The sequence below is a fragment of the Onychomys torridus genome, chromosome 23 (genome assembly GCF_903995425.1).
Source record: "Onychomys torridus chromosome 23, mOncTor1.1, whole genome shotgun sequence".
NCBI classification, from domain to species: Eukaryota; Metazoa; Chordata; class Mammalia; order Rodentia; family Cricetidae; genus Onychomys; species Onychomys torridus.
In genome coordinates, this window is record NC_050465.1 from 9,240,252 (window position 1) to 9,374,781 (window position 134,530).

At 45.5% G+C, this 134,530-nt stretch overlaps 2 protein-coding genes across 2 annotated transcripts; one reads left to right on the forward strand and one right to left on the reverse strand.

Moving 5' to 3' along the window:
- The first annotated feature begins 911 nt into the window (after positions 1-911).
- On the forward strand, positions 912-97,709 carry Farp2 (FERM, ARH/RhoGEF and pleckstrin domain protein 2). Its single transcript, XM_036173618.1, is given in 28 exon segments — positions 912-992; positions 16,975-17,185; positions 39,395-39,499; positions 40,324-40,366; positions 42,603-42,681; positions 47,806-47,903; positions 49,454-49,568; positions 50,470-50,617; positions 53,031-53,126; positions 55,125-55,288; positions 55,607-55,675; positions 57,024-57,081; positions 59,351-59,609; positions 72,823-73,001; positions 78,956-79,045; positions 79,455-79,588; positions 80,219-80,300; positions 82,777-82,941; positions 82,943-83,015; positions 85,475-85,605; positions 87,483-87,551; positions 88,239-88,328; positions 93,346-93,428; positions 94,184-94,302; positions 94,578-94,735; positions 95,854-95,961; positions 96,198-96,349; positions 97,081-97,709. Coding segments are annotated over 27 exon segments (3,195 nt in total). The 5' UTR covers positions 912-992; positions 16,975-17,002; the 3' UTR covers positions 97,226-97,709.
- A 115-nt stretch (positions 97,710-97,824) lies between these two features.
- On the reverse strand, positions 97,825-111,746 carry Stk25 (serine/threonine kinase 25). The gene is made up of 12 exons (XM_036173619.1): positions 111,561-111,746; positions 111,321-111,406; positions 105,021-105,251; positions 103,629-103,685; positions 102,799-102,907; positions 101,818-101,975; positions 101,546-101,731; positions 101,237-101,382; positions 100,847-100,961; positions 100,353-100,424; positions 99,170-99,306; positions 97,825-98,466 (listed from the first exon to the last, which is right to left on the reverse strand). Exons 2-12 carry the CDS (start codon positions 111,348-111,350, stop codon positions 98,427-98,429), a joined length of 1,281 nt encoding a protein of 426 aa, XP_036029512.1. The 5' UTR covers positions 111,351-111,406; positions 111,561-111,746; the 3' UTR covers positions 97,825-98,426.
- Between the last annotated feature and the right edge of the window lie 22,784 nt (positions 111,747-134,530).

Genomic DNA, 134,530 nt, shown 5'->3' on the forward strand with positions numbered 1-134,530 from the left:
CCATCTTGTCTTACGGACTTCTCTCCAAAGGCCAGTGTTTTGTATGAATCGCTTAGGGCTGTGCGCCGAATCGTTCCTGGATTGAGTTGGCCTGGGCGAGGTTGAGAGGGCTGGCTGTGCAGGGCCCGTTAACCAATGGAAGAAGAAAATGAGGGTGTTGAAAGTCACAGGAGTGGAGGGCCCAGGATCAGGTCTCACCATTTTGATTCCCAGAAAGAGCCTCAACCAGAAGGGAACAAGGAAGGCTTCCAGGGGTCTTCCTTGACATAGCCCGCCTCTGGTACAGTACCTCAAAAGCGACCTTTTAGTAATATCTGGTGCCCACAGACCACAATTCCACTCTTCCCAGGTGGGCCACGATGGATGGGAGGCAAGGAGGAGGCTGGCAGTCGGGGGCATGACCAAGGCTTAAGAGTGCCAGGACAGTTCCACGAGCTGGGAGCAGGCTGCACTCAAAGCCAGGCTGTGGGCTGAGACCCGCCCATGTGCCAAAGTCCCGCCCAAGGCTTACGTAGAGCCCACCCGCGTTCCAGAGTCCAATCCAGGGCTGAGTCCTCAAGTTGTTCCGAAGTCGGGTCCAAGACCGAATCTTCCCGGCGTGCCAAAGCGAAGAGTAAGACTAAGAACTTCCGTAAGTCCCACCCAGCACAGAGTTCTCGGCTCCCCAAACCCCTCCCAGGACCGAAGACCCGCCCACTGCGCGGAAGCTTGGTCCCACCCGCGGAGGAGCTGCCCCGCTTTGCTTTTGACAGTATGGTTCTCTCTCGCCCCGCCCTCCCCCGTGTGATCACCAATCAGGACGAAGTGCTGCGCTCGCAGGCGCCGGTCGGGAGGACCCGCCCGCAGGCCAATCGGCGGTGCGTCCGCGGGGGGGCGGGGCTGCGGCGGACGCTCGGCGGGGGCGGGGAAGCAGCTAGCTGTCGGGATCGGGCGGCGCGGGCGCAGGACGTGGAGGAGGCCTGGCTGGCGGCGGCGCAGGCCGGTGTGGCACGGTGAGGACGCGGCGGCCGTGGGCGTGGGCAGGGGGACGAGTCGCGCAGGGGCGGTGGGGCGAGCTTGGGCTTACCTTCGTTGGCCGAACCTCAGTGGAACCTGAGCCGGCCCAGGCCTGAGGCTGGCGGTCCACCGGAGAAAGTCCACGCCCGGGCTCTGAGGCCTTCGCGAGGCGCGCCAGCTCCTCATCCAGTCCGCGTGTGACAACACACGTCTGTGAACGGCCTCTCCGTGGAGGGCGAAGGGAGGAGAGTCGGGTCGAGACTGGATGTCCGCTGAGGACGGGAGTGTTGCTGGTGTAGATGGGCAGTCCGGGGAGGGCTGATAGCTGCGGAGTTGGAGTTCCGAGTGGAGCCTGGCTGTCAGCAGAGGACCGAGGGCAGGAACCTCACACGTGGAGGCCAGCTGCCGGGAAAGGGGGATGATCGAGAGTTTGGGCGTCTCTCCTGGGCACTGGGTGTCTCCTGGAGAGCTAAGGGCCACTAGAGTGCCCTCCTGAAGATTACCCCCTCCCCCAGGCCAGTGAGCAACAAAGCAGGAGCCTTGGGAAGCAGCACCAAGAGCCACAAATGAAAGCCCAGAAGGGCATTGGCCACTCCCTGTTTTTTCTTCCCAGCCTTTCCTTCAAAACCGAGAATCAGGTGTCAGTGTTCTTACTCTACTAGGATCTAGAAATAGTTCTGGTCCATTGCATTTCACTCACTCTAGAGGATAAACACCTTTGCCATTTACATGCGGCAGTGATTTCTCAGAATCTTTCATGTCCCAGGAATGGTGGTGAAGAATCGAAACGAAAGCAAGGCATTCATGGAGGAAATAATGTCGATACATAGTACTAGTTCAGAAAGAATGGAAAGATTTAGAAGTCCGAGCAGAATCTTTCAAGGGTGACTTTTCTCTCTAGCTTTGTTTTGTTTCCATGAGGTGTTTTTGACTGGGCCACTGTGAAAATGTTTGGTAATTAGTGGGTAACACTGAATTTGAGGGGGGCTTGTGGTGGCAGTATTATAATCGGCACTACAGATTCTCTCTGTTAGATGAAAGAGGTCGTTTGAAATAGGGAGGTGTGAAGTAACCTTTACTTGTAGGCTAAATAAGTTTTTTTTTGTGAATTTCCGGACACAAAAAGTGGTCTGTGAAGCTCTTTTATGGCTGTTATTTTGTCAGTTCTAAAGTCTTCGAAGGAGACATGCCCAAGCTGCACAGCCTTCCCACATTCCCACCCACATCCCCCACAGATTTTACCGAGACAGTTTCCATAGCCCAGGCTGGTCTCCAGCTCACCACCCTCATAGCTCAGCCCTCTGAGTGCTGATGGGACAGGTGTGCATCATGAGTGCCTTTGCACAACTCCATTATAAAGGACAGGAAGAAGTTAACTGGTGGGTGTAGGATGACATTCTGGCTTGTGTGCAAAACTGGTCATCGCCCCTGCTTCTCTAATGACCCTGCTTTGCTACATTTTATGGGTGCTAATGGCGAATTAGGTTCCTTCCTACAAATTCCTTTACCGAAGAGGAAGTCACCGTGAGGCATATCCCTCATTTATCCCTGCCTTAGACTCCTTATCCGTGAAGTGGTTTAAAACGTACTTACCTCCTAGGGTTGTTGTGAAGACTAAGAATCAGCTTTTGACAGCTGTTAAGATGCCTTGAATTAAGTACTTTATGAACTTCGGTAATTGTTACTACCAAGTGAAAGAACAGCCTGAGTAAACAGTAGCACAGGCTAACCCTGGGCATTTGTCAGATGAGTTGGTAGAGCACTGGCGATGCCACAGTTACCTGCTTGGAGGGAAGGATCTGAACTGGATTGCCTAAGCAGAGATTAATCCATGGGTAATCCCCATGGGAAGTCATATCTGTCTGTTTGTCGCTTTTCTCCTTTCCAGACATTCCTGCTTCTGGTCACAGGAACACCTGTATTCAGATGTTAATGGCTTTCCCTAAATTCTGCCTACTGTTTCAGTTACAATTTTCCTTTCCCCCATTTTCCCTTCATGAGCTTTGTACACGCCATGCAGTGCTAGGTGTGTGACCAGAGCACATGGAAAAGTTGGAGAGTTCAGTCTGCTCTCTTAGGTCAGTATGTGTACAGTCAGTTGGCTCTAATGTATCTGTTGATGTGAGGGTTTGACTTTATCGAGGAAAGCTGGAAAGTTGAGGATCTCAAAGAACTTAGTATGATAAATTCCAGTGTTATAATTTTCTTGGGAGTGTTTATGTTGGAGAGGATTGTGGTCTACTATTTTTGGAAAGCAACTACTAGCCAGTGTGTGATATTTTGATTTTTGAAATCCCACTTTTAAAAAATAATCAGATCAGCAAACATTGTATCAGTCAGGTGGTTAAGTAAGTACTCTTGGCCAGTAAACATTCTTTGGCAAGCTCATTCCTGTCTCTCCTCAAAGCATAATTTGAACCATTTTGATTTTGAGAAAGATGCTTCAAATATGCCTTTGAGCTTAAAAATGAAATGGTGTGTACACAAAAATTCAAGTGTAAAAAAAAATGCTTGAGGACATGGACAGAATCAGGAGGACAGAATGCTTTGAGTGACTTTGTTTTAGTCTTATAAGATTATTTCCCACGAAGCCTAAATACTAAGGTATTTTAGTTTATTACTTCTTTAAAATAAAAAAAAAAAAAAACACCTGAGGATGGTTAGATGGCTGAATGGGAATAGGTGCTTGCTACCAAGCCTCATGACCTGCATTGGAACCAGAGACACACATGGTAGAAGGGGATAAATGATTCCCAAAAGCTGTGCTCTGACTTCTTTATGTGAGCAATGTCAAACATGTGCACACACATACACAAGTAAATGTAATTAAAAGACAAAGGTATTGTGACAACAGGTTCCCAGGAGGAAGCCTGCTTTGGCTCATCTCTCCTCCCCAGCCCATCCTGATCACATCCCAAAATAAATTTAGTAATATCCCACCCCAGCTTCAAAACCTGCTTCAGTATGGACTTCCATCTAGTTGACCTGCTGGAGCCCTAACAGCCCAGCCTCAGGCAGCCTCCTCTGCTCTCCTCTGGTGTCTTGAACTGGCTGTATTCTGCCTTTCCCCTAACCCTGTTCACACACAGGTAATGTGTCCACCCCACCGGAGTGAGACAGGGTCTGGCCATGTAACCCTGGCTGTCCTGGAACTCAATATGTAGATCAGGCTGGCCTTGAACTCATAGAAATCTGCCTGGCTCTTTCTTAGGCGTGCAAGTGCCACTATGCTCCACCTGATCTCTTGCCTCCTGTTGGCCCCACCCCCACCCCATTGAGCCTGGGCGGCCACTGCTCTAGTGATTTTCTTTTTCCTCGATGTGACTGCGGTGGGTGAGTGGTCTCCTGTGCTCACTTGGTTGGTTCCCTTTCTTGATTCAATTCCTTTGTGTGTACACTATAGAGTCAGGGTGGAGTTGAGGCCCTCTGCAGAGGTGAGGAACTGCCAAGTCATTCTCCTCCATGAGCTGGAGTTCCTTGAGCTGTACTGCCACTATTACAGGTGGTTGTGAGCAGTAAATGATACAGTGTAAAGCAAAGGGCTTGATCTGGGCCTCCTGGCAGTGGGGGTCATTTGGGACATAGTAGCTACTGTCATGTGAATGAGGATTGATAAGTCTTTTTGGTTAGACTTTCCCTCCATCCCAACTGCTCCTCCACCTGCCAAATTCCCCTCTGCCATCCTCACTTTATCTAGCATACTTAACTACCATCTAATCTAACAATCCCACTGCATTGTAGAGATTTTTCTCCCTTAGAAGTTCCTGTATCCTTAAACATTTAGAGTTTCTATATCATCAGAACAAATGATTAGTAAATGTTTGAAATACAAAATAATAACAAATCAGTAATACAATACAGTAATAAAGTTTTGCGTGGGGGCAACCTCTGATGCTAAGTTTTGTGGAGCCTGCAGCATATATAACTAGAAAAGGGTAGGTGGCTCACAATTGGCTATAATTCCATTACCAGAAGGATCAGACACTTTTGGTCTCTGTGGGTACCTGCACTCAAAATGTGTGTGTGTTCATGTGAGTGCACATACACACACACATGCACACGCATGCACGTGCATGCGCGTGCACACACACAATTTAAAATAATAAATATAAATCTCCTTTAAAGAAATAAGGTTACAGATAAAAGTTAATTCATTAAATAAACATTTGTTTCGTATGAGAAAAAGTAAGGAGCTAGGAATGTAGCTAATAACGAGTGATCGCTTTCCTAACATACACAAAGCCCCGGGTTTGATCTTCAGAGCCACATAAACCTGACCTAGTGATACATCCCTGTGATCTCAGCATAGGGTGGTAGAGACAGGAAAACTAGAAGTTCAGGGTCATCAAAGACAGCCTGGGCTACATGAGACCCTGTTTGGAAAGAAGGAAGGACACATTTATTACCTGACATATAATCCCTTTTTTCTTAGCTATGTATTTTTAATTTCCTTTTCCTGACAGAGAGAAAATAAAATTCATTCATCCCTCTAGAATAGCTGATACATTTTTTTTATTGGTAGGATACATAATTTATGATTTCACATATAGGCATATTTTATAATAATGCACAGTTTTGTGTTTCTGGGGCCGGGGAGTTGGGGTGAGGGGAGCAGAAAGATCTTCATTCTATTTTGCGCAAGTACATTTAATAAAGAAGAAAAATATTCATATATTTACAATTGTAGTTCTGTATTATTGACCTGTTTTTCTGATAGGTAAGGATTTGTACTTTGTCTTCTGAGAACTGAACTCTGCCTAGAGTTTAACAGATCTATTGAAAATGTCCTCATGAAGGAGCTTCCGGCTCCTTGTATTTCCGTCTTCTGGTTTCTTTTCCATTGTCCATGTCCCTTCCAGGCCAGACACTAGGGGACCCATTTGTGCTGACTGCCTAGGGCCACAGAGTGTGGGCAGCATTTTGGGCTCACTTCATTTGAATGTACGTCCACCTTAGTAGGTCCTTATCTGCTCCCAGAAGTGCCAGCTGCTCCTCCAAGCTACCTTCTCATGGGGAGACTGGCACAGGCAGTTACACCAGAAAGATCCAGCAACCTTAAGTGGTTACAATCAGAATAACTTTTTAGTAAATTTTACAGAAACATGACAATAGGAACACTTTGCTTGGGGCCGTACCAGTACCTTGGACCTGAGGCCCATGTGAGAGACCTAGAAACCTGAGCCAGACTAGTTTTTTTTAATCAAGTTAACTTTGACTGGGGGCAGTTTTATACCCATGCTTGATGCCAAATAAACCAGTAGTGTAGAGTGAAAGTCCTAAGTGCATTTTCCTTGGCTAGTGGGAATTTGTTTGGGAAGGAGGAAGTGATGTTGGAAATTAACTTACAAGGCTTTACTAAATATTTTGTCTATTTTATTAAAGTCACAGTTTCTTCAGTAGTAGTTAATATGGAGAGCAGACCATAATATCTAAATTAATTCCGGTGTTAAAAGTTTTGCTTGATTTGTTTATTTACTTTTGGCTTTTTGAGACAGGGTTTCTTTGTGTAGCCTTGGCTGTCCTGGAACATATTCTGTAGCCCAAGCTGGCCTCGAACTCAAGGATCCACCTGCCTCTGCTTCTCAAGTGCTGGGATTAAATACATGCATCACCACACTCAACTAAACATATTTATTAATTGAATTGTTTTAGAAAAACAAAACAAGAACAACTATAAACTCTTAGACAAGGGACAGTATTCTTGCCTTCTCTGGAAGGTCGGCAGCTATCAGTAAATCATGAAGCAGGCCTTTACAGGTGCTGTGTGATGTCAAAGGTTATGTATACATTCATTACTGTAAAAAGTTGGGAAATAATTTTACATTGGAAAGAAGAGTAAAAATCAGTCCTTTACTCTCTCCCGGTGAGAACCACCATAATCATATGTGGCTTGTTTTTTAGGGAGGATGGGTTTGTTTTGGCTCATGGTTTAAAAATGTGTGATACAGAATGAGGGAGGCTACATAGCAGGGGGGACCCTAGGATGACTGTGGCTTATAATAAGTTTTGGTTTTACTTAAACACTGGGTAAGCTTCAGTGAAACATTTCACTATTAGGATAAGAATTTGTACTGTATCAAGCTGATAATAGAAAAATAAAATAAAATAAAAAAATAAAATGTGGGATAGTGGAGCTTAGTTTCTGGGAATGCACACGCCATTCATCCTGGCCCTCCCACTCATTAGCTAGAACATCTGGATATGTGTGTGATGCAGCTGCGGAGGACTCTGGCAAGCAAAAGTTAATGGGCCGTGGAGATGAATGCCATCAACAGCCTCCTGTTCTCTCTCCCCTGCCCCACTGTTTTCCCAGTAGTGCTATCAGACTATTCAAAACCTGGAAGTAGGCTTCAGGTAGGGATAGGGAGAGCCACAGAGAAGCCTTCTAGTTTGAGCTCCAGTGGAGAGTGGGGCAAGTCCACCATTTTCCCTCCTTGCCTCTTCATCATCGCCTAGCAGTTGCCTCCCCCTCTACCCCCTTGGAGCTCCATCCCAGGCAAAGTACAATTTGTAGGCCAGCAGGGCTGCTAAAGCTCCGGAGTTCTGGCTAAAGGACTGAAAAGAGAGGCCACAGAGAGAAAGTTGCCCCTTAAAATTTTATGGACTTAGGGGCTCAACACTGATCATATGTGGGTCAGAAACTGAGAACCAGGGTCTGGAGAGATGATTCATTGGATTAGAGTACTGGCTGTTTTTCCAGAGGACCTGTGTTCAGTTCCCCAAACTCACATGTCAGTTCACAACCAGTTCCAAGGGATCCAATGCTTTCTTCGGGCCTCTGCAGCTAGCATCAGGGTAAGTGGAACACATGTAGGGTTTTACCAGGGAACATCAGTGCTCTGAAGTGGAGTTAGCACTGAGACAGTATTCCATAGAAGACTGGATGGGACTGCAGCCTAAATGTAGCCAGGCCAGTGTCTGCTCATCAGAAATACCAGTATGCTCCACAGGACTGAAATAAGGCCTATACTCCACAGCACAGTGTTTCAAAAGTATAGGATATAATCCAAAGATACTCAGACATGAAAATCCAGGGAAATGCTCACAAGCAAAAGACAGAAAGTGAAGTGATGTAAATATGGAACCGATCTGAGAACTTTGTGATTGTTAGTGTGCTGGCCAGTATGTCACCTTGTACAAAAGCACAGTTATCTGAAAGGAGGGAACCTCAACTGAGAAAATGCCCCAATAAGATCTGGCTATAAGGCACTTTTTAGTGATTGATGGGGGAGGGCCTAGCACATTGTGGGTGGTTCCATCCCTGGGCTGGTGGTCCTGGGTTCTATAAGAAGGCAGGCTGAGCAAGCCAGGGAAGACAGTAAGCAGCATTCCTTCAAGGCCTCTGCATCAGCTCCTGCCTCCAGATTCCTGCCGTTTGAGTTCCTGTCCTGACTTCCTTTGATGACGAGCAGTGCTGTGTAAGTGTAAGCCAAATAAACATCCCCAACTTGCTTTTCGGCCACAGTGTCTCATCACAGTAATGGAAACCCTAAGACAGGATTGTGACCTCCGTGGCCATTAATTCCTAGTGTTCATCCCAGAAATGTGTTGTTAGATAGCAAGACACTTTGCAGATATAATTAATGGTACTAATCAGCTAACATCGAAATAATGAGGCGAAATAATGAGGCTGGCCTGGATTCAGGTGGTCCACCCATGTGATTAGAGTTCTGTGGGGGTCTGTCTCCAGCTGACACCAGAAGAGAGAGGTGGAGAGTTAGAACTCATGTGTTCAATGTATTCTTCCTGCCTTAGAAGGGCCAGGAGCCAACAGTGCAGGTGGCTGCTTGTGCTGGGGGTTAAACCTGGACCTGCGGCACTTGCCTAGAGCTTATGAGGCCACCACAAAAAGATTTTTTTCAGTTACAGAATTTTGTTTTATGTAAAATTAGAGCATCTAGCAGTTGTCTGAAGCACCAAGTGATGGAAATTAGAAATCTGTTTAAAGTTCAGATAGATAAACGACTAGAGAGAGAAGGTAGAGCTGCAAGGTGGACGCGTCTTTGGACCCGTTGCCTTGTTTATTCTGTGGTGTTTGTGTGAAGGGTCTTTATTCTGTAGCTTTTGCTGGACTTGCCCAGGTTGGAAGACTGATCCCAGAGCCCCGTGAGGCTGGTTTTATTTGGGCTATAAGTACTACACACTAGTTGGCACATCAACTTTCAGTTGTTGTTGTTTTCCATTGAGATGCTTACGACAGTTGTGGGTCAGTGGCAGAGCTGGGACTGGATCCTGTGTGTGATGGTTCTAAAATTTTACACCAAGAATCTGCTGTCCTTGTTCTAGCAAATACATACCTCTCTCTGGGGTGTGTGTGTGTGTGTGTGTGTGTGTGTGTGTGTGTGTGTATACTGTGGGTGTGCATACACGTGTGTGGATATATGTTGACTTCAGGTGTCATCTTCAGTCACTTTCCACCTTACTTTTGGAAACAAGGCCTCTTACTAAACGTGGATCGAATGCATCTGATCGTATCTTTGAACACTTGGTCCCCAGTTGGCGGACTGTTTGGGAAGGATTGATTACGAGGTATGCATGGCCTTTTTGGAAGAGGTGTGTCACTTGGGGTGGGTTTGAGGTTTCAGCAGACTCTTGCCAGTCCCAGTGTGTCTTGCTCTTTCTGCTTCCAGCTGTTGGGTCAAGAGATAAGCTCTCTGCTGCTCCTGTCCCAATGCCTTTGTTTCGCCATCATGGACTCTAACCCTCTGAGACTGTAAGCCCCAAGTTCTTTGTGAGCTGCGTTGGACATGGTATTTTGTTACAGCAAGAGAAAAGTGGCTAAGACGCTGAACTTAGAGTTTACAAATTAAATGAGACTGGTGGGCCAGCAAACCCCAAGGGGCGGCCTGCCTGTCACAGCCTCCCCAGCACCAGGACTACAGGCATACCTGGTTTTTGTGGGTTCTGGTGTAGCAAGCTTTCTTGTTGGACTATCTTTAGACTGCCAACCTGGAAATAACAACCTGGAAACTTACTATTAATTATGAAAGCTTGGCTTAGCTTAGGCCTCTCTCAGCTAGCTCTTATAACTTAAATTAACCAATTTATGTTAATCTATGTTCTGCCACATGGTGTTACCTTTCTCCATCCTGCCCATTCTGCTTCCTCTGCATTTGGCTGGTGATTCAGCCTCTCTTCTTCTGTCCCCAGAAGTCCTGCCTAACCTCTTCCTGCCTAGCTATTGGCTATTCAGCACTTTATTTATCAACACCAACCACAGCAACACATCTTCACACAGTGTACAAATATCTCACAACATTCTGGGGATGCACACTCAGGTCCTCATGCTTGTACAGCAAGCACTTGACCAACTGAGCCATCTCCCCAGCTCTTCCCTGGCCTTCTTAAAGTCTTGATGGATCCGGGTGAGGAGCCGGTGTCAGCTGCTGGGCTCACTTGTCCACATTGGTGCAGGGGATGACTCCAGCTGTGGTTTCTGCGGTGCTAAGGCCACGTCAGCTTCCGCCTGGCAGTGCTGCAACTGTGTCTAGGGAGGTGCTGATTGTTTAGACAGTGAAACTCCTAGGAAGGGTGTGGATGCTCACACCTGCCCGTCTGCCTAGCTAGCTGTTTCTCATCAGTTCTTTGAACCTTGCCCTGTAATATAAACCCCGACATTGTTTTTCAGCTTCTGCATATTGATTAACTTGCTTACTTTTTTTTTTTTTTTAAATCAGTTGTGCTTAGAGAAGGAGGGGCCCATCCCTTGCTGTACTGCAGTAGTGTAGCCCAAGGTTGGAGGACTAGGTTGGAGTCCATGTATGGAAGATGACTCATGGGCCGGTGAGAAGGCTCAGCTGATAAAGGCACTTGCTGCCAAACCTAATGACTATAGTTCCATCCTTGAACCACATGGAAGACCGAGAGAACCAACTCCCACAAGATGTCCTATGACCTCCACATACATGCTGTGGAGCAGATATGCCCATACACATGCACACAAACGTTTTTAAAGTTCGTAACATTGAGTAGATTTTAGACCTGTTAGACAAATTTCATGAAAATGCTAAGTATCATACTCTGTCTCTTTGGCTAGTCAATAAAGAACCTTGCCTCTTAATTCTCCTATTAGGACCCAGGATTTCAAGGAAGGCAGATGTTCACTGCCCAACAGCATTCTAGCTAGCTCCCTTAACTGTGGACAGTGGATTGTGCCTTTGTTCAGGGAGAGCTAGAATCTTGGTAACCAGATCGAGGCTCAAAGCTGACTCTGTCTCTTCTGGGTTAAGTGTTCCTTTGCAGCCTCTATTCATTTATTTGCTTAAGCCGCTTTAGTGCAGGGCTTTCCCTTACACATTCCGTCCTATACATCCCTCCACTGTCAGCAGCCTTACCAGAGTAGACGTCTGTTACATCACCACCATCCCCAAAGCCTTTACCTACTTTTGGGCTGAATTTTCCAACTTTAGGAAATGACATATCACAGGGTTTTTAAAATTATTATTTTTAAATGGGAACATAACCAAAGCAGCCAAATTTGTAGTGAGTGGTACAAAATGATGGAAATTGTATCTAGCTACTAGAGATATTTTTAGGAATGCAAACTACAAAGCATTCCATTCACATGGAAAAAGAGATGAGAAAATTGCTTGAGTCCCTATATAGGTTGCTGGTTCTTTGCCCTGCCTTTCTGTGGACTTCGGGGGGGGTGGTGCTCCAGCAGATACCAGGACAGGGCAGAAGTGGACTGTAGGCTCCCAGGACTGTGTTTCTTCCGACCTAGTCTTCTTAGTATTTCTTTATAAACACACAAAACAAAACAAAGTTCATTCCTGTTAGGTCAGATCTTACATAAGGCAAATTCAGGGCATATTCTACCTCCCCCCCAATTATTCTCATGTCAGACTAAAGCAAAAGACACTGAGTGAAGGAAGCAGCCTGTGATTCTGCAGCAAGAGCCTGGCTGTTGGCTGCTTCTGAACCAGTTGAGAGACCAGAGATGAAGATTGACCAGCATTCCCTACACTGGGATTGTCTAACAGTTTTCTATCCAGTTATTTTCATCTCTCCTAAACTTAGTAATACGCTGAGCCGTCAAGTCTCACCTTAAGTCCCTGTCTCAGACTCCACCTTAAATCTGAGTACTTGTTAAGTGGATAGTTCACGCCACATCACTCACTGTTGCCAACAGCAAACAGATTTGTCTTTGAAATTGCAGCACAGTGCCTTCAGGGTCATTTCTTATCCAAACCAGTGTGAATAGACTCTGGGTCTCAGCTGCAGCTCTATGAATGACTCTCTTTGAACCAGATGAAAAGAAAGACAAAGGTCACTGCTCAGAAGGTGTGTAAGCTTGCAGTGGTTTCCCTGGTGAGACTCTTAGTTCACGAGAGCTTTGATATCCCTTGAACTCTTCTGTGTCTTGTGTTCTCATGGCCGATGAACTAATTTATATTAAATGAAAAGTTACAGCTAGGTTATAGTTAATCTGTTTTAAATATATTTTTACTAAATATACATATACAATATGAACTTATGGCTTAATTGTGTAAGATTTAAAAAAAAATATCTGTTTTATATGTGTGTGCACATGTTCATGCAGGTGCCTTCAGAGGCCAAAAGAGAGTGTCAGATTCCCTGGATCGGGAGCTACAGGTTGTAAGCTTACTGATGTGAGTGCTAGGAACTAAATTCAGCTTCTCTGCAAGAATAGCAAGTGCTCTTAACTGCTGTGTCATCTCTAGTTCCATTTGTTTTGTTTTTGAGAGAGAATGTTTAAGAGCATTTGTTCTTGCAGAGGACCTGGGTTTGATTGCCAGCACCCACATGACAGCTCACAACCTTCCATAACTCATTTCAGGGACCCAGTGCCCTCCTCTGCCCTCCTCAGGCTTCAGGCACGGACACACACGCAAGCAAAACACTCATATACAAAAGGAAAGAAGGGGAGGAGGAAGGCAGGAAGGCTTACTGCTCTTGCAAAAGGACCCAGGTTCGGTTCCCAGCACCCACATGATGGTTCACAACCATCTGTAACTTCAGTACCAGAGGATCCAGTGCTTTCTTTTGACCTCCACAGGCTCCTATTGGCATGTGGCACATACATACACACCCACACAAATGAATAAGTAAATAAATAAATAAATAAATATTTTTTGAAAAAGGATCCCGCTTCAGTTCCCAGCATCTATATGGTGACTCACAACTGTCCACAATTCAAGTTCCAGGAGATCTGATGCTCTTTTATGACCTCAGGCACTGTACTCATGAGGTGCTCAGAAATACATGTGGGCAAAACACCTATACACATAAAAAATAAAAATATGTAAGGACCTGGGCTAGAGAGATGGTCCAGTGGTTAAGAGCATTTGTTAAGAGACAAATTCTTACTATGTAGCCCAGGCTGGTCTTGAACTTGTGACCACCTGCCTTAGCCTCCTAGATGCATGTGTATGCCACCACACTGTGTGGTTTAATGCTTTATAAAGTGAACTCTGTCTGCCTTAGGAGTGCTTACCCTGTGCCCTGTTTAAGTAAGAGAGGGACTCTTACCCTGAGTAAACTAGCAATGACTTCCCTTGCATTTTTTTTTGGTATGTTTTTTTTTTCATCTTAGTGTGTATTTCTAGGTCCTGTGGTTATCCTTGTTCATTTTCTTAAAACTGCATGGTTAGATGCAACCATCTTATAACAAATACAAGCTGGGCGGTGGTGGCACATACCTTTAATCCCAGCACTCAGGAGGCAGAGGCAGAGGAGCTCTGTGAGTTCAGGGCCAGCCTGCTTTACAGAGTGGGTTCCAGGACAGCCGAGGCTAGACAGAGAAACCCTGTCTCAAAAAACAAAAACAAGTACAAAAGAAAACCTGAAGAATTTTTTCCTTTCAACATAGAAGCTGAGCCCCGTGTCATGTATCCATTGCCCAACCCGTGGGAAGCTAAGGCAAGAGGGTGGATTCAGTCAGGGAAGATAACAAAACCCTGTCTCTAAATTAATACATATAAAATACAAGTGAAAATTACATGGTAAGATAAATTATATAAATAGCCTCTGACAATAGAATCTTCAGAGTTGTAGCCCTGCTTAAGGGAAGATTGGCTTTAATGAGCACACTTTTTCAGAAGAACTAAAGTTAATCAATTTTCCCATCACTATAACAAAATACCCGAGAAAACAACTCCAGGGAAGAGGGGTTTATTCTGAATCAGTCTCAGGTTTTAGTCACAGTCACTCCCCATTGCTTCTGGGTCCGTTTGTAGTGAAAGAACATCATGGCAGAGAGCATGTGGTGGAGTAAAGTGGCTGACCCCGCTGGCCTACTTCCTCCAGGTAGGCCCTAAGGCAGTAATGCCATCCAATTATGAACCTGTCAGTGGGTTAATCCACCACAGGGTTAGAGCCCTCATAATTCAGTCATTTCTCAAAAGCCCATCAGATGGTAGCCAGGCCTTTAACACTGAGACCTTCTGGAACAGTTCACACTCAGACTTCAGCAAGAACACTTGACGATTCAGTATTTGAGAAACGTAAACTGAGGAAGAACATAGAGGCTGCAGTTTGTATTTTCATCTGCTTCCACTGTGGAGGGACCCTGAAGGCAGAAGTCTCCATTTACAGTCTCTTTTGTATTAAAATTTTGTGAAAGTGAAGTGAAAACGTTCATGATGGTAGTTTTCAAAGCTTCATAGACGTGTGCTAACATTGACGGTGTGGACACTCTTAAGTGCTGGTCTGCTGTGGTCAGTCTTCAGTCTTATGACTGTATGCAGTATACTGCTTGATGAGACAGTGCAGTTTCTTTAACGCCGCAGATATTAAGTAACTACTTAGCTACACAGTGCAATTTCTTTAATGCCACCGATACTAAGTAACTACTTAGCTGCCAGACACAGTGAGGATCTAGTCCTGCCCTCAGGGAGCATACAGACTGGAACGCTTCCAAAGCATGGCAGGTCACAGCTACCTGAGCCTCACATATAGGTAGCTGGCCTATTCATTGGTTTGAACTGGCTCTATACAGGAATTGAGATGGGAAATTAACTTGATGCGATAATGTATCACTTCATCACTTTTCTCACGTTATGCTTTTTAAAAAATATTTGTGTGCATATGTGTGGATGCACATATGTGGCACATTTGTGGAGGTCAGAGAACAGTTTTCTGGAGTCAGTTCTGTTCTTCCACTGTGTGAGTCCTGGTGGCCCAGGCCAGGTCATGGGCTTGGCAAAGTGCCTTTACTTGCTGAACCTTCTCGCTGGCCCGAATGTTGCACTTTGCCAAAAGATTTTAACCTCCTTTGATAAACTGGGTGCATGCAGCACTTGTCAGTTAAGATCCTTGTGGGATGTGGCTGTAAGAAGGAATTGGTCGGTAGTGAGTCATGAGGAAGCTTTTCAAATGTCATTCAAAGGCTACAAGATCCTTTTGTTGGTTGGTCTTGATAAGATATTCATGAAAACGGGGAAGGCCTGGCAGCTACGGTGGCTGTGATTGAGTTTGCTGCTTTTGTGTTCTTAGTGCTGAGGGTTTAACTCAGACCCTTGTGCCATGCTGGGCTAGCCTTCTGCCACTGAGCCACAGCTCCAGCCCAAGAGAAAGAAATTCTTTAAAAGGTTGCTACATTAGCAGAACACACTTACAACGTGATTCAAGAGAAATAAAGTAAGTTTTGCAGACTACCTTCTTCATTGTTAAACATCTGGTGTATGTGTCGCACTTCTACCATGTTGGCCTGTTTCTTTTGCTACCATGGTTTTACTGTTAAAACATTTTTCTTTTTTTCTTTGTTGTTTGTTTTGAAGGCAAGTTCTCACTCTGTAGACCAGGCTGGCTTCCGACTCAGAATGTCTCTTGCCTCTGCCTCCTGCATGCTGAAATTAAGGCATGTACCTCCACACTCAGCTTGTTTAGGTTTGTTTTTTGTTTTTTAAGAGAGGGTCCCATATAGACCAAGCTGGCCTAGAACTTGCTGCGTAGCCATGGATGATCTTGACCTCAGACCCATCCTTCTGCCCCTGCTCCTGTGTGCTGGAATTAGGTGTGTGCCACCACCACCTGCTTTATGTCATGCTGGAGATTGAACTCAGGACTTTGTTCATGCCAGGCAAGCGCGGTAATAACCAGGCCACATCCCTGCTCCTTTATTTTCATTAATTTGATTTTTAGACATAAATAATAGATTTAAGAAGAATAAGTACCTTAGTACAAGGGAAAACAATATTGAGATTCTAGCAGATATTTAGCTTGCTCTTTATTAAATTACCCTATTAGACCGAACAGCTTAAAAACAGGCTTTTCTTTCATGCAACACGAAGGGTTGAAAATGATCCTCCAGTGTCATCTTAAATGGTCCTGCATAGTGGTACCAGTGTTATGGTGGGTTTCAGGTGGGGCACAGCTTGAGAATAGACTGGGGCAGGTGTGTGGATTCACCAGGTCCTTGTCCAGGCTGTCATTTGGTGCCAGAGTATGAAGGTGGCAGAGACAAGTCTGGCTGTTTCCATGTCCTTTAGCTTCACCCCTGTGGCCTTCTTGGCTCACTGAGCCGATGCAGAAGACAGGTCTGTGGCTGCTTCATATCACTGTGACCATGCCAGACACATGTTGATGCTCTCCTGTTACTTTTACTAGAAAGGACATTGACCAGCATTTGAACCAAATTGTTAGCGCACGTGACTGGGCTGAAGGAGGAAGGCATGCTGGGTATTGAGCAGTTCTGGGAAGAGAAATAGTCATAGGTTTTCTCCCTGTCCCAGGTGAGTGAGTGGTAATGATGTCACTCATGAATGGCTTCTTGGATGTTCAGTGACTTAGTATATGCATCTGGCTCAGAGAACCTTGGAAATATTACTAGGGGTTTTATTCATTTTGTGCTACAACTCTGTGTATAGAAGAAGAACTTTATGTTCCTTATGTTAATGTAATTTAAAACTCACAGAAGTTAAATACACGATATTGCGGGTTCTTATGAGCTCAATTTTTTTTTTACATTGCTTTAATACCTAAATAATGTAGTTATTTAGTGTATTTTTGTTTTAGTGTTTCCTCCACTTTCAACTAATGAAGAATGGGAGAGATAGAAGGAACATACAGAGTTTTACCGACTTCAGGGACACGCTTGGGCGGCCAGACCTCTGTTGGAGTGAGTACCCTGGAACCGGAGCAGACTCTCTCACCCAGGATGCAGGAGAAGCACCTGCGCATCAGAGTGAAGCTGTTGGATAGTACTGTGGAAGTATTTGACATTGAGGTAAGAGGCATGATTTTTTAAGGCATATTTCCTTCTATGGTCTAAAGACAAGTAATCTGTACCAGATTCCATTTTGCTGGTAAGGGTTTGTGTTGTGTGTCTATTCAGGTAAAGAGATGCTTTGCTAACTGCCCAGCAGAGTCTTTAGAAATAGTAAATCTAAGTTAACTTTCAAATAAAATTCTGAAGGGTCCATTGTTTCCATTCTTTTGTTTTAAGAGGATGGCAGAAGAATTCAAACTGTGACCCAAATGGCTTTGACTCAGACCTTCTCCACTCTCCACCTAGGTGTCTGGGATCCTTGCACCTCCATAATCGGTGACATATGGCCTTAAGATGTGTCAGCATTTCTGTCTGAGCACCAAATCAGTCCTTCCTGCTCAGGGGGCTGGTACAAGGACTGGATAAGCACTAGGAAGCCAGCCTGTGGTCGAGGTTTACACAGTGAGAAGTGACATCAGTATGCACTGTACAGTGAGGCCTTACACTGACAGGCAGCATACAGTAAACCTTACATTGTGAATTAGTGTATAGTAAGAGGTAGTGTGGGCTTGACCTCCTGAGGCAGTGTACAGTGAACCTGGTGTCTGGCAGTGTGCAGCGAGGGAGGCCTGCTGTTGTGAGGAGGTGCACACCAATGCTAACGTTGGTGTGAGGAGGTGCACACCAATGCTAACATTGGGAGACAGTTCACATTATTAGTGCAGAACTTACTTGTTCAGGGTAACAGTTATACGGTTTTTTTTTTTTTTTTGGAACAGGTTCTAATGTAGCCAAAACTGAACTTGAACTCTGTATATAGCTAAGGATGATTTGTAGCTAAAAATACTTCATTTGTCAGTGTATACCATTTGGCTGTAAATAATGCTGTTTATGAGCATTTCTTGTAAAAGATTCTATGTGAACATATATTTTAATTTCTTTGGTATTGGACAAGGAAGTCAAATTGCAACATCACATGGTAACTCCAAGGTTTAGTCATTTGAGGATTCACCAATGTGTCTCCCAAAGTCATGGTACTACTTCTTTGTTCCCATCAGCAGTGTTAAAGGGTTCTGATTTCTCCACATTCTTTTTTGAACCTTTAAATTCCAGCCATGCTAGTGGGTATGCCATTTAGGAAACTGCTCCTGAGATAGATTGTAAGGACAAAGTGAGTGAGTCACAGTTAGCCCTGTCTGTCTGAGTCAGCACAAGCAGAGAAGCTTCTGCAGTGCAAGGGTGTGAGGGTAGTGGGGGAAGTGTGCTGCTTCTGCCTGTAAGACCCTGAAGAGACCACACTAGACAAGAACAAAAGCTTGTTTGTGTGACTTTTCGAAGCATTTTAGTTTCATCTCCAAGTGTTATGCCGGTTTATAGAAGTGAGAACTGTATTGATCCCTGTAATCCCGGTCTGTTTGTACACTGTCCATCTATCTGGTTTGGTTTTGGTTTGGTTTTGAGACACAGTTTAATTCTATAGCCCAGATTGGCATAGAATTCACTGTGTGTACAGTCCAGGCTGACCTCAAACTGAGCTATAAGGTTAAATATTGATTTAAATAAAGTAGCAGATATGGTTGTATGCCCCTGTAATCCCAGGACTCAGGAGGCTGAAGCAGGAGGGTTGCCACAAATTAGAGACCCGCCTGAGCTACAGAGCAAGACTCTTAAAAAAAAAGTTATTCTTCCATTGTAGCCACTCCCACTCTTGGGAGTTCTTTCCTTTTCTTAATTAATGGACACTGTGTGTTCTAACTTCTTGTCCAAATTTCCATGTGCTTCTTGGGCCTGAGGCAAGGAACTCAGAAGCCACTTGCTCCGGGAGACTTAGTTGGCTGTTGATCGTCTAGATCCCCAGAAGACTGAGTTCAGTTCACCAAGAACCATGAAAGCCTCTGTCATAGTCAAGGCACCCACATAATTTGAAAGTCCCCCCAAGATTAAATACAGCGAGCCAAGTTGTCCAGGGGACCTATGAATATCAAAATCACTGAAAAAAGATGTGACAGCAAAGTTTACAAAGTGCCTCCATCAGGCAAAGTCGTAGAAGACGCACAATGTGGTTTCTGCCCTTCAGATAAAGGATTGTGATGAATTCTATGAATCAACACAACTTATTGAAAACATTTTTTCTTATTCCAACTGGCTTTTTGCATTTCTTAATATATTAACAAACTTGATCAGATTGTCTGTGAAAAATGGTTTTTCTTCTTTTTAAAATCTCTGTGCCTTTTATCATATTATCACATTGGTTATAGCTTCCAATGCTATGTTAAATATACGTTAAGAGAAGATATTATTGTCTTGTTCATAATCTTAAGGCAAAACATTTATAATCTCATCCTTAAGTATACTGTTTGCTGTTGGTTTTTATAGATGCCTTTAACATGCTAAGTTGCCATCTGTTCCTAGTTAAGTGAGAGTTCTCCCATTCTCTTTAAAACCATATGTTAAAATTTGCCAAAATTTTGCATTAATTGAAATGATCATTTGTTTTTCTTTATTACTTTCCTTTTTGAGACAGGGTCTTGCTATATAACCCTGGCTGGCCTAGAAGTCACTATGTAGACCATGCTGCCCTGGAACTTACAGACCTGCCTGCCTTTGCCTCCTGAGTGCTGGCATTAAAGTCATGCTTCACCACGCCCTGCTCATTTGCTTTTCTGTTATTCTGTTGATATTATTAATTACATTAATTACATTGTCCTAACTCTCACTTATTACCTTCTGAACACAGCATGTCCTGGAATCCTCAGCCTCTCGTGCATCACTAACTGGCTCGTTTTTTTGTCTCCTTGACACAAGCTAGAGAAGAGGGGAGCTCAGCTGAGAGAATGCCACCAAAGTATTGGCCTGTGAGAAAGCCTGTGGTGCATTTTCTTGATGGATTGGTGGGGGTGGGCCTATGCCATTGTGGATAGTGCCACCCCCGAGCAGATGGATCTGAGTCGTTCATACAGGCCGAGTGAACCTTGAGAGGCCAGCCAGGAAGCAGTGCCATTTGTCTTGGTTAGTTGAATGAGTTACACGGTTGTAAACACTGAAGTCTAGCCTCTTGGTTTTGAGCCTTAAGTTTATTTTATTTATTTATTTATTTATTAAGACAGGGGTTCTCTGTGTTGCCCTGGCTGGAATTCATTCTGTGGACTAGGCTGGCCTCCAACTTAACAGAGATCTGCCTGCCTCTGCCTCTGAGTGTACCACCACACACAGTCTGAAGTTTATTTTAAAACCAGGACTTATGATACTCCTATCCATAGATGTCTTTTGTAGAAACAAACTTAGTTACCAGGATTTTATAAGAATGAAGTAAGATTCACATCATGGTTTTCATATTGACTGTGACTAGATTGAGATGCTTCTGTTTGTGTAGAAGGCACTTACTTGTAGTGATGCAGGAAAAAAAAGGAGGAAGTCACTGTGGTAGTTTCAAGGTGAGTGCTCTGTGTGGATGTAGGCTTCAGTTATTACTCTTATTTTAATGGACTTTTAGCATTTATAGATGGAATATTTGGTTATCCAAAGGTCAGTCAGTGACTGGCTTTCTGACCTTGGATAGTCTTGGTTTGTTCCGGTTCACTGAATGAGTTGTATGGTTGGTGATCAACACTGAAATCTAGCTTCATCTCTAGAGAATCTTCACTTGGAGCCATTACTTTATTTAAAAACCTTGTAGAAGAAAGTTTATGTATCAGCTTGCTTTATTCCACATGCTAAGCTGTGGAATAGAAATGTGTCCAACTCTGTCACTCATACAGTGAAGGGGTACCTGAGAGCTCACCTGGAGGGTCCTCTCCAGACTGCAGACGGCAGAATGTCTAGGGCAGGTGTACTTTCATTGGCTCATAATTTGCTATTTCAAAACTCAGAAGTTAACACGAGGGGTAACTTTTCTATTACCTGAAGTCAGTGTTACAGCACAAGTGGCTTTCATGATTGGAGGAATTGTTGGTGCTGAGGATGTGGTCCCCTGGTAGAGCATTGCCAGCATGCACAAAGCCCCACGTTTGACTCTCAGCACCCCGCTAGAAACCCCACAAACAAACAGACAAACAAATAAAAAAAATAGGTATAGTGATATACTCCTGTAATCTTAGTGCCTGGGGGGGTTCTGAGGCAGGGGAATTACCTACACTACATATTGAGTACCAGGTTGGCCAAGGCTACAGAGTGAGATTCTGTCTCAAAAAACAAAAACTAAACAAAAAGTGATCTTAAGCTGATCGTAGTGGTAAAAGCCTTTAATCCCAGCAATGAGAAGGCAGAAGCAGGCTAATCTGAGTTCCACATGAACCAGGGCTACATAAAAAGACCCCATCTCTGGAAAGATGGCTCAGGGGTAGAGAACATTCAATGGCTGCTCTTCAAAAAGATTGTAGTTTCATTCCCATCACCCACATGGTGGCTCACAACTGTCTATAACTTCAGTTCCAGAGAATACACATGTTCTTTGGGTCTCTGCAGGCATCTCAGACATGCATGTGGTACACAAACACTCATTTGCAGAAAATAAATAATAAATTAATAACTAAAAAAAGACCCTGTCTCAAAAAAAATAAGTAAATACAGGAAAAAGAGATCTGGGATGTAGATGTAGGATGTAGATGGGAAGAATGTCCTATACCTTCACTGAGAAATGGGAACTAAGTTCTAATGAGCATTGAGGTATTTTTTTGTTAGTACTACTCCATTTTCTCGTATTTCGATATCCTTTACTGTATGCAAAAAAATGATGGGCTTTCATTTTCTTCAAGAAATAAGTTGCCAGGTATGAATCCCAGCATTCAGGCAGAGGCAGGCTAGCTAAGGCCTGTCGTTAAAAAAGAAGAAAAAGCAATACAGAGGTGGGTTGGGAATGTAGCCGCGTTGGAAACATGCTTGTCTGTTATGCTCAGAGCCTAGGGTTTAGTTTCCAGCACTGCATAAATAGGGTGTGACAGTACACATGCAGTCACTGCCCATCATCCTGGCATTCCAGATGTAAATTCAAGGCCAGCATGTGCAAATGAGATGCCTGTCAAAACAAACAATGAATTGCATAAGCAATAGTTTAAGGATGTGACAAGGACAAATTCTCAGTAGTGAAGTCCCGTGCTAGAATACAAATTTTGTGTTCCAGTAAAAACTTAATGCTTTCCTTCTGACCAGGAAAAAATAGTCGGAATTCCAGAAAGTATTGTAGACAGATGTTTGCCATTTCTCCCACATGAGCATCCTAAATATGGCAAATAAACGGCCTTAGAATTCATTTTGGTCTGACCTCAGAAGAAACAGCTAGTAATTTAACATCTTAAGTTTGGGGATAATGTAGATGTTTTGCAAAAGCTCTTAGAAGATTTTAGGATACATTGCTGTTATATGACTCTGCCCTAGATTTTGAAACCTGTGATTTTGTCATGGAAAATTGATCCTTTTTTTTTTTTTAAATCCTAATGCTAGGAATGTGGTTGGGTGGTGCGTGGCAGAGACATTGACATTCTTATTCCTAGCTGTTCAGATTGTGGTATTGGAACTCTCTGTACCAGCTCCCCACCTAACAGCAGCAAACGCCCTCTGTGCTTGACTCGAAAGTAATGATGCCTGATGAAGAAGTTAGGTTATAAAATGGAGAATAGGAAATGTTACCTTGCTTATCCTGGTGTCCCTCAAAATCCTTTAACCACAGTTTTATAAGGAGAATGCTACAAGGATTCAGGATTTCAGCAGAGGGTATAGAAGTGAAATTTGTTGGTTATGTCCCAGCTTCTGTAACTGTGGGTCACAACCCCATATGGAGTCATGTAACTGAATGTGTGGATTGTGATAATTTGGCATCAGTAAGATTTCTTTTTTTTAATTTTTTTTTTCAAGACAAGGTTTCTCTGTGTATCTCTGGCTTTCCTAGAACTCACTCTGTAGACCGGACTGGCCTGGAACTCACAGAGATCCACCTGCTTCTGCCTCCCTGAGTGCTGGGATTAAAGGCATGCACCACCATGGATGGGCCAAAGAATTATTTTTAAGGAAATTTCTTTATGATTTCCTGGTAAATACCTATTTTTATATGTCTGTATAACTGGGATCATGAAAACTTGGGAAAAGGGAAGAGGTAGCTCTGAGATAGGTGATCTTGGCTTGTAGTAATGTTCCTTGAGCACTGGAAAATTCTCACCCTTGGTGTGATTTATTTCCTCATTACCAACCCCAACAGGGGACAGGAGTCCTCCCAGGCAGCACAGGGGCAGCTGATCCACGTGAGCTGTAAGGCCCAGTCAGAACCTCTGTGCCTTCTTTTTACTTTCATGATCAAGAAAGAAGTTAACTCATGAGAGGTTCTGCTTATTTTACCCACATTTTTGTCTTTGAATTCTTACTACCTTTCTGGGTGGATTTTTTTTTTTTCATCTTTTTGATATTCAAACACCTACATCCTTGGCCCAAGTCCTCACACACAGGTGTCCTGGCTAGTTTTGTGCCAACTTGACACAAGCCAAAGTCTTCTGAGACGAGGGAACCCCAATTGAGGAAAATGCCTCCATTCAACATGGGCTTAGTCAGGCAAGCCTGTTAGGCGTTTTCTTACTTAGAGATTAATGGGAATTGGGAGAGCTGGGGGCAGACTACTGTGGGCGTTGCCACTCATGGGCTGATGGTCCTTTCGATAAGAAAGCAGGCTGAGCAAGCTGTGAGGAGCAAGCCAGTGAGCAGCTCCCCTCTGTGGCTTCTGCATCAGCTCCTGCCTTCTGGTTCCTGCCTTGGCTTCCTTCAGTGGACTGTGATTCAGGATATGTGAACCAAATAGACCCTTTCTTCCCCAAGTTGCTTTTGGTCATGGTGTTTCATCACAGCAATAGTAACCCAAACTAGACAGAATTAGCACCAGAATGGAGTATTGTTGTAACAGAGCTGACCATGTTGTATGGGGGAGGGACTTTGGAGCTTTGGGCTAGAAAGCTATTGAGTATTGAGAGCTCAGTGGGCTGTTTTGGAACTTGGAAGGTAATACTGAGAACAGTGCAGATGATAGTGGCCTGGCTTATAAAGTTCAGAGGGAAGTTTAAAGACTATCAGGGTTATTTGATATTTTGAATTAATATTCTGTGGTTCTGGTCAGCTAGAATCAGCCATGATTAACAAGAGCTGAGCATCACTGAAGTGAAACCTTGCTTTACGGGGCAGTACTGAACTTCTGGCAGTACACCTGGTCACACTTCTTTTGGAAGGAGAAATGACTAGATATGTGATCGCCCACTCATTTGTGGATGGCTGGGTGGTCAGGGACTTGGAAGGACGTGATTGGAAAATTGGTGAGAAAGATATCTGGGGAAGAAGTATGTGGATAGAAGCCTCCAAAGGGGAAAGGGTGTAAAGATTCTCCTGTCCCATGTAAATGCTTATCAAACAGTGACTTCAACGGAGGAGTTAGTAACCTAGTAGATAGGATGCCCTAGTCTGGGGACAGTCAGCCTCTTTCCTCAGCCATTCCTGAGCAGAGTGGCCCTGTGGTCGAGATGGAGGTTATACATGGGCTCAATAACATGAACTTCCATTCACCAAGGCTGACCTGGCTACAGATGCTGCTAAGTGCCAGATCTGCCAACAATGAGACCAAAACTAAGCCCCAGTATGGCACCGTTCCCTGGGGTGAACAGCCTGCACCTTGGTGGCTGGTGAGTTACATTGAGATACTTCCTTCATAGAAAGGACAATGCTTAGTCCTTAGTGGAGTAGATATTAATTTCCTGCATGTAATGCTTCTGCCCAAAGCACTATCCATGGAATTAGAGAATGCCTTACCCACAGCCATGGTATTCCACACTGCATTTGGTATTCTAACCGAGGAACTTACGTCACAGCCAGAGAAGTATGGCAGTGGGCCCATGCTCATGGAACCCATTTATTTTACCATGTTCCCCGCCATCCTGAAGCAGCTGGACCGACAAAACAATGGAATGGCCTCTTGAAGACACAGAGCACCAATTAGGTGTCAGTATGGTACAGTTTCCCTATAGCTAAGATTCATAAATCCAGGAATCAAGGGGTGAGACAGGATGGTTCCACTCACTGTCACCCCTAGTGATGCTTCCTGTTCCCACCACCTTAACTTCTGCTCGTCTAGAAGTTCTGGTTCCAGAGGAGGGGAGCACTCCTGCCACGACATGGATCACTCACTGGAGCAGGAGGAGGGTAGGTTATGGCACCAGGCATGTGCGCTGTCATTTCAAGCCTGCAATGTCCATGTGCTCATTCCTCTTTGCACCAGTGACCTTTCATCTCTGGAACAGGTTAGGACCTGTTTATATGTCAGTCCTTAGCCACTTGATAGTGTGGGCATGCATCTTTGCCAGCTTGCATCTCTGGGGGAGAGATTTGGTAAGGCAGTTTGCTCAGACATCCTATCTGGGCACGCAGATACAAGGATGGAGAGTCACCAGCACTGGCTTCCTGAGGCCAGGTTGTTCCCAGAAGACCAGGGCTGACAGGTCGCAAGAGGCCTTCCCTCAGCTGCCAGCACACACAGCAGGGTCAGAGGACACTTTCAGAGTGGCTCACCCCCTAGCTGCTCTGGGCTCAGGAAGAGGCGGGCGGCTCCAGCCGCTTTGCTGCCTCCTAAGAGGTGTGAGCGGTGAGCTTGTTCCCCATGCTCAGCTGTGTCTAGCAGGCTTGCCACACACATTCTTTTGTGTCATCGTGTGTACATTTGTGCTTCTGAGTTGGGGGTTACCTATCTTGAATTGCTGGCAAGGTGTTGCTGGATTGCTCTGAAGAGTAAGCTGTTTTATAGTCTTGACCCCATAGGAGTCAACTTGTTCCCAACTTTGGTCCCTTTCCTCTCATATCCTGCTGTCGGCATCGTCTTCTCCTTCTCCTTCTCCTCCTCCTCCTCCTCCTCCTCCTCCTCCTCCTCCTCCTCCTGTTTGTTTGTTGTTTTGTTTTTCTTTCCCAGAGCCTTACTATGCTGATGGTTCCTACTATCTACCACCTGACCTACCCTGGGGCCTGCAACAAAGTTACTCCAGGCCTGCTCTGGTCACTGCCTCAGCCGTGTGGTCCTCAAGTGGTGCTTCCCCCAAGTACTCCACCTCAGTGGCCTTTAGAGCCCACTGGTAAATAGGTGGGTGCCATGTTGTTGAGAGCACCCTAAATACTGTAGACTAGACACTAGGCTATGGCTATGAGAAGAGTTAGTGAGCTTGGGAATGGGACCTTTCAATCACTTGTTAACATCACCCATCACCCAATCTGTCAGGGACCTCCTGCTGGATCCATTCTTTTATTTTTATTTTTATTTTTTTGGTTTTTCGAGACAGGGTTTCTCTGTGTAGCTTTGCGCCTTTCCTGGAACTCACTTGGTAGCCCAGGCTGGCCTCGAACTCACAGAGATCCACCTGCTTCTGCCTCCTGAGTGCTGGGATTAAAGGCGTGTGCCACCACCGCCCGTCGGATCCATTCTTTTCTAACTCGTCCCCCACTCACCTGTGGGCAGAAAGCCTCTCTCTTCTCCCTGCGTGCCTTCCCATCTCAGCTTCGCCCAGCTGTGGAGCCTTTCTAGGCCATGTCAGCCCCGCATACATTTACTTCCTCTTTAACATTTAGAGAGAAAATTCTAAGTGATGCATGATGGTGTATACCTGCAAACCCAGCAATTGGGATACTAGGGAAAGAGGATGGAGAGTTTGAGAATAGCCTGAGGCACATAGTGAGATTCTTGTCTTTAACAAAATTGCTTTATTCTGTTATCTGTCACTTTAAGAAAGTAACCAAGATCTTCCTAGAAAGTTGAGGGGACAAATTCAATCATCTGTGTCTTTTCAGAGACAGCACTGTACTTTTCTACCTTGCAGAATATCATATACTTTTAAATGTTATGTTATCTTACAAGCAGTGTGTCCTCATTTGGGTTATGCTTATACTGCCAATTCCTTGGCTTTCTGGGATGTGTGTCTTTGGAAAGCCTAAGACAGTAGCTGTATACAGCCATCACATCCATATGCTGCACACTGCTACCATGGGGGTCTCAAGCTATTCTACCTTACGATTTTACATAGGGTTCATCTAAAAAAATAATTATTTCAGCTGGGCATAGCACACATACTTAATTCCAGCACTTGGGAAGCAGAGGCAAGCATATCTCTCTGAGTTTGAGGCCAGCCTGGTCTAATAGCAAGCCCCAGGACAGCTGGGATGACTTAGAGACCCTGTCTCAAAAACAAAACAAAACAAAACAAACAAAAAAAACAAACAACAAAAACCAAAGAATTGTTTCTATTTGAAAGTAATGTATATTCACTATAGAAACCTAGAAACTCTCATGGCCATACCCACAGGTGGCTGTTAAAGTGGACAGCCATCCACACTTCTGAGGAGCCTTGTAAAGCCCCAAAGTGAGCCTACATTAATGGACTCCATACCTGTGTAAGAGGGAACATGAAAGAGCTTGCTTCCTCTTTCCTCACGTGGGCTAGAAGACTTCAGTCTTTGATCCAGGAAGGAGTTTTCATTATTCAGTATGTCTGCTGCAACCTTGGCTTCAGACTTTCAGCCTCCAGAACCAAGAGGCACATATTAGATAAGTTATACCGTCTGTGACATATTCGTTGTAACAACCTGAGCTATACCATCTTTCAACTCGGTTTTTAAAAGATAATGAACCTAGCTTCCACTCTAACCCAGGCTGCACAGCTAATGTGCTGAAATACAAGAATTCTCATCCAAATAACTTTCTCTTGTGACCCTTCCCTTCCTAGATCTCTCTGTCACACCCTGTGTTCTGATCTTACAGTGGCAATTGCTTCAGTTATTTTTGTGTGGCTATCTGAGTATCGTGTTTGTGTGTGAGTATCTGAATACTTGCCGTGTATACTTCAAAGCAAAGGGCTTGTTCAATGGTTGGCTGTTTCAAGGAGGTTCCTACCTTGGAGTAAACTGATTATATATACCTGGTTGAAATTTGGAACATGCTCTATGTCTGGTGTGTGGGTATGCATGGCTTATATATGTATGCTGTTTCCTGCCCTGTTCCCTCAGCATCATGGAGCTGTCCTTGGCCATGTTTAGACTTTGCTTCCAAGGTCTCCTAGCCTTATCCTGCAAGCAAGGCTCAGGTTTCAAGCCCTGGGTTTTGCACTTTGCCATCAGTACATGTTACTCAAGGATTCTCTTGGAATTGCACTGGCTTCTGGCCTCCTGTGCTGCAGGTGTCTTTACCCCTTGGCCTTGACTGACTGCAGGCCAGTCCTTGGGTTTGGATTTAGTTTTCTTACTTTTACTGAAAAGAAGCCCCCACCCCTTTTAACATTTACTAAAATACTGACTTTATTTCACACGTGTATTTTTGTCTCCCCACCACTTAGATGTCTCACCACCACTATGACTACATCCTTTCATAATATTCCATACATACTTAAAACCAACTGTGGAAATTTGAATGAAAATGGCCCCCATAGGCTCACATGTTTGAATGCTTGGTCCCCAGTTGGTGGAATTGTTTGGGGAGGATTAGGAGGTGTGGCCTTGCTGGAGAGTGCGTCACTGAGGGCAGGTTTTGAGGATTCAAGAGACTCTTGTATTCCAAGTCTCCCTCTCTCTGCCTCATTGTGTGTGTGTGTGTGTGTGTGTGTGTGTGTGTGTGTGTGTGTGTGTGTATAGGCAAAATACTCATATAAAAAATAAATAAGTCTTAGAATAAATTTTAAAAATTGTATTTTCCTCTTTGTTGTGCCACATACACTCTTTTCATTGGAGCTGATCTTTTGCTTTTTAGGAAAGTACTGATAGTTTAGGAATTTGATAGGAATATTTGGTCACTCTTACTTTGTCTGTGTGGTTTGAAGTAGGTTTCCATGCTGCAGCAAGTGGTGGACATGAGCAGGGTCCCAGCACAGTGAAGTCACAGGGTACACTGTTGGGCAGGTTCTGTTTGCATGTACCAGTGTCACATGGACTTACAAGTCAGGACCCACTTCTGCTAATAAAGAAGAAATACGGGAATTACCTAATGTCAACTTCCTTTAGAGAGTTTTCTTTAAGCCAAACTGCCTTTGTTTTTTTGCTTTTTCTCTGAGTAGAAAGATAAGAAGTCCTGTGTTAATTGTCCAGATCCTAAACATCAATTAACAGGTTGCTCCTCTGGTTTCCTGTGTATGACATGGTGCATGCAAATCTGTTGAGAAAACAAGGTTGTAGTAAAACTGATGGGCACAATCCTTTTGATATGCCTTTGTTCTTGCTCAGTGGGGAGACTTAAGCAACTTCTTTCTTAATGGGATAGGAGTTCACTACTATCTGCACTTCTGTTCATGCCTCAGGCTCTACAAGTCCAGTGGATTGTCTACTAGGAAGTTTATCTCAGGGTCTGTGTCTCAGGCACATCTCTTCACTCCTAAGAGCCACTGACAGGCAAGTTTTCTTTGTACTGATAAGCCTGGGAGTGCAGGTCAGTACCCCGGTGGACCAGATACCCGATGACCCTCTGCTAAGCTGCAGTCCCCTCCTGGTTTGCAGAGCCTCTGCTCCTGTTACAGTGCTCTAGTTGTGCAAGCAGTCTGCCTTGGAGCTTGCAAGAGTGCCACAGGGCCTTGCTTTTTCTGCCTCACACGTAGGGCCCTCTTTTCCGGCTAAAAATGTTAAGGATGCCCAGTGCAAGGCATTCTCTAGAGTCAGGAGACAGACACTCCACCACACTAGGACCTTAAACTGGGTTATTTAACAGAAAGAGTCATTAACTAGCTATAGTAGCATAACTGAAAGGCTGGGGTGGCAGTGCCAAAGACTGTAGGAAGAGGAGCTGTGCAGAGCACAGGGAAGGAGCTCAGTGGGAAGGCAAACTTGCAAAGACCTCCTTCCCCAAAGCTGAGGCTCAGACCACTGGATGATGGTGAAGTTCAGTGATGTCAGTGGAACAGGTTGGCTGGTGTGAGCTGGAGTGCCAGTGAAATTCCTGGGGTAGTGGAGTCACTGGCCATCCTGCACATGGCTGGCAAGAACTCCTGAAGACTGAAAGAGGAGAGAAATTCTCCCTCATATTCTCCTTAGTGCCCTGCTCCAACACCACAAAGTGTGGCTGGGGAAACAGGGATTTGGGGTTGAGAGACAATAAAATAATTGTCTCACTGATATTAACAGGTTTCCATTGGAATCTTAGGCTACACTGTTTCCTTGAGTAGTTTATGATAACTTTTGTCTAACATCAGGAATATTGGTGGGTCGCCTACAGGTGAACTTACATTTCCTCATGTGCCCTGATGGAGAGTGATTTGTGTCTCTGGATCCCCTTCCACTTTGTTGGTTTGCTTGGTTGGTTTTGTCACACTGAGTCTCCCTATTTAACCCAGGCTGGCCTGGAACTTCAGAGTCCTCTTGTCCTAGTGTGCTGAGGGCTGAGATTACAAGTGCGCACCACCACCCTGTCTTCAGTCTTAAGAATGTAGAGTGCATGGGGCAACATCTGACTGTTACACAGTCGGAAGCACCCATTGACACCATTCAGGGATATATGAGGACCTCAGACTTGCAATTGCAAGGTATACTGAAAATGGCTGTCCATAGTGTTGACAGCCTTTCAGGGAATCTAGAATGAATAAAGCTACAGTTGCCTGTAAGCTCTCGAGATTATTTTAATTGTGCCATGTAACATATTATAAAAGGCAATTTGATGCCTGGTGGTGGCACACGCCTTTAATCCCAGTTCTTAGGAGGCAGAGCCAGGCGGATCTCTGTGAGTTTGAGACCAGCCTGGTCTATAGAGCAAGATCCAGGACAGGCACCAAAACTACACAGAGAAATCCTGTCTCCAAAAACCAAAAAAAGAAAGAAAAAAGGGAAAAAAGGGGGGGGGGACAATTTGAGGATGACCAAATATGAGACAAGAAAGCAATATTAAGTAATGAAGCTAGTAGTATAGATAGAGATTTTGTCACAGGGCAGCTTGGCTTGAACTGTAAATGGGTGCATGAGGCAAACAGACTAGAGGACAAAATCAAGCTGTTTGCAGAAGAATTTTCCCACAGATCTGAGACAAAGGATAAAGAAGTACTTTGTTAGCTGAGCTTTTGTGCCCATTTCTATCTAGACAGAATCTTTAATGGCACTTTTGTAGATGTAGATTCTGAACAATATACTTTATGTCTAAGCTTGGAGAAGGGACTTACTTGAATGCCATGACCAACTAAAATGATGAAACACTGAACAAAATGTTTTTCTTTTTACCCTGTAGTTCTCATGTTGTGTTCTGATCTGGATGGCTGTATTGTCAAGTGGCATGCCAGTATGACCACAGGTTTCTCTTCAATCAGTGTTTCTGTCAGTAGATGAACAGCCTGTTCACTTCATGTCTTGAAGCGTCTTGTTTCACCTCGTTACTGCTTTGGGGGTAGGCTATTACTGTCTAGCTGAAAGTAAATGTCTTCATTTTTAGGTACAGAAAGTAAACTTTTAATAGAGAATATTTGAGATGGTAAAAACATGGTGGCTGGAGAAATGGCTCTGTAGATGTAAAAGCACTTGCTGTGCAAGCCAAACAATCCAGGTTCAGGTCTCCAGAGCCCGTGTCAAAGCCCTCACAGTGGTTCTAGCACTGTGTAATCCTATGTGTAATCCTGGCTCTCCTACATCGAGCTGTTAGACAGGAAAATCCCCTGGAAGCTCCTGAACAACTAGCCAGACTGTAAATCACGGCAGCAGATAGCAGGAGAGGCCTGCCTCAGGCAAGGTACGAGGCAAGGGCTGACTCCTATAAAGTTTCTCTCTCACTTCTGCAGGTGCGCCATGGCACATGTGAGCCATGGCATGCATGCACCTGCAGTCAGACATGTCGTACACACACAGAATGGACATGTGACAGATGTGTATAACACTAGGAACAGAACTTATTCTGACATTTAATAAACTATTGGTCAGGCCATGAGGAACCTGTAAAAGTTAAGGGGTATGAGCCTATAAAACTTATTCGGAAAGTAATGTTGAAAAATTTTGTATCCTTAAAATATGTCATGGCAGGCTAGAGAGATGGTTTGGTGGTTAAGAACACTTGGCTGCTCTTGCTGGGCACCTGAGTTTGGATCCCAGCACCCATGTAGTGGATAGCAGTTATGCTATGGTGGTTTGAAAGAAAATGGCCCCAAAGGGAGTGGCACTGTTAGGAGGTGTGGCCCTGTTGGAGGAAGTGTGTCACTGTGGGGGCGGGCTTTGAGGTCTTTGCTCAAGCTTCCCTCAGTGTGACAGTCAGTCAACTTCCTCTTGCCTGCAAGATGTAGGACTCTCAGCTCTAGCACCATGTCTGCCTGCATGCCACCGTGCTCCTCATCATGATGATAATGGACTGAACCTCTGAAGCTGTAAGCCTCCACCTCAATTAAGAGTTGCCATGGTCATGGTGTCTCTTCATAGCAATAGAAACCCTAAGACACACTCCAGTTCAGGGGATCAAAGACACTCTTCTGATTTCCATGGGTACCAGGCACACATATGTTGCATATACATGCAAAAAATAAAACACCTAAGAAACAAACACATAAAATAAAAAAATTAGCATAAAGTACATTATGATAAAGATACAAATTCTTCATGTTTTAAAATTTTTTCCCCTAATGCTGCAGATCTAATCCAGGGCCTTACACATAGTAGGCACACATTCTACCACATCTCCAGCACCTATTCTGCCTACATATAGGCAGGAGGAAGAAATTATTAGATGCCATTTTGAGTAAGTTCATCCATCACATAATCAAGGGATCATCTCAATCCCATCTGTTGTCCTCTCAGCAGACTCACACTGAAAAGATAGTTACAAACTTGAGGACCTTTCCTATGTGAACATCCCAGGAAGGCTATACATCCTTGGTGTGTGTGCTGGTGGATGCTTTCTGGTGGTGCCCCATGCTGTTTTCTGTGTTAAGTCGGTATATATTGGTTTTTGGCTTGAAGACCTGTCCCTAGCATGGTGCAGAGCCTGTTTCCTGTTATTTCATTAAATGTCCATAAAACCCTTTCAGGCTATCTTAGTTGGGCTTCTGTCCTGGAGATATACTGCCATGACTGAAACTAACGGAGAAGGAAGGGTTTATTTCTCTTATATGCCCATATCACAGTTCGTTATCGAAGGAAGTCGGGGTGGACCTCAAGTAGGAACCTGGTGGCAGAAACTAAAGCAAGACCATGGAGGGACACTACTTACTGGCTTGCTCCCCATGGCTTGCTCAGCCTGCTTTCATATATAACTCAGGATCACCTATCCATGGTTGGCACTGCCCATACTAGGATGAGCCCACCCACATCAATCATTAATGATTAATCAAGAAAATGCCTGAAGGCTTGCCCACAGACCTTCCCAAATGGCTCTAGCTTGTCACGTTGACAAAAAAAAAAAAAACTAACGGACACCAGGATAAGAATAGCATTTCATCTTCAAATGATGAAAACCAAAGCTTAAAATAACCACTCAGTAGAAACCAGGAATCTAGCCTCAAAGCCTGTCTCATGAGTAGCAGTGAAACTTGCCCTTGCTTTTAACCACAGGGGCCAGACAGTGTCTGGGGAACACCCTGTGATCAGAGGCTCTCAGGAAGGACAGTTGCTGGTACAGTTTGGAGATGCCTGGCAGCACACCCATGAATCAAGGGACTAGAGAGAGGTTCTACCTGATTGTGTTTCTCATCGTCCTTACCATCTGTTTCTGTTCAGATACAGAGTCTCTCCCAAAAAAGGCTCACTTGTTGAAGGCTTGGTCCCCAGCTCATGGTAATACAGAAAGATGATTTGATTATGAGAGTGCCTTCTTTCTCAATGTACTAATCCATTGATTAGTTCATAACTGTTTGGTTTTTTGTTTTGTTTTGTTTTGGGTTTTTTTGGTTTTTTGAGACAGGGTTTCTCTGTGTAGCTTTGCGCCTTTCCTGGGACTCACTCTGTAGCCCAGCCTGGCCTCGAACTCACAGAGATCCACCTGCCTCTGCTTCCTGAGTGCTGGGACTAAAGGCGTGCACCACCACCACACCTTTAGTTTGGAAAGAACCTAGATGTAGGAATTTGGGCGACCAGAGGCATGTCTTTGAAGGGTATGTCTTGTTCCTTTGCCTTCCTTTCTCATTTTCTCTGCCTCCTGTGAGCCATGTTGGTCCACCACATGCTCTCTGTCAGTTGTCCTGCCTCAGGCCCAGAAACAAGGGTGCCAACTAACCATCTTGGAAACCTTTGAACGTCTGAGTGCATAGTAAATCACATTACCTTTCCTCTAACATTGTATTCTGAAGAGACTTTCATTTCAGTATGCAGATGGCAACCTTACTCTTTTTTTTTTTTTTTTTTAAACTGTGCTCAGCATTTCCTGGTCTGAATGTTCAAATGTTGTCAAGCAGTCCTCTACTGTAGTTGGACTTTCCTTTGGGCAGCCAGCTCACAAATAAAGACATGGAGACTGCTATTAATCGTGAAAGCTTGGCCTTTGCTTAGGCTTTTTCCCAACTAGCTCTATAACTTGAATTAGCCTGTTGTTTTGTTCTTATTAACCTGTTTTTATTAATCTACACTCTGCCACATGGCTCGGTTACCTCTCCTCTACTGTATGTCTGACTTCTTCAGTGTCTCGCTGGCGTCCCTCGTGTGCCTAGATTTATCCCAAATTCTCTCTCTGCCTGGAAGTCCTGCCTATTTTCTCCTGCCTAACTATTGGTCATTCAGCCCTTTATTAAACCAATCACAACAACACATCTTCACACAGTGTAAACAAATATTCTGCAACACTTTACTGACCGATTGATGTTTAAAGTCAGTATTAGCAGTATTATTATAACAAGTACTGTTTTCATGCATGGCTTTGTACTTGTAAAGTACTTCTAAGAAGTGGGAATTTTAAGATGCTTGCATTTGTTGGGTAGTACCACCCAGGGCCCCACTAGAGGTTGATATTTGCTCCCAGCAGCATCCCGTGGGCATGCCTGTTCTCCACATTCTCCGACACGGTGTACTTTGAGACTCCACGTTTTGCAGGGAGAGATGATAACTGTAATTTCCATTTCTCTGATTCTGAGCTCATTAAGCCCTCTGCCACTTTCTTCTGCCTTCTTCCTCTCCTCCTTCATCTCCTTCCTCCTCCTCATCTTCTTTTCCCCTTCTTTTCATGGCACAAAGGATCAAACCCAGGGACTTGTACCTGCTAGAAAGTACCATCCCCTGAGTTATCCTCCAGCTGTGGTGATCATCTTGTCTTTGCCCCTCATGTGCCAGTTTTAAAAGTATATACTGGGCTTTGGATATACTATACTCGGCCTTGTTTCTAGAAGTTTTATGGTTTTAAGTCAGATATGTTAAAGTCTTTATTTTGAATTGACTTCTATATATGGTATTAGGTAAGGGTCCAGTTTCTTTCTTTAGCATGTGGTCACTCAGTTTCCCCAGTCCCATTTATTAAAGAGTTTATTGTTTTCCATTCTGTCTCCTTGAAAAAAAAAACAAACTAGTTGACTTAATTGCTTCTGTTTATTCTGAGCTCGCTATACTTCATTGGTTTTGTGTATAGCTGATTCTGGTACCATATTGTTTTGACAGATATGGCCTTATAGTGTCATTTGAAATCAGGAAGTATGATGTGCCCAACTTTGTTTTTATTTTCAAGATTATTTTGGGTAATATGAGACCTTTTGTGGTTAGAAACAAATTTTAGACATTTTTTCTATTTATATGAAAAATGCCGTTAGAATCTTTATAGGAATTGAGTTCAGTCTGTAAGTCCCACTTATATGCTGTCTATAAGCAACATGGCGTTTAGATTCAGAGATGTTTATAGGCTGAAATGGTATGCCATGAAAATGTTAACTGGAAGAAAGGAGGCTGTACTTAACCAGACAAAGTAAACTGTGCAAACAAGAAAGTCACTATATAATGATGGAAAGGTCAATTCAGCCTGAAAGTGCAACTAAATATACATGTACCCAACATCAGAGCTCCTACCCCTAAAACAAAACAAAATGAAGGGAGGAAGCTGAGAACAGGACAATTGTCGGAGACTTCGGTACCTTACTGAGATAATAGAAAATCAATCAAGAAGCCGCAGACATGAACAGTATAGAGACTCATTGAGCCTGTTCCAAGATAGCTCACTTTTTTTTTCTTTTGTTGAAAATGTAATTGTTCCTTCTAATCTGTCCTCAAATTATAGTCAATTGTATAAGTAAGGCTATTGACCTTTGTGTAATAGTTTTCCCCTGGTCACATAACTGGATTTGACTTCTTTTGTAATAGTTTCTAGTTGATATCCTTGAATTTTTAAAATAATATCTTTTTGCAATTTGTGATAGTTTGCTTTTTTCCTTCTAGGTTTTTACCTTCACGTGCCCCCTCCCCCCATCTCTAGTTTGGTTTAGTTTGATTTGGTTTTTTCAAGACAGGGTTTCTCTGTGTAACAGCCCTGGCTGTCCTGGAACTCACCTTGTAGACCAAGCTGGCGTCAAACTCAGAGATCTACTTACCTCTGCCTCCTGAGTGCTGGGACTAAAGGCGTGCACCACCACCACCACCACCACCCAGCTTCTTTTTTCTCTTTTAATATAAGTGTTAAAACAACAGCATGGAATTTTGGAAATCAATTTTAAGATGATAAAGAATAACTTCTGGAGCTGGGTGGTGGTGGTGCACTTGAGAGGCTGAGGCAGGCGGATCTCTGAATTCAATGCTAGCCTGGTCTACAGAGTGAGTTCCAGGACAGCCAGGGCTATATAGAGAAACTCTGTCTCCTGAAACAAACAAATAAACAAAAAGAATAACTTCTGATGCTGAGCATGATGGCTTATGCCCTTAATTCTAGCACTATAGATGTAGAAACAGGAGGATCAGGATTTCAAGGCCAGCCTTGTCTACATAATCAGCGCAAGGCTAGCCTGTGCTACATGTGATCTTGTCTAAAAAAGAATTGGGGCCTAGACAGATGGCTCAGCAGTTAAGAACTCTTGCTGCTCTTGATGAGGATACTGGTTTGGTTTCCAATGTCACATAGTCACCTGCAACCCCAGTTACAAGGGATCTGATGCCCTCTTCTGTCCTCCAAAGGCTCCAGGCACACTTGTGGTGCACATATAACATGTGTAGGCAAAGCACTCATGCACACTCAATGAAAACTATTCTCAAAAACAGAAAGTCACATCTGGTGGCCTGCTGTCTCAAATCTGTCTTCCTAGCACTGAGTGGCAGCAGCAAAAAGACCACTGCAAGCTCCAGGCCAGCCTGGTCTACTTAATGAGATCCAGGCTAGCCATGTAAGTTAACAGTGAGGCCCCACCCCACCCCATCCTCGAACAATCCCTACAGTTACATCAGGCTAGGGGTTTGGCTAGTGATAGAGTATCTGCCTGCTGTGCTCAGTGTCTTGCTTTCTTACCACCTGCACCACTGGTGGTAAGAATTGTCTCAAGTTGGAGACCGCTCTTGCAGAGGGCCCAGGCTCAGTTCCCAGTTCCCACATGGCTGCTTACAACCACCCTTAACTCCAGTTCCAGGGGATTTGGTGTCCTCCTCTGACCTCTGCAGGCACCGCACACTCCTGCAGCAAGCATCAAGTGTGCAGGCAGAACACTCATAAACAAAGTAAGGATAATAAATAAATATTTAAAAAATAATTGTATGTAAAATGAATAAAAAATTTCTTGAGCCAGGGGCAGAGGCACACACCTTTAATCCTAGCACTCAAGAGGCAGAGGCAGGCGGATCTCTGTGAGTTCAAGGCCAGCCTGGGATACACAGTGAGTTCCAGGACAGGCTCCAAAGCTACACAGAGAAACACTGTCTTGAAAAAACAAAACAAACAAAGAGTTCTGTGCTCTCTTTTCATCATGGTTGTGTTATTCCTTATTTGGGTTTTATGGGGATTTTTGTTTGTTTGTTTTTGAGCCAAGCTTACCTGGGAACTCATCGTGTGTTGGGCTAGCCTCACACTCAACAGCAGTTCTCCTGGCTCAGCCTCCCCAGGTACTAAGATTACAGCCATGAGCTTGCTACAGTTACTCATTTGGCCAATCCTCTATTGAATGTGTCCTTGTGTAATTAGCTTTGTGCAGTTTAGGAGACCATCTATATGGGAAAGTTCCAGAGGTGGACTTATTGGTACAGATAAATACATACTAAACCTTGAAGATTATTTTCAAATTTCCTCCCCAATGGTTACACATAGGCACTTATACTATTAAAGATTTTTTGTTGTTGTTCTGTTGGGTTTTTATTGTTGTTTGTTTCTGAGGTAATAGTCTTACTGTGTAACCCTGGCTTGCTTGGAACTCACTATGTAAGCCAGACTGGCCCTCCAACTCAGAGAAGCCAGCCTACCACTGACTCCTGAGTGCTGGAATCACAGGTGTGCAGCATCATGCTCCCCACACCCCCAACTTCTTAAATAGGGTCAGCAAGGTAGTCTTGGGTCTGACAACCTAAGTTAAATCCCCAGGAACCACAGAAGCCATGTAAAGGAGAAATTGAATTCCACAAAGCTGTCCTCTGCCATCCACATGCAACACCATGGAAACATCTCTTCCCTCAAGAATATTTCTGTTTATTTACAGTCTCATCACAGACCTTCTGATCCTTTAAGATAAATGAAATGTCACTGTTTTAATTTATCCTGGGTCTAATTTATTGACTGCTAAGCTCTGTTTGTTTCTCTTCCTCAGCTTATGTGTGCGTAGAAGATAAATTGTGTTAATTCAGTATGATTCTAGATTATTTGTTCAACATTCTAGTCAAGTTTTTCAGCCGGGCAGTGGTGGTGTTTGTCTATAATCCCAGCACTGGGGAGGCAGAGGCAGGTGATCTCTGAGTTCAAAGCTAGCCTGGTCTACAAAGTGAGTTCCAAGACAGTCAGAGCTACATAGCATGTGAATCTGTCAAATAGTAAATTACTCACTGGAATGATACATAAATAAACTTTGGAATGCTACTTTTCATTGGTAAATTATATTGATAAATTATTTGATAAAATGTTCACTGAACCTAGAAATAGTTGCTGTAGTCTAGAATCAGAAAGAAATGACTAAAACACACTAAGAATGTAAGATTGTTTTTGTTTGTATATTTATTTTGCTATCAGTTTCTAAGCGGAAAATCCATTTGTTTCTGTGTGGTAGTTTGTGAATCTTATACATACAAGGCAAAATGAAGCAAGAAACTCAATAAAACATTATGTGGAACATGTGACTCTATGCCAGTTTTCACAAACCTTTCTTGTTCTCCATACAATCAGTGAGCTTTTCCTCACCTGTCTCCTTGCAGCCTAAGTGTGATGGACAGGTCTTACTGACACAAGTGTGGAAGCATTTGAACCTGATTGAATGTGACTACTTTGGTCTGGAGTTTAAGAACGTCCAGTCCTACTGGGTATGTGCTTTTGATTTGCTTTTGGAAACTGGATCTGACTGTGTTGTAGAATAATCATGGAGTCCATGGCATACAAAAATCCTTTTAGGTCATATGATAATGATTTAAGCAAGATGGTTGATAAGCAACACATCATTCTTAGCAAAGCTATGATATTAAAGTACTTGATTTTCACTGTGAGGAATATGCCTGCCTTTAAGCCTAGATGCATGTCCTCCTTAAACTCATTCCACCCTCTAGCACCTGTACCAAGGAAACCTTCTGAGTTGCCATGACAACCTATGCATCCTGCTAGATCTGAATTGTGTTGCAAGTTGATTTTGAGCAAAGTGACTAACTTTGCATCATTTAACTTATTAAACAAACTAAAAAGTGTGGCATATTATTATTTATAGATGTGATTGTTTTAAAAACAAAAAACTTATCAGCCCTTTAGATCAGAAAGTGTGTCATTGCTGTGCTCTGTCGTGTCTCAGCCCCACAGTGGGGTGGGTTGCCTGAGTTTTCTGCTCCGGTGCACGGCAGACATCTTGCACATAGCAGCATCAGTTTGTAGCTTGCTCACAATTGGTTCTGTTTGAGAGCTGAGAGTTATCCAGATTAGTGTTATGGAGTTATAGCACATTAGTGGTGCTTCAGCTTCTTGAAGCAGGCATTGCTGAGCTTCCTGTACAGCTTATTAAGATGTGATTATTGTCTAAGAGAACAACATAAAATATCCTGTCATAACATCTTCTAATTAATTGTTTGTGTTTTGTAGTATGCTTACTAAATGAGGAAATTATTGACTAGATTCATTCTCTTCTGTTTAAAACCCTGTTTAGATTTGGCTGGAACCCATGAAGCCCATCATTAGGCAAGTACGAAGTAAGTACCTTGTTCTGGAATGGTAAATTCTCGATGTGTTCACAGTCATCGTCATGGCTCTGGATAGGTGGTAAGAGTAGTCACAGTGGATAAACTTGAAGTCGCCTTGCTGATTTTTTTTAAACTACAGTAAACAGGCATAAGGACACTAGATTTAACTCAAATCATCATAGATAACTTGCCTTAAATTTGGAAGTCATAGGATTTGTTGCTTGGTATCTTAATTGTGGGTCAATATGTTAAGGGGAGAAAAAGAAGTTTCTTTCTAAGTCATGAGAAGACATTGCAAGGCCTCTTTTAAGAAACTTTTTTGGAGGACTAGAGAAATGGTTCAGTGGTTAAGAGCACTTGCTGCCCTTGCAGGACCCACTGCCCACATGGAGACTTATAATCCCCTGCAACTCCAGATGCCATTTGCTGGCCTCCAAGGACCAGGCAGGCTGTTGGGCACATATACATATACAAACACTTCTACACTTAACAAAACAAACTTTTTGGTTCGGGGATTTTTTATATTTTCTTGGTTTGGGTTTTGGATGTGGGAAAGCAAGCAGGTTCTTTCCACATATTCTGGACTGCCCTTGCACTCATGATCCTGCGCATTAGCCTCCCAAGTGGGGGTATTACAAGCATGTGCTGTCATGGGCAGCATTGACTACACCTCTTTAGTAACTACATTAAGGAGAAAAGGATACATAGAAGTAACTTGCACAGGGAAGAAAAGGCTGTTCATGTTGCCATAGCATTTTAGGCAACTTCCTCCTCTTTCCCTAAAAACTATACAGCTCTGGTGTTAAATTTCAGTGGCACAGACATCAGATCTGCTGTGTCTGGTGCCTTTTGCAAAGTCAGATTGTTCTAGTTTAGTTAGTAAGTGCCAGTGATGTTTTTTCTCTCTAATGTATATAAGAATTTAAAAACATGTTTTTATTATCACAATATAATGGTATAAGCATCTTAATGTAATTTTATGCTAAAATATAATCAGGAATGTATTTTGTTCTGTGTATCTTCTCTCTCTCTCTTTCTTTTTTTTTTTTTTTTTTTTTTGGTTTTTCGAGACAGGGTTTCTCTGTAGCTTTGGAGGCTGTCCTGGAACTCGCTTTGTAGACCATGCTGGCCTCGAACTCACAGAGAGCCACCTGCCTCTGCCTCCTGAGTGCTGGGATTATAGGCGTGTGCCACCACCACCCGGCTGTATCTTCTCATTTTTAAGACAAGGTTCCCCTTTGTAGATCAGACTAGTCCTGAACCCATGATCCTCCTGATTCAGCCTCCTAAAGACTGGGGTGCACCACCACTCCTGGCCCATATTTGTTGTTGTTTAAATTCATTGTTAATACCGCTTTTGTTTTTAGGGCCAGGGTCTTACTTACCATGTAGCCTGGGATTGCTTCAAATGCACAGTAATCCTGTTGCCTCAGCCTCCCTGGTACTAGGGTTACAGCCGGAAGCCACTACAGCTGGCCATAATTAAATTTTATTTTTTGAGAAAGGATCAAAATTGCCATGTATCCAAGGATGACCTTGAACTCCTGGTCTTTCTGTGTCTCTGTCTCTGTCTCTGTCTCTCTCTCTCTCTCTCTCTCTCTCTCTCTCTCTCTAGTGCTGGGATTATAGGATACACAGCACACCTGGTTTTTATGTGGTCTTGGGAATGGAGCTCAGTGCCTTGTGAATGGTAGACACATACTTTCCCAACTCACCTGTATCCTCTCTAGCTTTTTTTTTCTGTTTCTTTTTGAGGCAGGGTGTCACTGTGGAACCCTAGATGGCCTACAACTCAATTTGTAGACCAGGTTTGTCTTGAACTCACAAAGATCCACATGCTTCTGCCTTCCAAATGCTGGGATTAAAGGTGTACACCACCATGCCTGGCATTAATTTTAAAGGTGTTTTTTTGTTTTTTTGTTTTTTTTTTTTGTTTTTTTTTTTTTTTGCCAGAGGAGAGGACCGAACCCAGGGCCTTGTGCTTGCTAGGCAAGCACTCTACCACTGAGCTAAATCCCCAACCCCTAATTTTAAAGTTTCAGTGTGTAATTTCCCACCTACTTTAGAATGTTCCCCAAGTAATCTCTGCTTAAAACAAAATATTAAAATTTCTCAGTACATGTGATTGGTAATTAAGGACTCATAAATGAGTGCATAGGAAATTTCCTTGATATTTTATTATAGAAAGAAAATAAATGTGAAGATTAACCTTACCTGTGAAATTTTATTTGTTTTATTTTTATAGGGCCAAAGAATGCAGTGCTTCGTCTGGCAGTAAAATTCTTCCCACCAGATCCTGGTCAGCTGCAGGAAGAATACACGAGGTAATGAGCTCACACTGATCAGGGACGTCTGTTATTTGCCTGCCTGAGCGGTTAGGAGGGAATGAGGATGTCTTCCTACTGAGTTGTTACTGAGTGTATCTGAAATGTATTTTTACTACATTTTATTTATTTATTGTGAAAAATATTATGATATGCTATTTCAGTGCTATAATTTTATGAAAATATCCCTTGCATCCAGAGAGATTGAATTTTTGCTGAACCTCACAGCCAAGTTAATGATACACCTTGAAATCACATAAGCTTTATCTTTGTTTTAGTTAGGATTTTCATTGCTGTGGAAAAATACCATGACCCAAAGCAAAATCTTTTTCTTCGGGAGGAAAAAGTTTATTTCATCTTAAAACCCTCTATCACTGAGGGAAGTCAGGGTAGGAACTCAAGGCAGGAACTGAAGCGGAGGAATGCTGGTTACTGGCTTGCTTTTCATGGCTTGCTCAACCTGTTTTGCAACCCCTCACCCTTTGGGATGGTCTCACCTATATTAATCATTAATCAAGAAAATGCACCACAGACTTGTTCACAGACCATTCTAGTGGAGGCATTTTCTCATTTGAGGTTTCCTCTTCCCAGATGACTCTAGCCTGTATGAAACTGACAAAAAGCCCATTTAATATATCTTTTTCCTACTGTATTTAAAATGACTTTAAGAGAACATCATAACAGCCAAGCTTACCTTGGATTGCCCATGCAATCAGCTTTTACAACCTAAGCTAATTAATGGCTCTTCAATCTTAAGTTATGTCCTCTTCCTGCCCCTCGCTCAGATTGTGTGTATGTGTGTGTGTGTGTGTGTGTGTGTGTTTGTGTGTGTTGTGGTAACTATCTGCTGAAAGCAGCCAATAGGTCAGAAACAACCTTATAAAATAAATATTCACCATAAATATTGGAAAAACATATGGATAATGTTTGTCTGAGTGAGTTGGGGTCAGTCAATAGGTCAGAAACAACATTATAAAATAAATATTCACCATAAATATTGGAAAAACATATGGATAATGTTTGTCTGAGTGAGTTGGGGTCGGTGAAATGATTCCCCTTGTAGAACTCTGTTAAAGATTTCTGTAAAGAATCCCTCGTCCCTTTCCCATGCTGTTTTTTTGTGTAGTTCAATAAATTCAGAGCCAGGTTCTTTGTTAGGAGACAGACAGACCTAAGGGACTGTCAGACATTAGACAGCATTCAAGCAGGCACAAATATATACAACAACAGACCACAGATTGACCAGTAACTATGAGGTGTGACAGATGGAATATACAAGGAGAGTAATGGAGAATTCAAATTTGGGCTTGTTCTTGGTCAAATAAATTCAAAATGAAGTGTTTGTTTTCATTCCTTAATGCAGTATTGACACATTTGGGTACCTCTAAAGTTATCTTTAGTGCATTAAAACACACACACACACACACACACACACACACACACACACAAATTACAAACAAAAAGAATGAATGAGAACAGTGTGGATGCCTCAGTGTAGGTAAAGGTGCTTGCTGCCAGCCTGCTGACCTGAACTCAGTCCCAGACTCTCATGGTGGACAGAGACAAAAAACATACAAAAGTTGTGCTCTCACTTCCACATGCGTGTGTGTGGCACATTATTATTCCCAAATAAATATTTTTTTAAGATTTATTTATTTATTATGTATACAGCATGTATGACCAGAAGAGGGCAGCAGACCTTATTATAGATGGTTGTGAGCCACCATGTGGTTGCTGGGAATTGAACTCAGGACCTCTGGAAGAGCAGTCAGTGCTCTTAACCTCTAAGCCATTTCCCCAGCCCCCAAATAATTTTGTTTTGTTTTGTTTTGTTTTTTTGTTTTTTGAGACAGGGTTTCTCTGTGTAGCTTTGCGCCTTTCCTGGAACTTGCTTTATAGTCCAAGCTGGCCTTGAACTCACAGAGATGCACCTGCCTCTGCCTCCCAAGTACTATGATTACAGGCATGCACCACCACCGCCCGGCCCAAATAAATATTTTTAAGCTAAAAAAAAAAAAATGCCTAGGAGACAAGCAAATGCCAGTAAATGTAGTTAAAGAAGATCCTGGCAGCTGGTTCTTACACAGACGCAAATATGAAGTAGAACTTAGAAGGATCTATGCTTTAAACTTGAAAATAAAACTTGAATGGAGTCCTAGATCAATTTCAAACCAGTATTTTCTGGGTGGCTTCGATTTATGTTTACGAATAAAATTTGTCAAAATTCTGATGATATAAATACTTATCAACAAAAACCTACTTAGCTGGGAGGTGTATACCATGCAGTAGTCCTCACAAATAGCGGCATAGAATGAGTCAGGTAGGGATAGGAGGAAGTTTCCATTGCTTCTCTAATTATAAGTTGCTCTTTTTGCAGAAATTACTGGCAGAAAATGTAACAGTAGTCCTCAAAGTGGTAAAGGAAATCTTCTCTGTGCCTTTTATGCTTATGTGTATTGATTTATAATGAAAACTAAAGCTAGAACTTTAAATTAGGTTCAAGCTGGGCATGGTGACACACACTTTAATTCCAGCAGAGTCAGGCAGATCCCTGAGTTTGAGGCCAGTGCCCTGGTCTACAGAGCAAGTTACAGGACAGCCAGGAATACACAGAGAAACCCTGTCTTGAAAAGCTAAAATAAAATAGACTCAAAACCCTGGGTCAGATGCAGATGAAAGAGAATAGGACACTATCCTAGTGTCCCCAAAATGAGTAAGTCCTGACTGGGCCAGGATCATATGAGTTACAGTGAACCCTCCTAAAGGCTCTGTAGATCATGGACCATACAGGAACTCATGGACTGTCAGGTGCAGAGAAGGGAGGGAGAGCAGCATCAGCTCGGCTTCTTCCTCCTAGGTTGATGAGGAGTCTGAACTGTAGCTAGCAAAGCAGTGCTACTGTAAGTGAACATAAGACACACCTTGGTGACTTACTGAACTCTGAGAAGCACCATGAGGGACCTTTCTGAAGGGATCATTTCTAAATCATGTTCTCCCAAGTTAAACAAAATATTCTCTCATTTAGAATCCTGTGTCTGAATATTAGGTTCAGGTTGGTTTGGGGCAATCTGGTTTTTTGGTTTGTTTGTTTTTGTTGTTGTTTTGTTTTGTTTTGTTGTAGTTGAAAAGGTTCTTATGATTAAGGCTGACCTTTAACTGAGCAGCTGAGGGTGACCCCGTTTCCACGTCCAGAGTTTAAGGTCTCTAGGTATTGGCCACTAGAGCCTGTTTAAGTGTTGCTAGGGATGGAGCCAGGGCTTCATGCGCTCGGTGAGCACTCTGCCAACACCCCAGCCCCGGGAAGTCAGTTATGCCCCTTATTTTCATTCAGAAGGTCTTTTTCCCCTTTAATTTATTAAAAAGTGTATCTGTGGCAAAAAGGAAAATTTCAAATAAAATTATGTAAAAAACAAACAAACAAAGTTCTTTGTCCCTGCCCACCCACCCATCCACCCCCCATGTAAGTTCTAACCCTGGGCAGAGATCTTTCTAAGAGTTCTTTCAGTGAACACAGCTTAGAGCGTCAAGGAAATCATGTTACAAAGCACTGTCAAATGACACATGTGAACTGTACATTGAAACTTTCCCCATTTTAGTAATCCAAGGTCTTTTCACAGTATGTGCAGACTGGCACCTAATGTAGTCATTAGCATCTTAGTGCATTTGGGGCATATCCCCAGTTTTTCTGTTGAAATATCATTGTTGGCGTGCCTTTGTGAACTCTGAGAATACTGCTGTGGAAAATCTGGTTCAAGAGCACACACATCTTTGTTGTTTTTGTTTTTGTTTTTGTTTTGAGCTGAGGATGGAACCCTGGGCCTTGCGCTTGCTAGGCAAGCGCTCTACCACTGAGCTAAATCCCCAACCCCGAGCACACACATCTTAAATTCTAAAAGTACAGGTGCTCCTTTCAGCTGCATGTATACTAAAATTGAAATGATACAGAGATTAATTAGCATGCCATCTACGTAAGAACAATATGCAGGTTCAGATCCATTTCGTTTATCAAAAAAGAGAGAATGTAGTAATTTTTTTTTGCGTGTGTGTGCTTTGCCTGCACGAGTTTCTGTGTCCCACATGTGTGCCTGATGACCACCATGAAATTCTCTGGAACTGGAGTTACAGAACAATTGTGAGCCACCATGTGGATGCTGAGAATTGAACCCAGGTCTTCGAGAAGAGCAACATGTGCTCTTAATTGCTGAGCCATCTGTCCATCCCCAAATCTAGTAAAATTTTAGGAGTTTGTACCAAAGGGTAAATTTCTGTGAACACAGGGAGTTTGGGTTATTCACCAAGTTTTGCAACTCCTAGAACAATACTTAGAAAGCACTAACTACTTAGTCATACTTAAGGATTAAATTAAGATAGAAATATTTTCTTTTGTCTTTTCTTTTTTTTGTCTTTTCTTACCCACTTACTTATTTTGAGACAGGGTCTGACTATTATGTAGCTCTGGCTTTCCTAGAACTTACTATGTAGACTAGGCTGACCTTGAACTCACAGAGATATACCTGTCTCTGCCTCTGGAGTGCTGGGATTAAAAGTGTGTGCCACCATGACTGGCCTCAAAAATGCTTTCAAATTGCCTTCTCTGTTTACATTTTCACCAGTGGTATTTTAAAGTACATGTGTCTTAAATTCTCACTGAGACTGAGTATTATCAATCTGGTTCAAAGCATCACAGCACATTTGAAGCTGTCTTAACTGTGTATTTCTGTTCTTCCGTCCAAAACTGATTGCAGTTTTGTGATATGGATTTATGAACTTTCTTGTTGAAGGCATTACCTCCGAGAATGTGATTGTGTGGATTAGTGGTGCACCTGAAAAGGCAAATTTCTCTGTCCTGCTGGTGGACAGAAGTCCCTCTGTGCGCTGAGCACTTTGTGTGTGCACTGACGTGCGCGACAGAGCCCGCCGAGCAGACTTGTCTTCTGACCTTTGGTGTCTGCTTGCTGTGTGAAAGGGCTTTTGTGAAAGATGCAGCCTGGTCTTGGAGAGCACTACATTTTGTTCAGTGTTGAGTGCTGCTCCCCAGAGCTGTATGCTCTCTTAGAGAGGCATGTCTGCATTATGTTCAGAGAACTTTGGAGTTGATCTTCTCTTGCTTGAACACCTTTCTAGGTACCTGTTTGCCTTGCAACTCAAGAGAGACCTCCTGGAAGAACGCTTGACATGCGCCGCCACCACTGCAGCCCTGCTTGTATCCCACCTTCTGCAGTGTTAGTATCTGCTCCGCGGGAGCAGCTGGGACAGGCGCCAGCAGAGCTGCTGTGGCTTGGCTGGTGCTCCTGTGTAACTGATAAGTCTGGTTTTTGGTTTGTTTTTTAAATGGGCATTTCTGTTTAGATATATTCTTGATATGATGGAAGCTAACTTCTGTAATGTACCACTGGTTGAAGCAAATAGCTCTGCATATAGGCTCAAAGCCAAAATCTGTAGTTACATTCATTCTTCAGTTGTCTCCCATTTGTCTTTACTCTTTCTCTTTCTCCTTCCCAGTTCTGGAAAAGAACACCAAGCCTTACACATACTAGGCAAACATTTCCCCACTGAACCACAGAACCAGCACTTGGATGTTTTGTTATTGTTGTTTATATGTTTAAACAACTTGGGCTGGCCCTAATTTGTGTACCCCAGACTGACCTCTGTCTCCATGCCCCATCTACCTTTAGCCAATTTAACAGCAATACATATTCAGTCCAGAGTCAGGCTGTAAATCAGATTCTCAGCACACCCAGAAAGGGGCCTCCTGAGGGTGAGTTACAGTCCCCGCTGTCTAAACATTAACACTGAAGGGAAGAGAGCACATTCCTTTAGTGTCTTATATGGAACAAAAGGTGATGGGGAAGGTACAAAAACTAACTTACTTCAGAAATAGACCGTGAGGAGTGTAGCAAGAGATTCCGAGACATGGGCGCATGTTTTATAGGACTTATGAAGACATAGGAAGGGAAGGACCCACATTGTTTCTAGACTAAGGTGAGGCTATGTTATGGTGCACTTACTATGTACAGGCAAAACACTCACATACATAAAATAAAAATAAATAAATATTTTTTAAAATTTATAAATTTAGGAGATTTTTGAAAAATTGAAAAGCCCTGAAGGAAAAAAATGATTTAGCCTGCATTTTTCTAAAGCAAAATAATTGTTGTGGTTATAGTATTCATGAGACAATATATGTATAAACTGATTTTTAAAAATAGAAGCTGGGCAGTGGTGGCCCACACCTTTAATCCCAGCACTTGGGTGACAAAGGCAGATCTCTGACTTCAAGGCCAGCCTGGTCTGCAGAGTTCCAGGACATCCAGGGTCACACAGAGAAACCCTGTCTCTGCAAACAAACAAACAAACAAATAGTAAGCTTGGGGAGAGATGACTCAAAGGTTAAGACCACTTGCTGCTCCTGCAGAGGCCTCAGGTTCTGTTCTCAGCACCCACATGGTGGCTCATAACCATTAACAGCTCCTGCTCCAGGAGTACAAGCTTTCTTCTAGCTTCCTCAAGCTCTGCATGCACATGGTACGTGGACATGCTACATTCCTATGCAGGAAAAACACTCATACACTCAAACTTTAAAAAATCTTTTAAAACATAAAATAAAAATTGTCATTATACTCAGAGTTCACTATAAACTATCAGTATTTTTGGTCTTCAGGAATTAGAGGGAAAAATCCCTATGCCTTTCTGTGTTTATCTTTGAACAACATATTTGGAAATATTTGGAAAGATAAAATATAAAATATTTGCTTTCATTGTCTCATTTCAGCGGAGATAGGGGATTATGATGAAGCCTTGGATCGAGAACATCTCAAAGCCAATGAGTACTTGCCCAACCAGGAGCAATCCCTGGAAAAGATAATAGACTTCCATCAGAGGCACACGTAAGTTGGTCAGAAGTGGGGGTAATGTAGTTATAGCTAAAGGATGGTTAACCAGGAGCTTTTGTTAGGCTTCTGCAGAATTTGAACTGAAGTAACATTGGTTGTTCTCTGGTCTGAGAACATGCAGCAGCCCGTGTGGGTCTAACAAAGTAAGGGGAAAGTCCCACATTCAGGCACAGAGCAGGGGAGCCTTCCTTTGCTCCAGATGTGACTTCATGTGAGCACTGATTTCCTGAGGCTGCTTAATAGGATGTTGGCCAGATTCACTTCTGTTTTCTGGTGATGTAACCTAGGCTGTGGACTGTATAGCATGTTAGGAGACCTTTATGTGGATAGACCAGTTATTTTTGTTGTTGTTGTTTTTCCCAAGGTAGGGTTTCTCTGTGTAACCCTAGATGTCTTGGAGCTCTCTCTGTAGACCAGGCTGGCCTCAGACTCACAGAGATGTGCCTGCCTCTGCCTTCCAAGTGCTGGGGTTAAAGGCGTGCGCCACCACCACTTAGTAAATTCAGTTGTTTTGCAATAAGAAAGATATCAGTATCATTTAGGACATTTCCTCCAGCTCACTGTTTAGTAGCTAATGTTGTTGGCATATAACTTCAAGTAAATTGTAAAACTAATCATTTAGTGAATTCAAATGAAACATTCTATCTTTTACAAGTAGATTAGAATAAGAAGATAGAAGATTAACTAGAAGGAACCTATTTCCTTAGCCTCCACGATGTGCTAGTTTTGTAGTTAGTCAATGCATAGAAGTGAACCACATGCCCCCTAAAAATAAAAACTTCCACATTGATTTGTTAGCTGACTTTATCTGACTGTTTTCCTGACCTATTTTCTTATATACTTTGACTCCTTTAGAAGAGAAATGTTTGAGATGTTAAAATATCCTTCATTATAGGGGCCAGACACCTGCAGAATCGGATTTCCAGGTGCTGGAGATCGCAAGAAAGTTGGAAATGTATGGCATCAGATTTCACATGGCTTCTGATAGAGAAGGGACCAAGATTAACCTGGCAGTTTCTCACATGGGTGTCCTCGTGTTCCAGGTAGGTGGAAGGACAGGGAGGGGCCAGAACAGGCCAGGGTCCTAGTGCACAGTGGCTTGGTATGGTTTGTTGTTGCTGTATTTGTTGGTGGATTTTTGCTGTGATGAGTGAGTGCTGTGTGCAGAAGAGAAACTTAGCATATCATCTGATCGCTCAGTACAGCTGTGCTCACTGTCCTGGAATTCACAGTCCTGACTACTGCCTGGGCTGACCACTGCCAAAAATGGTATCTGTTCTGTCAGTCCTTCTAATGGTGAACCAGAGTCACCTTTAGGACCTGAAACTGCGACCAGGATCTTGTCTTGGGTAGTGGGGAGTGGAGGACATTCTGGGGGTAAGAACTCTGCTGGGCCATGAGAGCTTTTGATGACAGGGAGCTCAGAGTTAGACACAGTGGGCCTGAAAGCAGAAGGCCTGGTTTGTCTGTATGAAGATCAGTCACAGCCACTGGCAGACACAGTATACATTCCCTGTGCTGCAGCAGTCTAGGGGTCTCCCACCCATGGTGTTGTGTGTCAGAGGTTAGAATCAAGGCACCTCCCTGAAAATGTAGACTCAAGAGAAACCTGCAGTTAGACAGTGACACAGTCCCTCCATGTGTCAGCTCCTGGGAATGCTGACCAGATTGACAGGCAGCTGGAGGCTTCGTTGAAAAGCCTGACTGTCTGGTGCCTGTCAATGCGGATGCCAGTACCTGCACCAGCAGCACTAGTGTAGAAGCTTCTCCGGGACGCTGAGTACCAGGACAGACAGAGAACCCCGTTTATCCTTAACCTGGATTCACCCTTTGGTGTACTCGGTCCCTGCTTCTACCACAGTGTCCTCTGAGATAAGTGACATACAGCTCACCCTCAGACCTTTCTGTGTATGTCCTATGGATAAGGTGCTCTTTACATCATCACAGTGCATTTACCACTGACACCTTAATACAGTAATCCCAACTGTCTTCAAGGCAGGCTGGAAAACAAAGCAAGCCTCAGGGGGGAAGAAAAATTAGCCTGTAGCATAGTGGCTCATTGGGTAAGCTTTGCTGCCAACCCTGATGATGTGCGTTTAATCCTCAGAAGCCACATGGAGGAAGGAACGGACTGACTTCCACAACCTCTCCTGACCTCCACACATGACCCATGGCTTATATGCACCCGCACGCGCGCGCGCGCGCACGCACACACACACACACACACACACACACACACACACACACTGTTCCATACAGATTAAACTGGTGATTCTACTGGTCCTACAGAGGATAATTAAAGTTACAGGCTTTCAGTTAAGAATGAGAGGGAGGCTCTGCTGAAGGTTCACAGCTGCTTCAGGCTCACAGCTGCTTCAGGCTCTGGGCCTTGTCAGTTTGCTGTTATCACAGAGGGAGCATCCATCCCTAAAACCCAATCAGAGTGCTGGACAAACAAAGGTAGAACAAGTCCCACATTTTGAAACAGGATCAGGCCTGCAAAACAGCTCAGCTGGTGAAGGCCCCGCTCCCAAATCTGATGGGAACTCAATTGATAGACCAGGCTGGCCTCAAACTCACAGAGATTCACCTGCTTTTGCCTCCTGAGTGCTGGGATTAAAGGCATGTGCTACCACCACACAGCTAAAAGTTTTCTTTAAAAAAGAAACCAAGATCTGGTGCCAGGTCTGCCCATTGCTTTTTAGGGAGTCATGTCTAAGCCCTCTGAAAGCTACATACGTGTGCACTGGTCACACACCTGTATTTGTTTTTTTGTGTCTGCCCATCTGTGGATGTGAAAACCAGAAGTTTTCTTTACCTGCAGTGCAGTCTAGGGTCATCTTCCTGCCTTTCCCCAGGAAGAAACCTGACACCCCTCTCTGCCAGCCTGGCCATCACCAAGGCCTCTTCCAGACACTTCCCTTTGTTGGGGAGACTTCAAAATATGTGATGCTACCATTGGTTTTTAAAATTTGTAGTGAAGCTGTATCTAAGAAATTTAAATCACCAGTGCAAAATAGATAATGTATTTGATGTTGGCATTTGGTTCAAAGCTGTTCTAGGTGAAATGGCGATATGCACTTGAACCACTCTGCTGCTCATCAAGGATGAGGCTGATGCGGATTCTGCTCTGTGAGAAAAGTCATGTGCGCCTACATTACAATGTACCATGTTATGTACTCACTTACAAGTGGATTCTAGACATAAAGCAAAGAGCAATCAGACTACAACCTACAGAACCAGGGAGGCTACATAGCAGGGGGGACCCTAGGATGACTGTGGATTATAGTAAGTTTTGGTTTTACTCAATTACTGGACAAGCCTCAATCAACCATTTCACTATTAGGATAAGAATTTATGCTATTATCAAGCTGATAATAGAAAAATAAATAAATAAATAAATAAAAATGGGGGAAAAAACAAATATACCATGTGTGTTTGTCTATGATATTCCAGGGAACCACCAAAATCAACACTTTCAACTGGTCCAAGGTCCGGAAACTAAGCTTCAAGAGGAAAAGGTTTCTTATCAAACTCCACCCAGAGGTCCATGTGAGTATTACTTTAGAACTTTTAATATTGTTAGGCAGTTTAATCCTACAGAATATTAAGGATCTTTTTAAGCATTTGATATAAAATCTCAGCACTCTGGAGGAAGAGGCAGGAAGATCAGAAGTTCAAGGTCATCCCTGGCTACATAGGGAATTGGAGGCTAGCCTGGGCTAGAGACCCTGTCTCCAAAAACCCTACTTTATAAATCATTTCAGGATCAGGTATTTGATAATTTAAAATTGGGACGTGGGGTCAGAGTCAAGATGGGAATGAGTGCCCAGCATACCCACATTGCCCCTCTAGGGAGCTTATCAGTTCCTACCTGAGGGTTTCCAGTTCAGTGTGAGCCTAGGAAACACGCTGAGAGTAATCTGGACCTGTCAGCAATACACCGTGAGGACTTCTGCTCAGCAGTCAGCTTGCAGAGGACCTGGCTCCATTCCCAGCACTGCCTGGCAGCTCCCTGCTGTCTGTAGCTCCAGTTTCAGGGGATCTCTTCTGACCTCCACAGGCTCCTGCACACACATAGTGAACATACATACACACAGGCACATACACAGACACATTCAATAAATAACCCCCAGAACTTGACCCCTGACTAGGTCTGATTGAAGAATCCTTGATTATCAAGAAATAATAAGAACTCCTTTTAATCTTAACACTCTTGTGGCTGGGGAAGGAGAATTACAAAGTTTGAGACCAGCCTGGTTTATATAGCAAGATCCAGTCTAAACAAAAGAAAACAAAACATCCTCCCTTTTTATCAGAGATTCCAGTCAACAAGAGCTGACAGGCTAATAACCACTATTTCACCATTGAATGATTAGAAATAGAAAAAGTGTAATCTGTGCAATGTGGTCATAGGGAAAATTCAATACTTCAAGTAGTTAGTGTTTAAATTGTATCTTCTTTGTTTAAAGGAAGCTAGGAAACAGTAGATCAGCTGAGCCATGGCATGGCTGAAGCTTGAGATGCCACCTGGTTGGGCTTCAGGGTACTTCTGGTCCCCTGGAACCAATCAGAAGAGTGTCTCTGACTAAGCCTCGGAGAAGCACATGGGACTTTTGTCCAAGTTCATGTGCAGTATGAGGCTGTATTGACTTCAGTAGAGACTTGGAGCATGTGTCTGTGTGTTTACTTGGCTGTTTGGTTGTTTTTTGTGGTTATTTTGTTTGGTTTTGGGTTTTGTGAAACAGTGTCCCCCACACTATGCTCTGACTCCTGATTCTCCTGCCTCAGACTCCTAAGTGCTGTGATCATAGCTCCATGCCACAGGCCCAATCATAAGAAAGGTGATCTGCTGTTAATTATTTAAAATAGTTCTCTGCTCTCTATGGAAGAAAAGATGCAAGTCAAAAGCTTCCTTTTTCTCTGAGTAAAAAGCGTTTCTTAGAGTTGATCTGGAAGGTAGAAGAGAAACACTGCTCTGTTGTGGAATATCACTTTACCTGTGTAAAGGTGTGCTACGTTTGTTAGTGCTGCATTTGTTTAACTATGTAAAGATGTGTTGCTGTTTCACCTTGCCTGCCAAAGGCACCTGATTGGTCTAATAAAAAGCTGATCAGCCAATAGCTAGGCAGAAGAGGGACAGGTGGGGCTGGTGAGCCGAGAGAATAAATGGGAGAGAGGAGAAAGAGAATGAAGGAGAAAGAGAAGATGTTGCCAGGCAGCTGCCAGCTCACTGGACATGGAGTAGGACATACGGAATGAAAGAAAGATTAAAAATCCCTGGGACAAAGCCTAGATGAAAGAAGCAGTAAGATGAAAGAGCTAGTGGGACAATCATAAGATAAGACAGACAGCAATGGTTTCTTCATGTTGACATATGTGAGCCTGAAAACTATAACCTGTAGTTATCTAAGGCATGTGCTACCATGCCTGGCTCTAATTTTTAATTTTGAGACTGCCTGTGATATGATCTGCTTCCAGAACTTGCTTTCTGTTCTCCAGTTCTTTATTGTTGTGTTTGCTTCTTGCACCTTTGTATTTTGTTTCTAGGGACCCTACCAGGACACATTAGAGTTCTTGCTGGGTAGCAGAGATGAATGTAAGAACTTCTGGAAGATATGTGTGGAATACCACACCTTTTTTAGGCTTTCTGACCAGCCTAAGCCAAAGGCAAAAGCTGTCTTCTTCAGCCGGGGCTCCTCCTTCAGATACAGGTAGGGCTAACCTCAGCTGCAGGGGCAGCTGACTGCTGGGGTGAGGGAAGAGAGAAGGAGGTGTCATAGGCTGGGCAGATAAGTATATTTGGGAGTAGTTTGTGAGGGACAACACATAGAGAAAAAAAATCAAATATTCAAAATATGAGAAAATAGACTTAAAAAACTATCTAGAAAAATTGGCTCTGCTTGCTATAAAGAAAATATTGAGTTATTTACACATGTTTCTGGAAGACGATGGGCAGTCTGTTCTTAACTCTAAATGATAACACTGGCAATCACTGTTCCGTTGTGTTTTAACTGAGCTTTTATTTGTAGTGGAAGAACTCAGAAACAACTAGTAGACTATGTCAAAGACGGTGGGATGAAGAGAATTCCATATGAAAGGTAAACTCTGTGGTACTTATGATATAAAGTGTGCGTCTTTAAATTTTCTATTTTAACATTTTTGTGTGGGGGCAGTTTGCCTGTGTTCATGTCTGTGCAGCACATGCCTGCAGTACTCTCAGAGGCCAAAAGAGGGCGCCAAATCCCCCGGGTCTGAATTTACAGATGGTGGCCAGATGCTTAGACTTGAACCCATGCCCTCTGGAAGAGCAGCCAGTGCTCTTAACCACTGAGCATCTCGCCAGCCCCTTCTCCCCCTTTAAAAAACAGGGTCTGACTGTATAGCCTTGGCTGTCCTGGAACTCACAGAGGTCCTACTGACTCTGCTTCCTGAGTGCTGGGATTAAAGGCATGCGCCACTATGTCCAGCTTATTTTAAATATTTACTTGGATAAATGACATTTTAAAGGCATAAGCATGTATTTCAATGCTGAGTTTTTTTGGGTTTTGTTTTGTTTGTTTTTGTTTTTAGAAAAATGGGCTTGTAATATCTTCATGGAGATAATTGTATTGGTAGTTGGTATCAATTTATAGTCTCTAACTACATCGCTCATTTTAACATGGTGGTTCTACGTGGTGTCTTAGTTTCTCTTCTGGCTGCTCTGATTAAAAATACCAGACAAAAGCCACTTAAGGAAAGGAGGGGCTTGTTCTGGTCTGCAGCTCCAGGTTATAGTTGTCACTGTGGGGAGAGCAGAGCAGCAGGTGCTTGGAGCGTGTGGTGACAGTGCTTTCCCAGTCAGGAGGCAGAGTGCTGGCGCCTTCGCTCAGCTCGCTCTCCTCAAGCGTAGGATCCCCTCGCAGGGAGGGGTTCCGTTCTCAGTGGAAGTTAACATAGTCAGCATAGCTGCGCGGTGGTGGCACACATCTTTAATCCCAGCACTCGGGAGGCAGAGCCAGGCAGATCTCTGTGAGTTCAAGGCCAGCCTGGGCTACAGAGTGAGTTCCAGGACAGGCTCCAAAGCTACACAGAAAAACCCTGTCTCAAACAAACCAACCAACAAACAAAAATATATAATCATCATAATTCTCAAGCTATACCCAGAAGCTAAATGATCCTCACAGGCTTGTCCCCCTAAGTGATTCCAGATCCTGTCATGTTGACAGTTAACACTAACCTTGATGATATGGTAAGCCACCTCAAAACTTATGTGAAATTTTCTTTAGTATGAATATATCATTTTATCCCTTTTGAGTTTCTTTTTTAATTTTAGTTGTTACTCATTCCTTTTATTCTACCAACTTCTAGCTTGCCACCCTGTCTTGGTCATGTTCATGTGAGCTTTCTTTGTGGATGCAGATACGGAGATGGGGGTGTGAGCCTCACAGCATATTCTCTGTTTTGCAGACGGCACAGTAAGACTCGGACATCTCTTCATGCTCCCACTGTAGATCTGCCTAAACAGGTCAGTCTTTGGTTGAAACCATCAGCGATATTAACTAGCAGGGTGTACTCTCCTAGACAGCCATCCTCAGTGTTGTAAGAAGGCTCACATGACTCAGTGCACCTTTCTGACTTCAGAGCGAGTCCCAGATGATGAGTCTTAGCGTTTGCAGTTGCTGGGAAACCAGAACAGCTGCCAGCTGTGCCAGTGACTTCCTAAGCACACTGTAGCCTCTGCGGTGACGGGCTGATGCCCCGCTCTTAAAGGACTGCTGTATGAAGATGGAGCACGGAGGAAACAGCTTTGCATCTGCATGTGTTTGGCCTGATCACAGCTGTGTTGATGCAGAGAGGCACATAGATGTGCGCAGACTCCTCACGAAGAACACTTGGGAGGATGTCTGCAGTGAGACATCAGCTGCTCGCACCCTATGCTGAGCCACAAGTGACTAGTCTGTGTCCCAGGTCTGCCTCACACAAGTCTTACGCCACTTCCATATTCACTCCTACGCTCAGGCGTGACTGAACGACAATTCTGCTTTCGGGTACCATTATGTACTTGTCTCCGTGTGCTGCTGCTGTGGTTTCATGCTATAGTTCATTCTGAGCAGTGTTTGCCCTTTTTTATTGACAGTCTGTCATTTATACTAAACACAGTTTCTGAGAGCCTCTTTTGAGCCTTGTATCTTAACGTTTGGTGTTCCTATCTTTTCATTGAACTTTTTACACTAAAATTACATTTACACTTTCATTATCTAATTTATTTTAAAAAACCCACAGAAAATAAAGAAATGTGGTTGAGTGATTAAGAAAAGGCAATATGCCAGGCATGGTGACTGACACCTATAATTTCAGCACTTGGGAGGCTGAAGCAAGAGGCTCGTGAGTTCAAAGCCAGCCTAGGCTACATAGAAAACACTGCCTCACACAAAACTGAAAACAGGCAATGTGGTAGCCATTGGGAACTAGATTACTTTTAAACTATGACCAACTATTGTTTTCGACAAGGCTCGTTACTGGACCCCCTGTGACAGCACCTGCTTGTTTCTCATGCTGACATGTGTATATTCCTAGGTGTACTGCTTACATACTGCCCTGGAAATACTCAATTCTGTGGCAGGCTTTCTCTGTGTAGCCCTGGCTGTCCTGGAATTTGCTCGGTAGCCCAGGCTGACCTCCAACTCACAGAGATCCGCCTGCCTCTGCCTCCTGAGTGCTGGGATTAAAGGTGTGCACCAACAGCCGGGGCAGTGGTAGTGCATGCCTGTAATCCCAGCACTCGGAAGGCAGAGCCAGGTGGATCTTTGTGAGTTCAAGGCCAGCCTGGTCTACAGAGCGAGATCCAGGAAAGGCACAAAGCTACACAGAGAAACCCTGTCTCAAAACAACAACAACAACAAAAAGGTGTGCACCACCACCACCCAGCTAAGGGTTTTTTCAAAGTGTGACTGTGTCTTACTAATAGCACACACGAGAGTGATGCTTAGCAAGTAGAGAATTCAGGCATCCTTCCATGTGGCATCATGAGTGAGGACGTGGTTAGGGACCTGGAGTAGAGAGAACCACAGTGTGATTCCTTCCCTCCCCTCACCCTGCTTCAGCCTCCTCTGACTCACACTTGGAGCCACTCCAGCACTTTAAAAATGTCCCAGAGCCCTTGGATGCTGGCAAGGGACATCCTAGTCAGTGATTCTCAGCCTCCCACCTCACTCTCAAGTGGACTGATGTGTATCTCCTCCTTGATGATATAAAATCTCTAACACTCACAAGCCCCGGGACCGTAAATGGGTCCTTGTCACCTGGTGTCAGCACCACAGTGAAGGGTACTTTTAGCTGAATAGAGATGTGAACACCCCAACGCATCTGCTTATAGACTTAGGAGGGCTAGGGCTACCCCAGAAGCCTTGTCATGCAGTTCTCTGTGATAGTTTCTTTTTCTGCAATGACATTTCATGCCACAGGAGTGAGGAAGGAATTAAAGGGTGTTATAAGCAGATGGCCTTGGGTCGGGTTGCAGTACTATACATTTCTAAGCCCAGTATGGCACACATCCATAATCCCAGTCCTTGGGAGGCAGATTGCCACGAATCTGAGACTAGCCAAGACTACAGTGAGACTGTCTCCAAATAAAACCCAAATCCTTATTTGGTGAAAGAGAAAAATCTGCTCAGGTTCCCTTTTCAAGAAAAGTTGTAAGGATAGATGTTAGAAGTTGACCTTGTTGGCTTTACAGTTTGTAATAGTGTTTTATAATTTTATTTGTTCCCTCTTTCCTTAATTTTGATCCCCAGAGCGTCTCATTCACCGATGGCTTGAGAACTTCTGCCTCCCTGTCTTCAGCAAATGCCTCCTTTTATGCACTCCCTGCTTCCTCTCTGTCCCCTCCTGGCATACCCAGTGTGAAGGACAGCAGCAGCTCCCTTGTGGATCCCCAGGCTCCCTACATCAAGAGCACAGCAGCAGAGAGGAGCAGCCGAGCATCGTCATCCGAAGGCCCCAGCATGCAGTTGGCCCATCTCCCTGGACCCCCTGTGCTCCAGCCTGGTCCAGGTGCCGGCATTTGTGGTGTTGTGAACAGCCATGGTTCTGCCTGTCCCAAAGGACAGAGTCTCAATGCTTTAGACCTAAACAAAGGGAGGGCCAGTAGGGGACTCAAAGCTATTTGTAGAAACGACAGTTGTGAGGATGAGCTTTCTGCAAGCTCCTTCTTGCCCAGCGGGGAGTACCAGGGTGGCCGGCAGTGCGTCAGAGGGACCCCTGTTTTCACATTGACAAATGTACAGCTGCAGGTGTCTGAAGAGTTCATAGATGATGACCCAGCAGACATCTCTTTCTTTGCTGGAGGCTCTGAGGCGTTCTCTTTCCCATACAGTTCTTTAGTCCTTCAGGAGTCCCTGTTACCTGTCCAATCCACTGGGTCCCCTGCCTTGTGTGGTCTGGATTCCTTCCAGCACCCAGAGTCTGCCCAGTCCAGTCCAGACAGATACTCTACTGAGGCAGTGGACATGAGTGTAGAAGATGATTTTGAATTTGGGGAAGGAAGTGACTTCAATGGCAATGTACATCCCTCAGATACCTCAGAGCTGTTTGAGGTGAAGGCACAGGCCAGCCTGATGCAGAGCCTGTTGAGTCCTTCAGAAACTAGCTCCCTTAGGAACAACCAGTCTGATAACAGCTCCCTCAACAACATGCCACTGCATGGTGGGCTTTCTCTGCACACATCCAGCTCAGCCAATCAGTCTGAGGCCAGCTCCATGGTCAACTTCCCAGCCTACTCAGTGCGCTCGGAGTCCAGCTCAGCCCTCCAGTTCTCTGACATCATAGACCAGCTAGAGCAGCTCAGCTACCCACCCACAACAGCTGAAGACTCAAGCAGTACAGACACAGACTCGTGGGACTCCGAGGCTGAGGCACCCCTGGACATGAGCCTCTTCTTCAGTAACCCTTTTGCACACACTAGTGGGGAGAGAGTCCCTTTCGGTTTTCAGCCCAATTTAAAGAGTTCCACTCCAGGAAAGCAGATAGATAAAAACCCATCTTGACCCCTCTAGTCTCCTTTATAAAGAGACCCTTCCCCCATTGGTGTAGTTTCAGATCAGAATCCTTTGCTTCAGACCTAGGAAGTGATTGAGTTCCTGCTAGATAGTCAGGGCTTTTTCTAGTTACAGTTAGATGATACTGTTTTGAATGTCAAGAATTAAAACTTTCATTTGAAGTGATATTAAAACTTCCACATCACTCTAAAATAGCAGAGTATTTCCAGCCACTCCCTGTAGTGACTGATGAATTGGCCTCTACAGCACTGGCTTTTCTGATACCTGCTTTGAATTCAAGTAAAAACTGGTGCTATACATTTTCAATATTATGCAGTTCAGATTCCTGTTCATCTGTAATAGCTTGGTATCGTGCCCCTTGATGCTGCTTTTAAAATGACCCATGCTTCCCATGATCAGTTAGCATGTAGGTTTTGTTCAATTTGTACAGTCAGTACAGGGTATGATGTCTCTGTAGAATGCCTTGATAGCATCCTAACACAGGAAGGACAGTGGAGGTGATAGCCTTCTGGATGCAGAGGCAGCCCTCCTGGGACTTCACTGGTGCCACCAGCCTCTCCTTATTACTGACTTGAGACCAAGGCCATGCCGTGTTTAGAGTGGGCTTGCAGGGGCACTGGTCTAAAAGCCGCTGTGAAGGTGTGAAATGCCTTGCTTCCTTCTGTTCATCTTAATTACAGGTGCAGTAGGTACTATGGTTGCAGTCAAGCAGAGCCAGACCCACAAGTGAGCTTTGAAGGCCATAATATAAACTGGTGCAGGAGAGTTGTTTCTTTTAGTGACATAGCAAGATGTTTGTTTAAAATGATAAGAACATAAGAAATGCCTCAGAATGTATAAGAGTTTGAATCTTCTCTCTAGGAGTGATGTTGGGTTGCATCAGGTGGTCTGTAATATACATAGCTAGCTGTTTCCTGTAGATACTATTGCAAACATGGCTCTGCCCCAAAGCAGTGAGAGGGACCAGTGCTAAGGAAGCCTTGATTGATGCTATGCAGAGGACTACATGTTCCAGAGTACTCTGAAGGACAGGACTGATGTTCACGGTTCAGACAAGATAAGCCACTGACATGAGACCCAGGATCTCTTAAATGCTGGGCTGAAGCCAGCCTTGGCCACACTTAGTTATGCTTGTCTGGCCCACAGGCCCACAGGCCCACAGGCCCACAGGTGACTGGTTTATTATTTTTGTGTGTTTGGTTGGTTTGGTGGTGGTCCTTTGTGATCTTACCTAGCAGTGCAATATACATTGAAGGTTTTGTTTTCTTATCAAAATGTCCTGTGGAAATCATTTTTTCCTGGTGTGAACCCAGGTTCTTGAGCATGTTAGGCAAGTGCCTCATCCCTGAGATACATCCCCAGCCTCCTCTGGGAACTCTAACCATTTGTTTGTGGGACTTCTGGCTTTGCGCTGCTGGGTGGAATAACTGTGCTGGTCTTTGGGGCACCATGGCCTCTGTCTTTTCTTGCTATATTGGACAGATTCTAGCAAGGAGTTTGTGGCTAAATGTATCCTGATTTTTTTTTTCCTTTTGGTTTTTGTGACAAGGTCTTAATGTGTAGACCATGTTGACCTAGAACTCACATAGCCCAAGCTAGCCTTGAACTCCTGGCAGTCTGCCTGTCTCAGCCTCCCAAATGCTGGGAATACAGACTACACCCAGCCACAAGTTTCATTTTTGTAACTCCCTTAGATGTGTATCCTGCAGTCTCCTTCTTTATTAGCACAGCCAATCAGTGCTTGCTGTGTGTTTAGCGCTGTTTACTCTGTCTCTGTTTCTTAGAGGTAGGGCGCTGCTTTCCACGCATACCAGATGCCACTGTATAGAGCAGAACTGCCTAAGTCAGTTGGTTTCTCCCAGTGCATGATTCCCAAAGCCAGCCTTGGATTTGTGTCTGGGGAGGAACTAATATGTGTCACCTTTTGAATGTTGTTCTTGAACCTTGGTATTCATGTGGTTGAGGAAGACTATTCTGCTCCCTCACTGTCGACTGACCAGTGTACTTGTTCATGCTGTGAAGCAACAAACTTGTCATCCTTGAGTTTGGGCTGGTTGGTTGGTTTTTTGGTTTTTGTTTTTTGAGACCCTTGTATCCCAGGCTATCTAGCCAAAGATATCCTGACCTTCTACCTCCACGTCTAGAATGCTGGGATTAGATGTGTGCTCTACCACATCCAGTTCTTGAGTGCTGAGGGTTGAACTCAGCACTCATTTGTTTTTTAAGCCAGCCCACCCTCATATCTGGGCCGCAGGTTGGGTGTGGGAGGGGTCAAGCCCACTCTACTACCAGGCTGGGGTGACTATGTTATGGCAAAGCTGTGCTGAGGGAAAGGGTTGTTCCCATCAGACAGACAAGGACCTCCTCCGGGTCAGTTTGTCACGCTGTCCCCTTGGAGAGTCTCAGTGAATCTGCTGTCACCGTCTGCTGTTAGACCTCCTATAGAGCGGGGGTTTTGTTTGTTTTTGAGCTGAGGACTGAACCCAGGGCCTTGTGCTCGCTAGGCGAGCACTCTACCACTGAGCTAAATCCCCAACCCCATTTGTTGTTTTTCATTCCTACTAATGGAACCTCACTTTCTGTAGATAATTCTTTCATTTGGGAGGTGGGGGTGTTTTCAGAATATACAAAAACAAGAAAAGAAGTATAATAAGCCTGTTCTGTCCCATTCAGTCCCCGCCCACATCAGCATTGCTGGTATTTGGCCACACCCATTCTGTCTCTTTTCTGCTAGTTCCTTTGTGCTAGGGGTTGAACCCGGGCTCTTTGCAGTCAGGCAAGCACCGTGCCTGCCACCAAACTCTATCTCCCATTCTCCTCTTCACCATTTATTTTCAGGCAACTTCTCACTGAGCTGCCCAGGCAGGCCTTGGATTTGTGATCTTGCCTTAGCCTCTAGAGTGTTGAGATTATAGGTATTTACTCTCATCCTTGCCTTTTCTGATTGGGGGATGTAGCATTTTGAAGAAGCCCCTGGAGTGTTTATTATACCTTTCCTGAGAATTCTGAACGTGTCTGTGAAACATAAGGTACAGTCTTACATGAGCCTACACATTCATTATCGTATAAAATGATAGTTCCCTAGTATCACCTGAGGCGAGCACAAACTTAAATTACCCAGTTATCTTCAAAATGCTTAGGCATGGTGGCACATCTGCAATCCTAGCATTTTGGAAGTGGAGGGAAGAAGCTCTTGAGTTTAAGGCCAGCCCGGGCTACACAGTGAGACAGATTCCTGTCTCAATGACTGTGAACTGTTCAAGTTAGGACACAGACATGACCTGCTTTCTGTGTCTGCCTGTTACGTTTCAACCAGAATATCCCACCCCCACTTTTAGCCTGTGCCTTGTAGGGAAAGCCAGCCTAGTGATGCTGTCTCAGGTCCCAGAGCCTGGACTGGCACCCAGGAGGCCAGCCAGATATGCCAGTTTCCATAGCCCCACATGCCCTCCAGTGGGAAAGGGGGCAAGACAACTTTGGTATGAGCCTAGCATCCCGGGTGCTCTATGGATAACACTAGTGAAGGGTCACTTTTTGGCATAATTTGGAGAAGTTTTAGACAACTTTCTTTTAATAGAGTGTTGCTAACCCATCAGCTGTGCCTTCTAAGTTCCTGTTCACACTTGTGCTGACCTTCCCCTTCTCAGTCGGCCACAGTGGGCAGGTGCTCAAACATAGAACCAAAGGATGCCATAGCCAGTCACAAGTTACGCCTCTTCCTGCTGCTCTTGAGCTACAGTGGTACTCTCACTTTAGGAGAAGGTACAGTTTGGCCTGAAGCCACTGAATCCAGAGTGAGCATTGAGCCTTTCTGTGGTTTGCCTGCCTCTGTTAGCCAGTGGCTCCAGCCTGGGAATGTGGCCCATATGACCAGTAACTGGGAAAGCTGAGGAGACTGAGGGAGGTGAGTTCATAGCCTTGAGTAGCGTGTCCTAGTCTGGACTAGCTCTTCAGAGTGAGTAGACAAAAGTTCTCAGTCAGAACCTTCCTAAAGGGAATAGTTCTCCCACCCTGGATAAGCCCCTGTCAAGGCTGTCCTGGTGACAGGTAGGATGGGTACAAAGGAGACCTAGGTAGAGAGCTGTCACAGCCAGTGTGTCCATGCAGAAAGGTAACAGTGGTTAGGTCTGTCCACGCAGATAATAGTAGCCTGTGTGTCAGTGTTGGTAGGGGACAAGACTCCATGGCTGTCCCCTGCAGTACAAGGCCACCATCAAGCAGTATCTTTTCTAACCATTAAGTCCATCACTAACAATGTACTCTGCTTTACATGCATTTTTATGAGTTTCCAAGTCTATTTTTATATTTAGGATCCCAAAGTCCCAGTCTTTTATATAAGCCACTATGAATATCTGAAGACTAACAACATGATTACATGGTAGCAAGATTGTTTATAGTAGAGATGCGCCATGTTCTGCACTGCATATCCTTGATCCATTAGGTAATGTTTTGTGCCTTTTCATATGGCAGAGACATTGTCTGAGTCTGGCGTTAGGTTAGGACGCCCTGTTTCCATTAGCACCTGTGTTTTATTTAGTACAAACGACCAAGGGATGGCCACTAGCACATCCAGGAATGTAGCATGAGACCACTGACATGCCCAGTGAGTCCATCCTTTCTGATAGTTTTAGTACACAGGGATGTTTTCATTTTTCATGCGCTCTCCCCTGTTCTGCCTGAGTAATGATTCTATTGTATCACCCACACTGTAGTTATAATAACACAGCAGTGTGCACACATTCTTAACTCTTACGTGTTTATGTGCCAGTTGATGCTGATAGGTACTGTACATCTTCAAGGTACACTTCTTCCCTCCAGTTCACAGAACAGCAGAAAGTCCTTTACGAGAACAGTTACTTCATAGTCAGTAGTTAATGTCTGTTCTGAAGTTCGTGGAACTGCATCTGCCGTGGCCTCACCTTGGCTCTTGCCTCGGGGCTGCATATACAGAAGACACTGTCGTCACAGGTGGCAGCCACAGGTGGCAGCCGTTGTCCCTCCTTCCCTGCAGTGACCCACACCGCAGTGTCCACTGGTGCACAACGCTCTATCTTTGGGTGAAAGTATTTGCACTCATTCTTCTAGGGAATGAGAAGCAGAGCTGGGATTTCTCTATGCATTTGAACTTGATGATGCTTTAAAGAGACATTTCTGTTGTCTGTCTGTGGTACTTATAAAATTTGTTTTCCATGGAAATTTATAAATTTGCAGATATGTACTGACAATTTTTAATTGTTTATTCAATAAAATGAGGAAATATTTACTATGAATTTTTAAATGGGCTTTTTAGCTTTCTTTCCCTCTATTTAAGAGTTTTGATTTATATAGATTACAGGTTATTTCACATATTAAATTAATCCTTGAAATAAGTGCATATTTATGCAACCCTTCACCAAACAGGCAGCGTGGTGCTTACATAGATTGTCTCACTATGGCTATGGGTAATAACATCTGTACTAAAGGCCAGCGGTTGGGGAGACATCTTGCTTTCTCTGTCCTAGCATCTTTCAATACCTGTCTGTTGTTGTCTGATGTGGTTAACATGGCCAGTGTGGCAGAGGAGGTAGAGGAGCCTCTGGAGGGTGCTTAGACCATGGATACCACACTTGAAGGTGCAAGCCTTCAGTGTCGAGTGCACACCATAGACACATGCTTTACTCTGCACAGAAAGTGCTGCCGACTCTTAAGCTGAACACCAGGACATATTTTTCAGTTTGTCCCAGTAGTGTAGGGAGGAGAGCTGTCCTAGAGCGTAGTACTACCCAGAGCTCAGCAGTCTCCTGCAGGTTTGGCTTCAGTGAGTTTGAACTTCCTGTTTATCCAACAGAGGTTTTCTGCTGCTTGCTTGGAGGTCCATACTTCTCTGGCCCCTTGTATCCCTTGGGGGGAATCCAGGACCCTGTTTCCACCTTCTGGGCAGCAATGGCCAGAAACACATTGAGCACCTTAATTCTTTGGGGTGCTGGGGGCACAGAGCCACAGGTCCAGGCACCAGTGATTAGCTGGCACCTGTGACTGCAGTGGGAGGCACATAGGTCCCAGAGCCCAGCACCTGTGTGTCTCCACGGAGCAGAGGCCTGGACAACAGCACTTCTAGGAGACAGCCCATGGTGCAGTCACCTCTCACACAAAAGAGACTAGTGGCAGAAACTCAGGTCTCTCTCACACAGGCCTTCTCCCTGCTGATACGTTACTGTCCAGCACCTGCTGCACAGGAATGAAGTACTGGCTCTAGTGTGGGGGTCTCCAGGGAGAAAACTGATGACAAGTGAGCTGCTGAGCTCGGGCTCGGGCCTTTGTATGTCATCTGACCCGAGTTAACGCTCCATCCAATGGAGGTGGTAAAACCAGCAAGGTCCTTACTTTTTTTTTTTTTTTTTTTGGTTTTTTGAGACAGGGTTTCTCTGTGTAGCTTGGCGCCTGTCCTGGAACTCACAGAGATCCGTCTGCGTCTGCCTCCCAAGTGCTGGGATTAAAGGCATGTGCCACCACCACCTGGCAAACTGCCCCTTCCAATGAGGCCCACTCTGTAGACACACTATATTTGACTTGTTGCAGGCTCTAAAGGTTTTAGGCAAAAGTATGTTTTGGGGTTTGGCGGGTTTGTTTTCGTTCTGTAGTCCTGGAGCTAAAACTCAGGACCTCATTGTGCATGTTAGGTAAATGCTCTACCACGGAGCTATACCCCTAACCTCCAAGAGATCATTCTATTAAAATAAAACTATCAAAGTCCGTGTGCAACAGTAAACCACATAACCTGGCAAGGCCGTGCCTCTTCTCCCCCTCCTCCCTCTCCTTACCCTCTCTCTTTTCCCTCCCTTCTCCCTCTTCTCTCCCTCCCTTTTCCCTCCTCCTCTCTGAAATTAAAGAACTTGAGTTGGTGTTTTGTGCAGTGTTAAGCTACAAGAGAGTCAGTCAGCCTCAGGCACGGCTCCCACTGCCTCCCCCTGGGTGCACTTGCCGGGGATGTTCTACCCTGTCACCATGGGAACTCCGACCTTGTACAAGTTGGCCATAGGATCACCAGTTCTTTGTTGGAATTCACTTGCTTATCTAGGTAGCGATTCTCACTGAAGCCACACAAGTGGGCGTGTCTTCTGTCTGTGGCCAGTTTGTACAGCGCTAGAAAAACACCCTTCTTCCCAAGTGGAGCACGCCTTCAGCCCACTCTCTGTTGCTTCTTTGATTTCTTGACAGCCTGAGGAAGGTCCAGCTACCCCAGTGGCTTTGCAGCTTCATTCTCTCCAGGTCCCTCTCCTTGTGAGATTCTGGCGAGCAAAGTTCAGAGCCGTGCACTGTCCTAATACAGAATAGGTTGACACCGGAACAATGAAGTTCCAAGTTGATCTGGCAGTTGATGGTGGCTCCCAAGTGCTGGTAGGGGGTCTGGCACACCTGCATGGGGAGATTGAGCATCATGGTGTGATTCTGAGAAGGCTGCTGGAGCAGCTGTAGTGCGCCAGGGTGCCTGAGGGTGCTGTGAGGAGGGGCAGAGGGCTGCCAGCTCTGAGCAGGCAGCCTGTGGAGCTGAACCACACTAGTACACTCAGCACTCATGAACCGTAAAGCCATAGTGAGCATGAGGGAAGAATGTCCTTGTCTTCCTTCTTTCCTTATCAAGACAGGGAGGCACTGTTAACCATTTCTCTACCTTCCACTTGTTTTTAAACCAGATTCTGTTTGTAAAGAGAATCATGACACTGGCCCTGTAGCAAAGCTGGAAACAAGGTCTTTGAACTCATCAAATGCACATTTACCTGTTTGCATTATAGTCAGTTCTGTAGGGTTTTTTCCCTTTCTTTTCTTTCTGAAACAGTCTACTATTCAAACCATATTTTCTCTTCCTTGTGTTTCTGACACCCAAATTAATCTTCAATTTTGCTGAATAGGATCTGACCCTCTGCTCTGAGGCAAATATGTTCAAGACTGTTTTTATTAAAGCATTCTTAAAAAGAGAACTTAAAGGTATGAAATAAAAGTTTATTTTCTTTTCTCTCTAAATGTGAAGTCCTTTTTCATCATCTTTCATCTCTAGTTAGAGGAACAGAAACAATTGTCTTAAAGGAAAAAGTGAAGGTAAGCACAAAAGAATTATACTGTCTTTTATATAACATTTCAAAAATTATCAGATGTGTTTTGAGTAGTTTTACGAGATAAACCACCTACCAGAAACGCTCACTGTTGACAGTTTGAAATAAGTGTTAAATACCCTGTGAAGGCAAGTGTGTAACTCGCGACTCTGAGAATATGTTAAGTGACACCCCCACACAGCCCGTGCAGCAGCGTCTCCCACTGGACAGCTGGATCTGCCTCCTCAGAAATGTAGAGTTCGTAGCTGCTCTTCCTACTTCTCAGTTTCAGGGAACTCAGTTTGGGGACTGAAGAATACCTTCCCTGCAGCTAAAAGTTGATCCTTCATACTATCGTAGGAGGGTTAAATGTTCTCTGAGTGTAGACATATTCATCAAGGGCTGGGGACGAATGAGTTTTATAATGGGGACTCCTATGGTTCAGAGCAATTGGCTCTCTGCTTTTTATTAGAGGACCTTGGGTGTTTCTGCAAATACATAAGATGGACTCTGTAGTAGAATGTCAGTTACCGTGAAACACTCCGTAGCACCTACAACTATTTTGAAGACAGCTTTAGCCAGGCATTTAGATAGGTCTTTTTACATGCCAGTACTCAGGAAGTGGAATCAGGAAGATCAAGGAGCTTTGAGGGCAGCCGGAGCCACTTATGGAGCCTGTCTACAAAACAAAACAAAGATATGTCTCAGTCATGTTGAGAGGATTTTTAATGGAAGAACCACCAGGCCAATTGTCTTTTATGTCAAGGAACGCCGAGTCGCTGAAACTGAGTGGCCCTGACTCCATGCTGTCTTTGTCAATTCTGGAAAGCACACTGGCTAGCTACCCCTTCACATGCACACGTACACGCACACATATACACAATGGTGGCTCCAGCTAAAAGTGTGCTCCAGGGACAGATGCTGCCGTGCTAATGGCGCTCAGAGGATACACCACGTTCCTATTTAGAAGAGTTACATCTTTATTGCCAGTTAACAGAATATCTCCCCATAGTTTTTGGTAGAGTGGTGGCAGTGGTGGTAGTGGTGTGTGTGTGTGTGTGTGTGTGTGTGTGTGTGTGTGTGTGTGTGTACGTGTGTACGTGTGTACATACATACGTATGTGCGTGTGTGTTTGCTGGGGGTCAAATTGAGGCCCCTCACATGTTGGAGAACTACCCTTCCACTAAGTCCCAGATTATTTAACATTATCATGTGATCTTTATCTGTATAATTTCAAGAATGATTTGGACATTTTTCTCCAACAGGTTTAACTGTAAACAAAACATTTAAGGGTACCTTGTGGTACATTTAAGATTAATTCACTAAATTTTTAGTTGATAACTTTTTTATAATATAGAAAATATATACAGTGATGATACCAAGTGATTTTTAACTTCCATAAAGCCAAAAGTCGTTTACACTAACCCTTATCCATCCTGAAGCAGTCTCCCTTCTTGGTAGGGTACTTACTAAAGGCTGGGTGTTGGCAGTTGCGTCTCCTGCCTTAATGGCGATTTCACTCACACTGGCTGTGTGCTGTTTGCCAATTCTACTGGCCTCCCCAAAGGGCATCGTTTGATGGTGCCTGAAGCACACCATTTCTACATGCTCTGCCCTCCTGCTACTAAAAATTAAAGCCCAATTTTGTGGCAACCTAAAAAAGATTTATTCTCATTTTATGCTTATGAATATTTTGCCTCTATGTATATCTGTGCACTACATGCATGCATGGTGCCCACAGAGGTCAGAATAAGGCATCAGATCATTGGAACTGGAGTTACAGATGAGTTGGGAGCTGCCATATGGGTGCTGGGAACCAAACCTGAGTCCTCTGGAAAAGCAGCTAATGCTCTTAACCACTGAACCAGCCAGCCGGCCCCTGTGAGAACCTTTCTGTTTGGGGGGATGGGGAGTGTGTTTTGTTTTATTTTGAGATGGGGCTTGCTGTATAGCCCAGCTGGCTTGTAAGTTGTTGGGATTACAGGCCAGCCTGTGTTCTATATTGCTTTGTATTCCAGAAACTTCTTGATAATTGTCCATTAGAACTTGCTCTAGACTTCGTATTTTCAAGTGAGGAACAGTAAAGTCATGGGTAAAAGTGGTGGTCTCTTTTTTTGTTTCATTTTTTTTGGGGGGGGTATTCTTTTTTTTGTATTGTTGTTTTTTTGAGACAGGGTTTCTCTATGTAGCCCTAGCTGCCCTGGAACTCCCACTGTAGTTCAGACTGGCCTTCAACTCAGAGATCCTCCTGCCTCTGCCTCCCAAGTGCTAGGATTAAAGGCGTGTGCCACCACCTCCTGGATGTAAAGTGGTGTTCTTTGACATATTTTTTATAATTGATTGTAAAGCATCACAACTACTATATTTTAAACAGTGTAGTTGTAAAATGTAAGTTAGTCATAGCTTCTAGACTTTCTCTGAATTTTAATTTTCTAAAAGGACTTCATGCAGTGAAGTGACAAAGATTTTGGAGCGTCAGCCTCTTTGTTGAAGTCCTTGGGATACACTCAACATAGGGAATAACCCACAGCTCAGGGGAGCACAGAGAGTTTGGCTCCACTCTGGTTCCCACAAAAGAGACAAAGATTCAAATGTGGTGGCAGCTATAATTTTTTATCATTAATGTTGTTTAGCATGTTTCAACTAAATCTGTAATAAAGCAAATTTTAATAAACTGGTTGTTAAACATTTGTGTAGTAACATCATCTAGGTTTCTATGTCAATAAATGTTTTCTCCTGCCTTCAGAGATGACTTGTGAACAGTTCCAAAGCAGAGTTCTATGGGAGCACTGCAGAGCATCCTTAACTCCCCTGCAGCAGGCCAGGGCCTTGCAGACTCTTACTTTGTCAATGTGAAAATAAGAACCTCCTCTGCTCCAGCCACACCGGAGGCTGCCCTGCCTGGGGACTCATGCCAGCCCTGTGAGTGGGGGCTCCATGCTACCTGTTCTCATTTAGGAGCTTTAGGTTAAACACCAAGGTATAGTCTTATAAACTGGTCACTACAGAGGACTTCACTTAAGATGAGGACCTTCCTTTGAAAGCAGTCATGGATGGAGTGAGGAAACCAGGTGTTGTAGCATCCTCACAACCAGGGGTCTCAGACACTTAGTAATCATAGTGAGGAATAGTGTGATTCCAGGGTTGAAATACTTTTCACCTGCAAGTTTAAGGTAAATTTCCATTTCAGTAGTTTCTAAATTTCAGTAGTTTCTAAACAGCGTTTAATTTCTCCTGTAAAATCCCATTTGGAGTATGGTACTGTCTGCCTGTAATCTGAGCATTCAGGATGGGGAACAGGAGGATAAGGAGTTACATAGTGAGTTTGAGGCTGAGACCCAGTCTCAAACAAAAATGCTGTTTAAAAAATCTTTAAAATTTGGCATTTAATAATTGTTGCTTTCCCATAGAAAAATATGAGAATCCTTTGATAAGAAGTTAAGGAATATTTTTTTTTCTTTTCTTTTTCAAGTATGACAGGATGTTACTTTGTAGCCCAGGCTGGTCTTAAATTCATGGTTGTCCTGCTCAGCCTCCTAAGGAAATTTCAATATTATAAATTGTCAGATTCATTATGCCTCATCATTGGCCTCCTAGGAAGTTGGCTGAAAGTCTGAACTGTTGAAAAGCAAATACTGGTTTAATAAGGAAAGGAGTTAGGTATTAGTCTCTTGTTTTGGTATGAGAAACTAACAGAAAAATATTCTCATTAGTGAAAAGCTCAGAAACTAGACAGAATGTGAACTGAGCAACTTTATGTAACCTAGCTTTTTAATAAATCAGTAGTAACACATCCGAAAATTAGGTGTGCCTTCCAGGTGAGCAGCGTGGTGATGTGTGTGTACCATCCCTGGCCTCCATGGAGCCGTTTCCTTCAGGGTCCTGTGGTGTTTGATTTACTCAGAAAGAGACCTCTAGAAAGCCAACCCGGGGCCACAAGGAGTCAGACCGTATGTTGGTCTCCGGTACTGGGCAGATTAGCCGCCACTGTTCCCTTGGGTGCCGTGTCTTGGACCGCACATGACAACCCACACACATTCTCCATAAAAGCCTTGCAGCCCAAGGTTTGCAGTCTGGTTCCAGGGCCCAGCCTCACAGCTCTTCTCACTTTTTCCTCCACCCGACTTCATTCGTTTCTAGGCTTTTCTGTGGATAGTCCTCAGACTTCTCCCTCCAGCCAGAAGAGCCAGCTGAGTCTGAGCCCTGAGCTTCAGGCCTCTCTGAGCACAGCTGAGCAGGGCTCATCCCCTGTTCTAAGCCCTGTCCTCAGTGGTGCTGGTCCAGCCAGGATGGACAACCCAGAAGAGCAGAAACACAAGGTGGGCTACTCTTGAGACTGACGGTGCTGCCGGATGCAAACCCTAACTGGGGAGCCCCCTGGGTGGGCAGGAAAAGACTGCTCACACCCCATTGACCTGGTACAGATCATCTGAGACACTGTTACCCTTAGGACTCAAGGTTCCGTGCACACGCATTCCCGTGTTTGTGTACCAGGCTGTTTGGGCATCCGAGGTTTCCAAGTGTTAGGCTGGATCCCAAAGATAGGTGGGAAGGGGACAGGCCATTCCCTGCAGGGGCTCACTGCCTCTCCCCTTTTGTTTAGTGCCCTACCGGTTCCTTCCACTCTCCTTGCTTACAGCCGAGTAACTTGGAGATGCGTTGCAAAAGGAAGGTTGGTTGGGGCTCAGGAAGATCTCATATGGGAGACTTCCTGGATGAGAAGGGGACCTGGCCAACATTAGAGATAGTGCCTGGAGTGGGAGATCCTGGGCTTTGTGACAGGGCATGACATGGTGTTCCTGTAGGTCCCTGTAGTGATGGCATGTTTTTAATATACAGTAGAGAATGAGCAAGCAGAAGATCCCACTTATTCATAGGTGTCAGGACAACCAGTTCACCTTACAGTAGCCAACCTGGGGTTACATCTTTGCAGGCAATCAAACAATTCTAGTCTGAGAGAGGGAGTAGACCCTATAATAGAAGCTATTGTGATCTTTTAGGAGGCCACAGCAGGATGAAGTAGGGTTTTGAGCATCAGCCAGGTAGGTAATAGGGGCTGAGTAGGTGGGACCTGTCTCAGGTGCCATCACAGAAAAGTGCCATTCTTTTCTTTTTCTTTTTTTTTCACCCCCCCAAGACAGGGTTTCTCTGTGTAGCTTTGGAGCCTCTTCTGAAAGCACTTTGTAGACCAGGCTGGCCTCGAACTTGTAGATAAAGGCTTGACTAGACCTGGGCACGGATCGGGTGGTACATCTCTAACCCATGCCCCTATGTGCAACCAAAACGAATGGACGTTGCCCACATCCTTCAGGAGAGTCATCAGTGGCTTTGGTTTACAAAGTTGGAACAGTAGGAGACTCTGGTAGAAGACTACCTTCAGGTCAGACCCCAGCTTCTTCTGGCTCAGTGACCCTGGTGGGCCTGTGAGGCGCTGGACCATCTGTGCCACCCAAGGAGCTTAGCTATGCTTTGCCATTCTTACAGCACCTGTGCTCCCTGTTTGTATTTGCTCTCTGTGGCTCTGGCAGAAACACCTGAGACATCAGTTTATGAAGAAACAATTTGTATTTTGTTGCACAGTGTCAGTGGGTTTAGGTCATGGAGAGGCGCTCTGCTGTTTGGGCCCTAGAGAAGCTGACTTGTTGGGAGCGCCTGGTGGAATAGCCATTTAATTCATGGCCAGGACATGAAAGAGAAGCGGGACTGCATTCCCCTGATCCCTTTGAGGACATCCCTGCCTCCAGTGGCCCAAAGAACTCCCACAGGGTCCCACCTGAAGTGCTAAATTAGGGGCCAAGCCTTTCAACATGTAGGTCTTTCAGGAACAGCCCAAACTCTAGCAAGATTTTAGCCTAATTATCCAAAGGATGGCAGGGCCTGGGGGATATTTGACACACCTTAGCAGAGAGGACAAGACCCATTTCCACATGGTATGAGGGAGGCCACTCCTTCCTCTGTACCCAGGTATCCGCTAGAACCCCATCTTGGCTGGGAGAAGTCCTTTGAACAGAATGGGGGAGATGGTTACAAGGTGGCTATCCTGGAGGCCTGCAGGCAACAGGTGGCCTACTCCCAGGACTACAGATCATCCTGCAGTGGGCCACTCTGTGTTTGGCATGAACACAGTTGTCTTACGATCATTTCTATTTATTTTGGAAATTTAATAATCTATTTCACCATTTCCTTTTAACATGACCACATTACAAAAGAAAAAGAAAAAGCTAGTTCATCTCCACCTGAGTTGGTTGGGCTCACAGGGTGCAGCCCTAAGAGAAGGTGAACAAAAACCATCCTAGGCCCTGTGTGGAAAGGTCACCTCTGGCCTTCACAGCTGCATGCTCTCCAGGAGGTGGCAGCCTCTTCAGCAAAGAGGGACAGTTACAGCAGCCCTTAGAGATTCAGCTCCGGTCTGGCAACTGTACAGTCCCGAATACCTAAGTCTGCCTAATAAAGCCAGCATCAAGCATAGCTAAGCTCCTTGGGTGGCACAGATGGTCCAGCGCCTCACAGGCCCACCAGGGTCACTGAGCCAGAAGAAGCTGGGGTCTGACCTGAAGGTAGTCTTCTGCCAGAGTCTCCTACTGTTCCAACTTTGTAAACCACAGCCACTGATGACTCTCCTGAAGGATCTGGGCAACGTCCATTCGTTTTGGTTGCACATAGGGGCATGGGTTAGAGATGTACCACCCGATCCATGCCCAGGCCTGGTCAAGCCTTTATCTAGCTGCTCGGGTGTGTGGAAGAACAAGGTATGGATGGCCCTCAAGCCTGCTGGTGGGAGCAGGGCCAGCCTGATTTCTTTTGTTCCACTGTCTTCTACTTGGTGCTGTTTTGTTTTTTTGGTTTTTCAAGACAGAGTTTCCCTGTGTAGCTTTGCACCTTTCCTGGAACTCACTTGGTAGCCCAGGCTGACCTTGAACTCACAGAGATCCACCTGCCTCTGCCTCCCGAGTGCTAGGATTAAAGGTGTGTGCCATCACCACCTGGCTATTTTTTTTTTTTTTTGAGCTGAGGATTGAACCCAGGGCCTTGCGCTTGCTAGGCAAGCACTCTACCACTGAGCTAAATCCCCAACCCCTGGTGCAGTTTTTTTTTTTTAAGATTTATTTATTTATTCATTTATGTATGTATGTATTTATTATACAAACATTCTGCCTTCATGTATGCCTGCACGCCAGAAGAGGGCACCAGATCTCATTACAGATGGTTGCAAGCCACCATTTAGTTGCTGGGAATTGAACTCAGGACCTCTGGAAGAGCAGCCAGTGCTTTTAACTTCTGAGCCATCTCTCCAGCCCTTGATGCAACTTTTTAATTGTATTTTATATATGTGAGTGTTTTGCTTGTGTGTGTGTGTATGTGTACCACATGCATACAGTGACCATTGAGGCAAGACGAGAGCATCAGTTCCCCTGGAAATGGAATTACAGTGGTTGTGAGCCACCGTGTAGATGCTGGGAATTGAACCAGAGTCCTCTGGAAGAACAGCCAGTGCTCTTAATCACCGAGCTCTTTCTCTGGCCTCACTTAGTGCCCCCCCCCCTTCCTTTTTTAAAAGAGGTCGCTGAAGATCAAGTATTCAGAAGCATCTTTTGTTGTGTTGTGTGGGTCTGAGAGATGGCGCTATGCTGTGGTGACAGGGGTGAAGAAAGGCAGATGGTGCTGTCCCTCTGGGCTGTCCCCATCACCATCCATCCATCTCTGGCCAGCAGGTCAGCTTGCTTGGGTTTGACTTGGTCATTCTAGAACAGGGCAGGGCAGTTGGTGCTTGCCGCCATCAGTGGCACCTGCAGAGTCTTCGCAGATGCTCTTGGGACTGTGCTCTGGTACATTTTCTATCACACAGTGAGGAGCTGGCCTGAGGCTCTGGACCTGCTTTCTATAGCACATGCAGAGTTAGGATGGGCTTTTGGGTTTCAGACAAAGGTAATTGCCATTAAGAGGCCATCTTCCCTGACCTATCTGTCCCAGGCCAAGGCCAGAAGTGTGCAAAATGAACAACCAGAACCTCTGTCCTGTTGTGAGGAAGGCAGGAACCATGCAGCTCTCACTGCTGAAAGTTCATGACATATGTATGTCAAGTCAGGGAGATAAGACTTTTTTTTAAAAGATGTCATATATTTGAATTTTTTAAAGATGTTTTATTGCACATACAAAAAAATATGGAAGGTCGTAAAAATACGTGAGGAACAGCATGAAGATACCAAGGGGTGGAACCAGGGACCCAGACTATCAGTCGCTCCCAATCATTTGAGAAGAGCTGATGGAGAAGTTACCCATGACTTCTGGGGAGAGGATGGCAGAACTTGGCTCTGAAGGATGTTATCAGAAAGGATTACAGTGGTGTGTCTTTCTGATGGGTAGAAGGTACCACATTCCACGGGCTCCAAGACACGTAAGATGAGCACACCTCATGCCTCCGTTATTCCAGGGACTGCGAAAGAACATTGCAGTCTGTCTTGAACTAAATCGGGGCACAGAGGAGATGTGGGGTCACGTTGGCCCCTGCTTCTCCTTGTGCAGCCCGTGAAGCGTGTTGCAGGCTATCTGGGTGCCAACTTAGTCTGCACTTCCTCCCAGACTGCCTCAGCCTTCCCACCTCCAGTGGTGAGCGCTGATCCTTCCCTTGGCTTAGGCCAGAATTCGCTGCTTCTGTCCATCACACATCACATTCACACCTGCACCATCTCAATGGACTTGTCGAAAGGCCTCTTGAAATTCCCATCTGCCTCTCCAGGTCTGCTTGCGTCCTGCATGCCTGCATGTCACAGTGCATTCACGTTGACCCCAAACACTCCAGAGCACCAGAGGTCGGATGGCTTTCTTTTGTCCCCCCTTTTACTGTCCCACATCAGTTTCTGTGCTTGACATTTGTTGTGTTTGCTGGCCCACTCTGCCCACTCCATGTGAGTGGCCTGATCACGTCTTCGCAGGTTTCAGCCCTTTCCACCTTCACACTCCATGACAGTGCTCGTTTGCAGCCCCTCGTTGACTTTGAGTGTCGCGTTGCACATAAGACAGACACAGCCCTGATGGAGATTGTCAGCCCCTTAGACAGGTCCATCTTAGGTCCAGTACTAGCCAGCACACGGGAAGCTGCCGAAAGCCGAGCCTGGAGTTGGACCTGGGGTCTGCGTCCACATTCAGGAAGTATATCGGCCAGCTCAGCACCTTGTCATAGGCATACTCAGAATACACACTCGTAGTTTCTGTTGTTACTTTTATGAGGTAAGTTTAATTGTTTTAATTTTAAAAATTTTTTTATGCTGAGCCATATCTCTAGCCCAAATTTAATTATTTTAATTGTATACATGTGTTTTTATTTTTTTTTATTTTATGTTTCTGGGTATTTTGCCTGTGTGTGTGTGTGTGTGTGTGTGTGTGTGTGTGTGTGTGTGTGTGTGTGTGTACCATGCAGTGCCCACAGAGGCCATCAGACTCTCCTGGGACTGGAGTACTAGGTGGTTGTCTGCCACCATGTGGGTGCTGGGATCTTGAACCTGGTCCTCTGGAAGAGCAGCCAGGGCACTTAACCACTATGCCAGCTCTCCAGCCTTTAATCACATGCATACATGTTTAACATACACACGTGGTTCTTTATCTTTTAACCAGCTCATCAATGGCTATGATAGAGGAACATAATTTCATCACAAAACTGATAATAAACCCCAGTTCTGTTTTACATATATTAATATTTGAATAGCAATTATTTTCTCCAAATAATAACATATAATGAGGGCAAAATGTGGAGAGAAATGTTAGCTGGGCTTAATTGGATGTGTTTACTTATAGGTAAGTAAGATGCTAGGCTAGAGAGATGGCTATGTAGTAAGTAAGTAAGATGCTAGGCTAGAGAGATGGCTATGTAGTAAGTAAGTAAGATGCTAGGCTAGAGAGATGGCTATGTAGTAAGTAAGTAAGATGCTAGGCTAGAGAGATGGCTATGTAGTTAAGAGTCCTTGCTGGTCCTGCAGAGGACTTAGATTCAGTTTCCAGCACCCACATCGGGTGGTTCACAACCACTTGTAACTGAAATCCAGTGACCTCTTCTAGCCTCTGCAGGCGCTTTTACATCAGTACACAAACATACATTCAGCCATACACATATACACATAAAGGTCTTTGTTTTACAGTAAATCCCTTTAGGAATTATGGCAGGAATTTCCAAAATGCCATTAGCTTAAGCATAGCATGTTACAAACCTCAGGCTCTCCCTGGATGTGAAAGAAGTGTCCCCCAGAAGTACACTCACGGTTCTCTCTCCCTCTTTCAGCACATACCAGAAGATGAGGCCTATTTCATAGCCAAGGAGATTCTTGCTACAGAACGAACATATCTGAAGGATTTAGAAGTTATTACTGTGGTATGAAACCTTAGTCCTTGACCGTTTTGATTTCCTTAATATGCTCTAGATATAAACACAGAGGCGCCATCCTGAGAGATATCTTTGGCAATCTTGAGACCTACTTATGTAAATTCTGTTGACTATATTTCCCATAGAGCAGGATGTCTAAGTCATGTTAGATGCTGATGTCTTAAGTGTTCATGATGCTGTAAAGCTAAGAATGTATCTACCTGGAAGCTTCAACCTAGAATCATTTTGTTTATATTTGAAAATTATACAGTCAACAAAGAGGATATGTGGAATGCTGGTTTAGGCTGTCTTTATAAACTGGAGGAACTTTGCTTGGTGTCATGAGGTCACAAGCCCTCAGCGGCATGGCCTTTCAGTTCCCAGCTGAGCCTCTCATCATGCCAAACCCCTCCCGTAGTGGTTCCGAAGTATGGTGATCAAGGAGGATGCCATGCCTGCTGCCCTGATGACCCTGCTTTTCTCCAACATTGATCCAGTCTACGAGTTCCACAGAGGCTTCCTGCATGAGGTGGAGCAGAGGCTGGCTCTCTGGTAACGATACTGGGCACCAGAAGGGACTGTTTCCTTGACTCCCTCCACAGGAGACTCCCACCTACTGAAACTTCCACAGTACATACTGCTGGCTCCGTGGGTTGGGTGCCTGGACCAGCAGTCCCGAGTCCTGAACTCTCCTTGGGGAGTACCCACCCTTGACACACTGACTTGTCTCTGGAAGTCCCTCATCTTCGGAAACTAATTCAGAACAACCATTATTTCATTGAAGTGTATTTCAAAATCCTATTGAGTGAGACAGAATAAACTTTAATAACAATAAATTATATTTATCCTATTCCAGAAAAAGAGAATAGAGAAGCAAGTCAAAAAGAAAAAGTCTGTTTTCACCTGGTTACATTTCGAGAGAGGCAGTAACTGTTACTGTCAAGTCAAATTGTTTCCACCTGGAAACACCTCATCATTCATGACTCTGACCGCTAGGTGTAGTGACCATGCCGAGAATCCCAGCACTAAGGAGACAGAGACAGGAATCTCGCGTGGGTCAGCTTCAGCTGTCAAACCCTGTCGCCAAAAGGGAAAAACGGCTGTGACCGCAGTAGCTTGTTACTGTGGAATTTCCCAGAAGCTTCCATGAGACTTATAAACCTTCTTGTTCCTCTAATCCAGGGAAGGACCCTCCAGTGCCCATTTAAAAGATGATCATCAACGAATTGGGGACATCCTCCTCAGGAGCATGCGTCAGCTAAAGGTGAGACAGGCCTGCGTGGTAACTCCTGGCCTAGCATAGAAGCTGTGAAGGAGACATCTGCGTTGCTCTCGGAACAGTGTCTGCCTCACAGCAGCCCTCCCAAGAACAAGTTCATCTTCTCACTCTCCACAGCAGGCTCCCCTCAGAAGAGGGTTCTTGTCGGCACAGTATGTGCCGGGACTCTGCTCGGGACAGGACTCTCTGAAGAGTAAAATTCTTTTCAAAACTGTTCCCCGAACAACATTCTACATTTCACAACAGCGTTGTCTTAACGGAGTTCCTCAGAACAGTATCCCAATAGAAACAAGCCGTCTCGGGCGTTTCCGGAAGGGATTTCCTTCAGAGCAGGGTTCTCCTCAAAACGTGGTTCCCCTAAGAGTACTCACAAGAGAAGTCTCTTTAGAACAGACATTCTTAGAGCAAGGTTCCCTCAGAGCTACCTCTCCTCGGATTATAATTCCTAGCAAGGTTCCCCTCGCGACATCCGTCTCCAGAACAAGATTTCACCCAAGAAGATGTGCTTAAACTACAGCTCTCTCAGGAAAGAAAGAAAATGTTTTCCTCGAAGAGTATCTCCTTTAGAGCGGCTCTTCTCAGAACATGGCGTCTGGAGGGCTTGCTCAGTACAGCTCTCCCTTCACAACCACCTACCTCTCCCCGGGTTTCCTGTCAGAGTGCCTTTCCCCAGAGCAGTGTTCCCAGAGCAGCCTTACCACCTCAGAACAGTGTTCTCCTAGAAGGGCAGGCCCCCGTTTCCTCTCAGAACGACATTCTCCAGAATGAAGGTTCACCCCAGTACAGTGTTCCTTTCAAAGCAGTGCTCTAAGAACAACATTCCCAGGCTACAGAGATGGCTCAGTGGTTAGAGCACTTTGTAGTACCTGCAGAGGGCCTGAGTTGGGTTCCCAGGACCCACACTGTATCTCATAACCGTCTGTAACTTCAGTTCCAGCTGATGTAATGCCCCCTTCTGAGAGGGCATGGTGGTGTACACCCTTAATTCCAGTACTTGGGAAGTAGAGGCAGGCAGAGCAGAGCCAGGGCTATATAGAGAAACCCTGTCTCTGTCTCTGTCTCTGTCTCTCTCTCTCTCTCTCTCTCTCTCTCTCTCTCACACACACACACACACACACACACACACACACACACACACACACACACGAGAAGGAGATAAGCCTTTCCCCAGGAGAGGGATCTCCTCAGAATACCATTCCCCTCTATATGATTATCTTTTCTCTCTCCCTCAGAACATCATGCCTCAGAGATGCGTTCCCTTCAGAACAGGATTTCCCGTTCACAGCATTCTCTCTGAATGGGGTTCCTCATAGTGGGTCCCCTCAGAATACTTTCCCTGGGGCAGTATTTCTCTCAATATAATTTCTTTCCTTTTCATTTTTTGTTTTGTTTGTTTGGTTGGTTGGTTGGTTTTTGGTTTTTCGAGACAGTTTCTCTGTGTAGCCCTGCCTTTCCTGGAACTCACGATGTAGACCAGGCTGGCCTTGAACTCAGAGATCCTCCTGCCTCTGCCTCCCGAGTGCTAGAATTAGAGGCATGCGCCACCACTGCCTGGCTACTCAATATCATTTCTCAAAGCAGTGTTTCCCCCAGATCAAATTCCACTAGGAATATCATTCTCCCAAAATGGTTCTCTAGACAGCTTACCAACCAAACCATGCCCCTCAGAATCAGGTTTTAGTCAGAGTGTCTTTCTCTAGCATACTTACCCTCAGCAGAGTCCTCTAAATAGGGTTTCCGGCAAAGCAGTCAGCCTCAGAGCAACATCCCCTTAGAGGAGTGATCCTCAAAACATGCATTTTCGACACAGTGTTACCCTCAACAGGATCCCCCTGGAATCATGCTTGTATCCAGTCCAGAATTCTCCTTAGAACACAGTGTCTAAAACAGAATTCCCCTCCAACCATTGTTAGCTTTGCAGTAGGGTATCCCTCAACACAGGGGTCCCTTCAGAACAGTCTTCTCAGGGCAGTTTCCCAAAGCATGGCTGCTCCCTCTCTCCAATAACCGAGTTGGCACTGAACCTGGGCAGAGCTCAGATGGGGTTTAGTCCTTGCCCGGTACTCGGGGTGTCCCATGAGGTGAGCTCTAGTTCCCTATCCTGAGGTTTGTTCTTTATCCACAAATGGAGGAAAGGCTCGTAGTCTTCCAGCACATGAGCGTGTAGGGAGGGACCAGCCGGCAGTGGGTGTGGAGGAGCCCTGACCCCTGGGAATGGGACGAGGTGCACACTCGGGGTAGAGTCTAAGGTGGGGAAACGGGTTCTATGGAAACGGGAACTCTGGCTCGGATCTGCCACACTGAGCATCCCTGTTAGGCCCTGTCAGCATTTCCAGCTACTGTGTGAAGTCCACACCGGGGACTCTGCCCAGGTGGACAAGCTGCCTTCCCACTCACACCACCACCACCGTCCTTCTGTCGTGTCTCATCACCTAAGCCTTGTCCTTTCGTGCCTCGATAGGAGTTTACTAGCTACTTCCAAAGACACGATGAGGTCCTAACAGAACTGGAAAAGGCCACGCAACACTGTAAAAAGCTGGAGGCCGTCTACAAAGAGTTCGAGCTCCAGAAGGTCTGCTACCTGCCCCTCAACACGTTCCTGCTGAAGCCTGTCCAGAGGCTGGTCCCACTACCGTCTGCTGCTGAGACGCCTGTGTGCTCACTACTCCCCCGGGCACCGCGACTATGCTGACTGCCACGGTGAGTCGGGGCACTGTGCCTTTCCAGTCCGGGGGCGGAGTTGGAAGTGTAGATGCCATGGCTCTACTCCAGAGGGGCTGACAGCCCCAGTGCTCACAAATGGCTGCCTGTCTGTCCCCTCTCACCCGCTTCAGGGACCTGCCTTTCTGTTCCCAGACATAGTCTTTCTCAGCCCTGACTCCTTCCATGGAGTGGGGTACAGTGACCAAGGTGGTGTCCTGCTGTCAGGATCTCTTACTCGGGGGGCACTGGGGAATGGTACATATCCTAGAATGACCTTTCTTGTAGGTGTTTCTGTCCTGGAAGACTTGACTCTAAAACTTGGGAGATATTTGAGCCTAGCAGCCTATTGGAAGTTTCTAACTTATGTAAATTGTTAAAGGGACAAACGAATAAAGTCTAAATCCTGTTCACTTACAAATAGAAAATTTAGTTATAGTATATGTTTAGCACAAGAAGATTCTGTCTATAAGTCATTGAAATTGTCATTAAAATACAATTGGCTGGGAGGGGTGACCCATGGATGTAAGGTAATCCTAGCTACTTGGGGAGGGTGAGGTAGGAGGGTCACTGGAGTCCAGGAAGGAGGGTCACTGGAGTCCAGGAAGGAGGGTCACTGGAGTCTAGGAAAGAGGGTCACTGGAGTCCAGGAAGGAGGGTCACTGGAGTCTAGGAAAGAGGGTCACTGGAGTCCAGGAAGGAGGGTCACTGGAGTCCAGGAAGGAGGGTCACTGGAGTCTAGGAAAGAGGGTCACTGGAGTCCAGGAAGGAGGGTCACTGGAGTCCAGGAAGGGGGATCACTGGAGTCCAGGAAGGGGGGGGGGTCACTGGAGTCCAGGAAGGAGGGTCACTGGAGTCCAGGAAGGGGGGGGTCACTGGAGTCCAGGAATGGGGATCACTGGAGTCCAGGAAGGGGGGGGTCACTGGAGTCCAGGAATGGGGATCACTGGAGTCCAGGCAGGAGGGTCACTGGAGTCCTCTGGAGCTGGAGTTACAGATGGTTATGAGATGCCATGTAGGTGCTGAAAATCGAACCTGGGTCCTCTCTATATGAGGAGTCAGTACTCCCAACCACTGAACCATCTCTCCAGGCTCACAGAGGCAGAACAAGGCGATGCAAATGTCCAGACCTGCAGACTGCAGCTCCCATGAGTCACGTTCAGACTTGGGTACCAGCGCTGGTTCCTCCTGGTGTTTTCAGTGTTGTGTACATAGCATTTGTAGAAGAATGTGTTCATGATTTGTGAAGGATGATGATTTCTGTGTGTGCTCCTCTCTTAATTTGCGTTTGCCCCTGAAAGCTTCAGGCACCCTATAAGGAACACCAGCTGTCCTTGACTCCATGAAATCCCTGTCAGGGTGGAACTGAGAATAAGACAGTATTAGTCGGGCTGGAGACCTTGTCAAGCTGCTTATGGAGGGGGCACCCACAAGTGAGAGGCCCTGTGGTCAGGCAGGAAGAGGGTCCTGATAAAAGCTGGCAGGGTGGGGGCAGGGAGCTGGAGAGATGACTCAGTGGTTAAGAGCACTCGCTGTTCTTGTAGAGAACCCAAGTTTGGTTCCCAGCATCCATGTCAGGTAGCTCACAATCTCCTGTGCCTCCAGCTCCAGGGCATCCAATGCCCTCGTGAACACTCCAGTGGTTTCTACATTCGTGTGTGTACATAATCACACACAACCACACACACATATATACACAATTAAAGACAAAACTTCTTTTACGGGGGCTGGAGAGATGGCTCAGAGGTTAAGAGCACTGACTGCTCTTTCAGAGGTCCTGAGTTCAATTCCCAGCAACCACATGGTGGCTCACAACCATCTGTAATGAGATCTGGTGCCCCCTTCTGGCTTGCAGTCATACATGCTGTATATATAATAAATAAATAAATCTTTTAAAAAAACAAAAACAAAAAACTTCTTTTACAAGAGATGAGAGCAGTCTCCATGAGCGGCCTCGGCAGGGAAGATGGGCCACTGCTCTGGGGACAGCAGAGGGACAGGGAGAGGCAAGCAGCTGTTTTCAGCCAACGTCACCTACTCAGGGCTGGTGGAGTTCGTGTTCATCTCAGTGAGTTCCCTTCCAGTTTATTGACCTCTTATAGTCGCTTCAACTCTAAGTGGCCATCTGTTACAAGCAGTAAGTTACTTCAAATATTTAAGGCACAATGACTTGATCTCTGTAAAGAATTAATAGCGCTTCGCATTGTTTACAGAAACTGCCCTTTTCCAGCAAGCCATAGTGTCGGCTGGTGTACCCCTTGGGGTCAAGAAAGCCAAAGGTTCCAGGGCATCTGCAGGGACTGTCCTTGAACAGGAAGGAGCTCATGCCAGGGCCCAGCGCCCTGCACGGAGTCTCAAGTGCCTCAAATTAAAGCCACCCTGTAAAATACTGGCCCTTTCACAAGGCAGAGGGTGGGGGTCTTGTTCAGGGGTCTGAACTGAGGGACCTCTCCACACAGAGGCACTGACCGCCATCACAGAAGTGACCACCAGGCTCCAGCACAGCCTCACCCGGCTAGAGAACCTCCAGAAGTTGACTGAGCTCCAGCGGGACCTGGTCGGCGTAGAAAACCTCATTGCTCCTGGAAGGGTAGGTGGCTATACTTGGGAAAGGTTTTATGCCTGTTGTCTTTAATTGAATTTTATTAATGCAGCATGAAACTCACCCTTTTAAAGTATGTAATCCAGTGGCTTTCAATGGACACACAAACTTCTGTAGTCATCATTGGGGACATTTTCATTACCCCAGAAAGAAACCCCATGGGAGACCCATTAGAAGTCAGTCCCCGTTTGGTAGTATCCAGTATGGAAGAGCCACCCCACAGGGTGCTGGGAGACCAAGAAAACACAGTAGCAGGAATGGTGGTTCACATCTGTACTCCCAGTGCATGGGGCTGAGGCTGGAGGATTTCGAGTTTGAGGCCAGTTTAGGCTGCATGGCAAGACTCCATCTCAGAACTGTGAGGTGGAAAGCATCGGAAAAATCTTGTGATAGTTTTTCTCCTTCTCTGGCTTGTCTTTTTACCCTCATTGGTCATATCATCTGTAATATTAAAACTTTTCATTTTGAGGACACTCAAACTATCTTTAGTTGTTCACACCTTAGGTGTCATAGACCAGAAATTATTTCCTAACCCAAGATTAGTCACCTATTTGTTTTTCTTTTCTTTCTCTTTTTTTTCTCTGGCAGGGTCTCATGTAACCCAGGCTGACCTCAAGTTCACTATGTATTTAAGGATGACCTTGAATCTCTAGTCCTTTTGTCCTCTGCCTCCACCTCCTGAGTGCACACCACCACACTTGGCTTATGTGACACAGGGACAAACATGGGACTTTGTGCACACCTGCTGAGCATGTACTAACTGAGCCATGTGCCCAGTTGTATTCCTTTGCACATGGATATCAGGCTGTGCTGGCACATTTGTTGGATTGTCTTGTCTGTAGGTGTGCGGGCTTCTTTCTGGACGTGCAGTTCTAGCCCAAGGGTCGGTGTGTCTCTTGCCTGTGTCCCGTCACCATGATCCTTTGCTCTTGACTCAGCACTGTTGATACCATGACTGGAGTGAGCAAGCTTAGTAGCTGGCCCCACTAAGGACTAAGTGTTACAGAAGTTCACGGACAGGGTGGTAGACTGTCCCATCTCCTGGGAACTGTCCTTCTAGGACTGTTTTCTGTCTTATGTGAGCAAGCATGTAGTCTCCTGTGTGCCTTACTTGGTATTTGGAGGGCCGCACCCACCCAGGCGTCAGCCATTCTGATTGGCCCCTTTTCTTTGACTTTGTTTTATTTGAGACAGAGTCTCACTATGTAGCCTCGGTTGGCCTGGAACTACACGATGTAGACCAGGCTGGCCACGAACTCATAGAGAGCCTCATGCCTCTGCCTCCTGAGGACAGGGATTAAAGGAATGCACAGTTGGCTCCTTGACTTTCTAAGCCTTTGTGACAATATCCCAGTACAAGGTAGCCAACTATAAACACCAGTGTTTGTGGAGACCGTCCCCTTCTCAAACCTGCTTCTGCCCAGCCTTTCCCACAGCAGAACTCAGATGGACTCTTCATGACCTCGTCTCCCAGTGTCTCTCCACTAGAGTGTACCTCTGGGTTCCCTTGTCTCGGGGGCAGGTAGATGACTGGGGACCGAGTTGGTACCAGGAGAGGACACGGGTAACTAGGGTTACTATTGAAGAGTAGGCTGACTCTCCCAGAGGGCTGCCACTCGGCAGGCTTAAAGAAGCCAGAGGGGCTGGCAAGACAGCTCAGCAGGAAGATGTGCGTGTAGGCCTGACACCCCAGTTTGATCCTATAGCCCACAAAATGGCCGGAGAGAAGTTCTGACCTCTACATGTATGTGATGGTGTGTGCACACAAGCAAGCCAGCAAGCAAGCTAGAGGCTACCATGACCTTGGGCCCAGCTAGCATGTGTCTGTTGCACGCTTGCTCACAGGAGCCCTGATTCTCTTTCAGGAGTTCATCCGCGAGGGCTGTCTTCACAAGCTCACCAAGAAGGGCCTACAGCAGAGAATGTTTTTTCTGGTAATGTTTCCCCAAACTGCATTTCCACTCTGGGAGGAGTCAGGGGGCAAAATTCTGTCAAGACCTCCCTCTGCCTGCTAGCTCAGCCCCGAGAAGCTTCATCCCAGCTGGCAGCTCGGGGTCCCATGGGAACTCAGGAGGTCTCCTGAGAGTCAGCAATAGGAAGTGGCTGTTTCGCCTGCACTGCCCGTTGGTTCCCATTCCACATTCTTGGAGGACAAGAAGAGCCAACATAGAGATGTCCATGTGGCTGCAGAAATGATCTGGCGGCCCAGTGGCAGCCAGGGGTCTCAATGCTGGCCTAGAAACTGCCTGCAGGGGACCTGACCGTGTGTGTCCTCATCTTACCGGGTTTCTTTTCCAAGTGCCCCAGACTTGATCTGTGCAGGTGAGGAGCCAACTGACTGTGCCAGCCAGAGCTCCTGGCTGCTTCTACTAGCTAGGCCAGCCCACAGGGGACTGCTGGCTGGTCCCCAGTTCTGCTGGCTTATGTGACTACTACATATATCTGGTCAAAAAGGATCAAAGGAATGAATCCCCCCCCCCCAAACAATCTCTAGTCACTTTGGTAGATCTGGTAAACACACAATGGCCATCTGTAGTTCATCAGAGTCTACCTATATTTACATTGAAACTCTGTCCCTTGTTTGTACAATTCACCTGTCTAAAAAGCGTTCCATCCCTCAGTTCTCAGATATGTTGCTGTATACAAGCAAGAGTGTCACAGGGGCCAGCCATTTCCGGATTCGTGGCTTCCTTCCTCTACGTGGCATGCTGGTGAGTGGCATCGTGCTTCCCCGAGGTTTGGCTTTTAGGTACCGGGCTGGGCTTCTGCCCCACCTCCCTCACACGACAGCAAGCCCCAGGTCATTTTCAGTGGTGAGCAGGCCACATGATGTTAAGGGAATATGTTGGACTTGTCTTGTTTCTCCTCAACCTCTCATGGTTCTTGTTCTTCCTGACCCCAGACTGCACCATATTCAACCAGTGGGCAGCTTTCTGGGTCAGTCTGCTTCAGCCCCTGACAGTATTCACCCACTTCACCCACAACTCGGATGGGTTGGGTAGACAGCTGTTTCCATATGCCATATAGTTATGATGCTCACCCGGGAACAACCATCCCTTGGACAGACACAGGCTTGTGTTCACTGTACTGTGTTTGATACAAAGCTGCTTGGGGCTGCTGCTGTGAACTTTCTGTACACCCTGAATATGTGTCCATGGGGATGTCTGTACACCCTGCATAAGTGCCCACAGGGATGTCTATACACCCTGCATAAGTGCCCACAGGGATGTCTGTACACCCTGCATATGTGCCCACGGGGATGTCTATACACCCTGAATATGTGCCCACGGGGATGTCTATACACCCTGCATATGTGTCCATGGGGATGTCTATACACCCTGCATATGTGTCCATGGGGATGTCTATACACCCTGCATACGTGTCCATGGGGATGCCTGTACACCCTGCATATGTGTCCATGGGGATGTCTGTACACCCTGCATATGTGTCCATGGGGATGTCTGTACACCCTGCATATGTGCCCACGGGGATGTCTGTACACCCTGCATATGTGCCCACGGGGATGTCTATACACCCTGCATATGTGTCCATGGGGATGTCTGTACACCCTGCATATGTGTCCATGGGGATGCCTGTACACCCTGCATATGTGTCCATGGGGATGCCTGTACACCCTGCATATGTGTCCATGGGGATGCCTGTACACCCTGCATATGTGTCCATGGGGATGCCTGTACACCCTGCATATGTGTCCATGGGGATGCCTGTACACCCTGCATATGTGTCCATGGGGATGTCTGTACACCCTGCATATGTGTCCATGGGGATGTCTGACATGGGATAACAACTGGACCCAGTTTATCAACTTTGCCTATGGAGGTTAATGAAAACCCCGTTTAAGAGCTGCAGAGATGGCTGAGCAGTTAGGAGTGCTTGCTGCTCTTCCAGAGGACACAAGTTCAGTTCCCAGTACCCATGTCAGGCAGCTCACAACTGCCTGTAACTCAAACACCAAGGAACTCAATGCCATCTATGAGCATCTTCACACAGACACAGACACACATACACACACATATGAATAAAAATAATAAATGTTTAAAAAATAAGAGCAGAAAAAAAATAAGAGCAGAGATGGGTCAGCTCTTACGAGCACTGACTGCTCTTCCATAGGACCCAGGTTTGAATCCCGGCACACACATGGCAGCTCACAGCCATCTGTAACTCCAATTCCAGGGGAGCCCACACTATCTTCTTGTCTAGGTGGGCACCATATGCACATGGTGTGCAGACATACATACAGACCCATATACATAAAATAAAAAGGAATAAATTTCAAAACAAACTTTAGAAAAAGAAAACCCTGTTTAAAGTCACAGAGTCAGGAAAATCTAGGGCAGGGAGTGCTTCTCAACGCCTGGGTCGCGACCCCCTGGGCTTGACCGACTCTTTTACAGGGGTCACCTGAGACCATTGGAAAACACAGGTATTTACACTATGATTCATAACACAGCAAAATGACAGTTATGAAGCAGCAATGGAAATAACTTCACGGTTGGGTCACTACATGAACTAACTGTATTAAAGGAGCACAGCATTCACAGCATTTGTGGTTGAGAGCCGCTGATCTGGAGGCTGTCTTCCCCTCATGTGGACCCAGGAACCTGGCCTGAAACTTGTCCTGGAGACACTGAGGGCCAGGGCAGTGTGTGTTTCCAGGAACCCTCTGTGGTGGTCATCTGCGCCCCACACACTGCTCTCTGTCTACTGCTGCAGCAGCATGCTGGGTTCCTTTCTTCCCGACTATAGCCTCTGCTTAGCCTCGAAACAGATGTTTATAACATGTGGTTGATTCCACGTGGCTGAGTTAGCAGGGGCCACCGCTGGAAGCCAACCCCGTTGTCTGATGACTTACCTTTACCTTTAAAGTATACATCCCTATAGGGGAAGCACTGAAAATAGTAGGTAAATGTCACCATGGCTACAGCACTCCAGATTTAGCTGTGGCGACTTGTCACCAGCTGCCATCTACTACTTTATGACCAGTACTGTTTTTTCTCAGTAATTCATCCTGAGGGCATCTGTGACATTCTCTGACTTCTCTGGTGCAGTAGAGGAATCTGATGACAAGTGGTGAGCTCTAGTGTACTGTACCTAACATGTCAGGCCAATATTTCAAGAGCGTACACCACGTTATTGGGCTCTGTCTCTCAAACATCTTCAAATCCATGCCTCCCAGTGGTCCCATCATGCAAAGCACATGTTGCTCTTAGTGTCTTTGCTCACGGCTGCCCAGCTGCTGATAGTGAGTTCTAAATGTGCACCTGGCCCACAGTACAGGAGGGCCATCCCTCTGCCTTCCCTACCCTGGTGAGAGGGGCATCATCATTTTACTCTTCCGGCCCTTGGACGATTGGCAGGCTAACCAAGTCCCTAGCCTTGGCACTTTGTTTTTCTGCAAAATATGTCTCAGTATGTCTGTTGCTTTGTCTCCATTTGTGCGCATCAGTGAAACCTTTTAAAAGTAAAGCTGGCTAGTCAACCTTTCCAAGTGTGTGGTGTGTGTGCACAATTTCATGTATGTATGTGTGTCTGTGGGGGTGTGCATGAATGTGGAAGCCCAGGGGTCAATGTCAGGTTCTTTAGGTTTCTTTCCACCTTGTTTTATGAGACAGTCTCTTACTGAACCTAGAACTCACCAATCATCTAGACTGGCTAGCCAGCGGGCTCCGGGGATCTGCCTGACTCTTGTCTCCCCAATGCTGGGATTACAGATGCTCAGTGTCATACCCAGCTTTTTACATGGGTGCTGGGGATCTGAACTCACTTTACTGAACTGAGCCATCTGCTCAGCCCCAGGCCACAAATGCTTCTATCATGGAGTAATTACCTTGTTTGGTTTCTCTATAATTTAGTGGAATTTGAAACTCCATCCTGTAGAGGTGTCTTATTTTGGAATGGCCTCTGAAATGTGGAAGGTGGCGTTAACCATTTGTTGAAGGAATGCTGTAGACATATTACTGTGGTCAGCCATTTCCACCTTTTCCATGTAGGATTCATTTAGCGCTTTAGGCTAGACATGACACTGTATTGGCTTTTGTCTTTGGGTATTTTGACAGGGTCTTTCTACATAGCCCTAGTTGTCCTAGAACTGTGTAGAGCAGGTGGCCTCAAACTCATGACATGACCTGCCTCTTCCCACCTCCTGAGTGCGGGATTGAAGGTGTGCTATTGGCACTTTTAAATGCGTTTAAGATGTATTTTTATATGTGTAGGTATGTGCATTTGTGGACTGGTGTCCTTGAATGCCAGAAGAGGGTGTTGGATACCCTGGGGCTGGAGTTACAGACACCTGTGAGCTGTCTAAATGGGTGCTGGAACCCAAACTCTGGTCCTGTGAAGGACCAGCAAACACCCTTAATGGCTGAGCCATCTCTTCAGTTTCATTTTTCAGTCTGGAGTTTTCTAGATGTGATTAGTCAGGGATGTAGTATTTCTCTCCAGATAGTCACTTTCCCCATCATTTTTGAAGCCTCCATGCTCCCACTGACCTCAAAGACTGCCTGTTTTGTGGGACACCTCATCTTCTACTTCCCTTATGGCCACATCATCCACTTGACTACAGTGTCATCCATGGTGGAGATGGCTGCAGTGTGAGGGGATGCATCCTACCCCATCCTTATCCCCGCTTTTAAATTTTCTTTTAGTGTGCAGGCTTGACAACTCAGGTTGGGTCTCCTGGAACCCATGTAAAAGTGGAAGTAGATGAGTATGTGCACATGCAGACTCACTCACATCATACACACAATGATGACACACTTTTTAAAAATGAATTGACGTGTTCCCAAGTAAACTCTGGAGTCATTTAGACAAATTACATTCCAAAACACCATTGGCATTTCAACTGAAATCACACGACATTTAAATATTAACTTGAGGGAAGACTACTGACCACATTCTGTTAAATGGCTGGCAGGGTGCCAGTCCAGATCTTTTGAGGGATTTTTGTCTTGTGGACTCTGTCTGTATAGGGAACTAGGCATTCTTTGGGTCATTTTATCGGGTGGTCTTAGGGCTACACAGTGTGTGTCCTTATCTAAACTATTCAGAGAAAGAGTGGTTCTTGGCTTGTGAGAGAGGAGCAAGGTCATGTTAAAACAGTTTCCTTCTATTGCACAGGTATTTACTATCAGAAATATTAGAATGTTGGCTTTCCGCAAAGGTGTTCTCAGTATGTAAAGATCACGTTTCCTGCCCTCTGATAGGATGAATTCTCTTACTAAGCTTTCTAGTATCACCCCATCCTTGCATTCTTTAAATCACCTTGCTTGGTGATTGCTAGGACACTTCTTTTATGATTTTAGGTTTGATTGGTAATATTTTATCTTGGAATTATTCTATCAAATCATCAGTATGCAATGGCTTTTTTTTTTTTTTTTTGGGCATCTGATAAAGATTTTGGTGCCAGATTGACTGATGAATTTTCTAAAATGCTCAACATCTTCTTTGCTTGATTTTCAGCTAATAGTGCTGGACCCACCGGTGAGTATTTCAGTGTCTCTAGATCAGACCTCAGCCACTTAGCGGCAGCTGTCAGAACGTAGGGATCCAAGTGTGCCCCTGGACTCCCCAGTAGTCATATAGACTTAGATTGTACAGCCTTCCACGCCAGCAGCACCTAGCACTGAAGGCCGTCATTTTGTATATGCCTCAGGTTTGGGCTCAGCCTTCTTCTAACCCATGGACTGTCGCCTCTTCTCTCGTCTCCAGGTAGAAGAAAGTGAGAACGAATGGTCTGTTCCTCATTGTTTCACAATCTATGCAGCTCAGAAGACAATTGTGGTGGCAGCCAGGTAAGGGCCTTCTCCACCACTCAGCTGTTCCCAGGTTACCAGGCAAGGAGTATCTTCTCCCTCGTAGGCAGGGAAGGACTGTTGACATTTGTTTCTCAAGAGACCGACCAGGGTGCACTGAGGAGGCGCCTGTGCCCTAGGGTTCATGGCAGTTGGTCTCCCAATGGCACCAGCGCCCTAGCCCTAGGACAAGAGGAATACTTATGGTGAAAGTCAGCTTGGGGCCACAGCATGGGAGCAAATTGAGGCTTTCTCCTCTCCAGATCAGTGAGTTCTCCAGGTGTAGTTCCTGCTCAGTGAAGTCTGCCTTGGCTGGTCCTCTTTCCACCAGGAAATGCCATTTTAATCGTGAACCAAATCCAGTCTTTTGTTTCAACATTGAGACTTTTGATACTAAACGTACTAGTTCCAGCACAGAGGCCCACCCTGCTTCTCCAGCTCCTCCAGCTCCTCCAGCTTCTCCAGCTCCTCCAGCTCCTCCAACTTCTCCAGCTCCTCCTCTTCTCCAGCTCTTCCAGCTCCTCCAGCTCCTCCTCTTCTCCAGCTCCTCCAGCTCCTCCAGCTCCTCCTGCTCCTCCAGCTTCTCCAGCTCCTCCTGCTTCTCCAGCTCCTTCAGCTCACCCTAGTAACAGGCTGGAGAAGGCATGTTTCTGATGATCCTCGGGACCCAGGGGATGGAGCAGGTGCCCAAACCAGACCTCCAGGACAGAAGAGCTGCCCTGCAGAGGCAGCTAACTTGACTTTCTGCTTTACAGCACTCGGCTAGAAAAGGAAAAGTGGATGCAGGACCTGAATGCCGCGATCCAGGCAGCCAAGAGTATTGGCGACACATCCCCAGTGCTGCTGGGAGGCCCAGTGTGTTCTCGGACCCCCAGTGAGTTCTGACTCAAGACACCCTAGGAGAGTCCCTCTGTAGCTCTAAAAGCTTTTCTAGAAATTGCTTTCCTCATCTTGGCCAGCATGGCAGGTCCCATGAGCTTCCCTCCCATACAGGAAAATAGGTGGCCATGCCCAGGTGGAAGGATTCTTGGCCTATCCTAGCACCATATGGTCTTGTCTGGCTGCTGACTTGGGTACCAAGGGCCTATTTCCCAGGCCCTGGGGGTGCCTCACTGGTTCGTGGTGCCAGGTGCTGCTAACTCTCCCCAGGATCTTCCGATGAGGTCTCTCTGGAGGAATCAGAAGATGTCCGAGGAACCCGAGGCTCCCTGGAAGGGAACAGCCAGCACAGGGCCAACACCACAATGCACGTGTGCTGGTACCGGAACACAAGTGTGTCCAGAGCAGACCACAGTGCAGCCGTTGAGGTATGGCTGTCCTGAGCATACATGTGAGTCCTCCTGCAAGTTTCCCCTACTGGTGTGCGGTCAAACAGCTGCCTCCTGCCCCTCCCTCACCAGCAGAAAATAGTTTAAGTCTCACTGTCTACTCAGGCTCTCTTTGAAAAGGGACTTCACACCAAATGTCACCTGGTGTCTTGTAAGGGTAGTCAAGGCAGAGGCGGCTGTTCTCCTCTGGTGGGATTTGCTGAAAGGCCCACTTGTTGCCCCAGGACAGTGCTCTCCCTAGTCTGCCCACAGCCTTCCCCACTCCCATGCTCCCGCTCACCCACTTACTGAGGATTAGTACACATCTGGCTTCACAGAACCTCAAGCTACTTGGCCTAGCACCTCAACACACCCATTCTTGGACTTGCCCCTCCACCCTGACTCCAAGTTTTCCATAGCCTCGTCTTCACTCTCCTGGGCCAGGCTCAAGCCTGTGTGGGAGTCAGAACACAGCAGGTCCCTAGTGAGGCCTGAGATACCTACAGATCAAAGTCGGTGGGGCACTCTTGGGAAGCTAGGCAGCACATATTAGACACAGGCCTTGAAGACAGGAGGGGTCAGTGGGCTGGCTGCAGGTGTCTTTTCCAGTGCGGCACTTAAGTATCTCCCCCGTAACTTCAAAGAACCTTTCAAACTTGGTTCAATGTGTCATCACCAACCTCGTCTTGTTCTCTTAATAGGTTTGTAAATAGTGTCCTTTGTCAGAAAACTAATTTTATTATGTATCAGGAAGAGAAGTATCCTACTTAAGTGTGTCCCAGACTAACATCCTGTTGTCAGGTCTCAAGTTTGCACAAACCATGTTGATAAATGGTGAGCATCGGCCAGGTATAGTGGTGCGCACGACTTTCATCCCAGCACTTGGAGGCAGCGGCAGGCACAGCTCTTGAGTTTGAGGCCAGCCTGGGCTACAGAGTGAGTTTCAGGACAGCAGGGCTACACAGAGAAACCATCTTGGAGAAGAAAAAATTAGATGTTGAGCATGCAGAGACCTGTGTGTGGATATTTTGGCTAGATGTCAGGGTCATGGAACTAGTGACATCTGCTGAGCAAGGATTATGGTGAAGGCAAAATGCTTTTGCCTTTTCTACTGACAGAACCAGCTTTCAGGATACCTGCTGAGAAAGTTCAAGAACAGCAATGGCTGGCAGAAGCTCTGGGTGGTCTTTACCAACTTCTGCTTGTTCTTCTATAAAACTCATCAGGTATGTTGAGCACAATTCTATTTCCTCTTCACAGTCTGATGCCGATTCCACCATTATAGCACCTTTTCTATGAAAATGGAATTAGCCTTTCTCACCTGTGGTCCCTCTGTACAAACTACCATTTTTTGGGGGAGAACCAATGATATTAAAAGTGAAGGGCTGGGGAGGGCCACAGTGTAATGGGCTCTCAGTGCAGACCTGCACCTCAGTGACCCTGCTCCTGTGCTGACTTCCAGGACGACTACCCGCTGGCCAGCCTCCCACTATTGGGTTACAGTGTGAGCCTCCCCAGGGAGGCTGACAGCATCCACAAGGACTACGTTTTCAAGCTGCAATTCAAATCTCACGTCTACTTCTTCCGGGCTGAGAGCAAGTACACCTTTGAAAGGTGATTCTGCTGATCGCCATTCACAGAGCCAGAGGCCAGTTCCCCAGTTCCCAGAAAACAAGGGTCAAATAATACAGAGTTTTGTTTTCAGTGTATGTCCATGTTTGTATGTGAGCACAAAGTGTACACAGACACATGTATGCATTCATATAGTGACCAAAGGACAACTTCAGCAGGCACCCCTTTTGTTTTCAATCTTATATACACTGGTGTTTTGCCCTCATGTATGTCTGTGTGAGGGTGTCGGATCCCCTGGAACTGGAGTTAGACAGGTGTGAGCTGCCATGTGGGTGCTGCCAGGGCTCGACTGCTGAGCCGTCTCTCCAGCCCCCCCTCTTTATTTAAATTTTTTATGGTAGGGAGGGAACATGGGCCCATGTGCCACTTGTATGGAGGTAAGAAGACAACTTTGGAGTTGGTTCTCTCTATGAACCTTTGTGTGGGTTCTGGGGATCACACTCAGGCTGCCAGGCTTGCATGGCGAGTGCTGTTAGCTGCTAAGGCATTGCACTGGCCCAGTCCACCGTGTTTTTTGAGACCCGGGTCTCACTTGGGGCTCACTGATCAGGTGAGGCTGGCTGACCAGTGAATCCATCGCCACCTCCTCAGTGATGGACTTACATGTGCACATCACACCTGGCTTTTTACTTAGGTGCTAGGAATGAAGCTCAGTTCCTCATGCTTGAACAGCAAGAACTTTACTGACTAGTTGTATTGTCTGACCCTTACAGGTGGATGGAAGTCATTGAAAGGGCCAGCAGCTCACCGGAGAGACCCCCAAGTTTCACTCAGGACTGCTCACATCTCTCTCCAGGGCTGGAGGCAGAGGGCAGAGAGGAGGAATGTCCTTCAGCCTGCATGGACAAGAACCTATGACGGAGACTTGCAGAGTATAGGTATCATCCCCAGAGCTGAGCAACTAGAGCCGTCTCCCCACCAGAAGTGAAGGCTCCAGTGAAGGCTCCAGATGGCTGGGGCACATGTCTGAGGTCCATGAAAAGGAAATGGGGGTCCTTAGTTTGTGCTGAGCACAGCCCCTGCTGAGGACTGGTTGCTTCCACATCTACCTGTAGCACTACTAGCCAAATTCACATTGCCTTAGACAAGCACTATACTCAGGCTTATGTGATAAGCTCAGGGTTAGCCTCCAGGTCCTAACAAAACAAGTGTGGCAAAAGCCTCTCTAGTTCCCATCCCAATGCCGTCTAGACAAATGAAAACCAAAGACCCCCCCCTGCCCCCCAGGCCTGGGAGGATGGGGCCTCTCCTTGTTAGTTTCCAGTATTTTTCATCAACTAGGGCAGGCCTGTGACTCCTGTTCACTCATGTGACTTAAAATAAAAAGACAAATCCCCACCCACCAGCATCCCCTCGGCCTTACTTTGTTCTCCAGCAGGCCACAAGAAACTGTGAGGTTATATGACAACATTTAGAAGGATGCTAGCTCAGAGGCTACCCCATCGGGCTAGGCTCCATCATCAGAATGTCTCCAATCCAGGTCTTTATTGAAATGGTAGGGCTTTCAATGCTCTATGAAAACTAACACTTACTGTCAGGATATTTTAGCAAGTTCAATTTTCTTTAAAAAAAAAAAAAGAGGGGGGAGCAAATTCTGAACGATTCGAGTACTCATGAAAACACACAGTACCTGAACTGACAGCACAAGGCAAATTATGACCATCTTGGACCCCTATGAGCCTCCAAGACAATATCCCTGGTGTAGGGTGAGAGCCAGAACTGCCCAAAAGTTGCTTTGATCCTTAGTCTAGCAGCTGCAGGGGCCTAGGATTCTAGAAAGTCACACCAGCCTTCCAAATTGCTCCCCAGTTCTTCCAGGGCTCCTGGCTGCCCGCCATAGCTTCAGACAACCGAGGAGATGAACACAGGTATCCAGTGGCTGCTGTGCAGGGCAGCACACGATGGTGGGGCACAAGGAAGATAACCTGGCTTGTGAAGCCTACAGGCTGGCAGGTCTTTGCAGTTGCCACCCAGCACAAGAGGGCTTCCAAGTCAGTCCTTGTGAGCTCAAAACGAAAAGCATTCTTCTTTCTCTGTGAAGAGCAGTGCATTTGGTCGTTCAGCGGGTAGATGTCAGGTGGTTCCTGCTGTGTGAGAACCTGTAAGTGAAAGGTGCCATTACCATTCCTGGACATGTACTTCAGTAGCTCCTGACAAGCTCTCAGATGTGCAGTTCACAGCACTGTACCAGCAGCATCTCATAAGACATCCTCAGGGTTTCAGGTTGCAGGATCAGTGCTGGCTAAACCCACCCTGCTGCTCCTAAGAACCACCAGGGTAGGTCTCTCTCGGTGACCAGAACAGAGTCCAGAGGATATGGGAGGAGGGACTGGTGCATCTGCCTGTAACAGCCTGCGAACCCTGAGCCTGTGCAGCTGCCAAGGAAGGGCCAGTGTCTGCCCTGCCTGTCCCTTCACAGGTATAAGTCAGCTTGGGGCTCCCCATCAACAGCAGGCAAGTCCTTGGCTTACAAAGTACCCATGCTGTTCCTGGGGCACAGAACCTCTAGGAAGCCACCAAGGAGAAAGGTCGGAGGTCAGTCATACACAGTGCTCTGTCACTGAGCCATTTTGTGGCACTGTCCAGACACTGGCCTGAGACTGAGGTCCAACCTTAATGCATAGCTCAGAGCCACAGAGGCCCACTTGCTTCTCCCTCTCCAACTCCAAAGGCACAGATGAGAAAGTATGCTAACCGTGAAACAGGACCAAACCAGCTACTCCCAAGAATGAGTCCCAGGCTTTATTTTGTGTTAAGTTCCCCCATGAGGATCTCCTACCTGGGTCAGGGCACTGTGCTCACCTCTGCACACGCTCCACCAGGTGCACCATCAACTTGTCTGAGATGCCAGGACAGGATTCCTCAGCCAGGCTGAAGGCATTCTCTAGCTCCTCCAGGGCACCCACACTCCCACCGCTCTGCTTGTGCTTCTCTTTGAGCTGCAGAGAGAACATGTATGTACCTAACTGGCATCTTACCTGAGACCCACATCTGGAAGACCTACAGGAAGCAAGGGAGCAGCACACTTCATATGGCCTGTTGATGAGGACTCCTGGGGCCCTTCTCTCCCCTGATCAGAACAAATGGCTTCTTACAGACTGAAGGTCAGGAAGTCCAATCAAGTGGATCCAGTCTGACTTGGAAATTAGTATAGTAACCCAGAGCACAAGGACCTTGACAGACATCCCAGATCAGACTTCAGACCATTTCTGGGACCTCAGCTCCTAACAGTACTTTTACTTAGTCACTTTCTCGGCCCTGGGCAACACTGCATGCTGCCCATAGCACAGACCTAAGTGGCTGCTCCCTCCTCTGGGTAAGGTCACTGCCAGATCCCACTCTACCTGTCCTGTTCTCAGGGAGACTATTTCCATCCCTCCACTTCCTGTATACCCTCTCTGGGCTCCAGATGCTGTTGTCACCCATGGGGGTGGGAAGATAGGCCTACAACCTGCTTCCTGACCTTCAAATCCATATGAGCATTCATTTCTGGCCTTGAACTCACAGAGATCCACCTGCCTCTGCCTTCCAAGTACTGGAATTAAAATTGTGTGCCACCACCCCCAGCTTGCTACACTGTATTTCTGATGATGGCTTTGACCTCCCTTAGCCAACAACAGTGACATAAGGTCATGTGGCCACCAAGGAATCGCCACCCTTGCCTAGGACTGACCTTTGTCTTCCTCCAAGGAAGAACCATGTGGTAGTTGGACATTGCAAAAAGCAGTAGTACTGTAATGCCAGACAACCTTAGCAGGTCTGGAAGCATAAAAAGGCGCTGGCCAGCTCAGTTCTTCCCAGTGGTTTATGGTATGGTCCATCTACTCAGGAAACTGGACCCACAAACCTGCGCATAACCGACTGCAATAGACCCAGGAATCCAATGTGTAAAGCCCGGGTGCAGGGCCCACTACAACACTACGCCATGGCTCTGCAGGGAGCACCTCTAAAGAACCAGCTACTGCCCTGCATGACCAACTCTCACCTCTCCAAAGACAGGCCGGACTAGCGTGGACAAGCACTGGGACCTTGGCTGTCTCTTGATGGGCTCAGCAGGCTGCAAGGGGGAAAGCAAGGCACTGGGTATGTGGAGAGATCAGAGAGGCTCCCTTCCCTGTCTCCTCAATCTCTGGCTTAGGCAGGCTGACAGAGTACAAACCAGGGGTCCACTCCCAAACTGTAAGCCATCAGTTCTCATCAGGCCCACACCTAAACACCTGTAGACCCAGGCTTCAACATGATTCCTGGCTAGCTCAATGCCACTCTGAGCTTAGAAACCACCCACTCTACCCTGTCCTTCCCAAGCTCTTTGCCCAGACCCCAGATAATGAGTGTTTAAAATAGCCCTAGGTCAAGGGCACTTTGGAGCTGACCTCAAAAGCCTGGTACCCAGAGTGCAGTCCACATCTGCTGCCCCAGGGGAGCTGAGGCAGGGCTGGTACATATGGGGCAGTGCTCTGGCCCAGGGCATGAACAGACCTTCTGTGAGCTGTGCAGAGCAGTCCCCTTGTGCAGCTTGCTATGTGGACTCGGCCGGATGGTTGGAGGAAACGTCCAGATGGGACCCTGCTCCCCATCCTCAGCCTCACCATCACTAAAGAGGATAAAGAATCAGAAGAGCTCATGGAGATAGGGCTGGAAATAACCATGGTACTGAGGTACATCTCATTTCTGTGAGGCACTAGGAGGCCCCAGGCTGCAGCATCTAGGTGATAGTTAAAAGGCCCCGTTCTTCAGAATGCAGGTTCCCTGCCCACTATCAGTCTTCACCCTAGCAACTAGCTCTAAGCCTGCCTCTGGAGGAGAACCCCACTGCCATTAAAGCACCCAGGGAGCCCTGGAGGACAAACAACAACAAAAAGTCCCTACATGTCAGAATCCTCAGAACTGGACTCCTCGCCATGCCCCTCAGACTTCCAGCGCTTGTAGCGGTCAATGAGTTCAGTGAGAAAGGAGGTCTTCTTGGTGTAGCGTGTGATGAATTTGTGCTTCAGGAGCTCCTTGGCAGTGGGTCGCTGCCAGGAAGACAGTCAGAGCTGAGTTCCACCCTCCCAACAGACACAGGGCGGGACAGGTAGGGATGTGAAGGCTGGGCCCCGTCTCACCCCACGTTAATACCCTCCCTTCATAAGCCCTCCCTCAGCTGTCTGGGGTGGCCCAGGTGGGGATAGGCCTTACGAATCGTGGGTCCTTATTGAGGCAGGCCTCTACAAACTCCTTGAAGGGTTTGCTGTGGTGGCCCTCCAACGTGGGTGGGTTATTCTTGGGAATCAAGAACAGGACTCGCATAGGGTGGAGGTCAGAGTTTGGTGGCTCCCCCTTGGCCAGCTCAATGGCAGTGATGCCCAGGGACCAGATGTCAGCCTAGACAGGGTATCACACAGGACAGTTGCTACATGTAACATTTTGAGCTGGTGGCAGTATACGCCCACCTCCCATCCAGAACTCACCTTAAAGTCATAAGCAGACTGCTTGATAACCTCGGGTGCCATCCAGAAGGGAGTACCCACAAACGTGTTCCTCTTGATTTGTGTGTCTGTGAGCTGCCCAGCCACACCGAAGTCTGCCAGCTTCACGTCACCCTGCTCTGAGAGCAGCACGTTGGCAGCTGCTCAATACAGGACAGGTGGGCATCATCCTTGGCTCCACAGCCCGCCCCAAGCAGCCCTGCATGCAACTCCTTGACCAGTGATGGGATGGCATCCCTGGCCCCTGGGGACAGCAGCTGGGATGTCTTGGGACCTCGGATTGATTTTCTTGCCACTGTAGGCCAGTGGGCCACTGCTGACAGAAGCAGGCAAGCTGGGGGGCCTACACGAGCATTCCTACCTTTACTCCAGGTTTCCCTGTTTGCCTTTTCTGACAAACCCCAACAAAGGTGACGTCCACATCACATCTAGTCATAGTGACCTTAACCAAAGGGCACAGCTGACGTGGGCTAGTCAGGAAGTCTATCACTCTGCCCATAGGATCCCTCACTGTAACATAAGGGCTCAGCCATCCTCACCAAGTCATTCATGGCGGGCTGGCCCAGCTTTGTGAGTCCTCCCAGGACTGGAGCACACAGGAGTGTCGCACAAATCCACACCTGATGCTGAGCCAAGGCTCTGGCTGTATACTAGGTACACAGCTGGTTTCGTTCACATATGTGAAGACTGACATTAGGTGATGTGAGATTAGGAAGGTTTTCCTAGGCTTGGGAAGTAGCTCAGTAGCAGAATGTTTGCTCAGCATGCACAATCCCCTAGGTTCCATCCTCAGTGTGGCCATTGAAAAGGGGGTAAAAGCAAGACTGACACACACACCCCAGTTTCCAGGTGGCAGAAGGGCTCCCCACATCCCATGCCCTCAGGCACCACAATCTACTGGTTCCACATGCCCATCTCTTTCTAGGTCATGGGCAGACTGCAGCCATGCCCACCCCGCAGGACCTTTGATATCTCGGTGGATCTTGCGCTCTGAGTGCAGATAATCCAGGCCCTTCAGGATCTCCCGCAAGATGGTGGCAATGTAGGTCTCCTCCAGTGGACCAGGTTTTAGCTGAAGAAAGACATCAGGGAAGAACCTCAGTTGTAGCTACCACGCCCACACCACCACAGCGCCTGAGCTTCACCACCCACCAACTTCTGAGCCCTTGCAGAAGGCAAGGGCCTTTGTGTTCCTTAGTTCTGAAAGTTTCAGCTGTCAAGGATAATGGGGGAAGGAGAAATGGGGAAGTGAGAGGCTGTTTCCAGAAAACATAAAAGCTACTTTTAGCTGGGTGGTGGTGGTGGCGCACACCTTTAATCCCAGCACTCGGGAGGCAGGGGCAAGTGGACCTTGGAGTTTGAGGCCAGCCTGGTCTCCAGAGCTAGTTCCAGGACAGCCAGAGCTGTTACACCTACCTGGCTGAAACCCTGTCTTGAAAAACAGAAAGTAAAAAAAATAAAATAAAATAGACCTATATTTATCTTTTCTGTGACTATAAAGATAGGAATAGGTTCTTCATCATGACCCTGACCCTCTTATTTGTCTGGGATTTCTAAATGTGCCTATGCCCCCAGGCCACTAGAGGCCCAAGACCTCTTTCATCATCAATCAGGGCAAGATAAACAGTATTTGTTTCAGGAATTGACAATTCCTGATGAATATCTAAAGCACTAAGACAGTAAACAGGTAGCCTGAGAAAGCCCACAAGCCTAAGAGTTTGCAGAGCATTGACTCCTGGAGTATAGAAAGACACCCCCACAGCAAGCTGCTCATAGCTCGAGCCTCAACTTACCAGGTCCAGTGCAGAGCCACCACCCAAGTATTCCATGATAATCCATAGCTTGGTGCTCTGGGAGCAGAGAACCATGTCAGTGTCTGGACAGCAAATGAAGGTAGCATACCAAGTGTGGAGTCCACAGGCCAACCCCTCCTAACGCCACCAAAAGATGTCAGCTAGGGGCTCAGGCCACACAGCAACTATACCAGGCTAGTTCCTGCCAGGAACCCCAACAGGAAAGGGTTCTAGCCAGGCAAGGTAGTAAATGTCTATTAGCCTAGCACTTTGGAGGGCTAAAAGTTCAAGGTCAGCTTGGGCTACTAGATCTTGAGTTTTGTTGTTGTTTTATTTGTTTTAAAGGGGGTGGGGAAGAAGGGATAGAGAGATGTCTTGGCAGGTGAGAGCACTTGATGCTCTTTCAGAAAGACCCAAGTTCAATTCCCAATACTAGCATCATGTGGCTCACAAAGGGCTTTAACTCCAGTTCCAGGGGGATCCAACACCTTCTTCTGGTCTCCTCAAGCACGCATGCACATGCATGCACACACACATACACTCTCTCACACACACATTCATGTGGCACATACCCCTACTTGACACATATAGGTAAAAATAATAATAAAAAAAATTAATACTTTTTTTAAAGGAGGGCCAAGCCCCCAGCATGGTGGTGAATGCCTTTAATCCCAGCACTCGAGAGGAAGAGGCAGGTGGAGTTCTGTAAGTTCAAGGCTAGCCTGGTGCACATAATGGGCCAGGACAAACAAAACTAGAAAGAAAGACCCTGTCTTTAAAAACAAACAAACAAACAAACACCACACATTAAACTAAAAGCCAGACCAAAAAAGGAGGACTAGATGTGGTGGCATACACCTTAATTCTGGCACTTCAGAGACATAGGCAGATCTCTTGTGAGTTCAAGGCCAGCCTTGTCTACATAGACCCTGTCGAGGGGGAGGGGCAGGAGGAAAGGTCTCAGTGACTGCCCAGCTACTATGCCTCTGGTACAGGCACCAGGTGGACAGGCCAAACGCTCTGAGAAGTAGCTAAGTCTACTTCAATAGTGCCCTCCTAGCAGGCCCCCAGAGTACTGCTGGCAGGGGTCCCTTAGACAGTGCCTAACAGTACCCACGGATAAGACAGCTGGGCCATTATGACCATCTTAGAGCCAAGTGACCCTTGTAGATTGGCACTCCTCAAGAGAACAGACTTTTCTGTGAAGATGAGCTATGGTGTGAAGGGGGACCCTTCCAGAGGGACCCCCATGTGCCCAGCAGTGCCTTTCTCTGCTCGCCTCAACCCTTGGGTACATATTATTCCCTCTGGAAACAAAGGAGAACACCTGGCCCAGAAGCTCAGAGTGCTCCACCCCCAACCACTGCAGAGGCCCCTCCTCCTAGCAGGTACCTTCAGGTAGGAGCCAAAGTAGCGGGTGATGTAAGGGCTGTCACACTGGCTGAGCACAGTGATCTCCTGCTGGATGTCCTCAATCTCATCCTCTGCCTCTTCCAGGTCAATGATCTTGATGGCCACCACCTCCTTGGTGTGGTTGTCGATGCCCTTGTACACCTCCCCAAACGAGCCCTTGCCAATGCGGTCAAGCTTGGTGAAGAGTTCCTCTGGGTCCACACGAGAATGCTATGGAAGCCAACAGGGGCAGACTGTTGAGAACGGGTAACACCCACTGGAGGAAATACTACGAGGGGGCTCCTCTGCCAACTGAGGGCATGGTCCACTGCAAGGAGCTAAAGGGAACTCATCTCAGTCTTTTCTGGCTTCTTTAACCCTGTTCAGAAAACCTAAATGTAACTCTCCAAGTGACACTATATTCAATAGATTTGATACAGTGAATCAGAGATATCTATCTATAGACTCAGATGTAAACTATAAGCCTTGGGTACTATCACATCTCAAAGTGCCCTAATGAGTTGGCCAGGCCAAGACCTGACAGGAACAACAGGCAGGAATATGTGTGTGTAAGAGGGTTGTTTTTTTGTTTTTGTTTTTTGTTTTTTTTTCCAGAGCTGAGGCCCGAACCCAGGGCCTTGCGCTTGCTAAGCAAGCACTCTACCACTGAGCTAAATCCCCAACCCCTTAAGAGGGTATTTTAAAATTCCTTTTACTGTAAATGTAAAAGTGTTCTAAGAAAACCTCAGAAGTAATGTGAGCTGGGTGCTGGAAAGACGGCTTGGTGGTTAAGAGCACATACTGCTTTTGCAAAACTGCCTACAACTTCAGCCTTCAGTCTCTGGCCTTGGTGAGTACCTGCACTCACATGTACATACCACCCCTATAATTTAAAAATAAATTTTAGCTAGGCATGGTGGCACATGCCTTTAGTCCCAGAACTCAGGAGGCAGATGCAGGTGAGTTCTAGGATAGCCTGTTCTACAGAGCTAGTTCCAGGACAGCTAGGACTGCACAGAGAAACTCTGTCTCAAAAACAAACAAACAAGCAAACAAGAGGAAGAGAGAGAGAGAGAGAGAGAGAGAGAGAGAGAGAGAGAGAGAGATAGATTAAGATTTAACACAAGCTAACTTATGTTTTCCACACTCCTAAAAGCTACACCCACTCCCAAATCAGTCCTGTAGCCAGCTACACCCTCATACTAGCAATGAGTTGAACACTTTCTCAGATGCTTGATTCTAGATACTAAACACAGAAGGCTGCCCTAAATGGCTCTTAGATTTAAACAATAAGATCTTATCATTGCTGAACCAACCGTGTTGAAGATACCTGGTTTAAAGCCCAGTACACTACAAGTGAAGACCAGGATGGCAAAGGTATGTCCTCTGTCCAAACCAGCTGCCTCCAGGAAAGGAGATACTCCAGGGCTGCACAGAAAAGGGACGGTGCAGCAGAGCCTCTCCCAGGCCACCACTGAGTGTCCCTACCCTGCCTGTGAGATCTGGCAGACTCTGGACACCACTGACGCTCTCCATACCACTGACCGAGCTGGAAGAGGATGCAGGAATGGGAATACCGAGTCTCATCCAGTTTATCAATCCTGCCAGGTTTCACCTCCATTAGGAATTGCTCCTCCAAAAAGGACGTCCTCAAACAGTATTCTGGTGCCAGTTAAAAGGAACCAAATAAGGATGGTAAGATGGTCCGGCTGATAAAGGCACTTGCCACCAAGACTAACAACCTGAGTTTGACTACCTAGGCCCACATGGTGAAGGAAGAGAGCTGATTCCAAAAGGTGTCTGGGACCAACACATACACGCCATGGTACACACACGAGGTGTCCAACACATACACGCCATGGTACACACGGGGTGTCCAACACATACACGCCATGGTACACACACGAGGTGTCCAACACATACACGCCATGGTACACACACGAGGTGTCCAACACATACACGCCATGGTACACACATGAGGTGTCCAACACATACACGCCATGGTACACACACGAGGTGTCCAACACATACACGCCATGGTACACACACGAGGTGTCCAACACATACACGCCATGGTACACACACGAGGTGTCCAACACATACACGCCATGGTACACACACGAGGTGTCCAACACATACACGCCATGGTACACACACGAGGTGTCCAACACATACACGCCATGGTACACACACGAGGTGTCCAACACATACACGCCATGGTACACACACGAGGTGTCCAACACATACACGCCATGGTACACACACGAGGTGTCCAACACATACACGCCATGGTACACACATGAGGTGTCCAACACATACATGCCATGGTACACACATGAGGTGTCCAACACATACACGCCATGGTACACACATGAGGTGTCCAACACATACACGCCATGGTACACACATGAAGTGTCCAACACATACACACCATGGTACACACATGAGGTGTCCAACACATACACGCCATGGTACACACATGAGGTGTCCAACACATACACGCCATGGTACACACATGGGGTGTCCAACACATACACACCATGGTACACACATGGGGAGGTACAGTTGATTTTAATAGGACTAGGAAATAACTCAGTGGCAGAGCACTTGCCTAGCATGACAAGGTCTGGAGTTCAGCCCTGCCTCAGCATGGGGATAGGGGAGTGGGGGCAGGGAGCAAGACATGAAAAGAAAAAAACCACATTTATTTACAACTGTGTAAGTACTGATGCTCAAATCCCTCTGTGCTTAGGGAAGAGCTTGTCCGAGCTGTTTACCATGTTCCTGTGGAGCCTGTCCTCCAAGAATGACCTGGCTGCCTGCTTCCCTGAGGTCTAATTGCCCCAGCCTCTTCTCTCCAAGCAAAGCAGTTGGTGTCAGAGACCTGACTAAACCCCATCTGAGACTTTCCAGAGACATTGCCTTTGCCAACTAACTAGCTACACTGCTAAGGTAGCTACACCATGAACAAAGTGATAGAGACACAGAACCATACTCTCATCCCCTTAAAAGCCAAGAGCTCTGCAGAACAAGATGAGGTAGAAAAGTTTGGGGAAGAGCTCCAGGAACAAGGGCAGTGTCTTAACACAGAAGTCACCTAATCCCTCCAAGCAAAGCTGCCTCTGAGAGGCCTGAGTATGTGCCACAGTGCCATGCAGTGTGGACTAGCTGTGGTATCCATATGTACCCTGCTTTGGCCAGGGGCTAGAGAGATGGCTCAGTGGTTAAGAGCACTCGGGTTTGGTTCCCAACAACCCATATGATCTCAAACACTGCCCACATGTGGTGCACATACATACATGCATGTACTCACACATACACATAAAAGTAAATAAACCTATTTTAAAAAAGGAAAAGGGAAGGAAGGGAAAGAAAAAGGTCAACACCAGAGGATGGCTCAGGGGGTAAAAGCACTTGTCACCAAGCCTAACAGCCTTGGTTTGGTCCCCTGGACTCCCTTGGTAGGAGAGAACCAACTCCCAGAAATGGTCTTCTAATATTTACACTGTGGTAATACACACCCACCATCCATAAATAAATAAATGTAAGCATCTTTTGTTTTTTCAAGAAAATGAAAAGGAGACCAATCCATCCAAAGTGACCCTTCTCACAGCCTCATCAGAGCTGGCAGCCAAATCCTAAGACCAGCTCTCACTGAGCAGCCGCTGGTGCTTGGAGCAGATCTGCAGCCTGAAGTCCTCAAAGGCCACCCTGAGAATTGTCCAGACAGAAAGCTGAGGGCTGCCTGAGGTCCCTTAGGCTGCAGTGGCCAGGGAGTAGTGTTTGCCCCCAGGCTCTCCTGCTTAATCATGTGAGTGAAAAGCAAGAGAAAAGCTCTCTCCAGTATGGATGATAAGTCAGATACCTCAGCCATTCCAAGACAGGCCCTGGATCCAAGCCACATCAGAAATAAACACTTTGGGCCATGCACTCTCACCACACCCCCTGTGGATGGACAGACCATCAATAAAGGTAAGAAATCAGTACAGACTACCTCAGTCTTCTGCCACTTCCTGTCTGGGTCCTGACCACTTGATCCCTGCTCAAAGCCAGTCCTGAAAGCCAAGTGTAGGATAAGATCCACATAGCAGACCTTTTTCTGCCTGTTTCTGCTCCAGGGGGCTCCCCAAACACTTCCTCAAACCCCCCTCTTACCACTTAGTCCCCACTGTCTCCTCAGCTGCTACAGCTCCAGCCATGTGTAGTCTGAGACACCTTAAGAGCCATCACAGACTCCAGGAGGTCTAGCTGATGACTTGAGGTTATAAGGTCTCATCACTGGTTCATCCAGTGGCTGCTAAGGCAACCTAAGAAAACCTGGAAGATGTAGAACCTTGACCCAGGACCACCATCCCTCTGATTCTTGGGGGCCCCTTTCCTCAGACTCAGGCACATGCTCAGCCATACTGAGAATCCTTAATTGCCCTCCACTTCAGAACCTAGAGTCAGAACTGGTCCGCACAGCAGCCCAAGAAGGGTATCCTCAGTCAGGCATTCATTTACCACTGCCTCAGAGAAGGCGAAAACAGCAGACTCCAAAGCCAGAGGTTTTCGGCAAGGAAAAGGGGGGAACCTCATTCTTCTAAGTCCGTGCTTTTCGGATACCTACAACTGTAGACCAGCCAGCCTTAGCAGAAACAGTATTGACAGGAACCTTCCTGGCATGGTCAAGACTATATTTACACCTTCGTCTCAACCCCAGCTGGTCAAAGACAGCGAGGCAGCATCCTGATGTGGGCGGCTCAGGTTCCTCTTCTGGACAGGATGTGCTATGAGCCATGCATGACTCCAGTCACTTAACTGGCTCTGTGCAGTTGAGACCCATACTCTCCATTCACTCCTAGGGCTGTTAGACATACAGCCTCTTGCCTGCCTGCCAACGTGCCTGCTGTGTGTCACCCCCAAAACAAACAAACCAAGAGGAGTGACCTGGCACACATCCTCAACGACCACCACATATTGCTTGCCCATAACCATCGGGTCCTTCCAGAGATGGAGCTGGCCAGGTGACGGGCAATCTAAGACAGAAGCGCAGGCTATAGAGGAAAGTATAATCTTTACCACACAAAGGGGCAATTTCATAGGACACCACGGCTACCATGTTGGGAGAAAACGAAAGTATGTCTAGGTTGGACACAGGCCCCTAAAAAGACAAAAAGATGCTCTCTTTGAGGAAGGTCCCCATCATCCCTCTACTCCTTCACAGTTTACAGCTCCAATTTGTTATCCTAGGACCTACGGGAGCTAAGCCTAGGCCTCTTAAAAATAAACTAGAGGCACATTTTTCTCTCAGTACGTTATATAATTAGAGGCAAAATGTCAAAAAAAAAAAAAAAAAAAAAACCCAACCCGTATTTGATATGTGTTAGCTTAAATCAGCATCAGTTAGCAAGCCCGGGAGCCCATCTGTTGACAGCTGGGCCCAAAGCCCTACCCAACAGCTGTGAGTAGTCTTCCAGGCTGGATTGGTTTCCTCCAAGGAGCCCTGCCTCCAGTTCCTGCCCACAAGCAGCGGACGGACGCGCTTCCTGTCTGCACACCCAGTTCTCAAGGATGCCGGGGGGCAGAGGGAGGGAAGGTGGGGGGGGAGAGGGAGGGAAGGTGGGGGGGAGAGGGAGGGAAGGTGGGGGGGAGAGGGAGGGAAGGGGGGGGGGAGAGGGAGGGAAGGTGGGGCGGGAGAGGGAGGGAAGGGGGGGGAGAGGGAGGGAAGGGGGGGGGAGAGGGAGGGAAGGTGGGGGGAGAGGGAGGGAAGGTGGGGGGGAGAGGGAGGGAAGGTGGGGGGGAGAGGGAGGGAAGGGGGGGCTGCACTGTCCTCAAGAGCCTGTTCCCTCGCCTGCAACCGTCAAGCCTATGCATAACCAAATCGAACCCTTAAAAAGCAAACCGCAGGGCTAAAGCACCGAAAATCAGCCACCATGGCAGTCTGCTCCACTTCCCTGACGGCTGGCTGTCACATTTGCTTCGAAATAACGAGAGAGACAGACAGACAGACACAGAAGTGTCCAGACAGCAAATCCTCCCCCACCCCACCTTGAACCCCGTGCCTCCTCATCCTCCTCCCTGCCGGGTTGGGATGGCATCCCGGTAGCCAGGGCAGGGAAAGTCCGGGCCGGGCTCCTGCACCTGTGCACAGCGGCTGCAGAGCAGAGGTCCTTACACAGCACAGCTTCCCCGTGGGGCTTGTCTGCCTCCCGCGATGGCTCGGCCGCTCGGGCCACAGCGACCTGCCCCCACCCCACCCCGACGTTCAGCCTCCGCCCCTCTCCCGCTCCCCCACGAACCGCCGACGCCCACACTCACCTGGTGCGCGAAGCCCCGGAGGTGAGCCATGTCCCCGCTGACGTGACCGGTCCTGCGTAGCCACCGCGCCCGCTCGTCTCAAGCACCTGCGAGAAACCGCAGGCCGCTCGATCAACAGCAGCTCCGTGGAGTCCCTCCACCCGCGACCTCCGATCCCGAGCCCGGCGGGGCCCCTGACCCGCCCTCAGGGCGTGCCCGGCCTCCCCAACAGCCCAGGCGCGGCCCGCTGACAGCGCCCACCTCCGGGAGGCTCCATCCCGGATTCCCGGCCCGCTTCGCAGTCCCCACGGCGGCTCACACCGCAGTTCGGGCGCCCGGAACGCCCAGGCCTCTCAGCCCGAGAGGTGGAGGCAAGCGGCTACGAGCGGGGTGTCGTGGCGAGCGCGAGGCTCTGTGGGACTAGGAGTCCCGCCGCCCGCCGGGTACCCCGGACCCGCGAATTTGAGACTACAAGTCCCAGCTGGCTGTGCGGTAGGAGGCGGAGTTGCGCGGGGGGTGCTCTGCGGCTGTGAGGGTGTCAGACTACAAGTCCCAGCAGGCCGTGCGTGTGGGGCGGGCCGTAGAGAGGTACAGGCACACCACGATTGGATTGGAACCTGGTGTTGGGTTCCTGCGGGGGCTCTGTTAGGCCGCGCGGTGTGCCGTGCCGCGCGTGCGCAGTTGCCATGAAGTGTTCCAGGCCTTTCAATCCTTCTCACTTTCCTCGAAGCTGTTTACAGTGCCTGGAGTCCAACCCACATTACCCCCAGGGCCTGGTGTTCCAGCAATGTGATGGCCTTGTCTGCACTTAGAAACACACACATACACACTCACGCATGCACACACACACACACACACACACACACACACACACACACACACGCCTTAAAGAAGACGCTCAGCATGGCCCATTTCTTGGGCAGATGCTTCTCTCCTGCCTCAGTTTCCCTATCTGTAAATGCAATCGTCGGGCCCTAGGGACAAGACTTGGTGCTGGGAAGATGTCTGTGGTCCTAGAGGGATTTCCCAAGGCTGGAAGATGCCCTCCATCCTGTGAAATCAGGTGGATTTTGTCATGATTGACCTGATTGGTCTAATAAAGACCTGAATGGCCAATAGCTAGGCAGGAGAGGGATAGGCGGGGCTGCCAGGCAGAGGCAGTAGATCCAGAAAAGGAGGAGGAGAGGATGCCAACGGCCAGCCACCCAGCCACACAGGCAGACATGGAGTAAGAAGTAAAGAAAAGATACACAGAAATAGAGGAAAGTAAAACCCAGAGGCAAACGGTAGATGGGATAATTTAAGTTAAAAAAAAAAAAAAAGCTGGCTAGAAATAAGCAAAGCTAAGGCCAGGCATTCATAAGAATAAGTCTCCGTGTGATTATTTTGGAGCTTGGTGGTGCCCCCCCCAAAGAATAAAGAGTTAAAAAAAAAACAAAAAAACAAAAAAAAAAACCAGCTCAGCGCAAACAACCACACAGCCTCCCCACTCCACTGATGAAAGCTTTTTGTTTCTGCTCCCTGGTGGCTTTTCTTCCTGTGCATCATCCAGGGGCTATCTGAAATCTTGCAAACAAGACAGCACCTTGCATCTGACTCTGTTTCATCCCCAAACTTTACTACATGCTGATTAGGCTGTTTGTTGTGTTACTCCCCAGAAGAAAGTGGACTTCCAGCAAACACTGGGCCCCATAGCACCATGCCCCACCCCTAGGCAAAAATAATGGGGGCAAATAATTTTTTCCTTCATTTTTCTTTATTAAGAAATTTTCTACTCACTCCACATACTATCCACAGATCCCCCCCCCCATCTCCTCCCACCCCCAGCTCTCTTTCCCAAGCCACCCTGCATCCACATATCCCCCAAATCAAGGTCTCCCTTGGGGAGTCAGCAGAGCCCAGCACACTGAGCCTAGGCAGGTCCAAGCCCCTTCCCACTGCACCAAGGCTGTGCAACGTGTCACACCACAGGACCGGGTTCCAGAAGCCTGCCCATAGACCAGGGACAGATCCTGATCTCCCTGCCTTGGGGGGGGGGGCAAATATTTTTATTGCCCCTGAAAAAGACCATCAGTATGGGTAAAAGGCCTTCAGTATGGGTCCCTACCTAGCTCTCCTATAGCTAGATCTGGTATTTGGTAAGTCCTACTCTATTTTTAAGACTTATTTATGTGCATATGTATGTATGTCACGTGTGAACAGATACCCACCTGTTGCAGGATAATCTTTTTATACACTGTGAAAATGTATGAAACCCTGTCTTGAAAAATAAACAACAACAACAAAAGAAGCCCTGTGTTGGGCATCAGATGAAGTGTAAATCTAATTAATCTTATCAATAAAAACCAGGAGTGAAATATCAGGGTAAAAACCTGAAAGATCAGAGAAGCAGGGGAGCAGCCACTGTTGCTTCCTACCTTTACCACTCCTCTGTCCAAAAGGGCCAATCCTCTCTCTGCCCCGCCTTATCACTTCCTGTCTCCCATGTACAGACTTCCAGACCTCTATGGTTAACTGGTGGCTAGTAATGCCCTCTGACTCCAAGCAAGCTTTATTTGTCAGAACACAAACAAAACATCACACAACAGTGTCTGTTTTACCTCATGTGCCTAAGATACCTTCTGACTGGTTTAATAATGAGCTGAATGTCCAATAGCTAGACAGGACTTCTGGGGAGAGAGAGGAACTCAGGGATGAATCTGAGAGGCAGGGGTTTCAGCAACTAGACAAGAAGGAAGTTGGATATATGGTGCTGAGGAGAGATAACAAGCCATAGCTTGAATATAGCTGAATGTGGATTAATATAAATGGGTTAACTTAAGTTTTAAGGCTAGTTGGGAACAAGCCTACGCTAAGGCCAAGCTTTAATAATTAATAAAAAAAAAAAAAAGTCTCCATGTTATGGGAGCTGGCAGTCCAAAGAAAGGCCTGTGTCACCCACCAAGGCCTGAAAGGGGTGTTGGATCCTCTGGAGCTGGAGTTACATGAGGATTTGTGTGCTGATTGACATGGATGCTAGGACTAAATTCTGGTCCTCTGAAAGAGTAACAGAAATTCCTGGTGGTGGAGCCATCTCTCTAGGCTTTTGTTTTTGTTTTTTAAGACAGGATCTCACTCTGTAGCCTAGGATGACCTAAAACTCACTATGTAGGCCATGCTGGCCTCAAATTTACATCAATTCTGCCTCTGCCTCCCAAGTGCTGAGATTATAAATATGTACCTTCACACTCAAAGTGAGAAACCCCACTCATGAGGTCAAACTTCCTATCTGCTTATCATCTTGTTCTTGGATCAAACAGATAGCCAAGAGCTTTTGCCTATTTAGGAAGATTTCTGTTGTGATTTGGCTACAAAGCATTCCCCAAGAGCCTGAAGATTTTTCAACTCTTAAGAGCACTGAAGGCTCTTTCAGAAAACCCGGGTTCAATTCCCAGCATCTACATGGTGGCTCACAACCATTTGACACTCCAGTTCCAGGGGATCTGAATTCTTTTCTGGCCTCTGTGGACGCCGGGCACACAAGTGGTATACAGACATACATGGATGTGGAATGTCTCTCTATATAAAACAATAAGATTGTTGTGGCTTAGTTACTGCTGTGATGAAACACCATGACCAAAGCAACTTGGGGAAGAAAGGGCTTATTTGGCTTACACTTACATCTATGTTCATCATCAACAGAAGTCAGGACAGGTACTCAAACAGGGCAGGAACCTGGAGGCAGGAGCTGATTGCAGAGGCCATGGAGGGGTGCTGCTGACGGGCTTGTTCTTTATTGCTTTCTCAGCTTGCTTTCTTATAGAACCCAGGACCACCAGCCCAGGAATGGCACCACCCACAATGGGCTGGGCCCTCCCTCATCAATAACTAATTAAGAAAATACCCTACAGGCTTGCCTACATGTCAATCTTATGTAAGCATTTTCTTAATTGAAGTTCTCTACTCTTAGATGACTTTATTGTGTGTTGAGTTGACATAAAATTACCCAGCATAACTGACCCATTGTCAAGATGACACACAAACACATCACTGCAAAGCACGATCTTTCCCTTCTTTTTTGTCCCCTGGATTACACATTAATATCAACATCACAATATAAAACGTTTTACAAACTTAAGTGCAACAGTCTTATAAATTCAAACGCCTAAAACAATTCCATCTCAGGGCTGTAGAGTTTGCTCTGTGGTTAAGAGCCCTTGTTGTTACACCCACACAACTCACTGAACATGGAGAAGTCAAGCTGGTGCCTCCATAGAGCCTCCACCCTCATGTGCTAGTGTCTGTGGTATGGGAAAGCACTCTGCAGGCTACCGAAAGACAAAGGTAAACACCAACCCAGCCACAAAACCTTTGGTCTAAAATCTGTCTGGTCTGCAAAATATACTAGTGTAATGGTGGCACAAAGCTGGTGGGAGCAACCAAGCCTTGTCTGATTTGACCTAAGGCCCACTCACTCCGTGATATGGAGCTCATACAGGACACTGCTTGGGTGACTAAGAACCAGAGACCTAGGATAAAATCAAATACTACTGGTCTAAAAAGAAAAGAAGCAACAATAAAATTACTACTAATCATATACTGCTACACTCATAGATCAGTGCCTTATTCAGCCATCATGAGGGAGGCTTCATCCTGCAGCAGATGGGAACAAGTACAGAGATCCACAACCAGACATTACACAGAGACCTTGGAACATGCAGCTCTAAATGATATGCCTTCATCAGATCCTCCCCTCAAAGCTCAGGGAACCCCACAGAAGAGGAGGCAGAAGGAGTGTGGGAGCCAGAGGGGACAGAGGACACCGGGAGAACAAGGCCCTCTAAGTCATATGACCTTCCAGAGATGAAGCAGCAAGCACAGGTCCTACACAGGTCTGTACCAGGTCCTCTGCATATAGCTTTTAGTTTAGTATTTTTCTAAGACTTCTGAGTGTGTGGGTGAATGGGTCTCTGATTCTTATGCCTTCTCTTGGGGCTCTTTTACTTCTGTTGGTTTGCCTTGTCCGACTTTGATATGATGGTTTTTGTTTTATCATATTTTATTTTGTTAAAAAAAATCCATTTTTTTCTCAGGTGGTGGTGGTATATGACTTTGGTCTCAGCACTCAGGAGGCAGAGGCAGACAAATCTCTGAGTTCAGGGCCAGCCTGGTCTATCTTGTGAGTTCCAGGACAGTCAGGGATACACAGACAAACCCTGTCTTGAAAAGCCAAAAAAGGCGGCAGTGGCGGCGGCGGCGGCGGCGGCGGGGGAGGGGGGAGGGGGCAGGGATCTATATTCAATAAAAGGAAAGGAAAAAAAGAGAACTTGTTGCAAAGGACCCATGTTCGATTTCCAGCACCCTCATGGAGGCTCACACCTCCTCAGGCACAGACACACATGTGACATGTGTGGTGCACAGATGTACACGCAGGCAAACCACTCATACACATAAAATAATAAAAATAAAAATAAATATATCTTTTAATTCAGCCTCTTAAAATCCAAAATCTCTTTTAAAATTGAAAGTCAACTGTGGATTCCTATAAAATAAAATAAAAAAAGTTAAATATTTTATTTCAAAAAGGAAGAACCAGGACACAGTCACAATCAGATCAAACCAAACTCCAACAACGTAATTCATTCAATATTCAATATCTGGGATTCACTCATGATCTTCTGGGCTCCTCCAAAGGGCCTGGGTCACTACTCTGGCCCTCTCGAGCATGTGCAACTTGTCTCCTAGGTTCAGGTTGGTTCCATTCCACAGATACTGCTGTTCATGGTTCTGTTATCTCCAAAATGCTAGAGTCTTCTGCTGCAACTGGGCTGCACTTTTCACCAAAGCCTCTCCTGGGCTTTCACAGTGCCAACCTCAGCTGCTCTCCATGACCCCATTGTGCCTTTGAAAATAGCACCATCTGGGAGACTCTTACATATGACCAAGGTTGGCTGCCAGCACAAGGTACAACCTTGGGCCCCTTCTGAACACAGCTTGCATGTGCTGACTCTGAAGAAACACTTCCCGGAAGCTTTTGCCCCAGTGATGCTGATCTCTTCTTAATCGCCACTGATCTCAGCCCCAGCTGACCAGCATCAACTGTCCCAGAAAAGCAAAGGTTTGCTGCATTCAGTGGTTCTGCCATCTTGTTCATCACAACTGATTCTTCAATCCTAAATGATCCACAGATTCTCAACTCAAAACAGCAAATGACCTGATAGCATCATTGAGGGACTATCAAACTTCCCTCTGAAACTTCATAAACCAGGCCCCCATGCTTCTTTGATCTATCAGGTTTTCACCCCAATACCCAACTCCTGAGTCTTTATTGGTAATAGAACAACTTAGATAAAAACAATATTTGGTGTCCAATATCATGTGGATGCTTCTGAAGGCACCTCTCTCTCATCTTCTCTCTCTCTCTCTCTCTCTCTCTCTCTCTCTCTCTCTCTCTCTCTCACACACACACACACACACACACACACACACACACACACTGCTGCATCCACTCCTTGGGCACACCCCAAGGTCTCAGGCTTCTTGAGCTGTGGTTCCCCTGCATCCAGTCCCTGGGCCAAAGCCACATGCACACACCTACAGAGCCTGCTCAGGCTTCTGCTGCTGCTAATACTCCACATGTGCATGCAGAGCACTCCATTGCCACACGATGCTGCAGACATTGCAGCTGTAGCCGCAGCCACCCAGCACAGCTCTGTCAGGCAGCAGCTCTGGCACCTGCCATGCCCTCGGCTCCCCCTATGCCCTTGCCTGCTGCACCCCTGCCACCCTCACCCTCTATCCTCACCAAGCCAGCCCAGCCACCTGGGCACCCCTCTGCAACTGTGCCCCCACGTGTCACACATAGCTGCCTTCACACTCACCACTGCTGTGGACAGATTGAAAAGTCAGCAGATTTGGTGAACCAGCTGGGAAATTCTTAATGAGAGAGTTAGGTTATATTAAAAAAAGAAAAGTCTTTCCCATGTTAAGAATGGGAAATATCACAACACAGGGAGTTAGGAACATGTATGGTGCAACTATGGATAGTTTGAAGAGGGAAAAAATAAATGAAGGGTTAACTGGCTTAGCTGGGATTGACATAATGTCAAGTATAACTACTATCAGTTTGGTAATTCATAATTTATTTTTCAACAAGTGGTTTGAAGCTGGGTGTGGTGGTGCACGCCTTTAATCCCAGCACTTAGGTGGCAGAGGCAAATGGATCTCTTAGTTTGAGGACAGCCTGGTCTACAAAGTGAGTTTCAGGACAGCCAAGGCTACAAAGAGAAACCTTCTCTTGAAAAATCAACACCAAAACAAAAGAAACAAAAACAAAAAAGTGATTTGATAACTGTACCAAATATGAAAAGTTGACTGATAAGAGACGAGCCTTACAAAGACTTACTATTGCTAAGATACAAGTTTTGAAAGAACGAAAAATACTCAAACAAAGAAGAATTTAGACCAGAACATACTGCACCACTGCATGATGAAACTGAGGAGGGGTGGCCCAACGTTATTAGAAAAGCAAACTTATTTTATCCAGTTACTATACAAAAATGACCAGCAGATGATAGGCACCCCAAGGTTATGTAGAAGTTAAATGGAATCCTATAGAAATATTAGATTTGAAGTGATTTAAGAAAGTGGTCATGTCATATGGTATGCATTCACCCTATGTGAAGCAGATGTGCAATTCATGGGCAACTCAAAACAGAATTATTCCCCAAGACTGGAAAGATTTAGCTACAGCAATATTGGAATCTGGTCCTTAGTTACAATGAAGAACATGGTGGAAAGAGGAAACTAGGACCAATGAACAATGAAATAGGGCTAGACGTATTGATATTTCCCAAGATCATTTCCTCAGTGAAGGCCAATATGCTGTTTTGAAAAGACAATTTGGATTTAATGATCCCACATTGGCCCTATGGCATTTAGCAGCTTTGAATGCTGGGGAAGTTTGAAAAAAAATAGGAAAGAGGTCTTAGTCATTTACTAATAATTATAATGTGATGATATTATGTTTGTGCTCTAACAAATAAAGTTTGCTTAGAGATCCAAGTGCAGAGCTAGCCACTAGTTAACCATAGAGGCCAGGCAGTGATGGCACACACCTTTAAACCAAGCACTTAGGAGGGGGAAGCAGGAAGATCAGGAGTTCAAGGCCACCCTGGGCTACACAAGATTGATCCAGTCTAAAAGAGAAACAGAGCCAGGTGGTAGAGGTTCACGTCTTTAATCCCAGCACTAGAGAAGGTCATGCCTTTGATCCCAGCACATGGGAAGCTCAAGCCTTTAATCCTAGCACTAGGGAAGTGGAGACAGTAATATAAGTTGGGAGGAGACAAGAGCTCAGTCACTTTTCTGTCTGAGAATTCAGTAGAGGTAAGAAGTCTCCCTAGTGGCTTGCTCCTTTAATTCACTGATCTTCCACCATTCACCCTTGATATCTGACTCTGGGTTTTTATTGTTAAGACCAATTAGAATTCATGCTACATTATACCAGGCCCAAAAGAAGCCTTCACTGATTTTTCGCAAAGATTGACTTCAGCTGTAAATAGAATAGTATCAGATCCAGAAGTCAGATGAATATTAATTAAATATTTGACTTTTGAAATGCTAATTCTGAATGCAAAAGAGTGATTAGGCCTTTAAGGGCAAATCAGCACCAACAGATGAATGGATTAGAAATATAGCTGATATTTAATCTCATTTATGATGATACTGGGATGGGAGATTTCTAAAAAAAATTAAGAAAAATCAAAATGTCAGATGTTTTAATTGTGGTAAGCAAGGTCATCTGAAAAGGGATTGTAGGCAAGGCACTTCTAGAAACAATATTTTTTTCTAGAGATAATTCAAATAGAAAAGCACAGCCTTCTGGAGTATGCAGAAGGTGTTGCAAAGGCTGGCATTGGACTGATGAATGCAGATCAACAAGGGACAAGCTAGATAACTCTTTGGCACTGGGGGGGGGCCTCCTGCAGGCCCCAGTATCAAATTTGGTTCAATTATTCTCTGTCAACATTGGAGAAATTCATCCACAGAGCAATTAACAAACCTAATACCTGTTGTTAAAAACCACATTGCTCTGGATGTGACTAAAGAGAGGACAATGTCTATAGATACAACAAAAAGTTCAGGTGATACAAGAAAACAAGCATTTAGGCAAACTTCCATAAATGATCAAAGATCAAAGCTAAAAATGCAAATAAATGGCATTGTAATTGAAGGTTTGATAGACACAGGAGCAGATGTAACAATAATTTCATCAAAATCTTGGCATCCAGATTGCCCTCTTCAGGAGGTAAATAGTCAGCTTTTAGGGATTGGAACTTTATCTCAGGTCAAACAAAGTACATACAAGGTGGGTCAAGTGTATAGGGCCAGAAGGACAGATAAGGAAATTAAGGCAATAAATGGCTAGCATAGAAATGAATTTATGGGGATGTGATTTGTTGCAGCAATGGAAAACACAGATTAACATTCTTCCAATCTCAGACACAAACTATAAAATAAAGAATGCTTCTGAGAGAAATATTAAAAGGTATTATCAAGAACAGACACAGACTGTTCAAGTTGTACATAAGCAGGGCACAACATCTGCTGGTCTTTCAAAGGTACAAACAGCCCTACCTTTAAAATGGATAACTGACAAACCTGTGTGGGTGGAACAATGATCTTTGACCTCAGAAAAATTACAGGCACTGGAACTGCTGGTACAGGAGCAGCTAAATGTTCAATATATTGAACCATTGACCTGACCTTGGAATACTCCTATATTTGTTATTAAAAAGAAATCTCAAAAATGGAGAAGGGTAACAGATCTGAAAGCTGTAAATAAGGTGATCCAGCTAATGGGCTCTTTACATCCTGGAACTCCCTTGCCTTCTTTATTACCTAAAGAATGGTCTATTACAGTGATTGATATAAAATATTGCTTTTTTATTATACCTTTACAAGAATAGGATAGACAAAAATTTGTCTTCACAGTGCCTATTTATAATAATTCCCAGCCTGTTAAAAGGTGCCATTAGAAAATTCTCTCACAGGGGATGTTGAACAGCCTCACCTTATGTCAATATATTGTACAACAGCCATTAGAAATAATTTGTAGCTGGGTGGTGGTGGCACACGCCTGTAATCCCAGCACTCAGGAGGCAGAAGCAGGTGGATCTCTGTGAGTTTGAGGCCAGCCTGGTCTACAAAGTGAGTTCCAGGACAGCCTCCAAAGCTACAGAGAAACCCTGTCTCAAAAAACCAAAAAAAGAAAGAAAGAAAGAAAGAAAGAAAGAAAGAAAGAAAGAAAGAAAGAAAAGAAATAATTTGTAAACATTTTCCTCAATATATAATTTATCATTATATGGATGACATTTTACTAGCTGATTCAGATGCAGAAACCTTACAAAACATGTTTAATGAAGTAAAGAGAATTTTGCCTTGTTGAGGATTACAATATGCTCCTGAAAAAAATATACAGAGGAGGCTCTATTAATTACCTAGGATATAAGATAAGTTTCCAAAATATTCAAACACAGAAAGTATGAATCAGGAGAGATCAATTATAAACCCTTAATGATTTTCAAAAATTGGTGGGAGATCTTAACTGGCTACAGCCCACAATTGGATTAATAACTCAAGAACTAAGTAATTTATTTCAAGCCTTACAAGGTGATAAGGACTTAAGAAGTCCAAGAAAATTATCATCTGCTGCTGGGAAAGAATTGGATGTGGTAGGAAAGATGCACATCCAGATTGCCTGGATCCAAAGTTGATTGCATTCTGATTGTTTTGCCTTCTGTTCATTCTCCCACAGAAATTCTCATGCAGAGAGAGGATAATATCTTCAAATGGGTATTTTTAACATACAAACAGAGTTAAAAATTAAAGACCTATGTAGAGAAGGTTTCTGAATTGACTTTGAAAAGAAAATTGATACTTCATCAATTAGCAGGAATAGACCCAGTAGAAATTGTGGTACCTTTTAGTAATGCTGAAATTGTCTCATTATGAGCAGAAAATGTACACTGGCAAAGAACTTGCAGTGATTTGGGGGGAGAGACTAGCAACAAATACACTGTATAACAATCCTTTTCTATACAATAAATATGTATCACTTTCATTGGTTAATAAAAAGTGGACAGCTAGGCAGAAAGTTAGGCAGAAAAGCCAAACTGAGAATGATGGGAAGAAAGGGGGCGGGGTCAGGAGAGATTCCAGCCAGCTGCCAAGCAAGCAGGATGTAAAATAAATGAGGTAACAAGCCATGAGCCATGTGACAATATATACATTAACAGAAATGGGTGAATTTAAGTTGTAAGAGCTAGTTTGTTCCAAGCCTGAGCTATCTGCTAAGCATTTATAATTACATAAGCCTCTGTGGCAATTTGGGAAGTGGCTCCCAGGTATTTGGGGACAGGTGGTTGAGACAGGAAATGTCCATCTACACAAATATGTCAAAAGCAAGAGATATCAGTATATAAAGAGAACTAATTGTATTCTCCCCCATATAATAAAGGAAACACCAATTTCTGGGGACCCTACATTCTATACTGATGCAAATAAATCAGGAAAGGTAAGTTATAAGTCAAGAAAAATAGCTAAAGTGGTTCAAATACCTTATGATTCAGTTTAGAAATCATAATTATATGCTATTATCATGGTAATATTAGATTTTCCAGAATCTCTTAATAAATTTACTGGCTCTCAATATGCAGAAAGAGTTGTTTTACATATTGAAACTGCTGAATTTATTCCAGATGATTCAGAGTTAACTTTGTTATTTATTCAGCTACAACAACTAATCAAAAATAGAAATCATCCCTTGTGTATAACACATATCAGATCCCATACAGGTCTATCAGGTCCTCTAGCACAGATAATGATGAAATTGACCAGCTATTGGTAGGAAATGTTCTAGAAGCCTCAGAATTTCATAAGAAACACCATCTTAATAGCAAAGGTTTGAAGGAAGATTTTTTTCTATCAGTTGGCAACAAGCCAAGGAAATTATAAGGACATGTCCTACTGTTCTCTGTATAATCAAACGCCATTACCTGCAGGAAGTAACCCAAAAGGTAGTCAAAGAAGTGGAATTTGGCAAGGTTTCATTTTGCAGAGTTTGGAAAATTAAAGTATGTGCACCATACCATAGATATATATTCAGGATTTCAATGGGAAACTGCTTTGAGTTTTGAAAAGGCTGATTCTGCAATTACACATTTATTAGAAATAATGGCCATATTGGGGATACCTGTACAAATTAAGACTGACAATGCTCCAGCATATGTCTCTAGTAAAATTAAACATTTTTTTTGCATATTACAACACAAAGCATATTACAGGTATACCACACAATCCTGTAGGAAAAGCAGTTATAGAAAGGTCTAATTGCACTTTAAAAGAGATGCTTAATAAACAGAAAGAGGTAATAAAGATCTCCAGAGATAGATTACACAGTGCTTTATTAACTTTAAATAAGCCTATATATTTTAAATATGTGTTGACCTCAGAATGGAAACCAGGATATGGGTTACATTGGCGAAGAGGTTGTGCTTTTGTGTCCATGGGATAAGAAAAGCTATGGATACCATCAAGATTGATAAAGATTAGATTTGAACAGGAATGACCTCCTGAATAGGAGAGGTGATAGTTCATCAAACAGCTTGGCCATTCAATCTAAACTAACTTGCTGTGGAATAATCCTTTTGTACACTGTGACAGTGTTTTGCTCTTGTTGGTTTAATAAAGAGCTAACTGTCCAATAGCTAGGCAGAAAGAGGTTAGGAGGGAGAGAGAGATGGAGAGAACACTAGGAAGAAGGGGAATGGAGTCACCAGCCAGAAGCAAAGGAAGCAGGAGATGAGTATACTGTGCTGACAAAAAGATACGTTTAAAATGTTTACATTTTCTGCAATGAACCATGACCATTCCTGACAGTGACCTTTGAGGTCTGCAAGGAGATGATGGGGCCTCACAACAATGAATCCACCTGGATTGTGGTAATGCCACTAAGGTGACAACCACCACCCAAGGATCAGCTTTGGACTACAAACTGCTCAGGATAACTTCAAAGTGGTTAGCTAAGCTGGTCCAGCCTCACAGACTACTCCAGCCAGGACTTCAGATAAGCCCTGCACTTTCCCATCACAACAGAGACTAGACAACAAATGATGGAGCCAGTTCTGCCAGGACTTGACCATTACCCCAATTTTCTTAGGGTACCCTAAAGATGCCGTCACTCCCGGACAACAGGAAGGAATTGTAAGAACACAACACCCACATTCTTGAGAGGTAGGGTGGGTGGTTTTTGGTCATTTGATGAGTTATGGATGTTTGTCGTTATTTAGGGGAGTTAGTTTCAAGTTGTAATTGGTCATGGTCAGGGAGGAATCTAAGAAAAGGAGGTTAGATTCAGGGATCTCTTTCTGAAAAGAAAAAAGGGGGGATATAGGAATGGATAGAATAAAAAGGCTGGTTATTGAATCTTCTTTATTTCTTTTTTTCTTTTTTTTCTGAAACAACATGTATTTTATTTATTTATTTGTTTGTTTGTTTGTTTGTTTATTTATTTATTTATTTATTTATTTATTTGAGACAGGGTTTCTTTGTGTAGTTTTGGTGCCCGTTCTGGATCTTGCTCTGTAGACCAGACTGGCTTCAAACTCACAGAGATCTGCCTGGCTCTGCCTCCCGAGTGCTGGGATTAAAGGTGTGCACCATCATCGCCTGGCCTGAATCTACTTTTAAACTAAAAAGCAACTCCTAGTTTGTTTTTTTTTAATAACTTTTTTGTTTTGTTTTGTTTTGTTTGTTTGTTTTTGGAGCTGAGGATCGAACCCAGGGCCTTGCGCTTGCTAGGCAAGTGCTCTACCACTGAGCTAAATCCCCAGCCCGCAACTCCTAGTTTTAAATATTTTACATTGGTATGGATTTTTGTATATTTTGTATATACAAACTTATGGTTATTTTTGTTACAACATGCTGTGAGTTATTGTACCTATGCAACTCATTTAAAATTGTAATATAAAGTTCTAGTCCTTCAAAGCTATTATTACAAACTGTCTAGGATAATTAAGAAAGTGAGTCATCTATAACAATCAAACTTGTAGTCATGTTAGGTATGTTTTCAAGGTTAAACAGATATATTTTAGATAGGTAGACTTCAAACACTTCAGAGACCTACAGAATATGGCATTTAAGATGTATTAACAACATAAGGCTTTTCACAACATGGAGACATGTCTGCTCCTGGCAGCAACATTAAACTTCAAAAAAAGGATGATTGTCATTAAAGAACCTCCAAATAGAGTTTGCTTTCATTGTGGCAAAGTTAACCACTGGGCAAGAACCTGCCTTGCCTTGACTGCTGACAGTATGCTGTCCAAACTTGACAAGCAGGACACAAAGGAAGTTGACTGCCAATCTTTACCAAGACAAAGTAGGATAGTGATTCAAAATTCCTGCTTCACAGAAAAAATCTGACAGATACTCTAGGCCCGTAGGCCAAAGATGGATGTCCCAACATTGCAGAGGAACCTTGGGTGACTGTTCAGACAGACAGCTGTCACTGTTGTTTCTATACGTTTGGAATTTGTTTGCTCTATACTTCCTCTTTATTTAGGTAACATTATATCCTTCTTGGGTCTCTGATGGGGATTGAAGACTAGATAGTTATACCATTTTCTTTGTTACCAAATTCAGAAAAGAAACTTACAAAAGAGATGTAAAGTTTATAAGGTTGAGAGACCTAAAAGCTTAAGTTGTTTATATAAGAAAATGTTTTAAGGTCTAAAAGGGTATTTTTAGGCTGGTTATAGAAGTTATAGAAAGTGGTTTAGAAATAAAACTTTGGATTCATCAAGACAGGATAGGTAATAGAGTGTTTTCTCTGAATTTGTCAAATACAAATGAACTGAACATTGTGAATATAACTCTTATCTGATAATAATTGTATATAGTTACTGTGTTAGGGTTCAAACCTTTCCTCCTTATTAGACAAAAAGGGGAACTGCTGTAGGACATTTGATCACACTGTGACACCCTGAGATTGTGTTAATAAAGTTAACCTTAAGTCAGAGGGCAGAACCAGTGACTGGTTGGCAAAAATTAGTCACAGAGACCTCAGAGGACCCAGGATACAGATAGGAAAGAGTGAGAAGTGAGGTTCTCAGGGCGGGAGCGGGAGTTTGCCTTCTTTTGGTCTAGGAAATGTGGAGAGAAGGTCAGTTGGTCACTCCACCATTTCTTTGATATATCAGGTTATCACCCCAATATCTGACTCCCTAGTCTTTATTGGTAATAGAGCAACTTACATTAAAAACTTCACCTTGCGCTTGCTAGGCAAGTGCTCTACCACTGAGCTAAATCCCCAACCCCTGCTCTCAACATTCTTATCCTCCAAGCTCCCACAGAACAGCTCACCAAGGTATTCCAAAGTCCTTCCTCAATTGTCCCCAAACAACATAGTCAGGTCTGTCACAGCAACACCCCACTATCTTGGTACCAATTTCTATCCTAGTTAGGGTTATTTTTGCTGTGATGTCACACTATAACCAAAGCAAATTAGGGAGGAAAGGGTTTATGTCACTCACACTTCCATGTCACTGTTCATCATCAAAGAAAGCCAAGACAGGAACCCAAACAGAGCAGGAAGCTGGAGACAGGAACTGATGCAGAGGTCATGGAGGAGTGCTGCTTGCTGGTTTATTCCTCATGGCTAGCTCAGCCTTCTTTCTTATCCCAGATCAGGGGTGACCCCACCCACAATGGCCTAGGCCCTCCCTTATCAATCACTAACTAAGAAAATTCCCTACAGGCTTTTCTACAGCCAGATAGTGTGGAGACATTTTCCTTTTCTTTTTTTTTTTTTTTCCTATTTATTATTTATTTATTTTTGTGTTCTCAAGACATGGTTTCTCTGTATAGCCCTGGCTGTCCTGGAACTTGCTCTATAGACCAGGCTGGCCTTGAACTCACAGAGATCCTCCTGCCTCTGCCTCCCAGTGCTGGAATTAAAAATGTGCACTACCACCACCTGGCTGGAGGCATTTTCTTAATTGAGGTTCCATACTCTCAGATGACTTTAGCTCATGTCAAGTTGACATAAAACTAGCCAACACAATTTGTAAAATTTAAAGCATCCCCCATGTGCCTGGCAGGAATCCCAGCACCTGGGAGACAGAGGCAGGTGAATCTTTGAGTTCGAGGCCAGCCTGGTTTGGTTTACAGAGTGAGTTCCAGGACAGCCAGTAAATTGATAGAGTCTATCAGTAGATAGAATATATTCTTGTCAGATTCATAGCATAATTAAGTCAAAAAGGTCATTGGGGACAGACTTCAGAGAGGTGTACTTTGCCCAGGCCTCTCTGAAGTTTTGTATAACCACATGCTCTTGCCATGATGCTCAGGCTCTCAGAAATGGAGCTACCCAGGGATGTACTGACCCATTTGAAACTACAATCCAAAATCTATCCTTTCTACTTTGTTTATCTCAGGTATTTTGTCACAGAAGTGGGAAATAACATAATTTTCCACATGAGCAAAGGAGACCAACATAAAAATGATGACCTTCCAGGCAATGGTGGCGCATGCCTTTAATTCCTGCACTCAGGAGGGAGAGGTAGACAGATCTCTGTGAGTTCCAGTCCAGCCTGGTCTACAAAGCAAGTTCCCAGACAGCCAGAACTGTCAACACAGAGAAACTCTGTCTCAAAAAACAAAACAAAAACAGAAAACCACACCCACAAAAAAACAATGACCTAAAACAAAATGATGCCCAAGAGGTAACAGGAAGTGCAGAGAAATAGTGTTTCAAAAGTGTACTAGGATGTGCAAAGGGATTTGAAAGCATCCCCTACTCATAAAACAACAAAAATGTTTCAAGTAACTGCCCAAGAAAAAGCTCCCAAAAGATGAAAATTATACTTAATTAAATTTTAGGATGCCATGTGGTGGTGGCGCACACCTTTAGTCTCAGTGCTGGAGAGGCAGAGGCAGGTGGATCTCTACAGAGTGAGTTCCAGGACAGCCAGCGATACACAGAGAAACCCTGTCTCAAAACAAACAAACAAACAAACAAAAACAAACAACAAAACCTGCTAGCTAGCTCTTCAGAAAGCTCATGTCTGGAAAATTTAGCCTGATAAATCTACCCAGAGGTCCATGATAAGTGGGCAGGGGGCACCACAATTCTGTCCTAAAATCTCAAAGTGCACCCAAATCCTCTAGAAACCAAGCAGAGACGCCATACCCTGCTTCTGCCCCAGGGCTCCATTCTTTCGATTGCTTGCCTCCACTACAGAGCCTTGCCTTGGGAAACAAAAATTTCCACAAAGCCGCTTCTAGTTTTTGCCCTTGATACATTTTACACAGTTGTAAATATTTTTGATATTTTGTAAATAAAGACAACTAGCCTTTCCAGGTTGGAAGGTAGAGGAGAACGGGGAAAGAACGGGACCCAGAAACCACTGTGCTAGAGAAACCCAGGCAACCTCATGAAGAGGCTACATGGAGGACGATATGCAGCCACCCAACACCTGGCAGTGAAGGCCGCACAGAGGAGGTTTGGGGGGGGGGGCGCTCTACAAACCGGGGAAGTGGACAGTAACCTGTTTCGTTCTGTTTGAAAGCTGGGCTATGAATGTGCTTCAGTTAATAGACTCTTTCGCAGACAGGGGGCAACCTGGGTTCAATCTCTACCACTTCATGAACCAAGCCATGGGTGGCACATGCCTGTAATCCCTGCACTTGGAAAAAAAAAAAAAAATAAGAAAGAATTCAAAGTCGTCTTTGGCTTTATAGGTAGCTCAAGGTCACTCAAGACTACCCTGTCTCATAAAACAAACAAACAAAAGCTAATAAAGTAGGAAGCCAACACTTCTGCGTGCTTGTTTGTTCTTGCAGAGGACCTGGGTTGAGCTCCCTAAAGTCCCATGGGGCAGCTCACAACCACTTGTAGCTCCAGTGCCCTGGAACCTGATACTTTTGGCCTCCACAGGCACCTGAACACACATGCACATAACCACACACAGCCACCCAAACACACACATAAATAAATATAAGTGTTTAGGGAAAAAAAGAAAAAGAAAAAGGAAGCCAGGCATAGTAGTACATGCTTTTAATCCCCCCCCCCCTACACACAGGCAGCAAAGACAGGTGGATCCGAGTTCAAGGCCAGCCAGAGAACACAATGAAACTCTCTCTCTCAAAATAAATAGAAAAATAAAAATAAAAAACACATAAATGGGGTTGGGGATTTAGCTCAGTGGCAAGTGCAAGGCCCTGGGTTTGATCCTTAGCTCTGGCAAAAAACAAAACAAAAAACAAAACAAAAACAAAAACAAAACCATAAATTGTTGTTTTTGTGCAGTCACAGCAGCTACACCTGACTCTACTGCTGTTTCAGTGAGTAGCTGCAGCTCTGGAGTTACTGGCCCAATTCTCAGGCAGTGGCCCAGCCAGACTTTTACATCCCACCATATCTACATCCTGCTGCTGCCACCAAATATGGTTTTTAACTAAATCTCTAGCATTCTATTTATCACTAAGACTCAATAGTCAGAGGCTGGGTGAAAACTAGCTCAGAGAGGTTGAGGAGCAACCAGCTGACCTTCCCTCCTCCCTGGTGTCTCAGAAAGAGTGTGTCCTCCCACTCTGCCAAACCACAACAGATGCCACACTCAGAGTGCCTCCCTACTACTTCCTATGTGTCTGTTTGTCTTCCAGACTCCCTCTGACTCTCCATGATTACTTTCTGTCAACTCGTTGCTGGCTCTGCCTCCTGACCCAAGGTTGATTTTATTTAAGGTTCGCAGTGTGATTGAATATCCTGCAACAATTAATTAATTAATTGCTCTGGAGAAGTGGCTCATCAGTTAAAAGCACCTAGTGCCATTGCAAAGGACCTGCACTTGATTTCTAGCACCAAGTTGGTTTCTAGCTGGCAGTTACATGGCGGCTCACAGCTGCTTGTAACTCCGGCTCCCGGGGATCCAATGCTCTCTTCTGGGGCTCCACACACTCCTCATCATGTGGTGGGGCAGGAGGGATAGGAAGATAGTATGTGTCAGCTCAGACATTATAACAATATACTGAAGCCTGGTCACTTAAACAAAACAAACAAACAAAAACCTATGTCTCACAGTTCTGGAAGCTGGGGAGGACAAAATGAAGATGAAAAGCCTGGCTCCTGGCCAGGTGGGCTGTATACCACTGTCTTCTCACTGAATCCGCACAGGACTGAAAGAGAGTGGACTCTGTCATCTCTTCTTAAAACAGCCTACCATTGACTCCACCCTGCGACCTTATTCACTGTATTTATCTCAGTTCAGCAACAAATATTGTCTTAGCAATAACACTGAAATACTGAATGCTGATTCCCTCCTTTCTCTTTCTTTCTTTTCTTTCTCTCTCTCTCTCTCTCTCTCTCTCTCTCTCTCTCTCTCTTTATTTCTTTCTTTCTTTCTCCTTTTGACAGGGTCTCACTATGTATCTCTGACTTGGAACTCACTATATAGACTAGCCTAAAATTCACAGAGTTGTAACTGCCTCTGCTTCCCAAGTGCTTGGATTAAAGGTGTATGCCAGTCTCTCTTTGGACTGCCAGGTCCCAAATAATGCCATGGAGACTTATTAATTATGAACGCTTGGCCTTGGCTAGGCTTGTTCCCAACTAGCTCTTTTAAATTAACTCATTTATATTAATCTGTCTGCCATATGGCTCGTTACCTCTCCTCCATACTGTACATCCAACTTGCTCTCTGTCTCTCTGGTGAAACCCACCTCTGTTCTTCCCAGAGTCTGTATGTCTTTCCTGAAGTCCTGCCTATCCTCTCCTGCCTAGCTATTGGCCATTCAGCTCTTTAAAAATCAATTAGAAGGTGCCTTAGCAGAGACATATCTTCACAGTGTACAAAAAGATTATCCTGCAGCATATCAGTTCATATGATGATTTTCAGAATTTAGAATTATGCTATAGATAGACAAGAAATATTTACATGTAGTTTCAGAACAGAGTGTGAAGAATTTTCCAGTCTTAACTGTAAAAGTAAAAGAGAAGCCAAAGGAAGCTAGTGGGAGAGGCAGAGCCAGGGAAGCTCCACTGAGGTCTTATGGCCACCAAATGCCTAAGGACTCCTTAGTTCTGATCCACCAAGAGCAAAGACGGTACTGTGGACTGTGTCCACCACAGCTGTGAGTTTCCGGGGATGGGAGACAAGGTACTAGGATATTTGCTCTTGTGAATAAAGAATTTTAACTCAGTTGGCAAAGTACTTGCCATGCAAGCATGGGAACCTGAGTTGACATCCCCAGAACCCACATACAAGCCAAGAAAGGTGGAACACATGTGTCATCCCAGAGCTGGGGAGATGGAAGCCTATGGATCCTTGGAGCTCCTGGCCAGACAACCGACAAAATTGACAAGCTCCAGATTCAGTGAGAGAACTTGTCTCAAAAACTAGGGTGGAGAGTGACTGAGGAAAACAGTCAGTGTCAACCTCTGCCCTCTACATGCAAGTGTGTAAGCATGTGTGCGCACACCCATACACACATGCACATACTTGCACACACATGCATACATGCACACACACATGCATGTGCACACACACACACACACACACACACACACACACACCCCACAGATTTTTGAGACTCAAAGCCCACAATGCATTTCTTTTCACCTAGTCTTCACAAGCTGTCACCTCTATATCAGGTGTGACCTGCAGGTTTTGATGCTGTCTGATAATATACCAGCTAAGACCTTCCAGACTTGAAGAAAAGCCTGAAGGCTCATAGAAGTGCCCTCCATGGGCCAGCAGCATAAATAAGAAGCAACTCCCTTCTCCAGCAACCCAGTGAAACTGCAAAGCTCCAGGGATAAAGAGATCCTATCATGCAGTGTGACAGACAGGGAGAAACTACGATCTGCAAGGGAACAGTGATCTCATCAGAACTAGCAAGAGCAACACAGTGGTGCTGAGATGGGACCCACAGCATGGGAGTGACATGAAAGATCTCTACCAATGACCCATAACTCCAGCCATCAGTGATGCATTTTGAGTGTCTATTCAGGTCCTCTGTCTAGGTCTGTTAGGTTAGTTATGGGATTTTCCTATTGTGTGAGTCTCCCTCCCTCCCTCCCTCCCTCCCTCCCCCCCCCCCTCTCTCTCTCTCTCTCTCTCTCTCACTCTCTCTCTCTCTCTCTCTCCTGTATACATGGCTTGGATCTATATTTCCCACTCCAAAGTCATGGACTCCATGTTCTTTCTGTTGATAATTTCCCACTATGCATAAGCTTCACACACACACACACACACACACACACACACACACACACACACACACCTTGCACACCTTGAATTTCTGATATTCCTGCTTTTGTCTTCTTGAATGTTAGGATTATAAGATTTGCACCATCATGCCTGCTTTACACATTGCTGGGGATCTAACCCAGGTCCCATTTGTCTGTTTTTGCTTTTGGATGACATTCAAACAAAATCACCACCATGACCAATGGCAAGGAGACTTCTCTCTCCACTTCTAGAAGTCCTGTGGTTTCAAGATTGGGAGTGTACATCTTTGCTCTATTTGGTGTTGGTTTCTGTGCCTTGTATTTGGCAAGGGCACAGCTTTTCCTGTTACACGAGGCTCTCCATTTTTCTTCGGCACTGCTTGTTGAAGATGTCTTTCCCTCTTGTGTACTCCTGGGACCTTTGCTGAGGACTCTTTCTGTAGTCAGTTCTAATAGAACAGACATTCAGCGCTGTACAGCCTGTAAGGAGGACTTTCCTTCCCCCAGATCTGAAGGCTGAAAAGGCCAAGATCAAGACGCTGGCATATGGCGAGGCCTTCCTACTGCATTTTCCCACAATGGGGGACAAGGAGACCGAAGTGAGACAGCTGAGTGTCGCTCTATTGGCATTAGTCCACTCATGAGGGTGGAAACCTCAAGCCCAGTTGCTGCTTGAAGACCTTATCTCTGGGTACTATTGCAATGACAATTAACCTTCAACATGAATTTTGAAGGGGATAAACATTCAAACCACAGGAACTATGCATTTGTAGTCCCCCCCCCTTTACTCTGTTCCATTTGTTTGTGTGTCCGTTTTGACTCCAATCCCTTACTTTTTTGATCGCTACAGTTTTGAGATGTAGTTTACAGTAATGAAATGTCCCCAAGATGTCTCCAACTTCCATATTTTTTATTTTTTAGATTTCTTTATTTTATGTGTATGAGTGTTTGGCTAGCATGTGTGTATTCGTACCATCATGTGTGCATCTGGTGCCCATGGAGGTCAGAAGAAGGTGTCAGATCCCTTGAAACTGGAGTTATGGATGGTTGTAAGCCACCATGTGGGTTATGGGAATCGAACCCAGGTCATTTGAAAAACCAGTGAGTGTTCTTAAACCCTGAGCCATCTCTTCAGTCTCTTCTGTCTGTTTTGTTTATTGCTATTATTTTCTGTTTTGTCTTTAGCCAGTGCCAGGCATAGAACTCAGGCTACCACCCACACATCTTTGAGATAGGGACTCCCTGTGTACCCCAGGCTAGCCTTGAACCCATGATCCTCTTTGCCTACATGTCTCCTCTAGGGATTACATGTGTGTGCCACCCAGCCCTGCCTTAGCTGTTCCCTTTCCCAGGTGGACATAGCTGTTTGAGTCCTCTGTGACTCTATCTGAACCTTAGGACTGTTTATTCTATCCCTGTGAAAAATGTCTTTGGAGTGTTTGCTAGGCAGCATGGGAGCTGCGGACCCCTCAGACAGGTCAGACCACCTCATTTCCCTCGCCTTTACAGGGGGTGATACATGGGTCTGTTATGAAACTCGGCACTTAGGAGCACTTGCTGTGCCGTGGTGGTGGTGGTGAGAAACCCTGTCTCAAAAAAATTATGTATATGATATATAATTATATAATATGAAATATGTTGTTATACATATGTTGTATATTATATATAATAGATGTTAGATATTATATATATCACATCTATATGAACCCCATATATATGGGCTTTATTAGATTTAATAGAATGCCTTACAGGCTGTGGTCCAGCTAATCCAATAATGTCTGTCTGTGAATGGAAAGTCCAAGAACCCAATAGTTGCTCTGTCCACGAGGTGGAATATCTCAACTGCTCTTCAGTGTATGCTGGAATCCCACAGAAGTAGGCTCTAATGCCCCTGAAGAAGTGGACTTGCTGGGGAGGCAAGGGGAAGCAGACAAAGAGCAAAAACTTCCTTCTTCTT

What these genes read in the sequence shown, in the direction of transcription:
- Stk25 (XM_036173619.1), bottom strand. Translation starts at nt 111,350, where the DNA reads ATGGCTCACCTCCGGGGCTTCGCGCACCAG. An exon ending in ACTTTGGCTCCTACCTGAAG is followed by an intron (nt 103,686 to 105,020) that starts GTACCTGCTAGG and finishes CTCTGCTCCCAG; the next exon opens with AGCACCAAGCTATGGATTAT. An exon ending in CTGGTGGAGCGTGTGCAGAG is followed by an intron (nt 98,467 to 99,169) that starts GTGAGCACAGTG and finishes TTTCACTTACAG; the next exon opens with GTTCTCACACAGCAGGAACC.